Source organism: Vitis vinifera, chromosome 16 (genome assembly GCF_030704535.1).
Source record: "Vitis vinifera cultivar Pinot Noir 40024 chromosome 16, ASM3070453v1".
In the NCBI taxonomy this organism is placed as follows: Eukaryota; Viridiplantae; Streptophyta; class Magnoliopsida; order Vitales; family Vitaceae; genus Vitis; species Vitis vinifera.
The window spans coordinates 1,617,439-1,739,334 of record NC_081820.1 but is presented as its reverse complement, the minus strand read 5'-3'; the positions used below and the strand labels follow the sequence as shown (position 1 = coordinate 1,739,334).

Below are 121,896 nucleotides of genomic sequence, written 5' to 3'. Positions count from 1 at the left end.
TGTTGACTATCTTTTAGACCCCAATAAAGCTCGTTCTCAAATGAGGTAATATTTATTTATGGTAGTATGGTAATATCGTGGAGATCAATCAAGCAAATAATGGAAATATGTGGACTATCCTCCATCAGAAGTAATACTACCAAGTTAATAATGTTGCATGCATTGCATAGATCAAAGAATGATACATTAAGGGTGATATAATCAAACATATATATCACCCAAGTCTTTTACTTTCATTAACTCCAAAAGAGTGATGAAATTGCTATTCGACGAGTAAAATTGAGTGACAATTTAGTAGATCTATTAACAAAGGCATTATCAACTGCAATACTTAAGAACTCATTGGAATACGTCGACTCAAAGATCTTCATGTTGTGCTACTAGAGAAAATATAATCATGCCAACATGAGAGGGAACTAATTGATAAAAATATCACTACATTGTATTCTTTTTCCTTTCGCTTAGGTTTTGTTCCACTGGGTTTTACTGACAAAGTTTTTAATGAGGTAGTTGTAGTCATAAAAAAGAATATTGTACTCTTTTTCCTTCATTAGAGTTTTTCCCATAGGGCTTTTCTTAGTAAGGTTTTAATGAGACATATTCTTATAATCATCCAAAGGGGAGTGTTATAAAATATGAGCATTTATCAGATTATGAAAATTTATGGATGATCATCTATATTGATATATATCTTGTAACTCCCAAGGAAGATATCTTTAATGAAAATTCATTATATTTTCTTCTTATATTCTATTATACTTTTCTTTGAATATCTTTATTTATTTTCTTGTCTTTTCTTTTTCTTCTTTTATTTTACAACAAACGAGTAACTTAAAGATAATTTAAAAAAGAGTGAAGCATAGCATTAACACATGAAGAAGAAACGGAGAAAGGCGAAGCGCATCATATACCAGACAAGAAGAAACGGACAATCACGAAACGCACCGTTTTGACCCGAGAGATGGCAACTTGGAGAGACCTCTTGGCCTCTAGTATCTCATCTTCCATTTCCAGAGCCACAGAGTAGTGGAGACCAGGGCTGTAACGATGCTCCTCGCCGCACCTGATTGCTTTTCCCTTCGCTCTTCTTTTCTCCCGAGATCCTTTCGCTTCAGGAACTCCAGGGGCCTGAGTCTGAACTCGCATAGAACTTGGACGAGTCGACCCAGAGCGAGTTTGATCACGACTCCCGACTCGTTTCAAGTTGGAAGACTCATTGGTAGCTATGGGTTCATGAATATTACTAGGTATTGTTGTATAATTTTCCCCAGTTTGGTTGCCAAGAAAAGAAGAGAAATTATTTGTAATTTGTGTGGTTTTTGTTTGTTGAAAAGGACAGTGAAGCTCAAGGGCCAATACAGATGGTTGAACGGAACCTTTTGTTTAAACGCAAGAAATTTACAGTTTGGACTCGGCAGCCAAAAGGAGCTGAGGCCGGGAATAGAAAGGAATTTAATTGAAAGTAATGAAATTGATTTAACTTCATGAACATCAATAGATACTCTCTCTACTTTTTCCCCTGTTTGGTTGCCGAGAAAAGCAAAGAAAATAAAAGAAAGAAAAATTTGTGTTTCTGTGAACCGACGGTAAGAAATGTCCAGACTCCAGAGAGTTGAACAGGACCTTCTGTTTTCTCCGAAAAAAATTTAGAGTTGCAAAGTTTTGATTTTGTTGCCTTTCCTGCAGTTTCTATGTGACCAAATGGAGCGGAAGCCTTATGTGTGTTTGCAAAGTAGGATTTAAAGGGAAAGGAAAAGAATTTAATTGGAAGTAAAAAAATTCATTCAAGTTCTTAGTCTCAATTTTTAATTAAGGAACATGAAAGTTGCTTAAGTTCTTCTCAATGCCAAACAGAGTATTATAACACGCTTTGTTCTCCCTCTCTCTCCTTTTTTTTTTCCTTTGGTGGTTAGTTTTGGTTGTTTTATGTTAATTTGTTGAAAACTTGATGGGAGAAAGCGGCTTCCCCCATTGCTTGCTGTCCATTTGATTGATGAGAAAATGTTAGAAAAGAAAATAATGTGCAGGAAAATTTACAAGTAAAAGATTCTGGTTTCTTTTCTTTTGTTAGGTTGTTGTTGTAGCCATATAGAGCCTTGGGGTTTCAATTGTGGTTTGAGATTTGGGAATTCTTTCTTTTCTTTGTTCTTGAATTCTTAGAATCTTATTAGATTTATTTTCTGAAATCCTTTTGTCACTAATTTGATTGCTGAAAAAGTTTGGTAAAGAAGACAGACAAAAAGAAAAGTGAATCATAATTATGGGGGAAAAAAAAAGAGAAGTAAAACTAAGCCAAATAGTTGTTTTAGAGCAATTCAGTGGAATTAAATGTTTTCTTAGGTGTTATAAGTGAGAATTTTATGTTTGTTTGATAGAGGAAATGAAACTGTTTTATGTTTCAGAAAACAGAAATATGAAAATAATATAAAAAAGACATGTTTAGTAACATGTTTTCAAAAACCATTTCTGGAAACATTCCCTGAAATTGGTTGCTTAAAATGTTGTTTTTCAGTTTTCACTTTTTCAAAGATGCAAGCATTTGAATGATTGAATCATTTGTTTTCATTCTAGGAAATAAGAACAGTTCTCAAGAAACCATTTCGCATAATTTCCATTTCAATTTTCTCTCCCTTTTATTTCTCAATAATCAAACTGCTAAGATCCCAATTGGGGCCTGGGATTTGAATATTAATTGCTTTTGATTTTTTCCATTCATCATCAAGTTTACCTGATAATGAAGATAGAGAAGCATAAGTAGTGGCGGCAGAAGCTAGAGTTGTTTTTTGAGATATTTTCTTCTGCGTGCCTGCTGAGAAAATTTAGGAAAAGAAGAGAAAAATTTGAAACATATATTCAATATTGTTTTTATTGGTTAAATGTGACAAAACTCAAAATAGTGGTATTAGGGTCACTTCTATGGAGTTTTTTGACCTCTTGTATCCACTACGTTGTTCTCTTCTTTGCATTTTTGGTTGCTATTGAGAAGATGGATGGAAACAAAGGAGAACAAACTGGACTTCTTTTTTGTCTTATCATCTTATCCTAAACAGTCAACAGTTTTAGTCCATCATTGTGATTTTTTTTTCATTCTCTTACATTTCCTTGGATATTAGAAAGAAGGGAAATGAGAAAAGGCTGAAAATATCTTGATAAAGGAATTTAAGTAATACGATTTAAGTAATATGCAGTGTTATTACTTCTTTTCCTTGTGCTTTCTGAAATCCAAACAGTGCCTTAGGTTTTATCTGAGCTTTATAATGTAAATATCTCTTGCGTGTCTTTGTTCATTATGTCTTGTTGATTTTGATTCTTGACATAAATTTTGTTCCAATTGAACTTTTTCATTCTTTTTTTTTCTTTTTTTTTTCCCAGCTATTCAGGGTTTCAGCCTGGGCTTGATGTTGAATACTCTTCAGAAGACATGGGGCGATTGAGAGTGCAAGATGTGGGAGAAGGCAATGTGAAGATCAGGTGCATTTCTTGGATATCTGAGTAAAAGAATACCTAGATAATAGGAATTGGTGATAATGTTGATGAGATACACCCAATTTCCAATTGCTTTTGGAAGTGTCAATTTATTCTTGCTGCTGATAGCAGTTGGGGCAGTTCTTTTGCAGGCTTTATGAAGGAATAATAACTCAGGGTCCTCTTCGAGGGACTCCAGTTATTTTTAAGGTGAAGCTTGGGATTTATTATTTTCCTTTTCAGTTTGTTTGCCTTATGAGGAGATGGTTGACAGAAAAGAAATGAAATTTTGAGTTTTATTTTGCTGTCAGTTCTGTTTCAATGAATTAAAATGCAGCTCAGAAGCCAATTATTGCGTTGGGATAAATTGAAAGATTTTCTTGTTTCTTAGGTACTAAGGCATGAAATTTCAATATCTGACATTTTGATTTTATTGTCCTTTTCTGCATTTGATCAGGAACCAATTGGTGGCTTATGTGTGTACTGTTCATATTAGATAAGAACACATTAGGATTTATTACTGTTGTTCCTTGCTTACTTTATAAATTAATGCAAATGATTTTAGTCCAAATATAGACTAGGTTGCCTAGTTAAGTTTCTCTATGACAAGGCTCCTCTCTCTACTATTTACCACTGAGTCACTGGGAGTTACCTCATGGTGCAGAGAAGCGTTATGTGTTTTCATAGCAAAATCAGGCTCTTTGATAATTTACTTCTACTTTTTGGTTCTAAGAACGGGCATGTCTCTCCATGCCATGATGTGATGAGGTGACCATTCATTGGGTCAGTCCATAGCAAGAGGTAGTGTTGCAGAATTGGAGTCATTTCATTATCAAAATCAGTTTGCTTCTAGACTTGAGATAAATTACATATAACAATAACATTGGTCATTTTGAATGATTAGGTGGAGCAATTCTGATTACAGAGAAATTTAACGGGGAAGTAGTCATGTTCATCAAAATCATTATAATGAAGTGTCATGTGAGAAAAAGGAAATTTGTTGGCAGATGAGAGTTGGGCGATACTATATTAAAGGACTTTTAATGATCATTTTTGATATAGCAAAACAATAATTTTGGTATGCTATGGAGTTTGCTTAGTGTAAATGTCTGATTAGGTTGGTTTGGTGCTAGACTTTATTCCTTCAGTCACAAATATAAATCTTTTCTTTTTGCTTAACAGACAGTTGGTAATTTAACTCTTTTTTGAGTGTTTTTGGAGTTCCCCATTGCATATGATAATTCCAGTGTAAATCACAGGGATCTATAAATAAGTTGAGTGGTGGACCAATGGTTGGAGGGATGTAATGTGAAATAAGAGAATGATATGGGTTATTGGTGATGAATCAAATATTCGAGTAGGGAGAGATGGTGGTGTCTTATCTGAGTAATAATTTCCATCGCCAAATTGAAGGAAAAGAGTTTTGGACCATACAAAATTCTTAAACAGATTTATGGTAATGCATTGAAGGTATTGTGGTAATTTGTATAAGGTGGATATACACTAGGATAGGGCACCTCAATTATCTATATTCTTTTGGATTTCTTTTAGTATTTGGTGGTGCTGATAATTTAAAACTTGAGGGGAAAGATATTGTTGTAGCAGTGCACTTTACTGCTGATATGAATGTGGACCCAGGGATGGGCTTTAACTTAGCCCAAACTCTTGCTCCACCTGCATACATGTACATGGCCAAGGATTGGTGTGGAGATGTTGGCTAAAGTTGCCCAAGTTGGATTTTCTGAAGAAAGTGAAAGAAATTATGGGAAAATAAAAGGGGAACAAAGATGATGTTTCTCCTTGGATCTTGGTATTTCCCCTTTGTCTCCTGTTGAAAATTATGAATCAGTTATGTAATTAACTCTCTACTTTTAGACATAATGATTTTGTGAAATATGTATTTGGATGTAGTAATGGTGACTCTAGCAACATTTTCATTTTACCATAGTTTCAGTTCAATACATCTCTTAAAAGCTCAGATTAGGTATTTTCTATTGACTGTTATATTGTTTAACCATGAAGGTATATCCTGGGCAACGAGCTGCTGGCATTGAGGCTGACATGATGGCTGCAAATGAGCTGAATGCTCATGCTTTCCTTCAAGTAAGTTCTATATTCAACTATCAAAAGATCTCTAAGTGTGCCTTGGATGAGGAATTTTGTTTAGGGATTTGACTATGCTAGAGGATTTCAAATTTTCTGAAGCAAATTTGCTATTTGGCATACCAGGGGTGGGGACTTTCCAATGCCTGAGGTTTGGAGGACTAGGATACTCTTTTCTAATTCCATTTACATAGGGAGTTATTTCAAATCCATTTTTTAAATCATACTGTCACAGTACCGCTTCATAGCTGCTGCAGCAGCTAATCCTTGATGTTCCATCACCGTCATATCATTGTTGACTACCCCACTACCACCAAGCACTGCTGCCTTAAACACCATCATTGCTTTTGCCATCCTCCGTTGTCATCAGTTCCCCCACCTGGCCCCACTCATACTGCCAGTGTTGCCACCACCCTGCCACCATCATCGCTGTCACCACCACCCACACATGCACAAATGCACTTGCCCCAGCCACCATGACCAATAGCACCCCATCATGAGTGTCATCACATTACCAACATCCCCATCCTGTGGTTCCACCTCCCCAATTTATTGGAATTTATGCATTCACCCCATTACCCACCACCGCAATGCCCGCACTGTTCAACCTCATCAATTTGTTGGAGTTCAAAGCATGCTCATCCAACCAACAAAGATTAAGAATTCGGGAAACTTTAAGTATCAGGTTTCAAATATCTTACGTTTTTCAAATATCTTAGGTTTTGAAATTCCTTGAAAAATTTCAATTCCTTGTTAACTGCACCACTCTGAATTAGTTGCGGAATCTGTTTCTTAACCATAACTTCTTAGTATGCAGAGATAAAGGAATCTTGTTTGTAAAAGTTCTCCATGATCATTTTGCAGAGCAATGCAAAAGATATCAGTCAGAATCTCCAGATGCTCTTAGGTGGATTTGAGACAAAAACTGGGGAGCAGGTCTGTTATAGCAAGTATCAATTGTTTAGTCATAAAGCAGCTACTTGTTTTGATAAATTTTATTTAACTAGAACTTATCCTGTCCAGTGGCTTGCTTTCCGTAATGATGGGAAATACAGTGCTGCAGACTATGCAAAAGTTTCAAGTGAAAAATTGTCAAAGAAAAATGCTCTAGGAGAGCAGAAATCTTGGAATCCTTTTGACCAAGAGCTAACAATAAAGCGTAAAAGGGAGTTCGTTATTAAGTTGCTTCGGGGTGCTATTAGTGGTTTGGCATACATGCATGATCATAACAGATTGCACCAGAGTCTTGGACCATCTTCTGTTGTACTCAAGTATGCTGTTTGGATAGATTCAAATTTGTTCAAGCCATTACTTATTTTCAGTCTTTCTGTGGGAATTTCTCTGTTCACTCTGTTAAATGTTATACAAATTAAATGATGACAGTACAATAATGGAGAGAGATGCTGCCTATTTAGTTCCACGGCTCCGAGATCTAGCCTTTTCAGTTGATATAAGGTGCAGCCATCTTTTTCTTTTTGCTGTACTTTACTTTTGAACATACTATTTTCTTCTTCAGAAGAGGATAGGTTACTTAGCATAAGTTTTGTGCGCCCTTTCAAGGCAATCTCATACCATAAAATCAATATGCCAAAAAAAAGTTCCTTGCTAGGGAATGATATTGGTTGGGCCCAGATAAACTCCTCTCTGGTAAAAAAGGGTAAGCTTCTCAAGTTGGCTGTCGGATGAGTAAGCAGCCTTTAAGGTTCCTTGGTTTCCCCTTAGGTGGTGTCCTAGAATGCCTAGGTTTTGGGATCTAGTGATTAAATAAGTGAGAAGTGCCTTGATGGGTGGAAAATTCCTTTCTTTCCATAGTAGGTACAATTTCCATAGTCTTCATATTTATGCCATAGTCATCTGTAGAATTCCAATGGGTGTGGCTTTTAGAATTGAGGATTTTGTGGTTCCCATCGATTAGGTGTAGGACAGCACGAGACCCTAAAAGCACCATTCAATTAATTGGAAAATTGTTTCTACCCTAAGAATAAGAGGGTATGGGTTTGGGAAATTATTACACTAGGAAAACAGCTTTGATTGGTAGATGGTTATGGAGGTTTTTGGGAGAAATAAAGGTTGTTGTGGTACTCTGTTTTCAAATGCAAGTGCTGTTTGCAAGTTGTTTGAAGGATGTTAATATTGTGGCTAGGATGACTCGTTGATGCCCATGGATAGCCATTTCTGAATGTTTCCAAGATTTCTTCAATCATGTTAGATTTTCCATTGGCAAAGAATACTAGATGATTTTCTAGAATCTTTAGTAGGAGGATCAAACTTCTAATGTTTCTTTCCTTGCCCCATAGGATTTCAATGGGAAAAACTCCCCATTTGCTAACCTCTTGACTATGTCTAACAATTTCGTATCTTGGAATTTTAGTTTCTTCATAAATTTGAATGACTGTGAAGCTGATGCCCTTCCTCTCTCCATTTATTAGATCTGGTCTATTTACGAATGCTAGGTGTCGATCCTTGGATGACAGGAGGATTAGATAATAGATTATTTTCCCTCAAATAGATATTGGATCTTAAGTTGGCATTTACTGGGGTGATTCTTTCTGTGAATGCAGTTTGGGCTAAAATATTATCTATTGATGAGTTAGCCAGAAGATGTAAAATTATTTTGAACTGGTGTTGCATGAAATGGACAGGAAGAATGCTGACCATTTGTTGCTCCATTGTCTAGCGGCTGGATGTTTTTAGGCAATGTGTTCTTTATTTTTGGAGTTCAGTGGGCTATTTCTAATACCGTGAAGCAAACTGTTGTGGGCTAGCGTGATAAATTTGTGGGCCTGTGGAGGAGGAATGTCTGGTGGGCAGCTCCATTTGGAGCATGGGGGATATAGAGGGAGCAATATAAAAGGTTTCAACTGCTTTCCTTTTCCTATGAAACAAGAGAAGCGCCACCTTACATATCAATGTCAAAATTGATAATTTTAGTTTAGGATTGCTCCTTTGGTACCATACACAAGCAAGTTCATCCCAAATGTGTCTAGTCCTAACTATTAGGGAAAATTCTGTACTGAAATTTTATAGTAGGCAAGTGTCTAAACTGGAGAATCTATGCATATATTCACTTAAGTGCTCACTCAAAATCCAGATGCTTGATATTTTGAATAGGTTGTATATGCTGGAGAATTTTCTAGAGTACATAATCACTTAGGTCTACACATTCTAGGTAACTGCCTGTGATAATGCCAAATCCTAAATTTTTAGCCCACTTGATTTATATGATAGAAAATTCCACTTTTTTGGTATATTTCATGACTTGAAGCTCAGCCTATATTTGCATCTGTGTATTACATTAAATTTGATATTGCATTACTGCAGTCAATGTTGTTTCCATTGTCATTTCTTGCACAGTACTCTGATTGCATAATTTGTTTATTAGATTATCCTTCTTAAAGCATTTTTTTGGGTGGAAAGTTGCATGATAATGAATGGCTTTTCTAGTTGATTGTTGCTTATGAGGCATATGAAGAAAACATGGCTTCCCAGGTTTTCGAACATGGAAAATGGTCCTGGGACACTTGCTGATGGGCTTTGGAGACGGGCATCTGCTGCTGGTGCTTTCACACCAATGGAGAAAAGAGCTTTTGGAATATCGGATGACATGTAAACTGTTGGAACTAGTGTTGATTTATCAGCTTGAGTTTACCGGCTATTTACTTTTTGTTCTTATGCAGATACGAGGCAGGGCTTCTTTTTGCATACTTAGCTTTTGTTCCATTTTGTGAAGCAGGCATCATGGATAGCCTTTCTTTGCAAGTATGCTATGATGCTACTAAGCATCATTTCTTATTCATCCATTGTTCTCTTTCTTTCTAGTCACATTTTTCTCTTTGTGGATGGTAATTGAACAAGGTCTCTTACCCACCGTAACCATTTGCAGAGGCTCCTGGAAAGCACTTTCCGGCTTGATCTCAAAGCTATGAGAGAGTAAGAAGCCTCCTTCTATTTCAATTATTCAAGTACTGGATGCTGCATTTGTTCACACACACACATACACAAATATGTATATATATATATATATGTATATGTATATATATCTATTAATGGTGTTTCTCACCAATTTGTGCCCATACTAAGTTGTAAACCAGAAATTGTTGGAACAGCTGATTTTGAAAGGGGAAGATCCTATTCCGATTTATCTTTTGCTAGGCCCATGGATATAGAACCTACTTTCTTATGATTACAATGTTTATTCCAATATGAAGTCAAATCATGGAAAATGCTCTTTTGCTACATTTCCCTCAATGGGTGTAGGAGATAGTGCATCACGCTGTCTGCAAGATCTTCTTTCTATTCATTGGTTGATGATCCTTTCTGTTGTCTCACTTTGAGCTCTGTGCCTTTTGTCTTTAATTGAGGGCTCTACAGCTCCTTGCGAACCTGATTCCATGATATAACATTACCCTTCCATTCCTTCAGTAGGGAACATTTTATTTTATTCTAGCTTTTCAGTAGAAAGTTGTTAGATCAAATCCTGGATCAAACCATGGAATCAGCAAGGCACATGAGAAAATAAAGCAACCAACAAAACAGGAAGATTTAAGAGACAATTACATCCATGAAATATAAGGAAGATGTCCATCTTCGAGAATTTAGGTTACAAAACTCATCTTGCCTCTACTTTCTCAACCCAAAACTCACTCTTTCAATTCTTAACTTTGGTTGAGGCCCCTGTCAAGGATATAGACATCTAAATATTAAGAAATTCTAAAAATACCCGCTAGGGTAGCTTAGTTGGTCATGACGAACACTAGGAGGTGTGGTCCCCATAAGTGACATATGATCTTGGGTTCGAATCCTGCCATTGATAATACCTTGAATTTACCTAGTGTTGGTTGTTCCGGGGCGGTCAGCACCCCGAGGTTTGGGTCTCCATGGAGAGTCCTAAGGGCTTGGGCCATGGAAGGTTCCTCGGTTATAAAAAAAAAAAAAATGAAATTCTAAAAATGCCCTCTTCATAATAAGGCCTCTGGTGGCAAGGGCTTATATAGCTCTTTAGTGTGGTTTCTCACATGTGATCTGTAGATTCTGAACAAGTACTGGTTGTTTCATTGAGGTACATGTCCATGCACACATTGTACAAGATGATTAAAAACATGGAAAACTGCCTATGTTTCTTATTGAGTTATAACCCATCCTGTCCAAATGTGTTTTCCAGTAGTATATGTGAATAGTACCTTTCCAGGAAAAGCGGTTAATTTATCCACCTTGTTTGAGCAGGTATTGCTTAGCTGATGACAGTTTGTTAGAAGCTGTCAGGTTTCTGGATCTCGGTGATGGTGCTGGTTGGGAGTTACTCCAGGTTGGCTTATAACCCACAAATTATGATGATTAGTGGATTTTCAGTCCTTATTGTATATTTTGCCTCTTTCATCATTTTCTTTTATAACCTTATGCTATGTTTGGTTCCTAAAACGTTCGACAATAAAAACCAAAACCAAAAACAAAATGAGACGAGAAATATAAGAAAAGAAAAAGGGTGAGGAAAATTTATGAAGTTTTTCTCTTTTTTGGTTGTCCATGGAAATTTTCAGGGCAAGAAAGTTAAATTATACTTTCCGTACTTTTTTCCCAAGGAAAATGGGGAGTAAATCTTTTAGCATTTCTCCCTTCTTTTCCTTGTATTTTTTTTCACATTTTTCAATGGTATTCAATTTTAAGAAAATCATTTTTATTTAGTATTTTTGTTCTTTCCTTTATTGCTTTGCAGGAGCCTTAGTATTTGCATCATTGGTGAACCATCTCCCTTTCTCACCTAAAATTATTTTGATTTTTCTTTTAAAATCCAAAGAAATTGTATGTGGTCTTAATGACAACGTTCTCGTTACTTTTAACTGTTGATGGATGTGGGTCTTTCCTAATTGTGATAGTTTATTTGTAAAGGAGATGATGTTGAGAGAAAGGATCAATTCTGATGATTTGAAATCGGAATCATGTGTAGTTTACATTTACCTTTGAAACCACTCGTGAAGAATAGATCATGTTAACCATGTCTGCTGCATTACCTGAATTAATATACAAGCTAAGTGGCAATTCTAAACCCGAGGTCCACCTCTCACCTCTAATAGATCATACCATCATTCTAGGTTCACATTATGCGATTGCTCGATTCTATTCTACCTATCAGATGACTACTCTGTTTTGGTTGACTTAGTAACATCAAGAGGGAGGGCTCGAGTTATTAAAGTACTTTACATGGATGCTCAGGAGAGCCTTAACTCCTTGACATTTAGCCTAGTTCTCTTGGTTTTTCCTGTGCTTCTATATCTGCAGCCATATCCTCTCCATGACTTGATGAGAAGCTTGCCTGAAACCAATCCAATTCTTTAACTTGTCCGGAAATGTAACGATGTTTGTGTTGTTGCAGGCGATGCTAAACCCAGACTTCCGGAAGCGGCCAATTGCAGAAGCTGTACTGAACCATCGTTTCATGACTGGTGCTGTTCTTTGAAGTTCCAAGAACTAAGATTAGCACAGTTCATCTGTATATGATGTTATTAAACAGTATATATTGCTTTTCTTTTTCTTTTTCTCATTTTCAGGACATAAATAAGATATCGAGTACTTGCTTTGTGTGATATGTTAAACTATCAGGCAAAAGCTCTAATTTTGTCTGGTATAATTTTTTTCTAATATACTCCATCTGTTTGATATTAAAATATCGAAATAGGCCAACTTAGACATCAAATATAATATAAAAATAGGTTGACCTAAGTTTGCCATGTTTTCTAAAACTTGTTTTTAAAAAACAATGAAAACAATATTTAAAAATTATTTTTACAGAAGAATGACCATATATAATTAGAAATTTTGAAAAATAGTTTTTTTAAATAGAAAACTTTATTTAGAGTGTGTTTGACAATAATTTTGGGAAGTATTTTTTATATTTCTAATACGTTAAAAATTTTTATTTTTCAAGTATTAGAAATACTTGAAACACTTGTGAAAATTACTGTCAAACAGACTCTTAGTATGATATCAGCTATAAGAATGACTATTTAGGTAATTTGTAATAATAATACTATTTGAGTTTTTGTAATTCAATGTCCAATAATGTTTTTATTTTTATTTTTATTTTCACTTTGGTTTAAATTAACAAAAAAAAAATAATTTTTTTTTGTGTTGTTATTTCAAATTGAATCATACTAAAATAAAAAAGAAGTAATTTGACTTAGATTTATTAAACAAAATAAAACCAAACCCAATGATTTTTTTCCCTTAAAATTAATTCAATTTTGTTTTAATGTTCATATTACTCTTTTATTTTTTATAATCTAATTCATAGAAACATTCTTAAGATTAAATGGGTAATGGGTTTGAAAATCTATTTAAAATAATTTTTGCAAAATTAGTTTGAAATTAAATTCCAATTGTTAAGAGTTTGTTTCTTTTTTTATAAAAAAATATTTTCCCTAGTTTTTTTTTATCTAATTATTGAAACTGTCTTTTTTTACCTATAAAAATAAAAACAATTGAAATATAATTAATTTTTTTTTCATATTTTATATTTTTAAATATACACAAAATTTATTTTTGGTAATAACAAGCGATATTAGAATAAAATCCATAGAAAATGATAAAAAATGGAATAAAACTCCATTTTTAAATATTTAAAACATTTTCTTATCGTCAAAGGCAATATAAAATGTTAAAAAAAAAAAAAAAAGTTCAAATTATTTTTCTTATTTTAATTCCGAGCAGAGGCTTAAAAGTGGCGTTTTGTCTACCTGATCTGATGGAAAGACTCCTTTAACACGAAAAGCATTTATTTGATTCTGATTTTCCATTCCAACAACCGAACAAATACCTACATCTCTCTCTCAAAATCTGGAAATTTCGATCTCCGACTCCACATTTCTGGCGTATAATTTAGGTAAGGCTCTCAATTCAATTTCAGTAGTGAGATCTCACCTGGGTTTGTGATTTTTTCACTGCGAATGAATTGAATTTGATGCACTCACATGGGTTTTGTGTAAGGGACTTGGATTTGAGAGTTTGGATTTTCATTGCGTTGATCATGATCAATGCTTGTTTCTTGTTGGATTGGGAACTCCTACAAATTTCAATGGGTTTGGTTGAAATTTTAGCTCTTTCTCAGTCCGGCAAGAATTTGAAGTGGGAGTGTGGTGTTTTTTGATTTTAGGAATATGGGTATGGCCATAGAAATGAAACTGAGATGGTATAATAGCTCATTTATCTGGGTTTGCGTGTTTCTTTTTCACTGAAAATGAATTGAATTTGGTGTTACCCACATGGGTTTTGTACAAGGGACTTGGATTTGAAGGCTGGATTTCTATTACTTTGATCATGGTCAATGATCGTTTTGTCTTGAATTGAAAACTCCTAGAAATTTCAATGGGTTTTTGTTTGAAATTTTAGCTTCTTTTCAATCTGACAAGAATTTGAAGTGGGAGTATGGTGTTGTTGATTTTAAGAAGATGAGTGGGGGCGAAAGAAACTGAAATGGTATGATACCTCTTTATCTGGGTTTGGTTTTATTTATTTATTTATTTTATTTTATTTTTCAGTGAAAATGAATTGAATTTGATGTTATCCACTGGGTTTTGTACAAGGGACTTGGACTTGATAGGCTGGATTTCCATTGCTTTAATTATGACCAATGATTGTGTCCACTTGAATTGATACTCCTAGAAATCTCAATGTGTTTGTTTGAATTTTAGCTCGTTCGAGTCCCCTTAGGGTCCCCTTAGGGCCACTAGAGGTTTACCCGTTAACTTCAGGGCCCCGTGGGATTAGTCGGTGCGCGTAAGCTGGTCCAGACATCCATGGTTATCAAAAAAAAAAAAAAAAAATTTAGCTCTTTCTCACTACGCTGGAAACTACAAGTTGATTTTAAGTGGGTGTGTGGTATTGTTGATTTTAAGGATAGGGGTATGACCATAAGCAATTGAGATGATGTAATAGCTCATGTCACCTGGGTCTGTGTTTTTCTTTACTGAAAGCAAATTGAATTTGGTGTTGTCCACATGGGTTTTCTGTATGAAACTTGGATTTGATAGTTTGGATTTTTATTGCTTTGATCTGGACCAATGATTGTTTTTCCTTGGGTTGAGAACTGCTAATCTCAATGTGTTTTTTTTTCTTTTCTTTAGAATTTTAGATCATCTTCACCCTGGCAAGAATTCAAAGTGAGTGTGTGGTATTGTCTATTTTAAGAATATGGGTATGGTCAAATGGGTACAACCATAGGACATTGAGATCGTATAATAGCTCATTACATCTTGAGCACCTTTTTTTTCACTGAAATGAATTGAATTTGATGTTATCCATAGGGATTTTGTGCAAGGGACTTGGATTTGGTGGGCTGGATTTTTAGTATTTTGATCATGATCAATGATTGTTTTTTTTTCTTGAATTGAAAATCTCAAAAAATCGATGTTTTTGTTTGAATTTTAGCTTCATTTCAGTGTGGCAGAAAACTGCAAGTTGATTTGAAGTGATTGTGTGGTATTGTGATTTAAAGAATATGGGTGTATGGCCATAAGTAACTGACATGGTATAATAGCTCATGCCATTTGGGTCCTTTTTTTTGGCACTGAAAATGAATTGAAATTTGATGAATTCAAATCAGTTTCCTGTAAGGAACTTGGATATGTTAGTTTGAAATTTTCTTAGTTTGATGTGTGAACAGTTCATGTTGACCAATGTTTTTTTATTAATAATTCCTTTCTTTGTGTTTTAGCTCTCCCTAAGTCTTGCAAGCACCTACAAGTTCAATTGGGATTTGAAGTGTCTTTTGCATTGATGATTTTAAAAATATGGATATGTTAATTGGTTATAATCATAGGAAATTGAGCTGATATGATAGCTCTGTTATCTGGGTCTGTCCTTTTTTTTTTGGAAAAAAATTTATTATTATTTACTGCAAATGAACTGAATTTTTTTTGGTACCTGCAAGGATTTTCAATAAGGAAATTGGATTTGATAGTTAAACTTTATGAATTTGGTATGGCGATTCATTTTTCTCGGTTTTATTATTTATTGATTGTCATCAATGGTTTTTTTTTTCCATTGTAATGTTTGAATTTTAGCTCTCTTGAACTCTTGCAAGAAACTCCAAGTTCAATTGGGATTTGAAGTTTCTGTATGGTATTGTTGATTTTAAGAGTAAGGGTAGGATCAATAGACTATGGCCACAAGAAATTGAGATGGTATAATTGCTCTCAAGTTCCCTCTTCGGTGCATAGAGAGTGTTTTTTTACATGTAAGCATTTGTGGTTGTGTTGCTCAATTTTTAATAGGCTTATTATTTTTTTGGGAGACAGGATATTTAAGTTGTAGGTTTGATCAGTTTGATATCATACTCGCTTGGGATTGTGTGAATGAAGAAAGAAAGAAGAGGATGGTTGTTATCTTTATTTTTATCGGGCATATTTTTATTTTTATTTATAGAATTTAGGATTTTTAAGTTGCAGGTATGATTAATTTGATATTATCATAAGTTGGGATTTGTGTGATTGAAGAAACAAGAAGATTGTTGTTGTGGTTAAGATTACCTGCTAAAAAGGAGAAAAAATAGTTGTTATGTCCAATTTTCATCAGACTTTCATTTTCCTTTTAGGATGAAGGATATTTAATTCATGAGTTTGATCAATTTGATATCATAGTTGGGATTCATGTGATGGAAGAAAGAAGAAGAAGAAGAAGATACTTTTTAGAAGAATGTTTAATATATATTAAGCTTCTTATCTTTTTAAGGATGTAGGATTTTTAGTTGTGGCTTTGAACAATTTGCTACCATGGCCAGCTGAGATCTGTGTGATTGAAGAAAGAAAAAAGAGGAATGGGGCCAAGCTGCCATTTTCCTTAACAGTATAGTGCTTGATGTAGAATAGAAGTTGGAGTACGTCTTTTGTTGATTTTTTTTCCCCTAAAGTTGTTTCCTAAAGTGGGAGGTGCTTTGTGGCAAATCATTTTGAGAAAATAGAATTCAAGTTGTGTGTTTGATCAATTTGATGAATTTGCTTAGTTAGGCTTTGGGTGATTGAACAAAATTTAGAAGAGGGAATGAGGCTATGGAGTCGTGTTCCTTATCCAAATGCTGCTTGGTGTAGGAAGAAGTGGAAATGAATCTTTCCTTGAATTTTCTTTCCTTAATATTGATTCCTTAGTTAGGAAGTGCTTTGCAAGAAAAATCATTTTGGGAGGGGTCCTTCAATCCCTTGTAAAGGGGCTTCTCAAATCCAATCCAATCTTTTGTTCACACACCATACCACACCTAACCGCTTCCCCTCCTAGATTTTTTTTTTCATTTGATTAGTAGGAGCTGGAGATTTCTGAAGGGATGCTATGTGAAGACTGGATATTGAGTTGGTGAACAATCTGCTCGTACATTGCTCGGTAGTCTCTGTGCTTTTCCTTTGATTTTTCCTTACCTGACGAGTACTGGGTCAGGGTGCTTCTTTCCTTGTCTCACCTCTTTGAAGTTGGTAACATAATAATGTCTTGGGCTGACATTGCAAGGCATGGAAGATTGCTCTTTATTATTATTTACCTTTTTACCTTTATTTTAAATTTCTTTTGGGAGCATCATGCTTTCATAATCTCTGAGCTGTCAGAGTCCAAGTTGAAGGATCTTATATAACCTACATTGCTTTGGGTTTTTAGTCCTCAAATCTGGTTGCTGTGTTCCATAGTTCACATTTAGTTTGGGATAGTCTTTTTTCTTCAATAATATTGTCTGTTAAATGAAAGGAAAAAAAAAAAAAAAAAGGTGTTCCAGGGCTATTGGCCTCAAATCCAATCTTGTTCTCCCAACAACCTTTCATACATCTAAAAGATCCTCATTGCACTCCAAGGGTGTGCTCATCCCAGATTGTAACGGATGTGATACTTCAGGAAAGAAAACTGGGTTTTGTTATCCTATAATTCATGATGTCTAAGAATGGCGGAAAGATGTCCAACCATTTTTTGTGTCCTACTTGTTGGCTGACTCTGTCCTGAGCCATTTCCATTGCATGGTTATTTAAATTGTTTTTTTCTCAATGAATTATAGATTTTCACATGGTCTGTATTTCTAGCTTTTGTGGTGGTGGATCAAGGGCCTACCCTTTTGACATGCTACATAAAGAAAGGTTTAGAAGAGCTTTGTAGACTAGTAGCTCAATCTTTTTGTAACATGATATCAAACATGAAACACTCCATGTCCCAATACTAACCCCTTATCTTAAGCCAGATTTCACAGATGAGTAGTTTAATCCTGTCTTATTTTTTATTTAAGTGACAATGTATGTATTTTCAACAGTATTATAACACTAATGAACTTTACTGTAAACTTCTCATTAACTAAATGCACTAGGATTGCATTGCACATGAGATAGAATGTACAAAATATGGGGAGATGTAATAATATGCAAATGATCTTGAAGCTAATTTTGAGCTGCTTATATGAAGATGGAGCATGCACATACAGTGAATGCAATTGACTGCTGTGGGAGAGCAGGTTGCTTCTGTTTATATTTGGTCACTCTTGATTGAAGGCTTTTGCTTAGACAACTGATTAGATGTGTGGAAGGGCAATTTGAATCACAGTTAATGGAGATCATTAGGAGCTCAAGTCCTTTGGATCTAGAAATGAACCATTATTTTATAGGACTCAGGGAGTATTTTTGTCTTAAATGCGCCCAAATTCTAATGATGTTGCTTTGCAGTTGTGTTAACTATTATGTACATTAAACAAATTATTCACACTGATGAAACTATGTCATACTCAAAATTATTGCTTATTGTTACATCTGTTTTACTTAAAAGTTTGGCTATTGGTATTTATCAAAAAAAAAAAAAAGTGTTTGGCTATTGGTGAAATTACTAATCAGCTTGACTACTGGAGTCTGCAGGTGGAGAACGATTTCTGAAGACTTAGTGATTTGATTTGTGCCATTGGTTGTCAAGGAGAGAGTCTACTAAGGTAATACTTTCTAAATAGAAGGTTGCATCTCTACTCTGCATATCCTGACATATTTAATGAAAATGATGGCCTTGCAATCACTATAACGTGGTATATACTTGCAGGACATGGCCTTGGAAAAGTAACAATCCTTGGTGCTCTATATTTCTAGTTCCATGTTGCTAGCAATGTTAAATATGCAACTTGTGCCATGTTTGCTAGAAATTATGGAAGAAATTCATGTTTGATATAGTTTCCAATAAGATCAAGAAAAAAAAAAAAGAGAATATGGAACCCTATAAATTGTTGCTTTTGAAATCTTGTTGCTTTGAAAGGTTCTTTTCTGCCTTTAGGTCCCAACCACCAAAAGAGCATAAGTGATCTGAATACTATTTCAAGTAATTACTCTTGAGTTGGCATAATCATTATGTGTGAGTGATTGCAAAAAGCACAGTTGGGTTGGCATTTGAATTTGAAGCGGCACCAGTGCATTTCTGAAAATATTAAACTGTTGGCCAAATAATGAAATTAGAAAAAAAGGTCCAAAAATGTTGGGCTACTGTTGTTTTTCCTTCTTTTCATATTCTAATAAAGGCCTTCTCTGGCAGATTCTTGCTAGAACTCAATGCATCTGTAAAATGCATTAGGGCTGTTAGGACTCATGAAACCTGTTATCTCTACTACTTTTTATAATTCTTTTAGCAGACTTTTATGTGGGTCCTCTATATATGTCTGCATGCATGTTTTTGTATATGGGCATTGTGGTTTATAATCACTAGAAATTAATGAGAAGTAAATTTTTTTACTAGTGTCAAGCAAGTGCTGCATGGCTCTCCTCTCAAAAAAGCACTGCATGGCCTTTGTTGGTGATGTGGCATAAATGGAAGGAGAAGGGCCTGTACAGGTTCTTCAAATACATAAAATCTTTGCTGGAGATTAATGACACAATTTTCGATGGTAGACCTGAAGATCTCCCATCGGCCAATCATATCTTACAGGCCCATACGGCCCTCTGATCTGGATGTTCTTGAGCAAATCCATGGCGATGTGTTTCCTATCAGGTTAGATGATCTCATCTGATACTTGTGAGTTATCAGCTATAAGACGATGTAGTTGCTTCATTCACAAAAAAAGCATAAACTTTTCCAGATATGAATCTGAGTTCTTCCAAAATGTTGTCAATGGACGGGATATTGTGTCTTGGGGAGCTGTTGACCGCAATCGTTCTAATGGTGAAAGTGATGAAATTATTGGATTTGTTACAGCACGGCTTGTTCTAGCAAATGAAAGTGAGGTGAGCCTTCTGTGAGGAGCACAATATGACTTGCATCCAACACTCTTAATTAATTGTGTGGGTTCTCAAGCACTACTGATGGGTAAATCATGTTTTAACCTACCACAAATTATACCCAAACTAAGTAGATCACTGATGCCAAACTTATATTGTTTGTGTAATTTTAGCCATCTGAACTTGACCTTTACTTATGATTCCCATCTTCACTGTCTAAACTTTCATTGATAAAACTAGGCTGAGCATTCTTTGATCATTTGAACTTCTAGAGTAGCACCATTGGTCCATTTTTATTTGTGAGTCCATGTAGAATAGACAGGATGACTCTGGAGATTCCATTTCTCATTCTAGATTTTCTTTTATTTGAAAGAATAAAAGGTACAAATAGTTTGTGTTTGTTGAGTTCTTTTAATTTGTCTAACTGTTGTTGGCTTTGAAGATAGGGGATATGCTCCAATGTGACTCATCAAAATCTGGTCAAACTCTAGTCTACATTCTGACACTGGGAGTAGAGGAAACTTACAGAAATCTTGGCATAGGTGAGATGATCTTTATCTGTTGACATGTCTTGAAATGTCTGTGATATTATTACAAATTTGGAGTTGGATTGCAGCTTCTACACTTATTCGGGAGGTTATCAAATATGCTTCAAGTATTCCTACATGCCGAGGAGTTTATTTGCACGTTATTAGTTACAACAATCCTGCCATTCATTTTTATAAGAAAATGTTATTCAAGTGTGTGCGAAGGCTGCATGATTTTTACTTCATCAATGGTCAGCATTATGATTCATACTTATTCGTTTACTATGTAAATGGCGGTCGATCTCCATGCTCACCATTGTAAGTACAAAAACATCCTTTTCCTTGAGTTTACACGGTTATATCCTGTGGTTTGGTGGAGAATAGTTTCTGCTCTGTTATTAATGTGAAAATAAAACAAATGGCAAGGAAGATGGTGCAGTGTTTAGTGACACTTCGGCTTGACTCCTGATATAAATCCTCGAAAGGTCAAGAAAGATGCAATTTTAGTATCAACTCTCACAAAATATAGCTATACCAATTCCTTAATTCACCAATAAGATGGTTTTGTTAAAGCATGATGTACGCTGTGAGTCCAAATCCTAACAGCTCAGGTTTTTAGGAAAACTCAACATAGTAGTAGAGCTGGTTAACTAGAGGTCTTGAGTTCAAGTCCTACCCCCATGTATTTGTAGAATCTTCCTGTTTGCTTATCCAAGCATTTAGTGACTGGTTTTATTTCTAACAATTGTTTTATCCTGCAGAGAGCTTGTCACGGTTGTTGTGACATGCATGAGGAACGGGCTTAAGTCAGTGGCTGCAAGGCTATGGAAGAATGACGATAAATCGCCAAAATGGTCCAAATGTAAAGAAAGTTGGGGCCTTATGAGGACAACACAATCGAAGAGAGTCCTCACACCCGAGGGTAGTGGGTGTGAGTGTGTTTAGTATGTTCTTTTCTCTTCCCCTTTATCTCTATTAACTCCTAGCTAGAAACCATGAAATAATCTCCCACTGCAATAACTTTTTCGTTCTTAGTTGAAGGGTGATTTGGATCTGTCTCTGTTTGTATAAGTTTCTCTTCACCAATAAAACTCATTAGGATGTATCATTTTTTTCTGGTGTAAAAAAAGACGGTTTGATCTCACTTGAAACAAATAGTTTGTTATGATGCCATCTTTGGTTTATTCCAAACTTGATTCTTAGCTTAACAAGAATGTATGTTGAAGACTAACCGCTTCTCCTTCTCCATTTCATCTTTTGCATATTTGAATACTGTGGCTATGGATTGAGTGAAGGAAAACACACCATACTCCTAGATAGAACAGCTCCAAAACCCTTATTACAGCAATGCAGCGGTGCAAAGACCATGCCTGATTGCTGGTCTTGTGGTCTGGTAGTATCTTTGATATTGGTTTTCTTTGAAACAGGCCTCTCTGCAGCATGTTGCCTGCATGCCCATGCCCCTCTTAACTTCAATGACTATAGTTGCTGGTATTGTGGTCTAGTACTAGTTGCATCTCTGCAGCTGCTTGGTCATTTGTTTTTGGGTTTTTCGATTTCTCTTGAATCAGGGGATTGTGCAGCATCAGGCCTGCAGTTGAATCTATAGCTTCAAATTTACGTCAACCATTCCTTTCGGGTCATTTTGCACCAAACCCTCCATGAGGCTATTTTAGGTTGGCCAATGATGGTTTGAAGCAACGGCCATGGTGTCTCTAGGGTTGTCTCTGAAACACAATCCAATCCAAGCCAAACCATGCCATGCCATTTAGAGCATGTTTGGAACTATGAATAGGGCCTTGAGAATTGGAAATCAATTTTATTTTAACATAGGAAAAATGGGAATAGAGATTAAAAATGTATTGTGATGGAAACCACAATACATTGATGTTAGGGTTTGGATTCCTCTCTTTTATGTAAAATTATAATCCATTTTTATTTTTATTTTTGTTTTTGTTCAAACGAACCCTTAAAGAGAATAGCAGGGTCTATGATTGCCTTGATTTTTTGGATCACTGGATTTTTGAAACTTAGAGAACATTTGGCACTATGTCTTAAAAATAAGGGTTAATTTCACTCATACTCCCTAGGTTTAATGAAAATTTATTAAACTACTATTGATTTTAAATTTTGTTGGTAATACTTTATAAATGTATTTTGTTTAGAAAATATATTTTTTAGAGCATTAGTAAACACACATAACTAAAATCTTTTGAAATTAATTTTATACATATAATACTTTTATTAAGGTATTAAGGAACTAAATTTAAATCATTTATGTGTATTTATATCAAATCTCATTGGTTGCGAATGGAATTAATCCTAAAAATAAATTACTATTTTTAAAATAATTATAGCATTATTTAGCAGTTTATCATCTGAAACTGCTTTTAAAAATGAAATGAAATGAAATAAAATAAAGTGAAACGGAGAATGGTTTCGGGAGAACAAATGGAAAAAAATTTAGGTAAAAACAACTTTTATTTGTTCTTTAAAATCTATTTTTGTTTTACTTTGTTTTTAGAATATAATGGTGCGATAAATTTTTTAAAGAAAATGTTTTTGTTTTTTAAAATAAAATATTGCTTTTTAAATCACAATGTTGAACAAACTCTTGGATTCAAAGCAAGAAGTTGTAATTTAATTAATTATAAGGGATCCAAGGATGCAATTTTGTATTTATTTATTTTTAACCAACTAAACTACCTTGATTAGTTTGAAGGCACTAACTTTTAACAATACAATATCATTTTGTGAGCATATATTTTTTTCAGACTTTGTTTGAAGTCTTATTTGTCAAAAATCAACTGATAATTAAGCCACTATAATGATCATAGGTCATAAAGAGGTCAAAAATAATAATCGAAAAATCCTCATTAACTGTCAATAACCAACGCCACTCCCCTCTAAACGGGCTTCTCACAAACCTCACCTCCAAAATCTCCAAACTCCCATGACCACTTCTTTGAGATTTTCCCAAGAACCAACCACCAAAATAGCTGCCCTTTGTGGTGTACCTTGATTTTCCCTTATTTGGAACCCTAATCCACACTACAACATTGTATCAAACATATACAAAATGCAAGTATGAAACGAGTGGAAAGCTGCTTTTCACAATGGCATCTTCTTCACCAATTTCCATCTCATTTCTCCTCCTCCTCCTCCTCCTACTCCCTTCAGCCTCCTCTGATCCTCAGCTCTCCTTCCATGGCGGTCTTCTCCTCACCGGAAATGTAAACCTCTCCCTCATATGGTACGGCAGGTTCGGCCGCATCCAAAAGTCGGTTCTCCGGAGCTTCATCAAGTCCCTCAACAACAACTTCAACACAAACCTTGAGCCACCGGTGTCAGAATGGTGGCAAATGGTGGAGAGCTACCAGTCTGCAGCTAATGACAAGCTGTTTACGGTGCCTAAGATCCGTGTTAGGGTTGTGAGGCAAGTCACCGACGTCTCGTACTCGATCGGAAAAGTTATCACCAAAGACTTTCTTTCAGGGTTGGTGAGTAAGGCCACCAACGGCGACAGTAACACCGTCGCTGTTGTCTTCACGTCGAGGGAAGTCACGGTGCAGGGGTTGTGCATGGGAAAATGCTCCGAACATGGAGTTATCGGTAATCCAAAACTTCACATTTCTAATATATAGAGCTCGTTTAGGAGTGATTTTGAGAGACTTAGAAATACTTTTGAATGCTTTGAGACCGGCGTAGAAATTAGTTGTCTTACTATAAATTGAAAACCTTTTAATTAGAATGATTCTAGATTATATTTTGATAATTATCGCCAAGTAATGGAAGAATCTATCGAGGAAAATGTTAAGGTATTATAATGGTATTTATGTACTAAAGTCTAAATTCAAACAATTGAATATGTAAGATGAAATTTAGGTTGTTGAACGATTGTATAAATAAACGAGATCATAAATAAACGAGATCACGATAGTATGATTTTACCTGATTGATGGTATATTTTCGATATTAAAAAAAGAAAGTATATTTCGATAATATGAACTATTTGTTAAATAATGGAACAAGGCCATGGTAATTCCTAGTGATTTGTCTTCATTTTATGTTTTTGATTCCATATTTTTAAATCCAGGTCCATCAAATCAACTTTACATGATCGTTGGGAACCCTGAGACGGAGTGTCCCGGGTCATGTGCCTGGCCGTTCCACCGGCCGGATTATGGGCCACAGGGGGTAACCCTACAACCACCAAACGGAAATGTGGGTGCGGATTCCATGGTAATTTCATTTGCATCAGCACTAGCTGGACTTGTGACTAATCCCTATAACGATGGGTTTTATGATGGGCCTGAATCGGATCCGAAGGAGGCATCAACCATCTGCCACGGTATATTTGGGAGCGGGGCATTCCCGGGTTACACAGGAAAGGTTCGGGTGAACCCAAGCAATGGTGGGTGCTTCAATGCCCATGGGATAAAGGGTAAGAAGTTCTTGCTCCCGGCATTGTGGGACCCTAAAACATCATCATGTTGGACCACGATGTGAGAGTTTATTGTGGTAGTGAAGATTGGTATTGTATTTTGTTTTCTTAGTTAAATCTTTGGCATGGGGAATGTGGGTCAATAAAAAAAATTGGAACTATACTTGTATAGAAAAGGGTGTGTTAATTTTTCTTTTTCTTTTCCTTTTCCTTCCCCCATTTTTTCCCAAGAAAAAAATAATAAGAGTGGTCTCATTATAAAACTAGACTCCTTTGTTATAAATGATGAGTTCTGCATAATTCCTTTATGAACCTCTCTCTCTCTCTCTCTCTCCAAGAGCTTGAAAATTAATCTACACTTGGGTTTTTCATTTTTATAAGATAATTAATGGCAACTTCTGCAATGGCTTCTAATTGCTTGGAAGGAATTGCTAAAGTAGTTTGAGCAATCTCTTCATTCACATCATACATAATTTTTGATTTGATAAGATATGAATTTTTGTCTATCTCTATGATCTCAAAGCAAAATTGATATTGATTAAATCCCATGTGCAGTACTCCTCCCTCGATCACCTCAACTTCTTTTATGCGCTTCTCATTATCGATCTTTATGAATTTGTCTATTACACTAACAGGTCCTGTAGTTTGTAATTCAACCAGAAGAAAAAAATCTATAAAAGTTCAACTGAACTCAACTTACTCAGTAAGTTTAGGTGGTACTTATTTTTTTATTTAATTCTAAATAGAAACTTAATGCTTAATAGTATTAAATATTAACTTGTCTGTTTTTGTAGTATTTTATTTTTGTTAAGTATTAAAAAGTAAAGAAAAATCAATATATTATTTTTTCTATTTAGAAAAAACTAAATATTTTCACTTTTTCTATTCAGTAAAAAATTTATAATAAGTCATGAAAAAATAGAAAAACAAACAATTTAAATTCTGAAAACAAATTACTTTCAGTAAAAAGCCAAAAAAGTAAACACCCTAGATAATGTTTTTCAAAATCAAGTCGAAGATTTTATTTTGTTAGGTAACAAATTAGCAATATATAAAAAAAAAATGGAATAAAATTCTATATGAGATTTATATGGGGATTTAAACAATGGTAAAATTTGAATCTATATCTCCCAAAAATCAAGGCTATGGCATAATGTTAAGGTGTTTCTTTGATCCAAAAACTTATATTATTAGGTGAATTAAAACGACTTGAGCTAAGACAGTGTTTGGTTGAATGAGACAAATATTAAAATTTTCAAACCTCAATGAAAATCACATATATTTGTAAACAAGAGTAAAAATCTAGGCATTTCATTCAAATGAAAGGCTTGTGAGCTTGAGATTTAATTTGCACTTTCATTTTTCATTTTTAAAAGATAATCTTTGGCAACTACAACAATGTCTTCTAATTGTAAGGAGGGTATGGTTGAAGCAATAGAAATAGCTTCTTCATTGGTATTGAACTCGATTTTCGATTTGATGATGCATGAATCTTCACCTTTCTCTATAATCTCAAAGTAAACTCGTAATCGATTAAATCCTAAGTTTAGAAATCCTCCTTCAATTGCCTCAACTTCTTTTATGTACTTCTCATCATTGATGGATGTGAATTTTTCTTAGGTACTGATATGTTTTGGCATTCGTGATTTGATCGAAACAAAACAATATATATGAAATGAAAGTCTTTAATAATATAAAACAATTCCTGGAATTGATTAATTAATCAAATAATATTAAAATTGATTTAGTAAAAAAATGGAATTTAACCTACTTGAGTTAGAGGATTCAACCTAGTTGACCCATTTGAAGAGATCTCATGGATTTCAATATAATATCAAAATATAAAAAGAAAATTTCTCTTAAATACTTTTTTCGTACACTTCTTCAATTGGTGACATTTTCTTATGTACTCTTCCAATAAATTAAGTAGTATGTGATTTTTTTTAATAAAATAAAAATGTTTTAATGATAAAAATGAAAAAAAAAATCATTTAAAGCAATTGTTTGTGCATAGCCAACGTCTTTTCCAGCTAACTTTTTCTAAGTGAATGACAAGAGTACATGTAATAAGAAGTGTTTGGATGGTTTTTATGGACATGACCATCTGAAGCTCTAGTTAGTTTACATAAGAGATGGGCAAGAATTGTTTTGGGAACTTGCATTATTATGACTATTTATCTTAACCAAACTGCAACATTTTCTCTTGTGTCTTAATTGCTTTTAACGCTAATAATTGACTTGTCAAATAATGGCTTTTGGGCCTTTGTGCTCATAAATGGCCTTGCCGTACCATTACAACATTTAGTGTTTTTAGTAATTAATGTCTACTAGATAGCAATAAATAGTTTCTAGATAGTACTTTTACATCTAAGACTGAGATGTGTTAATTTTTCTTTTCCTTTTCCTTCCCCCATTTTTTCCCAAGAAAAAAATAATAAGAGTGGTCTCATTATGAAACTAGACTCCTTTGTTATAAATGATGAGTTCTGCACAATTCCTTTATGAACCTCTCTCTCTCTCTCTCTACAAGAGCTTGAAAATTAATCTACACTTGGGTTTTTCATTTTTATAAGATAATTAATGGCAACTTCTGCAATGGCTTCTAATTGCTTGGAAGGAATTGCTGAAGTAGTTTGAGCAGTCTCTTCATTCACATCATACATAATTTTTGATTTGATAAGACATGAATTTTTGTCTATCTCTATGATCTCAAAGCAAAATCGATATTGATTAAATCCCATGTGCAGTACTCCTCCCTCGATCACCTCGACTTCTTTTATGCACTTCTCATTATCGATTTTTATGAATTTGTCTATTACACTAGCAGGTCCTACAGTTTGTAATTCAACCAGAAGAAAAAAAATCTATAAAGTTTAACTGAACTCAAACTTACTTAGTAAGCTTAGGTGGTGCTTATTTTTTTTACTTAATTTTAAATAGAAACTTAATGCTTAATAGTGTTAAATATTAATTTGTTTGTTTTTGTAGTATTTTATTTTTATTAAGTATTAAAAAGTAAAGAAAAATCAATATATTATTTTTTCTATTTAGAAAAAGTTAAATATTTTTGCTTTTTTTTATTCAATAAAAGTTTATAATAAGTCATTAAAAAATAGAAAAACAAATAACCTAAATTCTAAAAACAAATTACTTTCAGTAAAAAATAAAAAAAACAAACATCCTAAATAGTGTTTTCCAAAATCAAGTTGAATTGATTTGAAAAATGTTAACTTAGGCCTTAATTCAAATTCAACTAAAAATCTATCATTTAATGTTATAAAAGAAGAAAAAGAAATCCAAGAAAGACTACAAGTCAAAGTGATACCTTTTCCAGGTGCAAATATCAGTTTAATAACAGTCCCAACTCCTCCATCTCCTTCGATGAGCTCAAATTTTTCAAGGAGAGGAGAGGGACCTTCCTCCATGACCACGGCCAATTGAAGAGTGCCATAGAGCTTCCATGCATTGCTTGCCGACACATCTAGCTACCTCTACATCATATGAAACTTGTCCAAACATTTTCTTCTTTCACTTCTTTAAATCTATGGGGATGACAGCGGCTAACAATTTGGGTTGTAAACTTCAACCTAGGGTTTATAACATATGATGGACACATAGAAGACAAAGAATAAGATAAAATAAGGACGACAATAATGACCCCGTGCCATCATTCTTAGCAAGTTGGCCTAAAAAAATGCCAAAAAATTGTAGTCATCTTATATTATATATGATTTTATAAGGTATATGCCCTAGATTTCTATGCAGGGGCCCATAATTTTAGAGAGTAGATTTGACTAGATTCATATGATGTTGAATTGTATACTATTGCAAAACTAATATACAATAATTTTAGTTAGGTGGGCTTAGTTGTTTGTTATGCCTTTTTTTCCACCTACGTAAATTTATCATATTTTTTTCACATGTGCATATACATGACTTCTTTTGTTACACATGAATTCTAAATCAAGATATGACCTTTTTTAAGGGGTCAAATGACACTCTGGATACACCATCATATGATCACTTTGTTTGACATTATGCATATACAAATTAATAATAATGAATTAACACCACTTGTAAAAAATTAGGTCATGTTGAAATTTTCTTTAACCATTTTCTATTACTTAAAATAGAAAATAATTTTCTAACTAAAAAAATACATTTGAATTAAAAATAGTTTTTTGAGAATTTATTCTGAAAACACTTTGTTTTTTAAAACAAATTTACGATGCTTTTAATTAAAGTATTTTGAGAACTTTTACATTATTCATAAATGTATGATATTTTAATGAAAAATAAGTTAGGAAAATTGTTTTTTCAATTTGAGTTCCTAAATAAAATTTTGCTCTTAAAAACTTTTCTTTTTTAAAACATATTATCAAACAAGAGCATATATTTACTCAATATTTGAACTCTTACAACTTTTCTTTGTACCAATTGATTAGCAATATATAAAAAATGGACTAAAATTCTAAATGAGCTTTAAATGGATTTAAACAATGGTAATTTTGAATCAATATCTCCCAAAAATCAAGGCTAGGGCATTATGTTAAGGTGTTTCTTTGATCCAAAACCTTATATTATTAGGTGTATTAAAAAGACTTGAGCTAAGACAGTGTTTGGTTGAATGAGACAAATATTAAAATTTTCAAACCTTCAATGGAAACCACTATATTGTTTCTTTATTTACTTCCAAATCAATCATTTAATGGTGGAGTTACAACTAACTAGATAAATAAATAAGGTTTTTCATGATTATGGTTGAGGAGAAAATTCCATGTGGCTTCCATTAATTTATTTTCCAATTTATATTAAAGTTTACAAGTGATAATGTAAAAATTATTATTAGAATTAATTGGTTAAAAATAATGAAATAATTCTTATATTTGTGAATCCCTTCCTATGTTTTTGTTTGAAGAGTAACCCATTTTTGGCATAAATATTCTTAACTATTTCAAATATTTACATATATGTTTTAAGCGAAATGATTATTTTTACGAGGAAAAATAAGGAATTTTTTTATTAAAATAAGATAAAAAAAGATGATGGGTTAAATTTTCAAAATTGGGTTTTCAATTACCCTTTTAATCAAATAACCTTAATTACTAGAATATCATTAGATTTATTCATAAATAAGAGTCGAAATCTAGGCATTTCAATCTAATGAAAGGCTCACAAGCTTGAGAATTGGTTTTCACTTTCATTTTTCATTTTTAGAAGATAATCTTTGGCAACTCTAGCAATGGCTTATAATTGGGAGGAAGGTACAATTGAAGCAATAGAATAGCTTCTTCATTGGCAACGTACTTGATTTTCGATTTGATGATGCATGAATCTTCGCCTTGCTCTATGATCTCAATTTATACTCAATATTGATTAAACCCTAAGTCCATAAATCCTCCTTCAATTGCCTCAACTTCTTTTATGCATGTACTTCTCATTATCAATGGTTGTGAATTTCTCTTTGGCAATAATATGCTCTAGCATTCTTGATTCAATAGAAAAATGAAGACCTTTGATGATATAAAACAATTCATCAAACTAATGACCATTCTTGCCAATAGGTTAATTGACCAAGTAATATTAAAATCAATTTATTAAAAAAAATGGAATACCTAATGATATTAAAATCGATTTATTAAAAAAGAAAAGAAAAGAATTTAACCTACTTAAACCTACTTGACCCATTTGAAGATACTTCATAATCACTCAATTAGATGATTGAGAGAGTTTTGGGCTAAAATGGGCTTCTTCCCAAACTTAATATTAAAACTGGGTTTCATCCAAAACAATTGTTCAAAGTAGCCCTCATCTATCCACATAAGCATAAAGACCATTTTTTTATATGTCATTTTTGTTTACTTTCCTATTTGCTTCCCATCCCATGGTTGTCCTATTCAATTTTTCTCTTTAAACCTTAGCTCCACCAGTAGGCCACCGTGAGAGAGACATTGTTGGAGCTACAAAGCATTAAGGTTGAGGTTGATCCAAATCTTTTTTTTTGGCTTGTTTTATGTAAAGTTTTTGGCACTTTCCTATTTTTTTCCCTATCTTCTAATCTCGGTTTTCAGAAATATAAAGGGATCTTCCATTGAATCGAAATAGGGCACTTAGGTTTCTCCAAAACCTTTCCTAAAGATGTAATTGAATTTGTGTACTCTTGAAATAATTCCCCCTTTGTAAGAGTTTCTAGAAAAATTTTGTAAAGCACATATACATATTTGTATTTTTGTATTTTTTTTTTCCCATTGCTTTTGCTTTTCTCTTTTGTTTATGTCCTTCATTGCTATTTTAGCAAAAATGGTTTGTTATCATCCAAAGATTCAAGCCCTTAAGATGCAGACGGGACCCATAAATCAAGAGTTTGGGTTACAAACAGTTTTCTAAAATCTTTTACTACCATCCAAACAAGAGTATTATTTTTTCAGCAATAAGAGATAAGGTTCTAGATGTGGCTTTAAGTTTCATGGAAAATGAAATTTTCTCGGGAAAATTAAAATAAGAAAGAATAAGAAAATAGACTTTTTTTCGTTTCATTTTGTTTCTCCGTGAAGGTTGGCTAGTCTTCAGGAGGAGGGCGACCATTTTTTAAATGCTCTTTGGAATCCCAACAATAAAATAATCATTTAATTCATTTATCATTTTCACATGAAATGCAAGAAAAAGGAGAGACATAAAATTTGGGAATTGATTTAACACCTCAAAAATTAAAGGTTTGGAAAATGTTGGGAAAAAAAAATTGAAAATCCAATTAAGATTTAAGTGAAATTTGGAAGCTTAATCTTGTACTTTGAATTGGGAAAAGAAATAAAGAAGTAATGCAATAAGTCATTAAGTTGTCATAATCTCATGCTTCATTCTATTAATTATGATTTTTTTTTTGTTGTAAAAAATTAACATATTTAACAGATATTTATTTTAAAATTTAATTTTTAATATAAAAATATTAATTTAATTTTATCAATAAAATATTAAAAATTAATCTCATCCTAATTATCAAATTAGAAAAATAAACTAAACGTGTTTGTAACCCAAACACATGTAAGACATTTTATTGGACAAAAAAATAAAATAAAATAAAATACGTCAATTTATGCAATAATAGACAAAGTAGTAAGCTCAACAGTTTCTCGACATCTAAACAAGAGTATTACCATTAGATAGTTTTCTAAAAATATTTTATAAATTTTTGTATTGTATATAAGTATGTAGTAATTTTATGAAGAATAAGTTGAGCAAATTGTATTTCATATTTCAATTCTTGAACATAATTTTGTTCTTAAAAACAATTAAAAACAATTTTTAAGAACTATAGAATAGAGTTAGTTGACTTGTTTTTTTAGAAGTGATATATGTTATTGGAACTCGGGGAACTTCCTTAGTAGCCTTTCATTATTATTTTTTTCATGTGGTTGTACAAATTGTCAATGGAGAAACCGTTAGGTAAAAGGTAGTATTTAGGGAATGATGAAATAATTCTTATCCATTTCGAATATGCTACCACCCTAGACAAAAGTCCTCATGCCCATATTGATGTTTAGTATTATGACCAATGCTACAATTTATTGCCATTATTTAGGCCATCTAAGACATACTCATAATTTTTTATTTAAAAATCAATAAAAGAAATTGAACCTAAACCCTATGCTTTTTTTTTTTTGAATATAAAATGACATGTAAATTTGCTGCCATGAGTTTTTCATCTCTATGAGTTCTTCACATTCAAATATTTATTGATATTATGATATTAATTCATAATATCATGCTACTCTTTACTTATACACTTATTTGCTTATAAATTGCTTTCATTTGAGTTGAACTTGGTATTTAGACATGAAGCTTTGTTACATTCCAATATTTATTTAGTTTATTCTTGTCTTTTATGAATCATTGACCATAAAGTATTATTTTTTTACTTGAATAAGTATTATTTTTTATATAATAACCATTTGTTATTATCTATATGAAGGCAATTATGAGAGGCTCGTGAGCTTGAGAATTAGTTTGCACTTTCATTTTTCATTTTTAAAAGATAATCTTTGGCAACTACAACAATGACTTCTAATTGTAAGGAAGGTATGGTTGAAGCAATAGAAATAGCTTCTTCATTGGCATTGTAATCAATTTTCGATTTGATGATGCATGAATCTTCACCTTTCTCTATAATCTCAAAGTAAACTCGTAACTGATTAAATCCTAAGTTTAGGAATCCTCCTTCAATTGCCTCAACTTCTTTTATGTACTTCTCATCATGGATGGAAGTGAATTTCTCTTTGGCACTAATATGTTTTGGCATTCATGATTCAATTGAAAATAAACAATATATATGAAATGAAAGTCTTTAATAATATAAAACAATTCTTGGAATTGATTAATTAACCAAATAATATTAAAATCGATTTAGTAAAAAAATGGAATTTAACCTACTTGAGTTAGAGGATTCAACCTAGTTGATCCATTTGAAAAGACTTCATGGATTTCAATATAATATCAAAATATAAAAAGAAAAATTCTCTTAAATACCCTTTTGGTACAGTTCTTCAATTGGTGAGATTTTCTTATGTACTCTTCCAATAAAGTAAGTAGTATGTGATTTTTTTTAATAAAAAAATGTTTTAATGATAAAAATGAAAAAAAAAATCATTTAAAGCAATTGTTTATGCATATCCAACGTCTTTTCTAGCTAACTTTCTCTAAGTGAATGACAAGAGTACTTGCAAAAAAAAGTGTTTGGATGGTTTTTGTGGGAATACCCCTTTGAAGCTCAAGTTAGTTTAAAGAACAGAGGGACAAGAATTGTTTTGGGAACTTGTGTCATACCTAGATTTTGATGTTTGATGACTATTTATCTTAACCAAGCTCCAACATTTTCTCATGTGTCTTAATTGCTTTTAACGTTAATAATTGACTTGTCAAATAATGGCTTTTGGGCTTTCGTGCTCATTAATGGCCTTGTCATAACAGTATAACATTCGATGTTTTTAGTAATTAATGTTTGCCAGATAGCAATAAATGGTGTTTAGATAGTACTTCTCCATCTAAGATTGAGATGGGCAAGGGTCCATGCTAAATAAATGCAAGACCCCACAACAATTATTGCATAATTTAAATACAAATTCATAGGGTTATTATTATGTTTGGTTATTCTGAATCATTAGATCAAGGTATAATTTCTTACCTTATATTTTGAGTAATTCTAATATGATCTAAGCCCAACCCTAGCTTCATTAATAGCATTTTGCATTTTTTTTTCTTTAAAATATTAACTCGACCTCAATATAGAATTCAAGTCAAATTCAACTATATTAATAAAATAAAAAGTTAGAATTTAAGGTAATACCTTGACCCTCTACAAATGTAAGTTCAAGAACAGTTCCAACAGCTCCATCACCTTCAATGAGCTCAATTGTCTCAACCATATGATAGAGATCTTTTTGGATGATCATTGCCAATTATGAGTGTCATAGAGCTTCCATGCTTGGCTTGCTCTATGTAAATTTATCATTTTTTTTGTTTCATACATATACATGACTTCTTTTGTTACACATGAATTCTACATCAAAGCAAGATATGACCTTTTTTAAGGGGTCAAATGACACTCTGAATACGCCTTCATCATATCACTTTGTTTGAAATTATGCATATACAAAATAATAATAATGAATTAATACCACCTATAAAAAAGTATTATTGGGTAGCTTTTCTTTAACCATTTTTTTTGCATATTTTTTTTGTATTGAAAGTAATTTTTTGAGAATTATTTTTGAAAACATTTTATTTTTTAAAACAAATTTAAGATGCTTTTAATTAAAGTACTTTGAGAACTTTTACATTGTACACAAGTGTATGATAGTTTAATAGAAAAATAAGTTAGGAAAATGGTTTTTCAATTTGAGTTCCTAAATAAAATTTTGTTCTTAAAAATAATTAAGGACTGTTTTTAAGAACCATTCTTAAAAATTATTTTTAATTTTTTTTTAAAAAAAATATTATCAAACAAGACCATATATTTAGTTAATATTTGAACTCATGTAACTTTTCTTTGTACCACCAATTGATCTAAAAACTTATTTTGTTAGGTTACAAATTAGCAATATATTAAAAAAAATGGAATAAAATTCTATATGAGCTTTAAATGGGGATTTAAACAATGGTAAAATTTGAATCTATATCTCCCAAAAATCAAGGCTATGACATAATGTTAAGGTGTTTCTTTGATCCAAAACCTTATATTATTAGGTGAATTAAAATGACTTGAGCTAAGACAGTGTTTGGTTGAATGAGACAAATATTAAAATTTTCAAACCTTCAATGAAAATCGCATTTATTTGTAAACAAGAGTCGAATTCTAGGCATTTCATTCTAAGGAAAGGCTTGTGAGCTTGAGATTTAGTTTGCACTTTCATTTTTTATTTTTAAAAGATAATCTTTGGCAACTACAACAATGACTTCTAATTGTAAGGAAGGTATGGTTGAAGCAATAGAAATAGCTTCTTCATTGGCATTGTAATCGATTTTCGATTTGATGATGCATGACTCTTCACCTTTCTCTATAATCTCAAAGTAAACTTGTAACTGATTAAATCCTAAGTTTAGGAATCCTCCTTCAATTACCTCAACTTCTTTTATGTACTTCTCATCATGGATGGAAGTGAATTTCTCTTTGGCACTAATATGTTTTGGCATTCGTGATTCAATTGAAATAAAACAATATATATGAAATGAAAGTCTTTAATAATATAAAACAATTCTTGGAATTGATTAATTAACCAAATAATATTAAAATCGATTTAGTAAAAAAATGGAATGTAACCTACTTGAGTTAGAGTATTCAACCTAGTTGACCCATTTGAAGAGACTCCATGGATTTCAATATAATATCAAAATATAAAAAGAAAAATTCTCTTAAATACCCTTTTGGTACAGTTCTTCAATTGGTGAGATTTTCTTATGTACTCTTCCAATAAATTAAGTAGTATGTGATTTTTTTTAATAAAATAAAAATGTTTTAATGATAAAAATGAAAAAAAAAAATCATTTAAAGCACTTGTTTGTGCATAGCCAACGTCTTTTCCAGCTAACTTTCTCTAAGTGAATGACAAGAGTACCTACAATAAGAAGTGTTTAGATGGTTTTTGTTGGGAATGCCCCTTTGAAGCTCAAGTTAGTTTAAAGAAGAGGTGGACAAGAATTGTTTTGGGAACTTGTGTCACAGGTAGATTTTGATGTTTGATGACTATTTATCTTAACCAAGTTGTAACGTTTTCTCATGTGTCTTAGTTGCTTTTAATGCTAATAATTGACTTGTCAAATAATGGCTTTTGGGCTTTCGTGTTCATGAATGACCTTGTCATAACAGTACAACATTCGGTGTTTTTAGTAATTAATGTTTGCCATATGGCAATAAATGGTGTTTAGATAGTACTTCACCATCTAAGACTGAGATGGGCAACATGCTAAACAGATGCAAGGACCCCAAAACAATTATTGCATAATTTAAATACAAATTCATGGGGTTATTATTATGTTTGGTTATTGTGAATCATTAGAACAAGGTATAATTTCTTACCTTATATTTTGAGTAATTCTAATATGATCTAAACCCAACCCTAGCTTCATTAATAGCATTTTGCATTTTTTTTTCTTTCCAAATCAAATAAACTCTTGGTTGAAAAATATTAACTCGACCTCTATTTAGAATTCAAGTCAAATTCAACTATATTAATAAAATAAAAAGTTAGAATTTAACATATTTTTAATATTTTTAAATATGTTTAAAAATAATTTTTATTTTGAATTATTCTACATATTTGTATAATTATTTCTTAAAACAGTAATCAGAAAATAAGTAGAAACAACTAAAATATTTTTTTTTTAAAAATACCATGTTTTCTATTTTTAAGAATAAAAAACAAAAAATAATTTTTGATTACCAAACATGTTTGTATAATTATTTCTTAAAATAGTCCTAAAAAAAGAAGTGAAAACAACATAAAACAACTCAAACATGTTATTTGAAAATACCATGTTTTCAATTTTTAAGAATAGAAGATAAGAAACAATTTTTTATTATCAAACATGCTTTCTACATTTTTTGTTCTGAAAAGCAAAAAACTATTTTTAAAAACAATTACCAAACAAGCGTTAAGGATCTTGGAGTAGTTGGCCTGGAATATTCGTCCAAGTGAATAAGTGCTTTTTGTTGGCATATGGGCTGTCACTATAATAAATATATATCGAATTAAAAACCTTGAAATTATTATTTATGATTTTATGAGGTATATGCTTTGGGCATATAGGTAAGTAAAAATGGTGTTGAAATTATTGAAATATACTATTACAACACTTATAAACTAAACGTTCTATTATTTGGACTTGTTGGTTTGTTTTGTTTTTTTTTCTTTATTTCCTATCATTTTTCAAATCCAATGATTTGAATAGATTTTCATAGGTCATGTTTAGTAACCTATTTTTTAAAATAATTTTTTGAAAAAAAAAAACATTTCTAACAACAAAAAATTATAAAACAGTTACTTATTTTTAAAATAGAAAATAGAGTGTTTTCAAATAACATTTTTTAATTTTTTCACTTATTTTAAAAAATAATTATATAAATACAGAAAATGATTAAAACTAAAACACTATATATAAAAGTTGTTTAAAAAAAATATTTACTAGGTCAAAAATATTTTAAGTTTCAAGCAGATTTTTATTTTATAAAACATCAAAAAATAATTTTCAAAAAATAGTTTTCAAAAACACTTCCTAAATAGAGCCATAATTTCCTAATCACTCAATTTGATGATTGAGAAACATGAAATTGAAAGACATTATAAGGTTTCAAGTAAATATAAAATAGTTATACATGTAAGCTAGGATGGGGCTCTCATGATAAACAACTTTTAATTAAAATTGACTTAATTTTGGGAGTGTCATTCTTGAGAAAATGGCTTTCATCTACTAATATAATTTGCAACTATCAAAATATTTTATCCTTTCATAAAACTTAATATTTATTATTTAATAGTTTAAATTGATTTAAAGTTAAATTATTTTTAAGTTGTTTTTAAAACTTATTATTTTATTTGATAATATTCACTTAAAATTTATTCTAAATTATTAAAGTGACATATTCATCTTTATTAATTTTAACAAACACTTATCCACGTTCATTTTAAGTTGTATTTATTTGTATTAGTTTTAATTAGTAAAATTATTTGTTAAAAATTCATATGTAAGATATTGTTGATACATAAAATAACCACAAGATATATATTATAAAAATAAATGGTCAATGTGAATGGTGGTCAAATATACTTTCCCCGTAAAAAAGATTTGAAATTGAAAATAAATTAACTATTTTGACTTAATACTTAAAGTTATTTTTAGTGTGAAGTTACACTATTAAGATATTTTACCAAATATACTCGATCTACTTAATGACTTAAATTAAGTTATTAAATCATATTAAGTTAGTAAATGAATTTACCAAATACCCAATTAATTTGTCACCGTAGAACACCTTAATAATGCTTAGAATTCAAATCCATAATAGCAAAAAAATAAAAAATAAAACAGAAAGGCCAAAATGGCATTGAAAAAGCAAGTTCTGAGAAAACAACCGTATGCCTTGATGAAACAAAGACTGACTAGCATTAGATACTAGTGTAATGGTCCTGTCATAGATTTTAGAGACCATCAGAACTTCTAAGTTGTTCATTCTTCCTATCTGTATGTTAGGGAACTGAACTGGTAGCAACCAAATTCCTCTGCATTAATTCAATTAATTCAATGTCATCCTCAACCTAAGTAAACCAGCCTATGAGGATTTAGGTTGCATGAGTATCAATCATATAGGAATGTGGCAGAGAGCTGTTTTAATTGTCCCAAGCATTAGGAGACAGCTAGAGCATCAATCTACTACCTACTGAAATTGCAATCTCGACTGTAGAAAGTGCATGATAGAATTTAAGTTGTTGAATGATGATACAAATATATGAAATCGGGATGGGAATAAATGAGACTAAAATTAAAAATAATAAGATCAAGGCACAAACAAATGGGACACAAGTGGGGTACAAAGCGATGAGACCAAATCGTACACATAACATGTTATGATTGATCCTGTTTTTCGGTAGATACCAATTCAATACTGTAGTGAGACCCCAAATGTTAATGCAAAACAAAATTTCATGTTATCTCAATCTCTTCACTGGATCTTCATAATTCATTAGAAAAAAGACAACCAACTCAAAGGCCATAGTTATTTCACAAATCTACCGTGAGTAAAACCTATAGAAGTATTCTGCAGATAAGAGTTTATGGTGAGAGTACAAGTACCTTCTCCCTAGAATGCTGAAATTACTCTGTTATGGGTGGGAAGGTCATTGGGAATGAGCACCATCTATTTTTTTCTGAGAGCTTTGTCCATATATTAGTATCGTCGATCCCGCTGTAAACAGAAAATTTGTGAAATGAAGATAACTTTGGTGCAATGGAGGCAATCTCTTTATCCAAAAACTTTGGTGCAAACTCTTTTTCCACACTATTGTTAGCTCCATAATTTTAGAAGCTGATGACCAAGAGTATGTCATGCTAAGGGTCTGTTTGTGAATGTTTTCAAAAACAGTTTTCAAATTTTTCCAGGAAAACTTTGTTTGGGAGCTTATGAAAAACAGCTTTCTGAGCTTATTCTCAATGAAAGTACAATGCATTTATGCACAATGCCAAATTTTTTTAAATGTTCTCCATATTTTCAATTGTTGCTTAAACCAATATACAAAAAACAACTGAAAACACAAATTCTTAGAAAATTGTTTTCTGTTAGAAGGTTACCAAATGTGTATTATGAGTTAAAAAATTGTTTACAAGAATAGTTTCCAAACAAAGCTTAAGACTTTTTGAGAAAATATGTGCTGGCCATCACCAAAAAAACTGGTTCTTCCTGTGCTTTACTTTTCTTTATTCTAACATACAATATAACAGATTAAGTTAAAAAGAACTTACTTTTGGTCCACGATCAGCTACTTGCCGCCTTCTAATAGCCGTGGTATCTGGTTGTGGTATCATCTCTGGACTATCGTGCTTATAAAATGCCTGCAGGGCTCTCACAACAAATGGGCGCACTATATTTGCTTCCATCGCAGATAAATTTTTAAGCTGCAACCAAATTCCAGAGTTAAGAGTATAGAAATGAAATTGAAGCAAATTTGTGATGGAGATAATGATCACACCACAATCCACAGATAAGAAATTTTATGCAAAATATCATCTCAATTATTGGCTGAAGCTATATCAGAGGCCTTATAGCAACACAAATGATGAGAGTGACACTCTTTGACCAAAATGTTAAATTTATCTGTTAAATCCATTTTGACAAACTGAGAGGTTTCATGGATGGAAACAAGTAGAGTGAAAGGTTAAATTTATCTGTTAGGTATAACAATTGACAAGGAAGATCACCCTATCTAAAACTCAACAAAAATTACCCTTCATGAAGGAACATGTTTAATTTCCACTTTGGTAGCTTGAATTTTCATCCTAGTTCCATTCCCCAAAGCATTAGAATTTTAAATAGTTTTGAAAATGCATGAGCCTAATGAAACATCTTTACAATAAACAACAATAACAAGTTCATGCATAGGGAGATAATGGAAATACCTTCACTGCATGTGTGCGCTCATGGATTGTCTCTAACCCAGTCTCAACTTTATGAAACCTTACATTCCTGATGTCTTCAATGAGAGACCTTACCTATTTAAAAGAAAATATATATCAAAAGCCTCTCAAAAACCCAAAAGCATAAAGAATCTCCAAACTCACCATATAAACATCAGGAATGTCATCACGTGCACTACATCAACAAAATTAAACTTGAGATCAACATCATTAGAAGATAAAGGAGAAAATAAAAGAACATGTTTCAGTACTTACTGGTCAGAAAGAAGTCTTGCGATTTCAACATAATGGAATGGAAGTGGCTGAAATTCTCTTAGAGAGTTTCGCTCTGCTTCCAAAACCTGTGTCAACTTATCTAGAACACAAAACAGAGGATAGTAAGAAACCTTCACAATCTTGAGTACATTTAGTGGTTATAAGGTTAACAAAATTCCTACCAGAAATAGGAAAGATGAAGGTTTCAACATAAGTACATAAAAAATAAAAGTTGCAACAAATGATTAACTGAATTAAACTTCAAACAACTGCACAGATAGATATCAAGATTGGCAAACTAGAGATAACATCTGGTTTTTTACTTATAAAATTTTGAGCAAAGAACAGAATAGTAACAAACAAGCTATCAACAAGAAATATATACTCAAATATACCATTTCATGTAGAAGAGTTGAAAATTAAATTAGTCATGCATTTTAAAAGATCTAGAGCATTTGGACAAATTGAATGGCTAAACAAGGAAGAAACGAACATAAGAGATGGATTAAGGTAGGCTGTCTCTCTTAAACCCTATGTTGTTCTAGAAAAAGTTTCAGAATCTTATAAGGGCATAAAGAATTTGAGTTGTTAAGTTAAAAAAATTAAAATTCACTTATTAAATTTAAATAAAATACAGCAAACCCAACACATGTAAAAAAGCCTTAATACTCATATGATGCTATGTTATTAATGAAAGAACTTATGATTTGCATAAGATATAAAAAATCATAACTAGTAATTTTCAAACAAAGAAAAGGAGTTTTGGAGTGTCATACAGTAATCTCTGGGATACCTAGTCATAATCTATTAACTATCAACAAGCACCTCATGTCCAGGCAGGTGCTTTCAGAACTGCATAAAACACAACTTGAATTTTACTTTTAAGATATGAATCCCATGCCACCTTTAAGACAATGATCACCCATAGCTGGGGAGTATTTAGGTTTGTAGGAATTAAAGAGGCAAAATGGAAAAAAGCCCTCAAATCCCATTGTTCTGTTTAGATGAAAAGTAATATGATAAAAATAAAATTGGACACTTCCATTGGGCAACTGCATGGAGGATAATTGCTACTAGGAGAAGAAATATCGCAATAGATACAAGTCTTCTGGTTCTTGAATAAGCTTTTTTTTAGCAATCAAGCCTAAATGGAGGATAATCTGGCACTAGAGGAAGGAGAAATTGCCATAAATATGAGTGTTTTGGTTGTTACAGAATCTTTTTGTTACCAGTCAAGTAGCAGAACAGTTGTATCTTGTAGCCTGGTGTGGCAGGTTACCTTTTATTTCAGCAGAGGAAACAGAAGAAACTATTAGACGGATAAGGAGGACTAGAGTGACTTCAATGACCGAGCACTAGCAGGCTTTTTACTAAGTAGAATATGATAAAGAGTGTCATTCATAGTTTTAAAAGTTGCAAGGCACACCTAAGGCATAAAACTATCCTAAGGCTTAGGCACAAGGCACAACAAAAGGCATGCTTCTAAGTGAAGTGAAACACAACCTATGATGCATATCGATTTAATAAAATATGATCTAAAATCCAATCTAAGAAACAAGAAGTTCAAGATTCTAAACATTTAAAGGAAGCATTCAACAAAAAAATAATGAAATTATATAAATTTCAATATATAGTTAGAAACGTTAAGAATAAAAATATTAAAAAAGAAAAAATAAAGTAAGTGAGGCGTGCTTGTGCAACCAGGTACCATAACTAGGGAGTGGTTGAGCCTTGGGCCTAAAGCGTGCCTTTAACAACTTTGGTGTCATCAGATTTGGCTATGAAGGAAGACACTCAAAATGGCACATCATCCTAAGTAATGCAGCATGCAGGTTAGTCAACCCAGCCAACACATGTTCTTTGACAAAACCACCACAATAATGAGGACTCTCAATAGAGAAGAGAACTGGTCAAAACATTTGTATGTGTTACATTTTTTGATGCCCCCTTTACTCTATGTTGTGGAACATTTGTATACTGTTCCTTGATCCCCTTCCCTACTTTCCAGTTGAACCTATCTAGATCAAGGGCAGAGTTTCCAGCTATATCTCACCACTAGCAGATCAATTAAATATACCTCTTAGGAGCCAGTATGGTTCTAAAAAGCTTGATCGATTAAATATACCTCTGAGGAGCCAATGAATGATACTCTTTATGATATGCTACACTCTACAGTACAGAGTACCTCACCTCTCCTCTACCTCTAACTCATGAATAGAATAGCCAAAATAAGTCTTCAAAACCTAAGGTCTGAGCTTCTAAACAGTACTTGATTATAAGCTTCTTTATGAAGCCCTATTGGCTATTAATATCAGCTTTTAGAAACTATGGTGCTTTTTAAGATTCCCATTCCTCATTTTAAGAAGGAATATGATAAAGTCTTTACATGCAGTGATTGTCTTATGGGGAGAGGATTTCTCATCCTTAATTATAATTGCTTATTTTGTGGTAATAAAATGTTTGTTTCTGATAAAAAAAAATGTTATAAATTATTTCACTACCTCAGTTTATGAAGGCTTGTATTCCTTAAGGAATAGAATAAGCCATTCATCTTGCCAAAATACAAGGTTGTTTTGATCTCTGCTCTCTTTCACCTTGCTCTATCCCTTGTACTTTTTTGACATGTATTTTCAGAAAAGGAGGCACACCCAGGGGAAAGTACAGTGTTGACCTTGCAATGCTGCTGGAGCAGACTAGCTGGGTAAGGTGGAGCAGAGCATAGTGTAACTTAGTATTTCCAGATGAACATCTAGTGTGTCAACTGGACAATGAGTCTCATACAGAAATGTCACTTCATCCCAAGACCAAGACTTGCCAACTGATATGGTTACAAGGAAATATAAAAGACTCATCCTTAGAAGGAACAATTCATCCAAATTAATGAGGTTGTAGTAAGGAGATAACTTCATCATCTTTACCTTTTTCCATTTTCATTTCTTCTTTACTTTATCTGAGAAGCCTTGAAGCCTCTGGAAGAACTAAGGAATACCCATTCACTCTTTTTGATGGTGCTGATTGTAAGATGTATCTGGAAAAGGCATGCAATACAGAGTGGCGAAATAACAAGATGACTTAACTTTGGAAGTGAGTTGGAGATCTGAGAGGAAGTGTATGGTAGGAACATGGCAGTTGGTGAGAGTACATGATATCAGGATATGCATTCCAATACAAGGGAGGCCAGGGACCAGAGCTATTCAATGATTCATCATGGGCATTCTATAGGTGACACTGTTTGCGCAGCTTGCAGAAAGACAGCATAACAGCAAATAAAAAAGCTCTAAGTAGAAATAGGTTGCAGGGTCCAAATCACTGGGTTGCACACTTAGAGAATCAATGGCAGGTAACTGAAAAGGCAGCACAAAATAAGCAATGGTAAAACTTGTTTTGCGAAAAATTTTGTTCCTTGTCTCCCTCCCATATCAAATGAAACCAGCCATACCACCCTTGGAAAGCCAGGAGTTGATATTTGTCTCAAAAAGGCCCCAGCTCTAGCAACAAAGACAAGGCCCAGAAGCCACCATGTAACATCTAGATTCTACAGTGCATATGCAAATACATTTGTCTGTCATTTCAGCAAAACTATTACCTAATACCCCTGATCAAAGCATGCAATCAATCTTGTGGAGGAACAATAAAAAATTTGAAAATTTGAAGAAGCTCAAAACATCTAATTTACACAATTCTATTTAATATTGAACCAAATACCCTGAATGTTGCTAATTTCAGCCACCTTAGATCATTTAAGTCAATTTGGAATAATGCATATAATATACCCAACACAACCCTACTATTAGTTTTAGAAGTCATAAAAGAACAAGAGTAACAAACTAAACTAAAATAAATGTAGATAACTGTCGCCCAAATATCAATATTCACAATTCCAACTAACAAATAACACTACGTTTCAGCTTCTTCAAGCATACAAAGAGAATAAAAGCCCCCTTATTTTGCAAAATGAATTACATTGCATGCCACTGAGTTCATAGGAGAAGCCAATTTTGTCAAGCGATTTGGAATTAGAAAATTTCCTTTACGAGTACTCACCAACTGACATCCATTCAGGGGGCCGAATGGTGCATTTCCCTCGTTTCTTCAAAGCCACTGCAAGCCACAACGGAACTTGAGTAGCTATTTGTGGCCTGAAAGGCCCAAAATCCCCCTGTTAATGAACAAAACAGAAAAACATATCAAACTCATCTGATTAAACACAATTTCCCACTCAGGCATGCGTATGGAGATTGGAGTGACAGAACAAACTCATACACAGATCAAATTCAGGGGATCCATTCTCATATTGGGAACAATCTCCACCATTTCATCTTCGCCAAGAAATTCCACCTAATAAATCGAATAACAACATCCCAAGACATAAATCCAAAGAAAATTAACCAAAATATGAACTAGAAAAATCCAAATGAATAGAAATCAGAAAATGGCCGAAATATGTACTAAAAAAATCCAAATAAATGGAAATAAATAAATACATAAATGGGTCAGCTTGTATGCATACAAATCAAATTTCTCATCTTCCAATTCATAAATTTACAGAAATGGACCAAAATCCAAACTAGAAAATCCAAAATGAAGTAGAGACTAGTACAGGTAGAGAAAGGGAGAGGAACAGAGGAACAGACCTCCTGGGCAGAAAAGAGGGATATGTAAGGATCAGATTGACCGGCCATTCCTGAGAATTTGAACTGATCTAGGGTTTTGTGAGTGTGTTCTTCGTGAAATTAGGATGACAACCCTACTCTCTATAATGGCGGGAAAAATGTTGTTCAGAGTCCCAACTCGTGAAACAGCGTCGTATCTATGAATACCCATTAGTAGAATCAAATAGTAGAACTAGTTTCTTCCTATGCAAAGGCCAACTTCCCAAAATATATATTTTAATTTTACTTTTTTGCCAAAATCATAAAGAATTAATAAAAAATATTCTAATATAAAAATATTTCTATTTATACTAATTTATACTCTAATAAATCAACAAAATATTTTTATCATATTTTAGGATAATGTATGATTTCAAATATATATAAGATAATATTTTGTTCATATTCATATTTCTTTTATATAGTGGTTTCACAATATCTATTTTTTGTAATATTAATTTTTACTTCATTTTTCGTGTTCTTTAGAAAATTTTGCAAACATCAAATTTATGTTTTCATTTTTTGAACTCAATTTTCCACAAAATAAAAATGAAAAAAATATACATATATATATAATTAAAATTAATTAAAAGGTTATATATTTTTAAATTATTTGATGTTATATAAAAAATAAAATAAGTTTGAAAAATATATAAAAATAATTTATTAATTTTAAATCATGTTTTTTTCTTTGATTTTTATTTATTTTTATTTTCTTTCCCTCACCTTTTTTCTAGAATAAAACATAACCCTAATTATTTGAAACCAAGTAATCGATGAATTTGTTTGGAGGAATTTTTTTTTCGTATCAAAAATAATTTTAAAAGTATCATAATTTTGGATTTCACGTAAACTCACCGTTTTGCCAATGTCGTGAAAATATGCTCTCATGCAAAAGGACATCTATTTATGAATACTAGGAAATATGACAACATAGTGGTAAATATTTTATAAATGAACAAATATTAAATTATTCGAATAAAAAGTCCATATGGATGCATATTTATGTATGTCTATTTTATTAGAACTTTAGAAATGATATGTTTGGCCGCATTTTTATTTTTTTTGAAGTTTTTTTTTCTCAAAAATTAAAATTTTAAGAGTAATAATTTTAAAAACCATTTTAATTTTAATTTTTAAAATTTGTTGATAAAAACTATAAAAAATAAAAGTGTCAAAAAATTTATAATATCACAAATTTTTAAACAAATTTTAAAATGAGAATAACAGGTATTTTCAAAGAATAATTTTTAATTGCTTTCAATTATTTTTAAAAAATAATTATACAAATATAAAGAATAATTTAAAATAAATTACTATAAATAAAAATTATTTCTAAAATATAGGAAACAATTAACAAACATTTCAAATTCCTAATTTTTTTTTGTTTTATAAAATATTAGAGAACAATTTTTTAAAACATTTTTTTCAAAAACACTTCCAAAACAAATCCTTACACCCGATGTTTTTCCTTATATCTTAGTTTTCTCACCAAATTCAACTCGTCTTTACCTCCTAATTAACATTGTGTTTTCTATATCAACATTGTAAAATTATTGAAAATCACTAAAAAAAATTAATTCAAAAATCATAAAAAATTAAATTTGGATTTTCCTTTTTCCTTATGTAATCATCAAATATGTTTTTGCCTTTTGCTTTCAAAAGTGAGGAATGATATTAGAACTAGCAAACATCTTTAATATGATTGAAAAAATGTTTATGACTTTTATTTTTTTAAATAGTAAACATAGCAAATCCCATTTATCTCATAATAAAAAAATTGAAATCAAACATTTCATTTTGGTGATGTATGAAACTTTGCCTATATCTATTATCTCAAAATAAGTTCGATATTGATTAAATTTAAAGTCTAGAATTGAGGCTTCGATCTTCCTAATTCAGTCAAAATAAAACAATCTATAATTTAAATGAATATTGTATTAAAAATTTGTAAAATTGCTAATTATTACTTGCTTAAATTAGGTTAATAAAATCTTTGAAAATGTTAAAATTTGACCGAGTTGAGGGGACTCAAGTTAAATGACTGTTAAATTATAACATTAATGGTTAAATACATTTTACCTTCTTTAACATTTAGCGTGTTTTACACTTTGCCTTTGCATATTTAAAAACTTAACATTTTGGTCCCCAAATTTATTATAATGCAAAACTTTGCCTTTAAAATTTATTAAAAAGTCAATAAATAGTTCGTTAAAATGTAAATAAAAATGACTAAAATGTGAAGAAAAATATTTATTATAAGTTCGCCACACTTTGCAACTATATGCAAAAATCAAGAACATCTCTCTAAAATAAAAAATCAAAATTGATAATTACTATATTTTAAAAATATTTGAAAATTTTCACTTTGAGACTATTAATTTAAAATTGGCTTTACCCAATTTTTTACTAATGTCAAAACCAAAGTATAAAAAAAATAAATCTCTTTTATAATTTTATGAAGGATTTATAATTTGGGTCAAAGTGTTAGTATTTAATAAGTTTAAGGGGTAAAAAAATCGGGTTTTGAATGTGAGATGGTAAAGTGTAAAACATGTTGAATATTAAGTGAGACAAAGGAGAAAATTCATTAATTTTTTTTGGTTATTTATGTAATTTTTAGAGTTTTTTTAATCATAAATTGTAGTTTTTTCCATTATTTTTACCATAAAAGATAATTAAATTACTTGTTAGATCCACTATATGATACTTGCATGTTATTAGTTAAGGTACCCATTTTTAAGTCGTCATTAAAAAACCAATTTTGATTTTTTTTTTTGAAATTAAATTGTGTTCTTATCGAAAAATATTTAATTGAACCATAATTTAGAACTTAATTCAAATTTAATTTAATAACACTACAAATAAAAAAGTAGAAAAAAAATTAGAATCTAAAACCATCTTGTCCCGGGGACTTATAAGTTCAAGAATAATTCCAACTCTTCAATCATTTTCAATGACCTCAATTTTCACCCTAAGAAAGTTCAAGAATAGTTCCAACCCTTCAATCCCTTTCGATGATCTTAATTTTTTTAATAAAATTTGAGATGTCTTCTTCAATGGATTTAGACAATTGAAGAGTGTTATAGAGTTTCCGTGGCTTGTTCATCTATGCATGTATCTCTACATCACAAGAAAATTTTTATCTAAACATTTTCTTCTTTCACTTCAAATTTAGACAATTGAAGAGTGTCATAGAGTTTCCGTGGCTTGGCTTATTTGTCTATGCATGTGTCTCAACATCATATAATAAAATGAATGTATCTCTATATCATATGAAAAATCCTTTCCAAGCATTTTCTTCTTTCACTTCGAATTTAGACAATTGAAGGGTGCCATAAAGCTTTCGTGGCTTGCTCCTCTATGCATGATGGGTATATTGATAATTTGAAAAGTATCGAACAAAAAAAAATGTTAAGAAAAATAGTTTTTTCATGTTTAGTTTTACTATAAAACGTGAAAGAATTAAATATAATTAAAATTAGTTAAATATTTATACATTTTGAAAATTGTTTAATATTTATATAATAGAAAAAAGTAAAACAAGTTTGAAAAAATATATAAAAATAATTTATTAAATTTGAATCAATTTTTATTTTCCTCTACCTTTTCTTTTCTTAAGCTTTTTTGCTACGTTTGGTTCATCGAAAGTACTAAAAAAAGAAAAAAAAAGTGTTAAAAAAAATAATTTTTTCATATTTGGTTTCATAATAAAAAAAATATAAAAAAGGATAAAATATAATTAAAAATTTTCAAAAATTTATATATTTTTAAATTATTTAATTTTTATATAATAGAGGGAAATAAGTAAAATAAATTTAAAGAAATATGTAAAAAATAATTTATTGAAGTTAACATTAATTTTTATTTTCCTTTACTTTTTTTTTTTTCCTTATACTTTTCCTCTCTATTTTCTTTCTCTTATATTTCCCCTTAAATTTTCCAAAAACAAAACATAACCCAATTCCTTTTTATTTTCTTTCTATCACATTCCCTCAAATTTTTGGGAATCAAATTTCATTTTGGTTGATGATACCTAAAAAAGGGTCACGGGCAAGGTCTCCATGCCAGTTGGCCTGCAAATATTAATATAAGTGAGTCATGTTTGTCACAAATGTATAGAATATTGGGAAGAAAGAGACATCGATTTTATATTATATATGACTATATATAGATACCCTAGTCATGCACGATGGACACATGATAAAATTTTGGAGAAAAAGTCAAGGAGACTGATAAATTATGTGATTAATTAATAAAATATACTATCACAAAACTCATAAAGTATGCTTTTAATTCTTGGACTTCTTCCTTTCCAATATTTTTCTATAGTGTTTTCTTTTAAAAAGTGAAACACAAGTTTAAGGTAACCACATGTGTGTATACTAAATTTGATGCATATTAAATTGAAACCGTCATTTTTTTTTTTTATGTAACATAAGAAACTTGACAATTTTCCTTTAAACTATGTTTGAATCTCGAAAAGTTTAAAGGAAAATGCAACATAAAAAAATGTAGAGAAAAAGTAGAAAAAATGAAAAATAAGAAATAGATTTAGGTTATGTTTGGTTTCCAAAAAATTTGAGAGAAAATATATAAAAAAAAAGTAAAAGCAAAGAAAAAGTAAAAAAAAAAAAAATCAATAAATTATTTTTATTTGTTACTTGAAACACATTTTACTTATTTTAACTCATTGAAATAAAAATAAAATAATTTAAAAATATATAATTTTTTAATTAATTTTAATTATATTTGATTTTCTTTGATTTTTTTCATAGAACAATTAAATATATATATATATATAATTATTTTTTTTCTTTTTTTTTTCTTAGTATTTTTTGTGAACCAAACATCATCGAAATATTTGCTAGAGAAAGAAATAAAAGAGTTAAACATCTCTTGCTAAAGAAGAACTACTAGTTCTTTATCACGTTTATTGATGAGCAATGACTACTAGCTCTTAAAGGTTCACAAACTTGAAAATTTAATTTGCATTTGCATTTGCATTTTTCATTTTCAGAAGATAAGTTGTGGTGACCGAAGCAATGCCTTCCAGTGGTTTGGTAGTGACCATTGAAGCATTGGAAGCTGCTTCTTCCTTCACGTCGTACTCGATCTTTAATTTGATGACACATGAATCCTTGTCTTTTTCCACAATCTCGATGCAAACTCGATACAAAGTAAATCCCAAGTCCAGAAATCCTCCTTCAACTACCTCAGTCTCCTTGATGCGCTTCTCGTTATCAATCTTTGTGAATTTCTCCTTGTAAATCATAGGTCCTTGCGCCCCTTATTCATCAAAATAAAACAATCTATCACTTGAATAGAAAGTATCAACTCTAGAAGAAAAATTAGGCTAAAAATAAAATAAAAATAGTACCAGGGGGTGGGGCAAGCGTGAGTTCAACAACAGTGCCAACTCCTCCATCACCTTCAACCAGCTCAACTTTCTCAAGCATAGGAGAGAGGCCTTCTTGGACAACCTTGGCCAGTTGAAGGGTGCTATAGAGCTCCCAGGCATCGCCGGCCGGCACGTCGACCTCCACATCATATGAAACTTGGCCAAACATCTTCTTCTTCAGCTCACTTCTCTGTGGTTACAGACCTATGAAGATGGTGTTTTAGGCTTTGGTGGTTGTGTTGTTTATAAAGTGAAGAACCCTTGCCTCCCTTCATTGACTGTTGGATAGATAATAACAAGGGCATTGTGAATGAGGACAAGGTTTCTTTCCCAAGGATCTGAGGAAACTCTGGCCTGCCAATATTCCGAAGTTAATGGGCCTTGTCAATATTGGAAAATTTGGAATTAAAAAAAAAAGAAAAAAAGACTTGAATGATGTGAAGTTAATGGAATAATATGCTGTTGGAAAGCCAAGAATACATACATGATTAATTTTTTTTTAATATATATATTTTTCTATATAATAATTTAAGTTGTTTTCAGTTTCTTAATTTATTAATAAATCTACTAGGGGCTTGCAAGTGGTAGTTTTCCTAGCAATAGAAGATGTAGGAGAATAGAAATAGTTATTGCTCTCAATTGCATAATTGAATTTATGTCTTAAAACTATATTTTAAAAAAATATTATTAAAAATAAGAATAATTATAATATAAGTTTAAGTCTCTATTTTTTCAAAACCCATACTTTTACACCATATTTGGTTATGGAAAAATGAGGGAAAAAAAATAGAAGGGAAATGTGAAGAAAAATAAAAAATATATTTAAAGTGAATAAATTATTTTTATATATTTCTTTTAATTAATTTTAGTTATTTTTCTCTGTTATAAAAAGATTAAATATTTTAAAATATATAAAATTTTAATTAATTTTAATTATATTTAAATTTTTTGCATTTTTTATAATGAAATTAAATATAAAAAAAATATTTTTCTTAATATTTTTTTCTTTCTATATTCTTGGAACTAAATATATTATTATATTTCAAATAAACCCTAAATCATTTTTCTTTTCTTATCTCATTATCTCACATTGGGTTTTTTCTTTTCTTTTCAATTATGAAGCCAAACCAAAACCTTGTCAACCGACTTTCTTTTTCTTCATATAATCTCTTTATCTTTGTGGATGGTGGACCAACAAAAGGGCCAAGGAATGTAGCTTTCAAGGGGTGGATGAGTGGTGGAGAGATATTCAAGATGATGAATGGTCTGTATGATGAGAATAGAATTATGGTGTTGTTTGGGAATCTTTCCTTAAATAGTATTTCAAAATCAATTATTGAATATACTTTTTTTAAAAATAGTTTTTAGTTATTTTGAAGACTATAATTCCTTTGAAGAAGTCAAACATCAGAAACAATTTTTTCAACCTACTCTCCAAGGAGGTACTGATATACTTATATGCAATGCAAAAAGTTTTTTTGTATACTCTTTATATTTCTAATTGTATTTCCTAGAAAACTATAAAAAATAATTAAAAATACCTTAAATTATTCTAAAAAGTCACTTGTTTCCAAATTAAGAGAGTCTTTAGTAAATTAATTTAATAACTTAAAGTGACTTAACAATTTAATGTAAATTATTAAGTAAATTAAATATGTTTGGTTAAAAAAAAACTTAATATTACAACTATAAGTTAAAAATGACTTTGGGCATTAAGTCAAAATAATTAACTTACTCTTCATCTTTTTTTTTTTTTGTCTTATTTACCCACATCTAATGAGAACATATTTAATAACCATGACTCCATATCCTTAACTCATTTTTTAGTTAAATTTTTTAATAATAAATATTAATTACAATTAATAAGAATAAATATATCAATATAATGATTTAAAATAAATTTTACCAAACAACTTTAATACTTGAAGTAAAAAAATTTGAGTAATAAGTTTTAAATTAACAATTTAAGAATAATTTAAATTAAAGTAAACTTAAGTTATTAAGTAATAAGTATTAAAAACTATCAAACACGACATTTGTTTTTTTAAACTTAATTCTAAATAAAACTTAAAACTAAATAGTGTTTAATAGTGATAAACATTAAGTCATTTATTTATTTTAATATTTTACTTCTATTAAGTATTAAAAAGTAAAGAAAAACTAAAGTGAAATATTTTACGAATTTATCTTTATCTTAAAACTTTTTTTTGGCACTCAAAATAACTTTTATTTTCTTATGTTCTTCTAATAGAGTAACCCAAATATGGAAATGGATCGTAAATGATATGAATCTTTTTTTTTTTTCACATTCCATATTCCATTGATTTAACCATTAAACATTTCTCATCTTCGAATATTGCAAAGCAGCAGTGACAATTCCAAGCCCAACCGACATGGACTGGGTTTAGTTTACTAGCCATGAACCTAAGCCAGATCAAGCCCAACATTGTAGCCCACTTATATTTTCGGGTTGGGTTCAGCCTAGGAATTTGGGACCAAACCAGCACAGTGTTTCTACATAATGGCCCATTTTGGCTTGATTATATAGTTGGTGTGTGACTTTTTGGCGTTTTTTTTAATCCCATAAATTATTAAGACAAGGGTGATTGATCATATAAAAACTGGTTTATTTTGACTAAGAAAAAACAAAAACAACAAAACATGATTCAACTTGGGGAGCCCAAGCCCAAGCCCATTGTCAATATTGCTTAAAGAGACTACAAATTTGAGGCAAAGTTTAAGTTTGAGTTTGGATCATGGAGAATTGTGGAAATAAATAACAAGGAAAAAGGTAAAAAGAGGAGAAATGAGGATTAAATTTAAATGATTTTTTCATTTTTTTTAAAAACGTTATTTTATACATATAAAAGAAAAAGAAGAATTTAAAGTTTTTTCAAATTTGTTGTTTTTATTATTATTAATATTATTATGTATAGGTTATGTTTGGATCCTGGAAAATAGTAAATAAAGAAAAAAAATATGAGGGAAAATAATTTTTTTCATGTTTCGTTGTTCTATGAAATTTTTTAAAGAAATTCAAATATAATTAAAATTAATTAAAAAATTATATATTTTTATATTGTTTAATCTTTATATCATTGAGTTAAAATAAGTAAAATGAATTTGAAGTAGTAAATACAAATAATTTATTGACTTTTAATATATTTTTTTCTTTCATTTTTTCATTTTTTTTTTACTTTTTCTTTATATTTTCTTTCTCTTACATTTTCTCTCAAATTTTCCAAGAACCAAACATAACCATAAAGAATGAAGAATTTGAAAATACACAAATTTTGAAATATTTTTATTATATTTGATTTTTTTATTTATCATATTTCTCATGATAAAGTAAAAACAAAAGATTTTGGATCTCTAATTATTATTTGTTTCTTTTCTTTAGTACTTGTAATATAAATAGAATATAAGACTACTTTTAAATCTTGTAAAGTTTAAGGGAAAATTAAAAAACAAAAATAGAAAGAAAAATGGAAGGAAAGAAATGTATTATGAGGAAAGGAAATAAATTTAAACTCAAAGTATTTTTCTTAGATACTTTTAAAATTTGTTTTTCATCTTTTGAAGAATTTGAAAATGTATAAATTTCAAAATAATTTTTATTACATATATATATATATATATATTATGATAAATCAAATAAAAATTTGGAATTCCCCTTATTTTTTTTCCCTTTCCATCCATGCTTTTCATGAGAGGAACCGAAAATAATTTACATTCATACTTTCTTTCTATGCCCACCAAAATGGAGGGTAAAATTTATTGTCTTTCTTATTACTTTTTTTCTAAGAAAATATTGTCATATTACTTCTCCAAAGTAATTACTCGAGGAAACATAAGTAATCACTTCTTAAAGTTTTTATTTTTAAAGTTGAGTTTTGAGGATTGTAATATATTTTTACTTACTTTGAATAAAAATTTGGTAATGGATAATTTCTTGATAATCATCATGTCATTAGAGTGGATTCATAAATAATTAAAATAAAAATATATAAAAAGGTGAAATAATGAAAAAAATTGAAATTAAAAAATATTTTATGAAACCAACACATAAAAAAGTGGAGATATTAAAGAGAAAGAAAAAATTGAAAAAAAAAAATCATATAACATGATTGATTGTCACATGTTTATATATATATATATATATATATATATATATATATATATATATATATCTATATATATTTTAAAAAAAGAAAAAAAACACTTTATGGATGTAAAAAAAAAAAATATAAATAAAAAGAAAGAAAAAAAAAATGGTGGTAGTTGGTAGGAGGAAAGGAGGATTAGGGGGAAGTTTTAAGTGGATATTTCTTGGTTTATTTTTTCTAAAATATATTTAATTTAAAAGTCAAAATTCAAACTTTAGAAAAAAAAAATCACGTGATGCATAATTACATAATTCCCCTTACAAAAAGTCAAAAACTTTTTGTCCATATTGAGGAAATTAAAGGGGAAGTATTCATGAGCTGGATGAGTCGGATGTCGGATACAAACGGATGACTCGGATGTCGGATACAAACGGAAGAAAAAGAGGTAAAGAAAAGGTGGGATTGAAACCGATATTTGGATGATTTTATATGGGCTACTTTTGGACTTTCCAAGTTTATCAACCTTTTTATGATTGAAAATTGAAATCGAAGCATCAAAGTGTCATTGTTTCCTATTTTTATTGCGGGCAGCCCACTGCCGTTTGGCGTGTTTGTTCCAATAAAACCGCTGTGCTCGTTGGTGTCAGTTTGGTATATAAAATTACTAAGAGAAAAATCCCAAATCCTAAGAGCAAGGCTGTGTGATTAAACTATGTCGGTTGGCGTCAGTTTATCTCCTCGATCTGACCTGAGAACACAATTCCTATTAAAAATTCCCTCTTGTGGTGGTCCACCAAAGACTTTATTTCTAAAGTTCTGTAGCTGTGTATTGATGTCAGTTTATCTCCTCTATCTGACCCAAGTCCATGCTCTTAAAACATACAAAGTTGCCTCTACAACCCGTGGCGGACCCCATTGTCTCCAATGATAGAATTTCGAACTCAAACTGACATAAAGGCATGTGTCCTCAATGATATGGCTTCCGTTTATCTCCTCAAACGGATCATCAACCGAAGGCAACTCTCTTGTATAAATTTCCCTCCCAAAGTTAACCACTATGAAGCAAGCTCAGCCAAGCATTGGATAACAATTCACATTGTTTCTTCAAGGTCTTAATCTTCTCTTCACAGCTTGCTATTCAACGGGGCTTCGCTGGTTTTTAAGCAGTAGTATGTTTGATGGAAAATTTATTGAGTTGATTTTTTCCATCTTTGCAGGGAAATCCATGATGGCAAGAGCAGAGGAGCAGAGACCGCGATGGACCGAAGAAGAAGACCATAAGCTCATTGAATGTAAAAGCAGAAACCCCCATCTATCTTGGCCAAATATCGCAATGCTGGCAGGGCTGGAGAGGAGTGGCAAGAGTTGTAGGGAGAGGTGGAATAACAGTCTGACGGAAGACAATACCCTGCAGTGGCTTCATGGGAATAGGTAATGGGAATCCTCATACTCATATTTTTCCATTATGAGATGATATGATAGTGTGGTCAGTTTGAGTTTGAGCTGGGCATTTATAGCAAAAAATCATCTTCCAGGGCGAGCCGCTGGAACAACCAATTGAAGAAGAAGCTTGGGATAAGTACTCATCAGAATATTCCTGACCCACAAAGCTCGTTCATCTCAACCAGAATATTCCAAACGCAAGCTCCATTTCTACACCCATTTCAGCCTCACAAGGACTCGCCAACCCTTGCTTCAGAAGCCTAGCTACCTAGAATTTCTTAGTGATGAGATTATCGATCACTCTGTCGAGGGAGATGAGCTTGAGTCTTTAATTGTCGGGTTTGCTTCTTTGATTCCCAAAGTCAATCCAAATGAGACCAATTTCGGGGAAGATTACTTTGAGCCTTGGATTTCTGGACCGGTTTCAGCTTCAGTGGAGGAGAAGTTCATGCCAACTGAACAAGTCACCAGAAATTGGCAGAACTTTCCGACTATGAGACTAGTAGAGAATATATAATATATGTATGCTCCATGATCATGAACCCATGTTTTTGTATTATGTTGAAGGGTTAGACCCATTAGTTTAATGGTCGACTTATTGTATTCATGGATGAAATTGTTATAAGAAATAGACAAGCAGCCCCTTTTTTTTCTTTTCTTAAAAAGAGGTCTGAGGAGAAAGGTGTCAGCAATTCCCACTTTGGATTTGTAACTAGCCAATTTGAAGGAAATATTAAAAAATAAAACCTAAACTATTCATGGATACCATATCTGGTCGGATGGTCGTGAGAAACCGGGGCGAAGAAGTTTGGTGTTTTCTGAGCAAGGCAATGAAATTAATGATAGCTAAGGACACAACCTCACTTCTTTGTTTCATTCATGCGATTGCGAAATTAATCAGAACAAAGGACAGAACCTCACTTCTTTGTACCAATCTTGCAATTGAAGTATGGCGCATTATGAGTTCAGGACGGCAGTGTGCCGGATTTTTTTGGATACCCGCTCCATCCGTCCCGTCGGCCTGTATGAAGTTTTCATAAATGGGTTATGAATGAGTCTAAGATTTTTTTTTTTAAAACCTAAAATGAGTTTGGGTGTTGTTTTGTTTTGTCACAAAGACATAAAACAAACTTTAAATTTAATTTAATTTAATTCTTATTTTTTTATTTTTAATATCTATAAAAAATAAAAATAACTTTTTAATAAAATAAATTATAAAAAATTATAATACTTTAATCATTTATAAAGTACATTTATTTTATTGTTATTAAAAAAATTTTAAAAAATTTATTTTTATTTTTTAAATTTAATAGGTCAAGGCAATGTGGGTATGAGAAATTTCCATCAAACATACTACTGCTTAAAAACCAGCGAAGCCCCGTTGAATAGCAAGCTGTGAAGAGAAGAGTGAGACCTTGAAGAAACAATGTGATTGTTATCCGATGCTTGGCTGAGCTTGCTTCATAGTGGTTAATTTTGGGAGGGAAATTTATACAAGAGAGTTGCCTTCGGTTGATGATCCGTTTGAGGAGATAAACGGAAGCCATCTCTTCGAGGACACATGCCTTTATGTCAGTTTGAGTTCGAAATTCTATCATTGGAGACAATGGGGTCCGCCACGGGTTGTAGAGGCAACTTTGTATGTTTTTAAGAGCATGGACTTGGGTCAGATAGAGGAGATAAACCGACGTCAACATACAGCCACAGAACTTTTGAAATAAAGTCTTTGGTGGACCACCACAAGAGGGGATTTTTAATAGGAATTGTGTTCTCAGGTCAGATCGAGGAGATAAACTGACACCAAAGGATTTTGGAACGAACATGCGAGAGGCCGCCCATCTTTGCTATAAAAATAGGAAACAATGACACTTTGATGTTCCGATTTCAATTTTCAATTTTAAAAGCTTCAAAAAGTTGGAAAGTCCAAACGTAGACCATATAAAATCATCAAACATCGTTTTCAATCCCACCTTTTCTTTCACTCTTTTTCATCCGTTTGTATCCGACATCCTACTCATCCGTCTCATGAATACTTCCCCTTTAACTTCCTCTATATGGACAAAAAGGTTTCGGTCCTAACACAGGTTTTATTATAAAAAATAATGAAATAAAGTTAAAAGATTATTTTAATAAATATTTTGAAAAACAATTTAGATGTGAAATATATATATATTTTAAAAGGATTATTTTTTCGATAAACTCTTAACACAAATTCTCACAAAATCATCATTTTTTCAAAAAGAAAATTATGGTATATGTTAGGAAATGTCCCAAATTTTTAAATAATATAGATTTTTTTTATAAAGAATATTGTATAAAATATTTCTAAATTGATATATTATTATAATATTAGACTTCTTTATAAGATGATGAACTTATAAAGACTATATAAAGTGGATAGAAAGGTACGGATGGAACGAGATGACTCGTGGTAGGGTAAGGATACAAAGAGTGTGAAAACATGAGATGTTTCAAAAACTTAATAATTGTATCTGATTCTGTCCTCTGTAATGTTCTAGTTTTGTTATCTATAATGTTATCTATTGTATATTGAAATGATTATCTTCCATTCATGGACAAAGACATGGTTGTCGAACCACTTTAAAACCTCATGTACTATTTGTGTTGATTTTTTTTATCTTTGTGTTGTTAATTAACAATGTTTGCATCAAAGCTTCCGCCAATGTAACAGAATATGAACATGAAAAAAAGAAAAAGAAAGAGGAAGAAAAACAAACTAATCCTGAAATTACGCGGGGATTATATAATCATGCGCCAAATTACTATTTAAACATCCTCTCCTCCTGAAATGTTTTCCTTTTCTCATTTACACATGACAACTCAAAGAGTTGTCTCTTATTTTTATTTTATTTTAAAAAACATTGACATGTGATAATCAACCATGTCATATGATTTTTCCTTTTTTATTTTTTTATTCCTTCATAAATACGGTAAATACCTCCACCTTTTTGTTTTTTGTTTTTTTTTAATGTGTTGATTTTATAAAATCTTTTAAATATATATATATATATATATATTTTCACTATTTCATCTTTCTATATTTATTAATTTTAATTATTTATGAATATTTTTAAGACAAAATAATAATACATAATAAATAATTAATGAGAACAAATTTAATATAAAAATAAATACATAATGAACAAATTTAAAAGTTTACAATATAAGATTTTCTATATTTTTTCTAAATAAAATATTTATTTATTTTATAAATTTTATTACATTGTTATATTATTTTATTATTTATATTTTTAGAAATTTTAAATTTTTATATGCAAATCAGAGTCGATGACAATAGTTTTAGTTTTTTGCTCATGGATCTAAATTGATCATAGTTTTAACTTTCTTTTTGGTTAAATTATTTAATATTTCTAATTATATAAGATAAAAACTTGATTGTTGTTCTAACATTTTACTTTATTAAAATATTTAAGTTTGAATTTATATAAAATAAAATAAAATAAAACATATTTATCATAAAAAGTTGTATTTAATCATTTATATTAATTTCTCTTAATTTTATTAAAAATTCAAATTTTTACATGTTGAAATTGTGCACCTTTCAAGTTTGAGCAATTTGAATTGAATAGCACTTTTGTAGTTACAATACATAGGAGCAAGACAAGAAAGAGAAACACTCATATTAACAAGTAACCAACATAACCAAACTATCTCACTGCTGGTAAATGCCATAATATGATACTCAACTTTTGTGGAAGATTGAGAAATGATAGTTTGTTTTTGTTCTTCCAAGAGATAAGGGAATCCCTAAAAAAAATGTATAAAATATAGGGGCAGACTTGTGATATTTGAGATCATTGGTTCAATCAACATTACAATATGCATGCAACTCTTAAAAAAGAAGTAGATGGAAATAAAAGACTATGAAATATAGTGCCTCAGAGATATTACAGAACACAAAGACAACAACTCAATGAAATGTAGTAGGAAAAGCAACAAACTAACTAACATTATGAACAACATTAGTGATGTTTGAACGTGTAATGGTGAGATATACCAAGCTGCCAACAATAGTACGATATAAAGCAGGTTCTAGCAAGGGGTTGCCATTAGAAGAAGAATACTAAACATTAACTTTAAGAGTAGTATCAATAAGGTGAGCATGATTGAGAATATCAATTATGTACTTCGATTGTGAAAGAAGATAACCTTTTGGAGAAGAAACTATCTCAATACCCAAAAAGTATTGTATCGAGCCCAAATCCTTCATTTTAAAATGGGAAGTCAAATATAATTTCAACACTATAATCTTATCAACATCATCACCTATAATAATTATGTCATCAACATATAGAGAAAGAAGAATACAACCAATAGAGGTGTACTACTTTAAAAAGAGTGTAGGATCATGACGACTAGGTGAAAGCCAAGAAAAATAAGCACATCAAAGAACTTTGCAAACCAAGCACAAGGTGTTTGTTTGAGACTGTATAAAACTTTCTTAAGCTTGCAAACTTCTCTAAGATTATGAGAAACACTAGGAGGAAGGACCATATAGACTTCTTCTTGAAGATCACCATTCAAAAAGACATTTTCAACATCCAACTGAGATAAGAGTACATAAGTAATTATAATAAGAGTACAAAATGCAGTCATCTTTGTAATAAAAGCAGAAGTTTCCTCATGATCCATACCATACTATTGAGAAAATCCCTTAGCAACCAATCAGGCTTTGTACTGCTTAATTGAACCGTTAGAATTAGTTTTGATTTTATAGACCTAATGAGAACCTATTGCATTCTTTCCAAGTGGTAAAGGTACCAAACCCCAAACATTAATCTTATGAAAAACAAAAAGTTCCTCAATCATAGTTTGCTACCAAAAAAGATCAAGAATAGCTTCTTTATATGATAGAGGCTTAGAACGGTTGTGAATAAAAGCCAAAAATGATGTTAAAGAATTTGAATAAGAGAAATGAATAAAATATGGTAATTGAGTAGACTCATGAAGACGTTGAAAATAATGTGGGGGAAAAGGATCCATAGTCTCAAAAGGTGGTAGAGTAGCCGTATGAGGAGAGAAATGAGCATGATGATCCAAAACTAAAGTATTAGTATCTATATGAAAACTATTTATATCATCCAAGAAAAGATCAATGTGAACAAGTTTAGACTTAAAGACATTATGAGACTTAACAGGAATAAAAAATAAAAGTATATGTTCAAAGAAGAAAACATGATGAGAAACATATAATTTATGGCTAATCAAATCAAAGCAACGATATCCCTTTTGACTTTCATCATATCCTAGAAAAAACAAAGGACATAATGAGAAGATAATTTGCTATGCTTTGTACAAGGACGAAGAACAAAACAAGTATAACAAAAGCCTCTTAAGGAAGAGTAATTAGGAGTATAGCCATACAACTTTTCAAATGTGACAAACCAGAGGTGTGGAATTAGGGAATTTTATTAATTAAGTGAACTATAGTAAAAACTGCTGCCCCTCCCCCATAATTCAATAGGAATGCATGTAGACAATAAAAGAGAACGAACAATTTCAACAATATGCCTATGTTTCCTTTTAGCAACAACATTTTTCTATGGAGTGTTGGTATAAGATATGTGGTACATAATTCCATGTGAAGCAAGTAATTCCCAAAATGCATTAGAAGAATACTCTCTATCATGCCCCAAGACCCGCTCCAAGGGCGTAATAGTCATTTCACACTTCAAGCCGAAAAGCTCAAAACGTAAATTGACCCAAACATTCATCTTGTAACTAGAAGTTACCTATTATCTAATTCTTATTCGGAGTAGTAGAACAAAAGTTTAAAACTAACACATCAACCAAAGGGCTATTGTCCAAACAAATTCAAACTTAAACAATAACTAACAATAATTAAATTCTAACATTTAAACAATGTCTAAAATAAGAGTTTAAACAAAAAGTCCTAATAATGCTAAAATCTTATCCTAATCATCACTCCTTGCCTGAATCGATAGTACTTGAAAAATTGTCAACAAAGAGGAATGACCTCAAAGCACAATAAAGAATATTAATACAATTTCATAGATTAAATATTTTCAATTATGATTGCAAATAGGAGATATAATGTATAATTATTTTTATAAAAACTTCTGAGTTCAACAGGCTAATACATTCAAAACTTTTCCACCAAAAATTTTCATATTTATATCAAAACAATTTTATATTAAATCCAAATCAAATACATTCAAAACATTTTTACTTTGGTTATCCAATAACAAATGGTGCCTAGTTAAGTGAGACTTTACGAATGAGTGACTAACTTTAAATTTGTTTCTTTTAAGGTAGACAGAACCAAACATTACTAGTGCTAGTAACCTCTAATCAAACCCGAAGAGGCTGAAGTCTAAATCAATTACATTCCTCACCACGAAATGTAAAAGTCAACTATTATATCCCGATGACAAAGGCTGAAAAGTCAACATTTATATCATGTTGATTAGGGCCAAAGAAACCAGAGTCAAACACTTTGTTTTATTTATTCAAACTTACAAAAACATAATATCTCCATATTTTCTGTTATAAAAAAAAAGAAAAAGTTATAAAATATTTTTTCATGCAAAATATATTTAATTCATGCATAAAAACAAAGATGACATTTTACACATTTCAAAATAGCATAATTTTTTTTTTTTGGTATTTATTTATCAAATCTACATTAATTTCTCTTACTTCAAAGAAGCACTTAAAAACCTTGAAAAAAAATTAATCTTGAAGAATCTACTCCTCACCTAACATAACAAAAAAAAATTGTTATTACTATTTATCTAAAAAAATTATAAGTTTGACAATTCTAAAAATTTTATATATTAATATTATTATTTCTAATTATAAATATTAATTTAAGTAATCTATTCCTCATTTAAGTAAAATTAATAAGCTTCTAATTTATATAAAGCTATTTCCCCAATTTGTTTCTAAGAATATATATAGCTAATTTAATTAAAGTACAATCTTATTTCATTTATTAAATTCTATTTGAACTTAACAATTTAATTAATGAGTTCTCAAAGTTAATTAGTTTTTTTAAAGAACATTTTCCTTATTTATTTAAATTAAATCTTTCCAAAACCTATTCTTTTTTATTTATTTAAATTAAATTTCTAAAAAAAATATTTATTATCACTATAATTGTTTATCAAAAGTAGTTCGTACTAATTTTTATTTTTAATCTTTTTTTCTCTCCCAACCCAACATGCAAATAATGTAAACACACTTCACTCATAATAGAAAACCTTTTATTCATGAATCTATATCAATATTCCTTACTGGAGTTTGAATTCATTTCATTTTGTTGATTATTTTTTTAGGTACCCTTAGGTTAGACGAGAAGTGATAGTTAGAAGGAAAATCATTCTCTATTGGGATTTGTTGTTTAGAGTTTCATTTTGGCTTATTGTTTGAATGTTTAAAAAAAAAGTGACTATTTAAATTGTTTGAGATTTTTAGTTTTAACGATGGTTTCAACTTTTATTTTTGGAGTTGAGTTTTGAGGATTGTACTAAGTTTTTATTTATTGTATATGGTAATTTAGTAATTGATAATTTTTTGATATAAGATACTTGTTTTGAGTCATTTATATTTTGAGTTTCCATGTTTGAAGTGTAAAATAATTATCATGACCTGAGAGTAGATACTGGGACATGACAAATGCAACTAAATGGAGCATTGTGAAAGACAAAAATAAAATAGATATCATAGTATTTCCCAAGTTGTGAAGCTCATTTTTCTAATTTAGTCATGCAAATAACACAATACACAAATATTCAAATTGTATTTTTAATTTTCATAAATATTCTAGATAGTTCTAATTAATGTTTTTATTTTTAAAAACAAAAATCAAAAGAAAAAAAATTCATCCATTTTTCGAGAATCTTTCACTAATTTCAATGGTTCATGGATAGGACATAGACGAGTTACAAGTGTTAATTTTTTATTTTACAATTTTTTTATAAAGTTTTAAAATCAAATACTTTTATACACCTTTATCTTTGATTTTTTTTTGAAATTATAAAAGTACAAAATAACAAATGGACTTCTAATTTCGTTCCAATAAGATATTGCTTCATTTAAAATTTTTAATTATCATTATCATTATTTTTAATTTAATTTAATTTTTTTAATTCCATATTTAATATTTTTGTTTCCACTTATTTTACTTTCTTTTCTAGAATGATGATAGGGTGAGTTTTTTTGGCTACTCGTCCCACCAGTGGGGGGAGGGGGTGTTTCCCTCCATGTGTCCTTTTCAAATTCAAGACCACTTGGTCGACCAGGACAAACACATAATTTGTCAGGCGCACCTGTTTGAGACGGGCATAAGCTCTGTCTGGCACCAAAAGTGAGAAGTTTCCTTCTTCCACATTGCCAGATGAGCCAGCTGGACTCCCAGAATGCTAGACAAGATGGACAAACCAAGTCGACTGGACCTTTTAGACGGGCAAATCAATCCAATCAAGTCCTTAGGATTTTTGACATACGTGGTTAACCATACTGGATGTCTGAGCATCGGCCAGACACCTGACTTCTAAGTGGCGAATGGGACTCCATTTACACCCAAAAGTCAATACCAATTTATTGTTACACACAATTTCAGACATTGGCAGACTAAATGGACAATTAGCTGCATGGTTCGATATTTTGGCATCTCAGCAGATGTCACCAATCAGTTGCTCTTATCTAATATGATCGCCCAATCGCCTTAAAGGCAATCATCATTACCAGAAAGGTTAGAGTGCATAGTCAGCACTAAAATGACGGTGCCATCGACTCTATATAAACCCCTTAAAAAGCACGAAAGAGGTACGCACACACATACACTCATTCTCTCCCACAAAATAGTTAGAGCTATCCTTGTTTTACTTAAACTTTGGAGGGGAGTGCCCGGGCCACCTGTCCAGACATCTTTTTGTGTAGGGAAGAAGTCCGTCCAACTTCAGTGCAGTTGGACAAACTTCTCAAGAAGCACAAATAAGGGAAGAAGTCCGCCTGACTCTAGTGGAACTGGACGGACTTGACTCCAGTTGGGAATGACACCAACACTACCCTTAATAAATAAGATTTAGGATGAAGAGAATCAAGTTAATAGTGAGTTCGAGATTTTTTTTAAACAAAATATTTTTAATCATTCATAAATTTTAAAAAACTCACGTACCTGAAATTGAAAATTAGGGTAGAAAATTAACCCTTCTCGATTGGCGTAAGTTTAAAAGAGCCATAGTTGTAACCCTAGAGTCAATTTGTTTGGTTGTATCCTTATAAGTTGTTTGCTCCACTTCTCTCTAACAAGGCCTTCATGGTATACTTTTGAACTCTTATTACTGAATTAATATTCACCAATCGACCATATATTTGTCACACCAATAAATATGGTTGTAAAATGATATAAAATTAATGACTAAGAAATATAGAAAACTATTTGTTATAGGTAAATATTATGGGTTAGTGTCCTTAAATATGACTTAGGTGTATTATAAATATAAAGTTATGTCAAAAAAATTATTATGAAACACTCAAAACAGCTGTGTTGAGGAGTGGTGAGAGCTACGAGGTGGAGAAACAATTCAAAGTGATGTTCAAATCTAGTATGCAACTTATAATAACTAATTACTACGACGAAAAGCCTAAGAACAAATCTAAGAGACTAAACTATGTCCGTTGGCGTAAGTTTATCTCCTCAATCTGACCTCCAAACAAATGTCTTATTAAAAATTCCCTCTTGTGGTCCACCAAAGATTTTATTTCAAATGTCTGTAGTCCGTTGGCGTCAGTTTATCTCCTTAATCTGACCGGATTACAGTCTTGACTCATTTTCCTTGACTAATCTCAGGGACTGAGAAAGCAAAAGGTGACATGTCCGTTGGCGTCAGTTTATCTCCTCAATCTGACCTCAATCCATGCTCTTAGAACAAAGAACGTTGCCTCTACAACTCCCGGCGGATCCTATGAGATGCTGCTTCAGTTTATCTCCTCAAACTGATCAACTGAAGGCAACTCTCTTTCTATAAATTTGCCTCCTCATATGACCACTATGAAGCAAGCTCAGACAAGCATTGGATAACAAGCACGTTGTTTCTTCAAGGTCTCAATCTTCTCTTCATAGTTTGCTATTCAATGGGGAGGGCTTCCTTGGTTTTTTTTTTTTTTCTACATTCATTGTATTTATTTATTTGTTTTCTTGTAGTATATTTCATGGAAGCAACTTTATTGGGTTAATTTCTTCCATCTCTGCAGGGAAATCCGTAATGGAAAGATCACAGCCAACGAGTGGGTCAGAGACACGGCCATGGACCGAAGAAGAAGACCAGAATATAATTGAATGTAAAACCAAAAATCCAAGAAAATCTTGGATAGAAATAGCAAAGGAGGCTGCGCCAACGAGGAGTGCTAGGAGTTGTAGGGAGAGGTGGGAAAAGCATTTGAAGAATAACCATTGAGTTTGCTCCATGGTCAGGAATGCATCTTATAATAAACCTGGGCTTCGTTTTATGATGAAGGGTTAGACCCATTAATTTCTGCATAATATAATGGTTGACTTATTGTACTCACCGATGAAATTATTCATCTTATAATAAAATGTGTTTTGTATTATGTTGAAGAGTTGAAGGGTTAGATCCATGACTTGTGACCATCCATTTGAAGGAAATATAACAAATAAAACCTCAACTGTGAACGACATAAAAAGACTAAAAAGTAATTTCGCATACAATAAAAAATAAAATAAATTAAGTGCAAATAAATCCACCATTCTTACATTATTAGTTTTTAAATTTACTTATAGTTTTAATTATATTATTAAAGAGTTTATAGCTCAAAAAAAAAAAAAAAAAAAAAAGAAAGAAAAGAAAAGAAAAGAAAAAGAGATAATGAGTACAGAGCACCATTCTTATAACCACTTTCAAGATAAAAATCCAAAGCCGTTAGTGCCTTTTGATTATTATAAACAACAAAAAATAAAGTCTAAATAGCTTAAATTACTTTTAATATTGATTTTTGAAATATTTTGGTCAACCAATTGAAATAAATTTATAAAATTCCAAATACCATTTGTTTAACATGACTTAAGTATGTTGTTTCAAAATGTAAATAAAAAAAATATTTTTTCTTATTTATAATTAAAAAAAGTATGTTTTGATACATTTATATGAAATAACACCATAAAATAGAAAATTAAATTTATAAAATACGAATTTTAAATAGCTATCTAAAAATAATTAACATTTCATATAATTTTTTATTTAAGCACTATCTTTTAATAATATAGACGCTACTTTTGACCATTTTAAGTACTACCTTTGACCGATAAGTGCATATATAAAATTTAAATTATTTTTAAAGAATTCATGTTTTATAATTATTTTTATATACATAAGTGTATGGAAACCATTTTTTCCTTTATAATTTTCAATTTGCCAAATATGTCCTCGACTCAACTATTCTTTTTATTATTATTAAAAAACAAAACCTAAAGAAAGAATAAATCAATTGTCAATTTGATGTATTCCATGGCCAAATAAAAGCAATCAATTGTCAATACTTACAATTAAAAGCAATTTATGTATTTAAAAGGCTTGAATGTACGCTAAGGTAATATACGGTTTGTAACTGTTTTTGAGAATTAAAAAAAAAAATAGCAAAACGTGTTTGAAAATTAAAAAAATTAAAAACAATATTCTTTTCTTGAAAATAGAAAATAGGATATTTTCTAAACACATATTTTTGTTGTTTTTACTTGTTTCCTTAGGTGATAGTTTTAAAAACATATTACTTGGTTTGCATGTAACAGACCCTACTCCAACACTCCCCTGTCTTCCTAATCCTCAAGCACCCACTTTCAATTCTTTTTTTTTCCTAATTGTTTGAATTGCTTTTACTTTTCCAAAAATGCTGAAGGAAAAGAACAAACCTTTTAAGACATAGAAATGTTAGGAGTTTCATTTTGTTTTTGGGTTCATAGCAAACCGATTAATTTTTTACTTGTTATTTAGTCTAAGAGAGGCTACAGTTGAAGACACCAATTCTATCTAGCCCTGCAAGGTCTGGGCTATCTCTTCGAAGTATATAGCCCTGCAAACTTCGCCCCGGTTTTTTCCTTCGAATTGGACGGTTACAAATCCAAAGTAGCAATCGTTGACACCTTTCTCCTCAGACCTCTTTTTAAGAAAAAAAGGACTACTTGTCTATTTGTTATAACAATTTCATCCATGAGTACAATAAGTCAACCATTACATTAATGGCTCTAACCCTTCAACATAATACAAAAAGATGGGTTCATGATCATGGAGCATACACACATATTCTCTACAAGTCTCATAATCGGAAAGTTCTGCCGATTTCTGGTGACTTGTTCAGTTGGCATGAACTCGTTCTCCACTAGGCTGAAACCGGTCCAGAAATCCAAGGCTCAAAGTAATCTCCGCCGAAATTGGTCTCATTTGGATTAACGTTGGGAATCAAAGAACCAAACTCGGCAATCAAAGACTCAAGCTCATCTCCCTCGACAGAGTGATCGATAATCTCATCATCCCTAAGAAATTCTAGGTAGCTAGGCTTCTGAAGCAAGGGTTGACGAGTTCTTGTGAATCTGAAATGGGTGTAGGAAAGGAGCTTGCGTTTGAAATATTCTGATGAGTACTTATCCCAAGCTTCTTCACTTGGTTGTTCCAGCTGTCGGCCCTGGAAGATGATTTTTTTGCTATAAATGCCTAGCTCAAACTCCAACTGACCACACTATCATATCATAATCGAAAAATATGAGTATGAGGATTCTCATTACCTATTCCCATAAAGCCGCTGCAGGCGAGTGATGGTATTGTCTTCCGTCAGACTGTTATTCCACCTCTCCCTACAACTCTTGCCACTCCTCTCCAGCCCTGCCAGCATTGCGATATTTGGCCAAGATAGATGGGGATTTCTGCTTTTACATTCAATGAGCTTATGGTCTTCTTCTTCGGTCCATCGCGGTCTCTGCTCCTCTGGTCTTGCCATCATGGATTTCCCTGCAAAGATGGAAGAAATCAACCCAATAAATTTTCCATCAAACATACTACAGCTTAAAAACCAGCGAAGCCCCGTTGAATAGCAAGCTGTGAAGAGAAGATTGAGACCTTGAAGAAACAATGTGATTGTTATCCGATGCTTGGCTGAGCTTGCTTCATAGTGGTTAATTTTGGGAGGGAAATTTATACAAGAGAGTTGCCTTCGGTTGATGATCCGTTTGAGGAGATAAACGGAAGCAATCTCATTGAGTACCCATGCCTTTATGTCAGTTTGAGTTCGAAATTCAATCATTGGAGACAATGGGGTCCGCCACGGGTTGTAGAGGCAACTTTGTATGTTTTAAGAGCATGGACTTGGGTCAGATAGAGGAGATGAACTGACGTCAACATACAGCTACAGAACTTTTAAAATAAAGTCTTTGGTGGACCACCACAAGAGGGAATTTTTAATAGGAATTGTGTTCTCAGGTCAGAGGAGATAAACTGACGTCAACATACAGCCACAGAACTTTAGAAATAAAGTCTTTGGTGGACCACCACAAGAGGGAGTTTTTAATAGGAATTGTGTTCTCAGGTCAGATCGAGGAGATAAACTGACACAAAGGATATTGGAACGAACATGCGAGAGGACAGAGGGGCGCCCATCTTTGCAATAAAAATAGGAAACAATGACACTTTGAAAAGACACTTTGATGTTCATAAAAGCTTCAAAAAGATTTTCAATCATAAAAGCTTCAAAAAGTTGGAAAGTCCAAAAGTAGGCCATATAAAATCATCAAAACATCGGTTTCAATCCCACCTTTTCTTTACCTCTTTTTCTTCCGTTTGTATCCGACAACCTACTCATCCGTCCTATGAATACTTCCCCTTTAACTTCCTCGATATGGACAAAAAGGTTCTGGTAACACAGAGTTTGATGCCAAACTAAGGGCTTTTGAAAAAAAAAAAAAAAAAAACCCGATCTTACGATTCTTTCCATATCAACATCTACGTGTTATTATTATTATTTTTTTATAACAAAATCATAATTGATGATTGTGATTTTAGCTCTAACATTGAAAGATATTTACTGATTATGGTTTTATTATAAAAAAATAATGAAATAAAGTTAAAAGATTATTTTAATAAATATTTTGAAAAACAATTTATATATGAATTTTTTTTTTATAAAAAGGATCACTTTTTTTATAAACTCTTTACACAAATTCTTACAAAATCATCATTTTCTCAAAAAGGAAAATACCGTATATATTAGAAAATGTCCCAAATTTCTAATTAGTATAAATTTTTTTTACGAAGAATATTGTATAAAATATTTCTAAATTTATATATTATTGTAATATTATACTTTCTTATAAAAATAAGGAAGATTATTAGAAATATTTCTATAAATATTTTAAATTATGAAGGAAAAAAGTTATGAGATAGATATGAGTCTATAAAGATTATACGAGGTGGACAGAGATGTAAAGAGCTTATAAAGATTATACGAGGTGGATAGAGATTTGAGGAAGAACGAGAGGTACCCGGTGGAGCAAGAGGGTTCATGGTAGGATAGGGATACGAAGAGTGGGGAAATATGAGATGTTTCGAGAACCCAATTATTATATCTGATTTTGTCATCTGTAATGTTCTGGTTTTGTCATTTGTAATATTCTGGTTCTATAATTCATAATGTTTTTTATTGTATATTGGAATGATTATCTCTCATCCGTGGATGAAGACATGATTGTCGAACCACATTAAAATGTCATGTATCGTTTGTGTTGATTTTTTTTTTTATCATTGTGTTGTTGATTAATGATGTTAACATTGAAGCTTCCGCTTACATAATAGTATATAAACATGAAAAAAAATAAAAGAAAAGAGAAAAAAAAAAAAAAGCAAACTAGCCATGAAATTATGTGGGCATCATATAATCATGCACCATATAATTTTTTTTTTCTTGAAGTTTAAATTTTGACTTTTAATGTACATATATTTTGAAATCCTATATATACGCACTCCAAAATTACTATCTAAAGCTCCTCTCCTCCCAACAACTTCTGAAATGTTTTCCTTTTCTCATTTACACACGACAACTCAAAGAGTTGCCTCTTATTTTTATTTTATTTTAAAAAACATTGACATGTGATAATCAACCATGTCATATGATTTTTCCTTTTTTATTTTTTTATTCCTTTGTTAATACCTCCACTTTTTTTTTGTTTTTGTTTTTTAATGTGTTGATTTTATAAAATCTTTTTAATTTTGATTTTTTTTCACTATTTCATCTTTCTATATTTATTGATTTTAATTATTTATGAATATTTTAAAGACAAAATAACAATACATAATAAATAATTAATAAGAACAAATTTAATATAAAAATAAATACATAACAAACAAATTTAAAAGTTTACAACATAAGATTTTCTATATTTTCGCTAAATAAAATATTTATTTATTTTATAAATTTTATGACATTGTTATATTATTTTATTATTTATATTTTTAGAAATTTTAAATTTTTATATGCAAATCAGAGTCAATGACAATAGTTTTAGTTTTTTGCTCATGGATCTAAATTGATCATAGTTTTAACTTTCTTTTTGGTTAAATTATTTAACATTTCTAATTATATAAGATAAAAACTTGATTGTTGTTCTAACATTTTACTTTATTAAAAATTTTAATTTTTAATTTATATAAAATAAAATAAAACAAATAAAATATATTAATTTTCAAAAAAAGTTATATTTAATCATTTATATTAATTTCTCTTAATTTTATTAAAAATTAAAATTAAAATTTTTACATGCTGAAATTGTGCACCTTTCAAGTTTGAGCAATTTGAATAGCACTTTTATAGTTACAATACATAGGAGTAGGACAAGAAAGAGAAACACCCATATCAACAAGTAACCAACATAATGAAACTATCACAGTGGTGGTAAATACCATAATATGATACTCAACTTCTGTGGAAGATCAAGAAATGATAATATGTTTTTGTTCTTCCAAGAAATAATGGAATCCCTAAAAAAAATGTATAAAATCTAGTGGTAGACTTGTGATCTTCAAGATCACTGGTTCAATCAACATTAGAATATGCATGCAACTCTTAAAAAAGAAGTAGATGGAAATAAAAGACTATGAAATATAGTGCCTCGGAGATACTACAGAACACAAAGACAACAACTCAATGAATTGTAGTAGGAGAAGTAACAAATTGACTAACATTATGAACAACATAAGTAATGTTCGAACGTGTAATGGTGAGATATACCAAGTTGCCAACAATAGTACGATATAAAGTAGGTTCTAGCAAGGGGTTGCCATCAGAAGAAGAATACTAAATATTAACTTCAAGAGTAGTATCAATAAGGTGAGCATGATCGAGAATATCAATTATGTACTTCGATTGTGAAAGAAGATAACCTTTTGGAGAAGAAACTACCTCAATGCCCAAAAAGTATTGTATAGAGCCCAAATCCTTCATTTTAAAATGGGAAGTCAAATATGATTCCAACACTATAATCTTATCAACATCATCACCTATAATAATTATGTCATCAACATATAGAAAAAGAAGAATACAACCAATAGAAGTGTAACACTTTAAAAAGAGTGTAGGATCATGATGGCTAGGTCAAAGCCAAGAAAAATAAGCATATTAGAGAACTTTGCAAACCAAGCACAATGTGTTTGTTTAAGACTGTATAAAACTTTTTTAAGCTTGCAAACTTCTCTAAGATTATGAGAAACACTAGGAGGGAGGACCATATAGACTTCTTCTTGAAGATCACCATTCAAAAAGACATTTTCAACATCCAACTAAGATAAAAGTACATAAGTAATTATAATAAAAGTACAAACTGCAGTCATCTTTGTAATAAAAGTAGAAGTTTCCTTATGATCCATACCATACTATTGAGAAAATCCCTTAGCAACCAATCAGGCTTTGTACTGCTTAATTGAACCGTCAAAATTAGTTTTGATCTTATAGACCTAATGACTATTGCATTCTTACCAAGTGGTAAAGGTACAAAACCCTAAGTATTAATCTTATGAAAAGCAAAAAGTTCCTCAATCATAGAAGCTAAAAATGATGTAAAAGAATTTGAACAAGAGGAATAAATAAAAATATGGTAATAGATTAGACTTATGAAGATGTTGAAAAGAATGTGGGGGAAGAGGATCCATAGTCTCAAAATGTGCTAGAGTAGCCATATGAAGAGAGAAAGGAGCATGGTGATCAAGAACTAAAGTATTAGTATCTATATGAAAACTATTTATATCATCCAAGAAAAGATCAATGTGAATAAGTTTAGACTTAAAGACATTACGAGACTTAACATGAATAAAAAATAAAAGTATATGCTCAAAGAAGAAAACATGATGAGAAACATATAATTTATGACTAATTGAATCAAAGCAACGATATCCCTTTTGACTTTCATCATATCCTAGAAAAAACAAATGATAGAACGAGAAGATAACTTGCTACGCTTTGCACAAGGACGAAAAACAAAGTAAGTACAACAAAAAACTCTTAATGAAGAGTAATTAGGAGCATAGCCATGCAACTTTTCAAATGTGACAAACCAGATGCGTGGGATTAGGAAATTTTATTAATTAAGTGAACTATATTAAAAACTATTGCCTCCCAAAATTCAATAAGAATACATGCAGACAATAAAAAAGAATGAGGAATTTCAACAATATGCCTATGCTTCCTTTTAGTGACAACTTTTTTCTATGGAGTGTTGGTATAAGATATGTGGTAAATAGCTCCATGTGAAGCAAGTTATTCCCAAAATACATTAGAAGTATACTGTCTTTCATGCCCCAAGACCCACTCCAAGGGTGTGACAATCATTTCACACTTCAAACTTGAAAGCTCAAAATGTAAATTGACTGAAACATTCATCTTGTAACTAGAAGTTACCTATTATCAAATTCTTATTCAAAGTAGTAGAACAAAAGTTTAAAACTAACACATCAACCAAAGGGCCATTGTCCAAACAACTTCAAACTTAAACAATAACTAACAATAATTAAATTCTAACATTTAAACAATGTCCAAAGTAAGAGTTTAAAGAAAAAGTCCTAATAATTCCAAAATCTTATCCTAATTATCACTCCTCACCCGAATCGAGAGTACCTGAAAAATTGCCAACAAAGAGGAATGACCTCAATGCATAATAAAAAATATTAATACAATTTCATTCAATTCTGATTGCAAATAGGAGATATAATGTATAATTATTTTTATAAAAACTTTTGAGTTCAACATGCTAGTACATTCAAAACTTTTCAACCAAACATTTTCATATTTATATCAAATCCAAATCAAATACATTCAAAACATTTTTACTTTGGTTATCCAATAACAAATGGTGTCTAGTTAAGTGAGACTTTACAAATAAATGACTAATTTCAAATTTGTTTCTTTTAAGGTAGACATAACCAAACACTATTGGTTCTAGTAACCTTTAACTAAACCCTAAGAGGTTGAGGTCTAAGTCAATTACATTTCTCACCATGACATGTAAAAGTCAACTATTATATCCCGTTGACAAGGACTGAAAATTCAGCATTTATATAGTGTTGATTAGGGCCGAAAGGTCATATATTATATCCCATTGATTAGAGCCAAAGAAACTAGAGTCAAACACTTTGTTTTATTTATTCAAACTTACAAAAACATAATATCTCCATATTTTGTGTTATAAACAAAAGAAAAAGTTATAACATATTTTTCATGAAAAATATATTTGATTCATGCATAAAAACGAAGATGACATTTTACACATTTCAAAATAACTTATAAAAAGAAAATTATTTTCTTTTATCAAATTTGCATTAATTTCTCTTACTTCAAAGAAACACTTAAAAACCTTGAAAAAAAAATTAATCTTGAAGAATCTACTCCTCACCTAACATAACAAAAAAATTTGTTATTACTATTTATCTAAAAAAATTATAAGTTTGACAATTTTAAATTTTTTTATATATGAATATTATTATTTATGATTATAAATTTTAATTTAAGTAATCTATTCCTTATTTAAGTAAAATTAATGAGCTTCTAATTTATATAAAACTATTTCCCCAATTTGTTTCTAAGAATATATATATAGCTAAGTTAATTAAAGTACAATCTTATTTCATTTATTAAATTCTATTTGAAATTAACAATTTAATTAATGAATTCTCAAAGTTAATTAGTTTTTTTAAAAGAACCTTTTCCTTATTTATTTAAATTAAATATTTCCAAAACCTATTCTTTTTTATTTATTTAAATTAAATTTCTCAAAAATATTTATTTGTATTATCCCCTCCAATCACTATAATTGTTTATCAAAAGTAGTTCGTACTAATTTTTATTTTTAATATTTTTTTCCTCTCCCAACCCAACATGAAAATAATCTAAACACACTCACTCATAATAGAAAACCTTTTATTCATGAATTTATATCAATATTCCTTATTTGAGTTTGAACTCATTTCCTGTTGATTATTTTTTAGGTACTCTTAGTTTACGCGAGAAGTGGTAGTTAGAATGAAAATCATTCTTTGTTGGGATTTTTTTGTTAGAGTTTCATTTTGGCTTATTGTTTGAATGTTTTTTTTAAAAAAAAAAAAAAGAAAGAAGTGACTATTTAAATTGTTTAAGATTTTTAGTTTTAACAATGGTTTTTATTTATTGTATATGGTAATTTAGTAATTGATAACTTTATGATATAAGATACTTGTTTGAGTCATTTTTATTTTGAGTTTCCATATTTGAAGTGTAAAATAACTATCATGACATTAGAGTAGATTTTGAGACATGAAAAATACAACTAAATGGAGCATTGTCAAAGACAAAAAGAAAATAGATATCATAGTATTTCTGAAGCTGTGAAGCTCATTTTTCTAATTTAGTCACGCAAATAACACAATACACAAATATTCAAATAGTATTTTTAATTTTCATAAATATTCTGGATGGTTCTAATTAATGTTTTTATTTAAAAAAAATTAAAAGAAAAAAAAATCATCCATTTTTCGAGAATCTTTTACTAATTTCGATTTACAAGTGTTAATTTTTTAGTTTACAATATTTTATAAAGTTTTAAAATAAAATATTTTTATATACCTTTATCTTTTGATTTTTTTAAATTAATAAAGTACAAATTAACAAATAGACTTCTAATTTTGTTCCAATAAGTATGATATTGCTTCATTTAAACTTTTTAACTATCATTATTTTTAATTTAATTTTTTTTAATTCCATATTTAATACTTTTGTTTCCACCTACTTTTACCTTCTTTTCAAAAATGATAATAGGGTGAGTTTTTTGGGCTACTCGTCTCACCCTTAATAAATAAGGTTTAGGATGGAGAGAATCAAGTTAACAGTGAGTTCAAGATTTTTTTTTTTTTTTTAAATTTTTTTTTAAGCATTCATAAATTTAAAAAAACTCACTTGCCCGAGATTGAAAATTAGGGTAGAAAATTAACCCTCCTCGATTGGCGTAAGTTTAAAAGAGCCTTAGTTGTAACCCTAGAGTCAATTTGTTTGGTTGTATCCTTATAAGTTGTTTGCTCCACTTCTCTCTAACAAGGCCTTCATGGTATACTTTTGAACTCTTATGACTGAATTAATATTCACCAATCAACCATATATTTGTCACACCAATAAATATGGTTGTAAAATCATATTAAATTAATGACTAAATAATATAGAAAACTATTTGTTACAAGTAAATATTATGGGTTAGTGTCCTTAAATATGACTTAGGTGTGTTATAAATATAAATTTATGTCAAAAAAATTATTATGAAACACTCAAACAGTTGTGTTGAGGTTGTAGGGGCTTCCCCATGTGGCCACATGGCAGGCCACCTTTGCTCCACATGGCATCTTTCTATCTCTATCCGGACGAGCATAACCAGATCGGAATGTCCAATCCGGTCTATGAGTATCAGTAGTCGGTTACATTGTGTTCCTCTAGGACTACACGATGCATTCTGAATAGGTTTCCTGACCTACTCCCACGAGCAATCATTCTCCTCATGCCAGAAGTACGCTTGATGGGACGTCACTCTGTCTCTGCAAGCGACCTGTTACATGCTGCACCATATTGCCTGCAGACTGAGGTGAAAAGTGAACCATCAGGTGATCCCTGCTACAAATCCTTGTCATCCGCCTAAAGGGTGATGATTGCTCTATCATTAACTGTGTTGTCACCATGATTGCGAAAGTCAAGAAGCCACCTCAGCACAGATGTGACATCGTTCAAGGCACTATAAAAGCCCTCCTCCAGCCCAAAATCAAGGTACACGCACAATACAACACTCCTTTAGCTCCAAAAAGGGGGCAATCTCTCGAGTTGACATTAATCATCTGACTTGAGCTTCAGAGAGTGTGTCTGGATAACCTATCTGGACATCTTTTGCAGGAAAGAAGGGAGAAGCATCACTCCCAGTTGGCCTGGCTTCAACAGAGGTGTGGTGAGAGCTACGAGGTGGAGAAACAATTCAAAGTGATGTTCAAATCTAGTATACAACTTATAATAACTAATTACTACGACAAAAATCCTAAGACCAAATCTAAGAGACTAAACTATGTCCGTTGGCACAAGTTTATCTCCTCAATCTGACCTCCAAACAAATGTCTTATTAAAAATTCCCTCTTGTGGTCCACCAAAGATTTTATTTCACATGTTTGTAGCTGCATGTTCAAAAACATATCCGTTGGCGTCAGTTTATCTCCTCAATCTGACCAGAGAACAATGAATTAGATATCATAGGATAAATTTCCGATCAAATCCCAAGCGATTGGTAGCTTATGATCTCCCATTAGAACCAAACTTTTATATCCGAAACTGTAAATTACTTTGTCTTGACTCATTTTCCTTGACTAATCTCAGGGACTGAGAAAGATAAAGGTGACCATGTCCGTTGGCGTCAGTTTATCTCCTCAATCTGACCTCAATCCATGCTCTTAGAACAAAGAACGTTGCCTCTACAACTCCCGCAGTATCCTATGAGATGCTGCTTCAGTTTATCTCCTCAAACTGATCAACTGAAGGCAACTCTCTTTCTATAAATTTGCCTCCTCATATGGTCACTATGAAGCAAGCTCAGCCAAGCATTGGATAACGAGCACGTTGTTTCTTCAAGGTCTCAATCTTCTCTTCACAGCTTGCTATTCAATGGGGAGGGCTTCCCTGGTTTTTTTTTTCTACAGTCATTGTATTTATTTATTTGTTTCCTTGTAGTATATTTCATGGAAGCAGCTTTATTGGGTTAATTTCTTCCATCTCTGCAGGGAAATCCCGAATGGAAATATCACAGCGAGCGAGTGGGTCGGAGACACGGCCATGGACCCAAGAAGAAGACCAGAAGCTCAATGAATGTATGAACAAATGGACAACCGAATGTCAAACCAAAAATCGCCCTCTATCTTGGATAGAAATCGCAGGGCAGACAGCGCTGGCGAGGAGTAGTTCGAGTTGTAGAAGAGATGGGAATATTTGGAGAATAAGCATTGAGTTTGCTGCATGGTCATGAATGCATCTTATGATAAACCTGGGTTTCGTATTATGTTGAAGAGTTAGACCCATTAATTTCTGCATAATATAATGGTTGGCTTATTGTACTCACCGATGAAATTATTCATCTTATAACAGTTAGACCCATGACTTGTGACCATCCATTTGAAGGAATTAAATATCACAAATAAATCCACCATTCTTACATTATTAATTTTTTATTTTATTTATAGTTTTAATTATATTATGAGGAGTTTATAGCGCAAATAATAATAATAATAATAATAATAATAATAATAATAATAATAATAATAATAATAATAATAAGAATATTAATAATAATAATAATATGGAAGCCAAGAAAATATTGATTCTTATACAAACAAATTATATTATGCAACTTATAACAACTTATATATATATATATTTGGGTTATGCTTGAATTGTTCAAATCTTGACTTTAGTTAATCCAAATTGAATTGAGGTTCGATAACACTTAACTTAAGTCCAACCATAAAGTAATTGTCCAATCATAAAGTCTGAGAAATTTTAAAATATCATAAAAACCAAATAAAATTGAATATGAGATTATTTTTCTTCTCTTTTCATGATCCAATATTGATTTTGAAAATCTTCAAATATAATATTCCTTTAATTTACATGTGCTTTTTTGAATTTCTTTTAACTTGTCTAAAATTTTCTTAAGTAAATAAATTCCAAATCAAACTAAATACATATAATTTATTAATTTTAAAAAATAATTGAAATCTCAAAAATTAATTTAATTAGTATTAAAAAGTCATAAAACTCAATAACATTAAAAAGTCATAAACCAAAATTTATTTTAAATAACCTGACTAACCATACCTATATTTTGATCGAACTACATTAAAACCTCATATACCTTTATGTGACTTGTTTTATTTTCATATTTTTGAATTAATATTGTTTGCATTAAAGCTTTTATTGACATCTAAAACTTTTATTAAGAAAATAAATTCCAGATCAAACTAGATACATATAATTTATTCATTTTAAAAAATTATTTTAATCTCTAAAACAAATTTAATTAGTACTATTAGAAAGTCATAGAAATCAATAAAATTAGAAAATCATAGGGCAAAATTTATTTTAAATGACTTGGTTAGCTTCTTTTTTTGTTGCATATATCACATTTTTACAATTTTTTTCATTAGACAAATAAATTTCAAATCAAGCAAGACTTAATATGCTGGATTCATTAACGATTTAGTAATTTTTAAAAGTAAGTTAAAGTTCAAATAGTGATCCAATCAATACCAAAAATTGGTCTATAACTACTATATTGTTTTTCTTCTACATAGAATCATATTTTTCTGAGTTTTTTTTTTCATTAGGAAAATAAACTCCAAATTAAATAAGACTTAATGAATTTGATTCATTAATGAGGTTAGTCATTTTTAGCAATAATTAGAAACTCAAATAGCGGATCCATTAATACAAAAAATTATGATAAAAATTAGTTCATAATGACTTTATTATTTCTTTTTGCACATAATTAGATTTTTATAAGTTTTCTCACTAGAGAAATAAACTTCAAATCAAACGACACTTTGTATTGAAATTACTAATGAGTTTAAGAATTTTTAAAGATTATTTAAAATTAGATTCAATCAATACAAAAAATAATAACCAAAATCGATATATTATGACTAATGATTTTACTTTTTCTCTTATACATGCAACTATATTTTTTAATTTTCTTATTAGGAGTGAGATATAATTAATAATTTAAATTTTTTAATGAATCTTTTAATTTTTAAAAATAATTTAGAATTTAAAAATTTAATCTAATTAATTTAATATTAAATCAAAGTATTCTAGAATACCATCTTTGTAATTAAGTACTATGTGCATGTAACAAAAAATTGGTTTATTTTGCATATTTAAAAAATTAAAATTCATTTTAAATAAAAAAAAATCAATTATGTTTTTATTAAGATATTAATAATATCCATATTTTTCTAATATACACTAAAATAGTATTTTTTTTTATAAAAAAATATAATTTAAGATATTACTTTTCATGTTTTACTTTTATATTTTAATTTATTCAATATTACAAAATTATTTTTATTTTTGGTAAGACTTGAACTAAATTTAACTAATATTATATAAATTGAATTTATAATATTTCCATAAAATCAAAATAACTTATCCAAAAATTGTTTTTTTTGTGTTTTTTGTTTTTAACTTAAAAACAGTTTTTAAAATCAAGAAAAAAACAGTAGTAGATATGACAAATTTCCGACGAAATCCCGAGCAGTTGATAGGTTGTCTCCTAATAGAACCAAACTTTTTGTAGTGCAAAATATTATGTGAAATGACTAAAGACACTAAACTATGTCCATGTCCGTTTGGTTTCAAACAAAAACGGAGAGAAAGAAGGGTGGGTTAGTCTCAAATCAGATATGATGAACGTGAAAAAGACTAGAGAGATTTCTGAACTCAACACTGACTTAAACGCACGCATGTCTCGTTCGATGGGGTTTGTCATATCGTCCATTCGCAAGAGCTTCGGAAACTGCCACATGTGAACTGATCTTCTCCCTGTGTTAAGTTTCTCCATTTTTTCTTGTGAAAGGAAAGTTGAAAATCAGTTTGGAGATAGGAAATTAACCATTTTTTTGCCTGATAGCTTTTCTAGAAACGACAAAAGGAGTTTGCTTTTAAGTTTGAAATTTTCCTCTCTTATCAGTTTTATACCACCACTATTATAATTTATTTGGGTGTCAAAGATTGTCTTCTAACAAGGCTTGTTGGATGAGAAAGATGGTAGACTGGAAATTCAAGTCTAGTATGCAACTTATAATAAGTGATATTTTATGGAAATCTAGTATGCGAAATAATTCTAAGTGATACCCAAATCTAGTATGCAACTTATAATAACTAATCACTAAGAGAAAAATCCTAAGAACAAATCTGATTGATTAAACTATGTCCGTTGGCGTCAGTTTGCATGTCCTCTTAATCTGACCTCAGAACATATCTTCTATTAAAAATTCCCTCTTGTGGCCCAACAAAGATTTTCAAATGTTTGCATCTGCATGTTCAAAACCATGCAGGGTTGGCGTCAGTTTGAGCCAAATCCATGCTCTTAGCGTCAGTTTGTAACTCCCTTCTATAAATTTCACTTCAGTGTGTCTCTAACTGATAACATGAAAGCAACTCTCTTCTATAAATTCCCTGAGCACATGACCAATATGAAGCAACCTCAGCCAAGCACATTGTTTCTTCAAGGTCTGAATCTCCTCTTGACAGCTTGCTTTTCAATGGCGCTTCCCTGGTTTTTAATCAGTCATTGTATCTATTTTTCTCAGTCATTGTATCTATTTTTCTTGTAGTATATTTCATGAAAATTTTATTGGGTTAATTTCTTCCATCTTTGCAGGAAAATCCATGATGGTAAGATCAGAGGAGCAGAGACCCGAAGAAGAAGACCGGATGCTCTTTGAATAAGCAGAAATCTCGATCCACATCGGCCAGATATCGCAACGCTGGCAGGGCTGAGCAGGAGTGGTAAGAGTTGTACGGAGAGGTGGAATAACCATCTGGATCCTAACGTCAAGAGAGAGAACTTCTCCCAAGAGGAAGATGACGCCATCATCTGCTTCCAGTCGCTCTATGGGAATAGGTAATGAGAATCATCCTCATACTTTTCCATAATCATATGATATGATAATTTGATCAGTTTGAGGAGTTTTTATGTTGTGTTGCAGCTGGGAAAGTATAGCAGCTCATCTTCCAGGGCGAACCGATAATGATGTGAAGAACCGCTGGTACAACCATTTGAAGAAGAAGAAGATTGGGAGAAGTACACCCACAAAGTAGCACCGGGGATCAGCCACATGCCACTCAACTCTTTCATCTCAACCACAATAATGATCCAAACACAAGCTCTACACTGGTTATAGCCTCACAAGAAATCGCCAACTCTTGGTCCACTTCTGAATTAGTATACCCAGAATTTGCAGGGAATATCTTACGAGCGATGATAAGATTATCCATCACTCTTTCGGGGGAGATTACTTTTGAGCCTTGGATTTCCGGACCGTTTTCAGCCTCAATGGAGAGCGAGTTCAGGTGAACTGAAGAAGTCACCAGATTTTGGTCTGCTTGAATATATATATATATATATGTATACATACACATTATCTCTTCCTACTAGTCTGTAATGTGCAGCAATTTTAATTATTTATTTCAGATATTTTGGTTTATTGAGTTAGTTCAAATAACTAGTAGTAGTGGGCTAGAGAGTGGTTAACGTGAGCTATTCTTTAGCTAGCTAATTTTTAGTAATTGTTGTTGTTTAATCTCTAAGTTATTGAATCTGTTAAGTTATAAATTTTCTTATCCTTGAACAATAAAATTATTAGATGAAAAACTTCCAAAAACCTGTCTTGTTTTCTGTTTTCCAAATTCTTTCAATTTTGCTCATATTTTGTCTTAACAACATAGCTCAAGGGCGAGGTAGGGGACGGGATCGTGCCATTAACTTAGAACGTGACATAGTCATTATTCATAAGTTCCACATATAGATATATAGACACACAGGCTTCCATGTTCATGAATCCATCTTATAATAAAGCTGTGTTTTGTATATGTTGAAGGGTTATTAGACCCTTTAATGTGATCAAACGTAGAATTCTTTTTGATTTAAAAAATAATAAATAGACAAGTAGTGTATGTTTTGCATCTAAACTAGTATTATTATTGGCATAAATAGCATACCTGGTGGATGGTTGAAGAAACCGGGAAGAACTTCGTAAGAATTCAATTTCCATTTTGAGAAAAGAGTTGATTTTGTGAGAATTTGTGTGAGGGAGTTTATCATAAAAGTAATCATTTAAAAAATATATATTTCACATCTTGATTATTTTTCAAAATATTTATTAAAATAATCTTTAAACTTTAATTTACTATTTTTTTTATAATAAAACCATAATTAGTAAATATGATTTCAATTTTAGAGCTAAATTTATAGTCATTATGGTTTTATCGTAAAAATAAAAAGTAGAACATAAAAATATAATATGTAGATGCTGATGTGCATAAACGCGATTACTCTGATGAATATTTTAAAATTAAATTGAGAATGATTTTTTATTTATTTATTTATTAAAAAAGCTTAGTTTGACAGCAAATTCTTAGTCCTTTTTGTCCATGTGGAAATTAGAGGGGAAATATTCATGCGACGGATGAGTAGGATGTCGGATACAAACGGAAGAAAAAAAGTGAAAGAAAAGGTGGGATTGAAACCGATGGCCTACTTTTGGAATTTATGAAACTTTTATGATTGAAAATTGAAATCGCAAAATCAAAGTGTCATTGTTTCCTATTTTACTGCAATCGGCCCTCTGCCCTCTGGCATGTTTGTTCCAATAAAGCCGCTATGTTTGGTGGGGTCAGTTTGGTAATAATTACTAAGAGAAAAATCCAAAATCCTAAGTGATTATTATATGTCCGTTGGTATCAGTTTATCTCCTCAATCTGATCTGAGAACGAATCTTTTATTAAAAATTCCTTCTTGTGGTGGTCCACCAAAGATATTATTTCAAAAGCTTGTAGCTGTATGTCGGTTGACGTCGATTTATCTCCTCAATCTGACCCAAGTCCATGCTCTTAAAACAAAGAAAGTTGCCTCTACAACTCGTGGCGGACCCCATGGTCTCCAATGAGAAAATTTCACTAGTCAAACTGACATAAAGGCATGTGTCCTCATTGAGATGGCCTCAGTTTATCTCCACAAACGGATCACGGATCATCAACTGAAGGCTGTTGTCAAGTCCATTATCAACTCAGAAAATAAAATCTCATATTAAATCATATAAAGAAAACATGTCAATTATTTGAGAGAATGTGGACAAACCTAAATTCATTTTCGGTATTGAAGAAGTATGATTCTTCTAAGACAATAGAGGAGAAAACTACCTTTCTGTATTTTTTCTTGTGATGGGAGGCAAAAGAGGGAACATTTTGTATTTTTAGAAAAGAAAACTTAAGACACACAACTTTAGTTTTATTGTCCCTTTTATTAATTTTCTCTATGTCTTAAGGACCATACCCATTGGTTGTTTGGTCACATGTGTCTTAGGTCCATTATGTAAGACACATGTAACTTGGACTCTACACACAAGATGACCCATACTTTATAACTAAATAATTGAATATATATATAGCTTAATCATAAACAATTATTAATATATGTGAGTTCAGAATTATTTTAACAATCTCCCACTTGGATCACATATATTACCGAATAATGTTCATGATAATACTTTATTGAGCTCATCTTTGTTATCCTATCCAAATATCCTTAAACAATCCGGTCTACTAATTATGCTAACACAAGATTAAAGCAGCCTTCGTTAATCATAACTATAACTAGATCCATCAATGATCACAACATCAACAAAATTAGCAACATGGATCAAGTATGGATGTGTAGCATGGAAATTACATAAAATGTGATCTTTAATATGTCTATTTCCAATTGGTCCTACTTTATGATTAACATAGTCAAATTCCCCTTTTAACACTTAATGATAAACTGCTTCTGAAAGTCATCATTTGAATTTAGAGTATTCAAACACAATAGTCTTTAAAACTAAAGTCTGTACATATAACACAAACATAACAATACATCAAGAAAACAAACATAAAAAAAAAAAAAAAAACCAAATACAAACTCCCACTATACTAAGCCTCTCCAAAAAGCCCGCAGCCCGCGGCCCGGTAGGCCCGAGCCCATTTCTGGACGGGCCGGGCCATGGGCCCCAATTTAGGTCCGGCGGGCTGGCCCGCCCATAGGCCCGCCAACTCACTTTTATTTTTTTTCAAAAATCATACAACATTTCTAATATATATATAACTAATGCAAAATAGTTACACAAAAAAGGGTCAGCTCAATTGGTGGCTAGCTCCCTTGAGTTCCATAAGGGAAGGGGTTCGAACCCCCTTCCCTTCAAAACTGAAAATTATTTAAATTTTTACCCCAACCCGTAGCCCGGCCCGCCAGCCCGGCCCGGCAAGCCCGCCCAGCTTGAGGGCCCACAGGCCTTATATATACCAAGGCTCGGCCCGGCCCGGCCCATTGACCAGTCAACGGGCTCATTGGCCCTGCCCGGGCTGGGCCACGGGCCTGACTCCTCCGGGTCGGGCCGCCCGGCCCGGCCCGTTGGAGACCCTTACACTATACTGACACATCATTAATATGTACAACACCCATATGTGTGACATGCTCATGATATGCTTTGGGTGGCAAACCTTTAGTGAGTGAATCCACAATCATGGAGTTTGTGCTTATGTGTTCGATTGATACTTGAAGACTCTGAACTCTTTCTTTCACAACTAAGAATTGGATGTCAATGTGTTTGGACTTTGACGAACTTCGATTGTTCTTAGAATACAATTCTGCAGCCTTATTATCACAATTGATTCTCAATGGTTTCTCAATCCCATCAACAATCCGCAATTCAATGATAAAATTCTGTAGCCATATCCCATGGTCTAATGCCTCATAGCAGGCTATGAATTCTGCCTCCATGGTGGAAGAAGCAATAAGTGTTTGTTTAACATTTTTTCCAAGAAACCGCTCCTCTAGCCAACATGAAGATGTATCCTGAAGTGGATCTCTTGTTGTCAAGACATCCTGCAAAATCGGAGTCTGAATATCCCACGATCTCTAAATGATTGGATCTTCGATATGTGAGCATATAATATTTAGTTCTCTATAAATACCACATAACCCGTTTTGCCTTTTTCCAGTGATCCATACTTGGGTTACTCAAATATTTACCCAACATTCCAACAATGTACGTAATATCTGAACGCGTACAAACTTGTGCATACATGAGACTTCCTACTACCAAGGCATAGGGAAACCTCTCCATATCATTCTTCTCAAGTTCATTTCTCGGACATTGGTGCAAACTAAATTTATCGCCTTTTGCCACAGGTATGTCTCCTGGTGCACAATTGCTCATGCTAAACCTACTTAGCACCTTATCGATGTAGGACTTTGGTGATAGCCCAAGTATACCTTTTGAACGATCCCTATAGATCTATATACCCAGTACAAAAAATGCATTAACAAGATCCTTCATGTAAAATTTACTAGACAGAAATCACTCGGTTTCATGCAAAACTTCCACATCACTACTTGCAAGTAGAATATAATCTACATATAGCACCAAGATAACGAATTTGCTCCCATTGAAATTGAGATATATGCATTGATCAACGGTGTTCTCCTTGAAACCAAATGAAGTAACCACTTGATCAAACTTTTGGTACTATAGTTGGGATGCCTGCTTTAAACCATATATGGACCTTTTTAATTTGCATACAAGTTGCTTTGAATCATTAGACTCAAAGTTCTCCGGTTGCACCATGTATATTGTCTCATCAATGTTACCACTAAGAAACGCAGTTTTAACATCCATTTGATGTAGCTCTAAATCATAATGAGCCAAATGTGCTATGATGATTCTAAAGGAGTCCTTTGACGAAATTGGTGAAAATGTCTCCTTACAATCAATGCCTTTTTTTTTATTAGTAAAACCTTTTGCGACTAGGCGTGCCTTATACCTTATAATGTTACCTTTTGAATCCTATTTGGTCTTAAAAATCCATTTGCAACCAATCGGTTTTACACCTTTAGGAAACTTTACAAGGTCCCAAACACCATTGTCTTTCATTGATTTCATCTCATCCTTCATGGCTTCTATCCACTTTTCAGAATCAGAACTTTGTTTGACTTGACTAACTAAAATTGGATCATCTTCCAAACTCATGTCAAACTCATGTTCCTGGAAATATACAACATAATCATCTGAAATTGTACTTCTCCTTTCTCTAGTGGATCTTTTCAGTGGCACTTGAACTTGAGGTTCTTGAGGTTCTTGAGTTACCTCTTCATGAACTTGAACTGGTTCCACAACTTGAGTAGGAGGAATTTCAAGTGTGTCTACAATCTCTGTTATTAGTTGTACATTCTGGATAGTGTCATCAAACATAATATGACCATGTCCAGTTGCAATAATAGGAATACTAACATATTTCTCTTCAAATACCACCTTTCTTAATGGCTCTCTCCCACTTAACTCAACATCCTCAATGAACTTAGCATTATTGGTTTCAAAGAAAGACCTAGTTGAGGAATCATAAAACTTGAAACCTCTCGACCTTTCAGAATACCCTACAAAATAGCACCTCACAGTTTTGGAGTCCAATTTTTTCTCATTTGGCTTGTAAGGCCTAGCCTTAGCTGGACAACGCCAGACATGCAAATGCCTAATACTAGGTTTCTTGCTAGTCCATAGCTCATATGGGGTTTTGGCTATTGCTTTGCTTGGGACTCTATTCAAAATGTAAACTGCAATTTTGACAGCTTCTCCCCAAAGTGATTCTGGCAAGGTGGAATGATTGATCATACTTTTTACCATATTCTTAATCGTACAATTTCACCTCTCTGCCACACCATTTTGGTTTGGAGTCCCCGACATGGTGTATTGAGGGACAATACCACACTCCATCAAATATTTGGCGAATGGCCCTGGACGTTGTTCATCAGATCTATCATATCTACCATAATATTCACTTCCACGGTAAGATCTAACGACATTTATTTTCTTACTTAGTTGGTTCTCAACTTCGACTTTAAAATTCTTGAACACATCCAATGATTGAGACTTATCATGAATCAAATAAAGATAGCCATAACACGAGTAATCATCAATGAAAGTGATATAATATTGTTGTCCATTCCAAGAAGGGGTAGGAAATGGACCACAAATGTTCGTATGTATCAATTCCAAGACGTCATCACACCTATCGACATCATATTTCCTCATATTTGTTTGTTTACCCTTAATACACTCTATATAGACTTGAAAGTTTGACAAATCAAGTGGATCAAGAATTCCTTCTGACACAAGCCTTTGAATACGTTGATTTGAAATATGACCTAAACGTTTGTGCCATAACATTGAGGAATTCTTATTTGTTAACTTTCGCTTAATGCTATAATTACTTGAATGCAAGGTTTCATTACCATTAGAGGCCTTTAAGTTCAATTTGTATGACTTATCTATTAGACTACCAGTACCAATAACACTTGAATTTAGATAAAGACTAACCATTCCATTTCTAAATTAACAAAAATATCCACATTTTTCCAAACATGAAACATAAATTAAATTTTGTCTAAACGACGGTACCACAAAAGTCTCATCTAAATCCAAAGTACATTCAGAATCTAACTGTAATCTAAAAACACCAATAACCTTCACTGTAGCCTTGTTGCCATTTCCTACATAGATGTATTTTTCACCATCAGTTGACATTCGGCTCCTTAGGCAACCCTTTCTTTTCAAGCTAAGCGGCGTATTTGGTACATGTCTTCTTCATATGACCAACATTCTTGCAAAAGAAACAAGTGATCTCCTTATCTTGTTTATTCTGCATCTTTTGCTTAGATGTCCTAGAAAATGTAGTTTGTTTTCCCTTATTCTCCCTTTTTCTTTTCTTGTTGGTACCATGTCCCTGAGATGTGGAAGCCAAGTGAGCACTTTATATCTTCTCTTATTTCAGTCTCTCCTCCTTTTGCACGCACTAAGCAATAAACTCATTTAGAGTCTATTTTTCCTTTTGTGTGTTGTAACTGATCTTGAATGGACTAAATTGTGTAGGTAAAGAGATCAAGACCAAGTGCACAAGTATGTCTTTTGATAACTCTAACTTTAGAGCCTTGATTTTAGTCACAAGATTGGACATTTTCATTATGTACTCCCTTATATTCTTTTTCCCTTTGTACCGCATGGAGTCAAGCTTACTAAGAATAGCGTTGTCTCAAATTTTTCATTTGCAGCGAAACGATTTGCTATCTGGTCCAAGAATGTCTTGGCTTGGGACTCCTCAAGTATTGCACCCCTTATAGCTTCTAGAATTGTGTGCTTCATTATCATTAGACTCATGCGATTGGATCGCTCCCATTTTTCTATAGCAGCTCTTTGCTTAGTAGTGCTAGCACCAGTAAGGTCTGCAGGGCGATCCTTTCTTAATGCATAGTCCAAATCCATGCACCCGAGCACAATTATAACGTGCTCCTTCCATTTCTTGAAGTTTGTGCCATTATGCACAAGAATGTTATTAACATTAGCAGATATAGAAGATGCTGAATCCATAACAATAAAGCTCACAATCAGTCACAAAAATATCATACATATATGAATGAATAAAAAATTTAATATATATATGCATGTGGACCCATTATAAGATATCTAGCATAAACATTAACATTCAATCTTTGGACAAAAATATCAACTTGTAATTGGTACTCTTTTACAAAATTAGTTCATAAATATTGACAATAAAACCGAAGCAATGTGTCTTTCTTTGGACTGACATACAACATGCAAGGTAAACTTTATATGTCACACATTTATGACTACTTTATTTATTATTATATTAAAATAATCTTCCTTTGGGCCGATTATTTAACACAATAATAACATGTTTACATATTTCAAAAATAAATAAAATTACATAATATAAGTTACTTTGGAAACAAATATTCATAACTCATTTATTTTAAAATATTAAACACAAATGTAACAAGAAAAGGCTAAATCCATCTATTTAATGTGGTACACAGAATGGAATACAGAAATCTGCTCTTTGGTTGGTTTGAGTATCGACCAATAAGGATATTCATCAGTGTATATGTTGTTCATTGTCATGTTACAACTTTTTTTTTATTTTTTATTTTTATGTCGAGGATAGATGAAGAACATTAAGAACTGTGTTTCCTTTTAGTTGCTAGACTCTTTAGGAAACACTATCATTTTGCAGTAAAGCTCAGAGATCATTAGTAACGGACAATTTGCCTGCCTTAGTTTCTTATGTCAATTATTAGTTAGACAATAATGTGGCACACTCTTTTATCAACACATTGTATGATGCATTAAAACTAACATGTATCAAAACATCAGCAACATGTCTTCTCTGAAATTTTATTTACAGTTTGTTTTACATTATCATATCAACCGTTGGACCAGTGGAGGCGGAAAACGGAAGTCATCGAATTGACGACCGACATTTCAACAAGTGAGAAATCAAAAACAGATGGCAACTAACCTCGACGAATAAACGAACCGAACGAACGTCAAAATGGCGTCGCAAGGAACGCCGAGGATCAGAATCATCTTTTGGATCGAAATCATCTTCTTCGATCACCAAATGAATGCCAAAAAGGGCGTTGCAGGCTTCTCCAATTGCCAAACAATCCTATCATGTTACAACCTTATATATATATATATTCATATAGAAAATGAACCCAGAAAAAATTCCCATATTCTATCAAGAAATTTCTTGCCCTGAATCCACCATATGAGAGAAAAATCATGTATCTTTGAATCAACAGACATTTCTTAATGATTCAACATGTGTGGCTCTGATACCACTTGTTGTCAAGTCCATTATCAACCCAGAAAAAAAAACTTATGTTAAATCATATAAAGAAAACATGTCGATTATTTGAGAGAACGTGGACAAACCTGAATCCATTTTCGACCTTGAAAAAGTATGGTTCTTCTAAGGCAATAGAGGAGGAAACCACCTTTCTGCATTCTCTCTTGTGATGAGAGGTAGGAGAAGAAACGTTTCGTATTTTCAAAAAAGAAAACTTAAGACACACAACTTCAGTTTCATTGTCCTTTTTATTAATTTCATCTATGCCTTAGGGACCATACCCATTGGCTGTTGGGCCACATGTGTCTTAGGCCCGTCATGTAAGATACATGTGACTTGGGTTTTACACACAACGTGACCCATACTTTATAACTAAATAATTGAATATATATATATATATATATATATATATATATATATATATATATATATATATATATATATATATATATATATATATAGCTTAATCATAAACAATTATTAATATATGTGAGTCCATAATTATTCTAACAAAGACAACTCTCTTGTATTAAATTCCTTCCCAAAATTAACCACTATGGAGCAAGCTTAGCCAAGCATTGGACATCAATCACATTGTATTAGCAAAAATGGCAGTTTGAAACAACACGAGAGGGAAGTCGATTTATGAGAAAAATAGCAGTTTGAAATGCAAATGACCAATATTTGAGAGGCATACCAGCTTGTATTAACAAAGAATGATCAACTTTCACAACATGACGATTCTTCTTTTCTACTCTTCCATTTTACTGAGGAGTATAAGGACAAGAGACCTGATGAAGAAGACCATTTGTAGCTAAATAATTCTTAAAAGCCTAAAACTCACCCCCCTCCCCAATTGGACCGAACACATTGAACTTTAGTATCAAACTATCTTTCAACCATGACTTGAAAACGTTGGAACATATAAAGCTTCATCTTTAGTTTTCAAAAGATACAACCATGAGAATGTACTAAAATAATCAACTAGCAACAGGAAATATCGAGCACCATTAACAGAAACTATAGGAGCTGCACTACTTCAAAGATCGTCATGGATGAGACCAAATGGTTTTATTGCTCTAAAAGTGGACCTTTCAAATGGCAAACAATGGCTTTTAGCCAATTAGCAAGAGTCACAAATTTGACATTAGAAGTGGAATGTTTAGAATCTTTTGGCTGATAATCAAAGTTAAATCGATACCAGCATTGTAAAGTAGTGTGCTTGAACTTAGAACAAATCTGACATTGAGGCTTGAAAGTTCCAAAGGAGGTACCACTATTGTTTATGGTCTATCTAGTAGCCGAATTCTTTGTTTTTAAATTCTGATTGTTAGAATTATGAAAGGTACCACTAGAAAGTTGACCATTTCCTAAGATTTGTTCGGTATTTGGACAAAAATTAGAATTGTAGGTTTTCTTCCTATTCTTTTGTTGCTGAAATAGAACAACATTTGCCAATGACAAAATTTAAATTTATTAATTTTATTTGTCTCACAACTAAAAAAAAATCCCTCACAAAAACATTGCATTCAAATATTTCGTTATAACTAAATGCATATTTGTGGAATAATTTTATCATATCATGTGTTTGGTTAAAATATGAAATTTGGATTCTTATAAAATATAGCATAATTCTTCCAAGAAAAATGGAAGAAAATAAAAAAATAATGATAACAAAGAAAAAAAGAAAAAAAGAAAAAAAAAACGATGGATAAAAAGACAAAAATATCATTCATTTGTCCTTTTTCTTTATTTTATCATTTTCTTCTTTTCTTAATTTTTATTTACCATTTTATTTTATTCTTTTTATTATTATTAAGATTACTATTTTTTATTAATTATTATTATTATTTGATCATTTTAGTACTTTTTTAACACAATCATGAGATATTTATTATACATATTAATATTTTTAATATTATTATTTATTAACATTTGATATTAGTATTATTATGTGATGTATTATTATAGATAATCACTTATTAGTAAAGAAATATGAATAAAATTTATATTAATATATACTACATGTAATGTAATTGTAATATATATAGTATTTTCTATTATAATTTAAATAATTAAATAATTAAATAATTATTTATTTTTAAAAATAAAAACAATATTTAGATTAATATTTTAATAATAACATTGTAAATAATATATAAATAGAAAAAAAACAATGGAAAAAAATTATAAAAGGAAATGCTAACTTTTCATGTCCTTTTAAAGGATTATACCACTTGGAAGATTATAATTTTCCCATGAAACAATTGCCTTCCACCATTTCATCATCTCTCCATAAAGAGACAAATCCATGAGGTCACAATCTCTTCTCTCCTCTGGCGGTTCTAGAGCCCCCTCTCATCAATCATCACAATCCATCTCACCACTAATTATTAAAGAAATATGAATAATATTTATATTAATATGTATTTCCTTCAATGTAATTGCAATATAAATATAGTACGGTTAGTCTGTGTCTGCATATATAATTATAAAAAAATAAAATTAATTTAACAATTATGGTCCTCCCAAATCAAGAAATATCATAGTCCTATTCTAATATCATTTAATAGGTTTGGTTTTAAAAATCAAAAATTATTTATTTAACTAATAAAATTATTTTAGTTTTATTTAATAGTGATTAATTAAAGTTTGATTGTTATTATTTATAATTTAAAATATGGTATTAAATCATGTTTTATGTTATAATTTAAATTAGAGATAAATAATTTAATAATTAGTTATTATGAAAAATAATAATGATATTTATATTAATATTTTAATATTAACGTTATAAATAATAAAGTGAATAATAATAATAATAATAATAATAATAATAATAATATATAAAATAAAAGAAAAAAGGGAAAAATAATTATAAAAAGAAAAGGTGGACAATAGAAAAGAAAGAATAATTTTGATAATTTTTTATAATTAAATAGTTAGATATCCTAAAAACAATGTTGGTAAAACATTTAAGTTATAGCACAAAATTTTATGATATTTGAAGTTGATATTAAAGATCGAGGTAGAGGAAGCATCTAAGTTCCACCGAATGTATGGTCACACAGCTGCATTCCACTTCTTTTAGTTTTTGGTGGGAACCAACCAATGAAAAAAAAAATTATTTTTTTAACATGTATAATTTAATTAAAAATAATTTAATTCTTTTTCATTTTCTAATTTTTAACATGTATAAAATAATAATAAAATTATCTATTTAGTAAAAGAAATGATAAAAATTTATAATATTTATCAATATAAAAGGTATGGAGATGATTTTGTGAATTCGTGTTAAGACCAAAACCTTTTTTGTCTCCATCGAAGAAAAAGGAAGTAATCATGAGGCAGATGGGTAGGATGTCGGATGATAAGAAAGAAGAAAGAGGGAGAGTGAAAGAAAGGGTGGGGATTGAAATCAATGTTTGGATGATTTCATTATCTACTTTTCAACTTTAACTTTTTATGACTGCAAGTCAACTTATTGGCATGATATATAAATTTATTAAAAACTTATGTTGTCCTCAATATGACTTGGTTGTATTATAAACAATACCAAGTGATTAAACTAAGTCCGTTGGGGTCAGTTTCTCTCCTCAATCTGACCTGAGAACAAATCTCTTATTAAAACTTTTCCGTCTTGTGGTGGTCCACCAAAGATTTCATGTTCAAAACCATGTCCGTTGTCATCAGTTTATCTCTTCAATCAGACCTAAATCCGTTGTCTCCAATGAGAAATTTTAAAACTCAAACTGACCTAAAGGCATGCATGTCTCCTCAATGAGATGGCTTCAGTTTATCTTCTCAAACTGATCACCCAAAGGCAACTTAATTTTTTCTATAAATTTCCCTTCCCTTCCCATACCACTATGAAGCTCAGTCAAGCATTGGATAACAATCACATTGTTTCTTCAAGGTCTCAATCTTCTCTTCATAGCTTGCTTTTAAGCAGTCATTGTAATATTTATTTATTTATTTGTTTTCTTGTAGTATATTTCATGGAAGCTTTATTGGGTTAATTTCTTCCATCTTTGCAGGGAAATCCATGATGGCAAGACAACAGGAGCAGAGACGGCTATGGACCCCAGAAGAAGACGATAGGCTCATAGAATTTAAGCGCAACTACCCCGATCGACCTTGGCCAGGTACCGCAGATCTGGCAGGGCTGGACAGGCGTGATAAGAGTTGTTGGGAGAGGTGGTATAACCATCTGAAGCCTGGTGTCAACAAAGAGAACTTCTCCGAAGAGGAAGATGACATCATCATCCGCATCCAGCGAACGGAGCATAGGAATGAGTAATGAGAATCATCCTCATATTTTTCGATTATCATATGATATGATATGATAGTGTGGTGTTCAGTTTGAGTTTTGAGGTAGGAGTTCCTGTGTTGTGTTGCAGGTGGGCATATATGGCAAAAGAATATCTTCAAGGGCGAACCGCTAATGCTATCAAGAACCGTTGGAACAACCATTTGGAGAAGATGCTTATGGGTGACCTTGAGCGATACCTTCTCACGGATGATGAGACTAGTGATCACTCTGCCCGGGAAGATGACGTTACGTCTTTGATGGCCAAGTATGGTTCTTTGATTTAGTGAACGTACCAGTTGAAGAAATCGCCAAATTATGGATAATGAGTCTAGTCCAAAGTATATATATTACGTGTCTTTGAGTGTCATATATATATATATATATATATGTATGTATGTATGTTTTCAGCTAAATTAAGCATCATCTTCTCCATGGTGATGAATCCATGCACCTTATAATAAAGTTGTCTTGTATTATGCTGAGGGTTTCGTCGGTTGATTTCTGAGTATTGAGCACTGTTCTCATATGATAATAATAAATCCTCTCATCCTCTATTGCATCAACTCCATACTCCAATCTTCTTACTCTAACAATTTACTCCCATTGAAAAAATCTCTCTAAGTTTGATCACAAATTAAGTTAAAATCAACTGGTTGACACATCTATAATACTATCTTCCCCCAATGCTTTGTAATAAATTCTAGGGCAGACTATTTCAGCTGCCTTAGACGACAATAATATAATTCCACAGGGAGATTGTTTTGATTGACATTTGACCTCAATTTTATCTTCTTCCTAATCTTAAGAGCAATTCTAAGTGATTAAACTATGTCCGTTGGTGTCAGTTTATTTCCTCAATCTGACATGAGAACAAATCCTTTATTAAAAACTCCCTCTTCTGGTGGTCCACCAAAGATTTTATTTCAAACGTCTATAGCTGCATGTTCAAAGCCATGTCGGTTGGCGTCAGTTTATCTCCCATTGAACAAATAACTCTTGGCGGATCCCATTGTCTCCAGTGAGAAGTTCAAACTCAAACTGACATAAAGGCATATCTCCTTAGTGAGACGCTGCTTGATCAGTTTATCTCCTCAAACTGATCAACTCAAGGCTACTCTAAACTATAAAGAGTGAGTTTATGGTCTTCTTCTTTTGTTGACCTCTCCTCTACTGTGGTGCGACATCATCAATTTCCCTGGAAAGATGGAAGAAAACCTCATAACATTTGAACAATGTAGTTGGGTTTCAATCTCAAACAAAGATTGAAGTTTCCCACCTTGATGAAGATATAATTCATTGGTTGGTTCACACCAAAAACTAATAATTTTTTCAATTTTTTTTTCTATGTATAAAGAATAAAGAATTGGAAAATACATAAATTTTAAAATAATTTTTATTGTATTTGACTTTTTATCATATATTTCATGATGAACTAAACAAAAGATTTTGGATTTATTATTATTATTTGTTTCTTTCCTTTAGCACTTGTGATATAAATAGAATATAAGACTTCTTTTAAATCTTGTAAAGTTTAAGGGAAAATTAAAAAAAAATAAAAATAGAGAGAAAATTGGAAGGAAAGAAAAGTATAACCATGAAAAGAAATAAATTTAAACTCAAAGTATTTTTCTTACATTTAAAATTTATTTTTCATCTTTTTCCTCCTATATAAAAAATGAAGGGTATGTTTGGTTTTCAGAAAGTATTAAGAAGGAAAAAAAAAATACTAAGGAAAATTATTTTATTATGTTTGGTTTTATTATGAAAAATATAAAAAAAAATCAAATATAATTAAAATTAGTTAAAAATTTATATAAATTTAAAATTTATTTTTCATTTTTTTTCTCCTACACAAAAAATGAAGGTTATGTTTGGTTTCTATAAAGTATTAAGAAGGAAAAAAAAATATTAAGGAAAATGATTTTCTTCTGTTTGGTTTCATTATGAAAAATATAAAAAAAAAATCAAATATAATTAAAATTAGTTAAAAATTTATATATTTTAAAATCATTTAATTTTTATATAATAATTTATTAACTTAAAATTTATTTTTTATTTTTCTTCACTTTTTCTTTCCAAAGATTTTATTTCTAAAGTTTTGTAGCTGCATGTCAGTTGACGTCAGTTTATCTCCTCAATCTGACCCAAGTCCATGCTCTTAAAACAAAGAAAGTTGCCTCTACAACTGGCAGCGGACCCATTGTCTCCAGTGATAAAATTTCAAACTCAAACTGACATAAAGGCATGTGTCCTCAATGAGATGCCTTCCGTCTATCTCCTCAAACGGATCATCAACTGAAGGCAACTCTCTTGTATAAATTTGCCTTTATGTCAGTTTGAGTTCGAAATTCAATCATTGGAGACAATGGGTCCGCCACGGGTTGTAGAGGCAACTTTGTATGTTTTAAGAGCATGGACTTGGGTCAGATGGAGGAGATAAACTGACGTCAACATACAGCTACAGAACTTTTAAAATAATGTCTTTGGTGGACCACCACAAGAGGGAATTTTTAATAGGAATTGTGGTCTCAAGTCAGATCGAGGAGATAAACTGACGTGAACATACAGCTACAGAACTTTTGAAATAAAGTACTCTTTGGTCTCAGGTCAGATCAACGAGATAAACTGACACCAAAGGACATACTTCAATGACATAGACTTGTTCTTAGGATTTTGGATTTTTCTCTTAGAAACTATATACCAATCTGACACCGACGAATAGAGCGGTTTTATTGGAACGAACATGCAAGAGGACAGAGGGGCGCCCATCTTTGCTATAAAAATAGGAAACAACGACACTTTGATGTTCCGATCTCAATTTTCAATCATAAAAGTTTCAAAAAGTTGGAAAGTCCAAAAGTAGACCATATAAAATCATCAAACATCGGTTTCAATCCCACCTTTTCTTTCACTCTTTTTCATCCGTTTGTATCCGCCATCCTACTCATCCGTCTCATGAATACTTCCCCTTTTAACTTCCTCGATACGGACAAAAAGGTTTCGTCCTCACAGAGTTTGATGGCAAACTAAGCTTTTTTGAGAAAAAAAAAACAATCTTACGTTCTTTTTGTATCAACATCTACGTATTATTATTATTTTTTTATAAAAAAAATCATAATTGATGATTTCAATTGTAGCTCTAACATTGAAACGATGTTTACCGATTATGGTTTTATTATATAAAAAAAAAAAGGAAATAGAGTTAAAAGATTATTTTAATAAATATTTTGAAAAACAATTTAGATGTGAAATATTCTTTTTCTTTTTTTAAAGGATTATTTTTTCGATAAACTTCTAACACAAATTCTCACAAAACCATCATTTTCTCAAAAAGAAAATCACCATATATGTTAGGAAATATCCAAAATTCCTAATTAGTATAAATTATTTTTTTTTATGAAAAATATTGTATAGAATATTTTTATGTTGATATATTATTATAATGTTAGACTTCCTTATAAAATAAGAAAAATTGTTGAAAATATTATATAGGTCATGAAAAAAAAAAGTTATGAGATAAAATATGAACTTATAAAGATTATACGAGAAATACTCGATGGAACGAGATGACTCGTTGTAGAATAGGGATACAAAGAGTAGAAAAACTTAAGATGTTTCGAAAATCCAATAATTGTATATGATTTTATCCTCTATAATGTTTTGATTTTGTCATTTGTAATGTTTTTTTATTGCATATTGAAATGATTATCTCTCATTCATGAACGAAGACATAGTTGTCGAACCACGTTAAAACCTCATATTCCATTTGTGATGATTTTTTTATCTTTATGTTGTTAATTAAAGATCATCAAAGCTTCCGCTAATGTAATAGAATATAAACATGAAAAGAGAAGGAAAGATTACAAAAAAAAAAAAAAAAAAAAGCAAACTAGCAATGAAATTACGTGGGGATTATATAATCATGCGCCACTATTTTTTTTTTTTTTTTCCTTTGAAGCTTAAATTTTGACTTTTAATGTACATATATTTTGAAAGAAATAATCCTAGCAACCTAGCAACGTGCACTCAAAATTACTATCTAAAGCTCCTCTCCTCCTCAAATGTTTTCCTTTTCCATTTACACATAACTCTTTGATAATCAACCATTGACATGTGATAATCAACCATGTCATATGATTTTTATTTTTTTTATTTTTTTTATTCCTTTAGTAATAACTCCACCTTTTTGTTTTTTGTTTTTTTTTAATGTGTTGATTTTATAAAATCTTTTTAATTTTAATTTTTTTTCACTATTTCATCTTTCAATATTTATTGATTTTAATTATTTATGAATATTTTTAAGACAAAATAATAATGCATAATGAATAATTAATGAGAACAAATTTAATATAAAAATAAATACATAATAAACAAATTTAAAAGTTAACAACATAAGATTTTCCATATTTGTCTAAATAAAATATTTATTTATTTTATAAATTTTATTACATTGTTATATTATTTATATTTTTAAAAATTTAAAATTTTTATATGCAAGTCAGAGTCAATGACAATAGTTTTAGTTTTTTGCTCATGGATCTAAATTGATCATAGTTTTAACTTTCTTTTTGGTTAAATTATTTAATATTTCTAATTATATAAGATAAAAACTTGATTGTTGTTCTAACATTTTACTTTATTAAAATTTTTAAGTTTTAATTTAAATAAAATAAAATATATTTTTCATAAAAAGTTGTATTTAATCATTTATACTAATTTCTCTTAATTTTATTAAAAATTAAAATTTTTACATGCTGAAATTGTGCACATTTCAAGTTTGAGCAATTTGAATAGCACTTTTGTAGTTACAATACATAGGAATAAGACAAGAAAGAGAAACACCCATATCAACAAGTAACCAACATCACCAAACTATCTTATTGGTGGTAAATGCCATAATATGATACTTAGCTTCTGTGGAAGATTGAAAAATGATAGTTTGTTTTTGTTCTTCCAAGAAATAAGAGAATCCTTAAAAAAAATGTATAAAATCTAGTGGTAGACTTGTGATCTTTGAGATCACTGGTTCAATCAACATCAGAATATGCATGCAACTCTTAAAAAAGAAGTAGATGGGAATAAAAGACTATGAAATATAGTGCCTCAGAGATACCATAGAACACAAAGACAACAGCTTAATGAACTGTAGTAGGAGAAACAACAAATTGACTAACATTATGAATAACATAAGTAATGTTCGAACGTGTAATGATGAGATATACCAAGTTGCCAACAATAGTACAATATAAAGTAGGTTCTAGCAAGGGGTTGCCATCAGAAGAAGAATACTGAACATTAACTTTAGGAGTAGTGTCAATAAGGTGAACATGATTGAGAATATCAATTATGTACTTTGATTGTGAAAGAAGATAACCTTTTGGAGAAGAAACTACCTCAATACCCAAAAAGTATTGTATAGAGCCCAAATCCTTCATTTTAAAATGGGAAGTCAAATATGATTTCAACACTATAATCTTATCAACATCATCACCTATAATAATTATGTCATCAACATATAGAGAAAGAAGAATATAACCAATAGAGGTGTAGTACTTTAAAAAGAGTGTAGGATCATGATGGCTAGGTGAAAGCCAAGAAAAATAAGCACATCAAAGAAGTTTGCAAACCAAGCACAAGGTGTTTGTTTGAGACTGTATAAAACTTTCTTAAGCTTGCAAACTTCTCTAAGATTATGAGAAACACCAAGAGGAAGGACCATATAGACTTCTTCTTGAAGAACACCATTCAAAAAGACATTTTCAACATCTAACTGAGATAAGAGTACATAAGTAATTATAATAAGAGTACAAAATGCAGTCATCTTTGTAATAAAAGCAGAAATTTCCTCATGATCCATACCATACTATTGAGAAAATCCCTTAGCAACCAATCAGGCTTTGTGCTGCTTAATTGAACCATCATAATTAGTTTTGATTTTATAGACCTAATGAAAACCTATTGCATTCTTGCCAAGTGGTAAAGGTACCAAACCCTAAGCATTAATCTTATGAAAAGCAAAAAGTTCCTCAATCATAGTTTGCTACCCAAAAAAGATCAAGAATAGCTTTTTTATATGATAGATGCTCAAAACGGTTGTGAATAGAAGCTAAAAATGATGTAAAAGAATTTGAATAAGAGGAATGAATAAAATATGGTAATCAAGTAGACTTATGAAGACGTTGAAAAGAATGTGGGGGAAGAGGTTCCATAGTCTCAAAAGGTGCTAGAGTAGCAGTTTGAGGAGAGAAATGAGCATGATGATCCATAACTAAAGTATCAATATCTACATGAAAACTATTTATATCAGCCAAGAAAAGATCAATGTGAACAAGTTTAGACTTAAAAGACATTATGAGACTCAACAGGAATAAAAAATAAAAGTATATGCTCAAAGAAGAAAACATGATGAGAAACATATAATTTATGGCTAATCAAATCAAAGCAACGATATCCCTTTTGACTTTCATCATATCCTAGAAAAAACAAATGACAGAACAAGAAGATAATTTGCTATGCTTTGCACAAGGACGAAGAACAAAACAAGTACAACAAAAAACTCTCAAGGAAGAGTAATTAGGAGCATAGCCATACAACTTTTCAAATGTGACAAACTAGAGGTGTGGAATTAGGAAATTTTATTAAGTGAACTATAGTAAAAACTGCTGCCCTTCCCCATAATTCAATAGGAATACATGCAAACAATAAAAGAGAACAAACAATTTCAATAATATGCTTGTGTTTTTAATTTTCATTAATATTCTGGATGGTTCTAATTAATGTTTTAAGTTTTAAAAACAAAAACCAAAAGAATAAAAATTCATAAAAAAATATTTTTTTTAAAACAAAATATTTTTAATCATTCATAAATTAAAAAAACTCACACGCCTGAAATTGAAAATTAGGGTAGAAAATTAACCCTCCTCGATTGGCGTAAGTTTAAAAGAGCCCTAGTTGTAACCCTAGAGTCAATTTGTTTGGTTGTATCCTTATAAGTTGTTTGCTCCACTTCTCTCTAACAAGGCCTTCATGGACCATGGTATACTTTTGAACTCTTATGACTGAATTAATATTCACCAATCAACTGTATATTTGTCACACCAATAAATATGGTTGTAAAATGATATAAAATTAATGACTAAACAATATAGAAAACTATTTTTTACAGGTAAATATTATGGGTTAGTGTCCTTAAATATGACTTAGGTGTGTTATAAATATAAATTTATGTCAAAAAAATTATTATGAAACGCTCAAACAGCTTTATTGAGGAGTGGTGAGAGTTACGAGGTGGAGAAACAATTCAAAGTGATGTTCAAATCTAGTATGCAACTTATAATAACTAATTACTACGACAAAAATCCTAATAACAAATCTAAGAGACTAAACTATGTCCGTTGGCGTAAGTTTATCTCCTCAATCTGACCTCCAAACAAATGTCTTATTAAAAATTCCTTGTTGTGGTCCACCAAAGATTTTATTTCAAATGTCTGTAGCTGCATGTTCAAAAACATGTCCGTTGGCGTCAGTTTATCTCCTCAATCTGACCGGAGAACAATGAATTAGATTTCATAGGACAAATTTCCGATCAAATCCCTAGCTATTGGTAGCTTATGATCTCCTATTAGAACCAAACTTTTATATCAGAAACTGTAAATTATTTTGTCTTGACTCATTTTCCTTGACTAATCTCAGGGACTGAGAAAGCAAAAGGTGACCATGTCCATTGGCGTCAGTTTGTCTCCTCAATCTGACCTCAATCCATGCTCTTAGAACAAAGAACGTTGCCTCTACAACTCCCGGCGGATCCTATGAGATGCTGCTTCAGTTTATCTCCTCAAACTGATCAACCGAAGGCAACTCTCTTTCTATAAATTTGCCTTCTCATATGACCACTATGAAGCAAGCTCAGCCAAGCATTGGATAACAAGCACGTTGTTTCTTCAAGGTCTCAATCTTCTCTTCACAGCTTGCTATTCAGTGCGGAGGGCTTCCCTGTTTTTTTTTTCTACAGTCATTGTATCTATTTATTTGTTTTCTTGTAGTAGATTTCATGGAAGCAGCTTTATTGGGTTAATTTCTCCCGTCTCTGCAGGGAAATCCGTAATGGAAACACCACAGCAGACGAGTGGGTTGGAGACACGGCCATGGACCAAAGAAGAAGACCAGAAGCTCTTTGCATGTAAAAGCAAAAATCGCCATCTATCTTGGCCAGAAATCGCAATGCTGACAGAGCTAGAGAGGAGTCGTAAGAGATGTAGGGAAAGGTGGGAAAAGCATTTGGAGGATAAGCATTGAGTTTGCTCCATGGTCATGAATGCATCTTATATGGAGGATAAGCATTGAGTTTGCTCCATGGTCATGAATGCATCTTATAATAAACCTGGGCTTCGTATTATGTTGAAGGGTTAGACCCATTAATTTCTGCATAATATAATGGTTGGCTTATTGTACTCACCGATGAAATTATTCATCTTATAACGGTTAGACCCATGACTTGTGACCATCCATTTGAAGGAATTAAACATAACAAATAAATCCAACATTCTTACATTATTAGTTTTTTTTTTTAATTTTATTTATAGTTTTAATTACATTATGAGGAGTTTATAGCTCAAAAAACAAAATAATAATAATAATAATAATATGGAATTCTTATAAATAAAAAAATTATAATATGCAAATAAAGATAATATATTTTCGATTTATGCTTGAATTGTTTAAATCTTAGTTTGAGTCTAATCCAAATTGAATTCGGGTTGATAATACTTAGCTTAAGTCCAACCCGAAAATAATTGTCCAAACATGCCTTAATTAGGTTGGGTTTAGGTTAGATTATTAGATTGGGCTAATCTGTTGAAATTACACCTTAGTGCAGAGGTGTGGTAAGAATGATAGAGTGAGGTGGAGAAACAATTTTAAATGATTCAATTATCCTTTTTATTATTATGAAAAAACAAAAATCTAAATGGCTTAAAAGTACTGCTTCTCTAAAAATTGAAAATTGATTTTTGAAAATTTTTAATGAATCAAATTCAATTAATAAACTAATAAAACTTCATCCATCATTGGTTTGTTTTTTTTCTTTTTAATCAAAAATGGAAATGTGTGAGACTTTACTGCACTATATTGATTCAAAATGTAAATGAAAACCATTTTTAATCATTCATAAATTCCAAAGGACTCCCGGAACCAAAATTGTTAAAGTAGTATTTACCATATTTCAAAATATTTAATTTTTTTTAAGTGATCACATAATTAAGATTTTTCTCATATTTTATTCTAATTTTGGTTAATTTTACTTTTTATTTAAAATCAATCCTTTTCAACCCTTATCGATGACTTTTTACTACCTCACCATTTCATCATCACCAACTTAAGCCACACCATTTTCTCTTAATTACCAAACACATTTACTATCCAGTGGACCATACTTAGAGCCATTATTTGTTGTTTTTTAAAGTTCTTTTAATTCAGTAAAAGCTATTATTCTGTTAGAGTTTGTTTAGTTGTGTGATTAAAAATCATTTTTTTATTCTTAAAAATAAGAAACTATTTTTAAAAATTCATAATAATGTTTGATCATTATTTTCTATTTTTAAATTCTAAAAACAAAGTAAATAGAGAACGGTTTTCAAAAAATAATTAGAAATTATTTTCATCAATTTTTATAAGTAAAAGGAAAACATAGAGAAATTTTAAAATATCATAAAAAACCAAATAAAATTGAATATGAGATTATTTTTCTTATTTCTTTATGATCGAATATCGATTTTGAAAATCTTCAAATATGATATTCCTTTAATTTATATGTGCTTTTTTGAATTTCTTTTAACTTGTCTAAAATTTTCATTAAGTAAATAAATTCCAAATCAAACTAAATGATATAATTTTTCAATTTAAAAAAATAATTGAAATCTCAAAAATTAATTTAATTAATATTAGAAAGTCATGAAACTCAATAACATTAAAAAGTCATAAACTAAAATTTATTTTAAATAACTTGATTAACCATGCCTATATTTTGGTCGAACCATATTAAAACCTCATATACCTTTGTGTGGATTATTTTATTTTCATGTTCTTGAATTAATATTGTTTGCATTAAAGCTTTTATTGACATGTAAAACTTTTATTAAGAAAATAAATTTCAAATCAAACTAGATACATATAATTTATTAATTTTTTAAAATAATTTTAATATCTAAAACCAATTTAATTAGTATTATTAGAAAGTCATAGAACTCAATAAATTAAAATTAGAAAATTATATGATCAAACTTTATTTTAAATGACTTGGTTAGCTTCTCTTTTTTTTTTTTTTTTTTTTTTTTTACGTATATCACATTTTACAATTTTTTTACATTAGACAAATAAATTTCAAATCAAGCAAGACTTAATGTGCTGGATTCATTAACGATTTAGTAATTTTTAAAAGTAAGTTAAAGTTCAAATAGTGATAAAATCAATACCAAAAATTGGTTTATAACTACTATATTGTTTTTCTTCTACATAGAATCATATCTTTCTAAATTTTTTTTCACTAGGAAAATAAACTCCAAATTATATAAGACTTAATGTATTTGATTCATTAATGAGGTTAGTAATTTTTAGCAATAATTAGAAACTCAAATAGTGGATCCATTAATACAAAAAATTATGATAAAAATTAGTTCATAAGGACTTTATTACTTCTTTTTGCACATAATTAGATTTTTATAAGTTTTCTCCCTAGAGAAATAAACTTCAAATCGAGCGAGACTTTGTATTGAAATTATTAATGAGTTTAAGAATTTTTAAAGATTATTTAGAACTCAAAAACTAGATTCAATCACTACAAAAAATAATAACCAAAATCGATATATTATGACTAATGATTTTATTTTTTCTCTTATACATGCAACTATATTTTTTAATTTTCTCATTAGGAGTGAGATATAATTAATAATTTAAATTTTTTAATGAATCTTTTAATTTGTAAAAATAATTTAGAATTTAAAAATCTAATCTAATTAATTTCATATTAAATCAAAGGATTCTAGAATACCATCTTTGTAATTAATTACTGTGTGCATGTAACGAAAATTGGTTTATTTTGCATATTAAAAAAAATTGAAATTCATTTTTTATTCATTAAAAAAAATCAATTATGCTTTTATTAAGATATTAATAATATCCATATTTTTCTAACATATACTAATTAAAATAGCATTTAAAAAAATAATTTAAGATATTATTATGATACTACTTTTCATGTTTTACTTTTATTTTTTAATTCATTCATTATTACAAAATTATTTTTATTTTTGGTAAGACTTAAACTAAATTTAACCAATATTATATAAATTGAATTTATAATGTTTTCACAAAATCAAAATAGAAAAATTATTTTCAAAAATAATTTATCCAAAACATGCTTTTTGTTTTGTTTTTTTTTTAACTTAAAAACAGTTTTTAAAATAAAGCAAAAAAACAGGAGTAGACACGGACAAATTTCCGACCAAATCCCCAGCAGTTGATAGTTTGTCTCCTAATAGAACCAAACCTTTTGTAGTGCAAACTATTATGTGAAATGACTAAAGAAACTAAACCATGTCCATGTCCGTTTGGTTTCAAACAAAACCGGAGAGAAAGAAGGGCGGGTTAGTCTCAAATCAGATATGATGAAAGTGAAAAAGACTAGAGATTTCTGAACTCAACATTGACTTAAACGCACGCATGTCTCCTTCGATGGGGTTTGTCATATCCTCCATTCGCAAGAGCTTCGGAAACTGCCACATGTGAACTGATCTTCTCCTTGTGTTAAGTTTCTCCATTTTTTCCTGTGAAAGGAAAGTTGAAAATCAGTTTGGAGATAGGAAATTAACCATTTTTTGCTTGCTAGTTTTTCAAGAAACGACAAAAGGAGTTTGCTTTTAAGTTTGAAACTTTCCTCTCTTAGTCTCTTATCAGTTCCATACCACCTATTATAATTTATTTGGGTGTTAAGATTTTCTTCTAACAAGGCTTGTTGGATGAGAAAGATGGTAGACTGGAAATTCAACTCTAGTATGCAGCTTATAATAAGTGATATTTTATGGAAATCTAGTATGAGAAATAATTCTAAGTGATACCCAAATCTAGTATGCAACTTATAATAACTAATCACTAAGAGAAAAATCCTAAGAACAAATCTGATTGATTAAACTAAGTTTGTGCCATTAAGCACAGGAATGTTATTAACATTAGGAGATATAGAAGATGAATCCATAACAATAAAGCTCACAATCAATCACAAAAATATCATACATATATGAATGAATAAAAAATTTAATATATATATGCATGTGGACCCATTATAAGATATCAAACATTAATATTCAATATTTGGACAAAAATATCAACTTGTAATTGGTACTCTTTTACAAAATTAGTTCATAAATATTGACAATAAAACCGAAGCAATATGTCTTTCTTTGGACTAACATACAACATGCAAGGTAAACTTTATATGTCACACATTTATGACTACTTTATTTATTATTATATTAAAATAATCTTCCTTGGGCCGATTATTTAACACAATAATAACATGTTTACATATTTCAAAAATAAATAAAATTACATAATATAAGTTACTTTGGCAACAAATATTCATAACTCATTTATTTTAAAATATTAAACACAAATGTAGCAAGAAAAGGCTAAATCCATCTATTTAATGTGGTACACATAATGGAATATAGAAATCTGCTCTCTGGTTGGTTTGAGTATCGACCAATAAGGATATTCATCAGTGTAGTATATATATGTTGTTCACTGTCATGTTACAATATTTTTTTTTTTTTTAATGTCGAGGATATATGAAGAACATTAACAACTGTCTTTCCTTTTAGTTGCTAGACTCTTTAGGAAACACTATCATTTTGCAGTAAATCTCAGAGATCATTAGTAACGGACAATTTGCCTGCCTTAGTTTTCTTATGTCAATTATTAGTTAGACAATAATGTGGCACACTCTTTTATCAACACATTATATGATGCATTAAAACTAACATGCATCAAAACATCAGCAATATGTCTTCTCTGAAATTTTATTTACAGTTTGTTTTACATTATCATATCAACCGTTGGACCAGTGGAAGCGGAAAATTGAAGTCATCAAATTGACGACCGACATTTTAACAAGTGAGAAATAAAAAATAGATGGCAACTGATCTCGACGAATAAACGAATCGAACGAATGTCAAAACGGCGTCGTAGGGAACGCCGAGGATCAGAATCATCTTTTGGATCGAAATCATCTTCTTCGATCACCAAATGAATGCCAAAAAGGGCGTTGCAGGCTTCTCCAATTGCCAAACAATCCTATCATGTTACAACCTTTTATATATATATATATATATATATATATATATATATATATATATATTCATACAGAAAATGAACCCAGAAAAAATTCCCAGATTCTATCAAGAAATTTCTTGCCTTGAATCCACCATATGAGAGAAAAATCATGCATCTTTGAATCAACAGACATTTCTTAATGATTCAACATGTGTGGCTTTGATACCACTTGTTGTCAAGTCCATTATCAACCCAGAAAACAAAATCTTATGTTAAATCATATAAAGAAAACGTGCCGATTATTTGAGAGAACGTGGACAAACCTGAATCCATTTTCGACATTAAAGAAGTATGGTTCTTCTAAGGCAATAGAGGAGGAAACCACCTTTCTGCATTCTCTCTTGTGATGAGAGGTAGGAGAGCGAACGTTTCGTATTTTCTAATAAAGACTTATTATTAAGTTTTCAGAAAAGAAAACTTAAGACACACAACTTCAGTTTCATTGTCCTTTTTATTAATTTCATCTATGCCTTAGGGACCATAACCATTGGTTGTTGGGCCACATGTGTCTTAGGCCCATCATGTAAGACACATGTGACTTGGGCCTTACACACAAGGTGACCCATACTTTATAACTAAATAATTGAATATATATATATATATATAGCTTAATCATAAACAATTATTAATATATGTGAGTCCATAATTATTCTAACAAAGACAACTCTCTTATATAAAATTCCTTCCCAAAATTAACCACTATGGAGCAAGCTTAACCAAGCATTGGACATCAATCACATTGTATTAGCAAAAATGGCAGTTTGAAACAACACTAGAGGGAAGTCGATTTATGAGAAAAATAGCAGTTTGAAATGCAAATGACCAATATTTGAGAGGCATACCGGCTTGTATTAACAAAGAATGATCAACTTCCACAACATGACGATTCTTCCTTTCTACTCTTCCATTTTACTGAGGAGTATAAGGACAAGAGACTTGATGAAGAAGACCATTTGTAGCTAAATAATTCTTAAAAGCCTAAAACTCACCCCCTCCCTAATCGGACTGAACACATTGAACTTTAGTATCAAACTATCTTTCAACCATGACTTGAAAACGTTGGAACATATAAAGCTTCATCTTTAGTTTTCAAAAGATACAACCATGAGAATGTACTAAAATAATCAACTAGCAACAGGAAATATCGAGCACCATTAACAGAAACTATAGGAGCTGCACTACCCCAAAGATCGTCATGGATGAGACCAAATGGTTTTATTGCTCTAAAAGTGGACCTTTCAAATGGCAAACGATGGCTTTTAGCCAATTAGCAAGAGTCACAAATCTAACATTAGAAGTGGAATGTTTAGAATCTTTTGGTTGATAATCAGAGTTAAACCGATACCAGCATTGTAAAGCAATGTGCTCGAACTTAGAACAAATCTGACATTGAGGCTTGAAAGTTCCAAAAGAGGTACCACTATTGTTTATGGTCTATCTAGTAGCCGAATTCTTTGTTTTTAAATTCTGATTGTTAGAATTATGAAAGGTACCACTAGAAAATTGACCATATCCTGAGATTTGTTCGGTATTTGGACAAAAATTAGAATTGTAGGTTTTCTTCCTATTCTTTTGTTGCTGAAATAGAACAACATTTGCCAATGACAAAATTTAAATTTATTAATTTTATTTTTGTCTCACAACTAAAAAAAATCCCTCCCAAAAACATTGCATTCAAATATTTCGTTATAACTAAATGCATATCTGTGGAATAATTTTATCATATCATGTGTTTGGTTAAAATATGAAATTTGGATTCTTATAAAATATAGCATAATTCTTCCAAGAAAAATGGAAGAAAATAAAAAAAATAATGATAACAAAGAAAAAAAAGAAAAAAAGAAAAAAAAACGATGGATAAAAAGACAAAAATATCATTCATTTGTCCTTTTTCTTTATTTTATCATTTTCTTCTTTTCTTAATTTTTATTTACCATTTTATTTTATTCTTTTTATTATTATTATTAAGATTACTATTTTTTATTAATTATTATTATTATTTGAACATTTTAGTATTTTTTTAACACAATCATGAGATATTTATTATACATATTAATATTTTTAATATTATTATTTATTAACATTTGATATTTGTACTATTATGTGATGTATTATTATAGATAATCACTTATTATTAAAGAAATATGAATAAAATTTATATTAATATATACAACACGTAATGTAATTGTAATATATATCGTATTTTCTATTATAATTTAAATAAGATAAATAATTAAATAATTATTTATTATTAAAAATAAAAACAATATTTAGATTAATATTTTAATAATAACATTGTAAATAATATATAAATAGAAAAAAAACAATGGAAAAAAATTATAAAAGGAAATGCTAACTTTTCATGTCCTTTTAAAGGATTATACCACTTGGAAGATTATAATTTTCCCATGAAACAATTGCCTTCCACCATTTCATCATCTCTCCATAAAGAGACAAATCCATGAGGTCACAATCTCTTCTCTCCTCTGGCGGTTCTAGAGCCCCCTCTCATCAATCATCACAATCCATCTCACCACTAATTATTAAAGAAATATGAATAATATTTATATTAATATGTATTACCTTCAATGTAATTGCAATATTGATATAGTATGGTTAGTCTGTGTCTGCATATATAATTATAAAAAAAAATATAAAATCAATTTAACAATTATGCTCCTCCCAAATCAAGAAATATCATAATCCTATTCTAATATCATTTAATAGGTTTGGTTTTAAAAATCGAAAATTATTTATTTAACTAATAAAATTATTTTAGTTTTATTTAATAGTGATTAATTAAAGTTTGATTGTTATTATTTAAAATTTAAAATATGGTATTAAATCATGTTTTATGTTATAATTTAAATTAGAGATAAATAATCTAATAATTAGTTATTATGAAAAATAAAAATAATATTTGTATTAATATTTTAATATTATTGTTATAAATAGTAAAGTGAAAATAATAATAATAATAATAATAATAATAATAATAATAATAATATACAAAATAAAAGAAAAAAGGGAAAAAATAATTATAAAAAGAAAAAGTGGACAATAGAAAAAGAAAGAATAATTTTGATAATTTTTTATAATTAAATAGTTAGATATCCTAAAAACAATGTTGGTAAAACATTAAATTTATAGCACAAAATTTGATGATATTTGAAGTTGATATTAAAGAAAGAGGTAGAGAAAGCATCTAAGTTCCACTAAATTTATGGTCACACAGCTGCATTCCACTTCTTTTAGTTTTTGGTGGGAACCAATCAATGAAAAAAAAATTATTTTTTTAACATGTATAATTTAATTAAAAATAATTTAATTTTTTCATTTTTTCATTTTCTAATTTTTAACATGTATAAAATAATAAAAAATTATCTATTCAGTAAAAGAAATTATAAATATTTATAATATTTATCAATACAAAAGGCATCGAGATGATTTTGTGAATTCGTGTTAAGACCAAAAACCTTTTCTGTCTCCATCGAAGAAAAAGGAAGTAATCATGAGGCAGATGAGTAGGATGTCGGATGATAGATAAGAAAGAAGAAAGACGGAGAGTGAAAGAAAGGGTGGGGATTGAAATCAATGTTTAGATGATTTCATGGTCTACTTTTCAAATTTTCAATTTATGAACTTTTTATGACTGCCAGTCAACTTATTCTTTTGTTGACTGATCAACTCAAGGCCACTCTCTTCTATAAAGAGTGAGTTTATGGTCTTCTTCTTTAGTTGACCTCTCCTCCACTATGCTGCCATCATCAAATTCCCTGGAAAGATGGAAGAAAACCTCTGTGACCCCATATTTTGCTCGATGTGTTACCATTTGATGAAACTCACTTTTTATTTTATTTAATAAAAATTTGATTTTTAGAAAAATACTTGGAGTCGCCACTTATTTTTGTTTTATTTTTTTTTAAGGGAAAAATCAAATAAGAAAGAAAACTCTAAGTGTGACTCCTGAAAGAAAAAAAACGAATCTGTGAAAAACTAAGTCTAGGTCCAGGGGTCAGGTTACTTATTGGGAAGGTACGGTGGTAAGCCGTAGCACCCCTCTAAACCCGCATACGTACGACCTCTACTAAAGGAATTGAGGAAATTATGGTAATTAATTAATTAATTATGGATACCAAGAAAAATAATCAATATATAAGTCATGGTGAGAATTAATATGCACAAAACAATGATGAAATCTAATTACAAAAATACACAAAATAAATAATAAGAGAATTATGCAAAATGATTTATTGAATTAAATAAATAAAATATATTAAAAAAAGTTTTAAAGAAATTTCAAAGGATTTATTAAAAATGATTTTGAATTAATGATTTCCATTTATTTACTTATAAAAAGAAATAATTTATTTTCTCAATTTTAATTATTGTATTCAATTTAAAAAAAAAAACTCTTTACACTTATTGTATCAAAAGAATTCATTACAAAATTTCAATTTGAGCACAAAAATTATTTTTCACTTGCTTTTACTAAAAAAATAATGAATTTTTACAATTTTATTTACAAAAGCATTTAAATTCATTTTCATTTAAAAAAGTGATTTTTACAAATTATTTAAAATGACATAACTTTATTTGCAAAGAAATTTTAATTAAAAGGAAAAAATAAAAATAAAAGTAAAAATATAAATATAAATAAATAAATCATCTATTTCTAAAAATGACTTTTAATCCAATTTTAATTAAGTAAAAGAATTTTTTTTTTAAAAAAAAAACATTTTTTTTGTTAGACAAAGAAATTTTTGGACAAATATTATTTAAAAACAAATTTCCAAATTCCATTAAAAACATTTCTTTTGGATTTTTCTAAATGCATTTTTTTGAATTTTTATAAATAAAAAATAAAATAAAATAAAAACAAAACTTTCTTTTATTAAAAATAATATTTTAAAATTGTTATTGTACTAAAATACATTTACTGACTTCTTCCTCTCATTTAAACAAAATTTTTAGTTTGTTCGATGTTCAATTCTGTACACACTCAATAAATACATGCGAATGAATATTTATACAAACTAATAAAAATAACACCAAATAAAAAGTGAGAAATAAAATATGTACCCAAATAAACTTACAATAAATTCCACATGTCATCAATTCGTACTCAGTCAATAAGATTGCAGAATGAGTCCATGCAAAAACAAGAATAACACAGATGTAAATATCCAGAGATGTATAAAATCTCAAACAAATATTCAAACCCAAATTCCAATTTCAAATTAGCCCCATAAATTTCATCAATTAAAATGAGCTCAAATTACTATAGTTTTTAACATAGAACATCCAAATTAATAACAAAAAATACAAACACAATCAATCAAACCTAAAATGGGATAAATTAAAATAAATTCTACTAGACTTAAATTTAATATTTCATAATCTAAGCCTAGTTTAATATACACCAAAATTGTCCCATGTCCGAATTAAACAATTCAAATTGGTCAAGCTCATATCAAATATTCAAATAATCCAACAAATCCCACCCACATTATGGGCCCCAAAATTCATATCAATTAACAAGCCTACATAAAAAAATACATAGTCAAGAGAAATAATATTCCAAGCCCAAACAAATAACAACTTAACAATAGGCCCAAGTCCAAATAAACAATATGCAATTGATATAATCCAAATATCCTCAAATTAATCACCAAATACAATATATCCACAAACCCAAATTAACAAATTTCAAATTAATTCACTAACAATAAATTAAATCGAATTACGTATTGATTTACCAACAACAAATTAACCCCAAATTTCATATTAATTCAACAATCCAAATTTCACAAACAACAATTACTATTAAAATAAAATAAAATAACAATAACAATAAAAATAACAATAATAATAATAATAATAATAATAATAATAATAATAATAATAATAATAATAATAATAATAATAATAATGGAAATGGGAAGGGGGTTGCCGACCGGCGTCATGCCACTGTCATGGAGCGAGAGAAAAAATGGAGAAAAAAAAATGAGGGAAGGAAAAGAGGAAATGGGAGGCTCGGCCACCTAAAAAAAAGGAAAAAAAAAAAAGAAAAAAAAAAACCAAAATCCAAAGGGAGAAATGAGAAGAGAGAGAAGAGGGAAGAGATGAGAGCGTGGGTGTGTGGCCGGCCGGGAAGGGAAGTGGAGTGTGGGGAGAGAGAAGGAAAAAAATGGAGAGAAAAAAATAAAAATAAAATCCATGGGGCCATGTGTGTCTTCGGGTGGAGAAAAGAGAGTAGAAGAATGGAGGGGCGCAGAAGAATGGAGCGGGGCAGCAGAGAAATGGTGGAAAAGAGGGAAAAGGCGGGAGAAGAGAGGAGGAAAAAATTGGGGGGGGGGGGGGGGGGGGGGGGAACTGGGGGTAAAATGGGGAGAAACATAAAAATGGGGAGAAAGGAAAATGAGGGGGAGGGGGGGCGGCTGTGTGGGAAGAATGGGAAGAGAGAGAAGAAGAGGGTGGGGTGGTTGGGGAGTAGGAAAGAGAGAAGAGAGATGAGAGAGAAAAGAAAAAAAATAGATATAATAATAATAATAATAATAATCAATGTTTTAAAAACCGGACCGGACCGGCCGGTCCGACCGCTGGTCGGTCACTGTTCCGGTTCGGTTCGATCATTTGGACTGGATGGGGATCAAACCAGGGTTGGACCGCTTGAACCGGCGGTCCAATCGGTGAACCGGACGAACCGGCCGATTCCAAGGGAACAGACCGGTTCAATTGATTTTAATTTTTTTTTAAACAACATCAAAACGAAATTGTTTTGATGCTTCTAGCATCAAAATGACGCCGTTTTGGAGTCCTATTTAACAAAACTAAAATCTCCAAATCTCCAGGCTGCGCCGCTGCAACCTCCAAGCTCCAACTCTTCCTCCTCCGCCTACCATCAACGTCCCATCCGCTACACCAAGGGTCCAAGATAGATCCCGCCAACGGCTTGCAACAGCAGCGACACTCACATAGGTCCCACCGGCGGCCCACGACATGCACACTGGTAGCTTCCCCCCTCTCCTCCGCCCGCTGTTGACGCATCCCTGCCGCGACACCAAGAGAGATCCTGCCGACGGCCTACAACTCCCACACAGGTCCCGCCAGTGGCCTACGACACGCACACTGGTAGCTGACCCCCTCTCCTCCGCCCGCCATCGACGCATCCCTACCATGACACCAAGAAAGATCCCGCCGACGACTTGTGACACTCACACAGGTCCCGCTAGCGGCCCACGACACCCACACGGGTATCGCCTGCATTAGAAAACTCCCTCCCTCTCCCAGTTGGTAGCCCGCCCTGGCGTTAGAGTTTGCCTAGTGAGTAGCTGTTTTCTTTGCTATGCAGCTATGCTATACAAGTTCATTAAGATTAATAGATTATTAATAATAATAATTCGAGGTGATGATGCTAAGATAGACATGTGAAAGGAAGCCATCATGCATTCATGCCTTCTGGTTTAATTAATTGCCTATTCATAAGGAATTCTTAAGTAACTTAAAGCAAATTGATTTAGTTTATAATATGATGGAATGCATAGGATGCTTTAATAATTCTTATTTTAAAAATGACCTTACCTTTGATGAAGAAGTGGTAAAATAATGATATAATGATATCATACATTAATTATATACGAGTGATTATGAAGATTGATCCCTTTTGGACCACATGTATGTTGACGCATGCCATAGAGAAAATGTGAAAGCATGCATTGAAAAAGAAGCATAATTTCCAAGATATTTGTGGAAAAATTTCTCCAAACATGCTTGTTTAGATATTTGTGGAGTTTGCCCATCAATATATCTATACAAAATTAATTTAAAATTTAGATAAATTTATAATTGGATCAAAACATGCTTGTTATAATGACGGTTGTTCCTTTAGATAAATTTACCAATTGATATGTGATTGTTATAAATTGTTGATGACTTGATTATAAATCATTAAATTGTTGATGACTTCCATTCTCTATGTTAATGTGAGATTTTTGTTTCTAATTTGATAGAAAAATAAAAAAATGGAATCAAACTTGACTCCATCATCTATCTAAGATTCAACTATCAATTCTCAATCAACTAGAAGTAAGATCAATCCTGCATGGGAGCATGTTTCTAAAGAAAGATATGCAAATGGAAGGAAAACTCTTATTTGTTTGTATTATAAAAAGATTACAAAAGGTGGGGGTATTCATAGAATGAAACAACATCTTCCTGGAGTGAAAGGAGATATTGGTCCATGTAAATCGGTTCCTCCTGATGTAAAATTTCGAATGGAAAATTCTTTGCAAGAGTTTGTGAATTCTAAGAAAGCAGCCCAAGAAGCATATGAATGTAGAAATCCTTATGGTCCTAATGTGTCACAATTTGAAGGGGATATGGCAGAAAGTGAAGAAGAGGTTCAAGAAATGCAAAGTCTTATGGCAGCTAATAGTGGAAAGTGGAAAAAGGAAAAAATCAACAGTGGATAAGTATTTTGCACCAAGAAATACTCAAAGAGCTCAACCTTCCATGAGTGTACTAGCTGGGAAAGAAGCTATTTGGAGAGCGGATATAGCGATTGGGAGATTCTTTTATGATGCATGCATTCCTATTAATGCAGTGAATTCCTTATACTTTAAGCCAATATTGAATGTTATATCTGCAATTGGTCCTGGATATATAGGTCCAAATTACCATCAACTACGGGTTAATCTTTTAAAGGATGCCAAGAAGGAAGTTCAGTTACTTGTGGACTCTTATCATGCAATTTGGGCAAAAGTTGGGTGTACAATAATGGGTGATGGTTGGACAGATAATAGACAAAGAATACTCATCAACTTCCTTGTGTATTGTCCTGAAAGAATATCGTTTGTGAAATCCGTTGATGCTTCAGACATTGTCAAGAATGCAACTAATTTGTTTCAGTTATTTGATGAGGTGATTGAATGGGTTGGTCCACTCAATGTAGTTCATATAGTCACTGATAATGCAGCAAATTATGTGGCCGTGGGGAGATTGATTTCTCAGAAGCATAAACACATTAATTGGTCACCTTGTGCAACTCATTGTCTTAATTTGATCTTTAAGGATATTAGTAAGATGGACCATGTTGCTGAACTTGTAAAACGTGCATCAAATGTGACAATTTTTGTTTATAATCATGTTACTTTATTAAGTTGGTTGAGAAAAAGAGAAGGATGGACAGAGATTTTGCGACCTGGTGCAACTCGCTTTGCTACTACATTCATTGCACTCAAGAGTCTTCATGATAAAAAACATGACTTGCAAGCTTTGGTGACTAGTAAGTTTCTTGTGGACTCTAGATATTCAAAGGATTATAAAAGCAAAGTTGCAGTTTCCATCATCTTGGATAATAGATTTTGGAATGATTGTTTGATTGTTGTGAATCTTATGTCTCCACTAATGCGCTTATTGCGTATTGTTGATTGTGATGAGAGGCCTTCGATGGGATATGTGTATGAAGGCATGTATAGGGTTCGTTTGGGCATCAAGAAATTGTTTAACTACAATGAAAGACTATACAAGCCTTATACAGAGATCATAAAGCAACGTTGGGATCAACAACTAAAGAAAAGCATTCATTCAGCAGCTTATTGGTGGAATCCATGTTTCCAATATGATCAGGAAAACTTTTGTAATAAGCCAAATGTTATTGGAGGTGTTATGGATGTTATTGATCAGAAAGTTCTGAAAGGCAAGCTTGAAACAATGAATGAAATGAAGTTATTTCGTGATCGATTGGGAAGTTTTGGAAGAGAACTTGCTTATTCTTCACGTGAAGTACTTTAACCTGGTAAAATATTATTTTCATTTATTAGTATGTTTATTCTTTTTTATTAGTTACCTACTTACTATTTAATATTTTAAACTTGCTAATGTGTTTTATTTTTATTTTTTTCTTATTTTTAATGTGAAATGGTAACTAGATGAATGGTGGAGGCTACATGGATACAATGCACCACATTTGCAAAAGTTAGCCATTCTAATATTGAGCCAAACTGCATCGTCTTCTGGATGTGAGAGGAATTGGAGTGTCTTTGAATGTATACATACCAAAAGAAGGAATAGATTGGAACATCAAAGACTTAATGATCTTGTATACGTTCATTATAATTTGTGCCTAAAAAATCGGTATAAATGATTTCTTAGTTGTTTTGATTTTAAATTCTTTTATTTACAATTATGAATAATAATATGTTTTTTTTTTTAGGTTCTATAACAAGAAAAGAATCTATGATCCAATTTACTATGCATGCATTGATGAGACTGATTTTTGGGTAGTTGATGACGATCAACCAGTAGAGTTAGATGTTGAAGAATTGGAAAATCTTCTATATGAAGAAAGGTCAATTCCAATAAATGAAGTGGAAGGTTCAAGTTCTCACATTGGTTAATAAAATATTTAAACTTATAAAAGTTCAATAATTATATATTTTTTTTCTTTAAAGATGATTTATTGTTGATATATATTCAATATTTTTGTAGATGATGAGGATGGTGGTGACGTGGCTATAGAAGGGCTTGATGTGGAGAACTTTGGTTTTCCAAATGCTCATGTTCGATCTCCATATTCCAATTTCCAAAATGAATGAAGACATGAATTTTATATTTATTAGTATGCAAAAAACTTCATGAATATTCAAACATTGACATGTTATATTTTTATTTTGAGTAATTATTTAAGTGTTGTGGACCTATGGTTGACATTTGTATTATCTATTATGGACAATGTGTTAAGTTAACAACTCTTTGATAATTTGGTTATTATGGGATAGTAATGGTTTGATTATTTGATAAATATTGAGTTTATTGACATTGTGAATGTATAACATCTTATATTGTGTTATAGATATCATATATGATAATTGATGACTTCTATAGGTAAAAAATTTTATGACAAAACTCAACAAACAAAGTAGATGCTGTCAAAATTTACATAGAATTTATTAATTTTTTAATTTTTTATAATATATAAAATAATAAAATATATATTTATGACGTCACCGATTCGATAGCGGTTCGACCGCCGGTCCGATCAATGAACCGTGAACCGGTAACTTTTCCGGTTCAATGACCGGTCCGGTTCTAAAAACATTGATAATAATAAAAAAATAATAGTAATAATAAAAATAAAATAAAAGTATTAGTAATAAAATAAAATAAAATGATATACAAAATAATAAAAACTATTAAATGGTGAGTGGGCCAAAAAATATATATAATTGGAATTTAAAACTGGGCTCAAAATTAATGTAAAGATAAAATTGGGACAAATTTTGGGGTCTACAACCTCATAGCATTTTAATAATGTGGTTGAGTTTCAATCTCAAACAAAGATTGAAGTTTCCCACCTTGATGAAGATATAATTCATTGGTTGGTCCACACCAAAAACTAATAATTTTTTCAAATTTTTTTCTATGTATAAAGAATAAAGAATTGGAAAATACATAAATTTTAAAATAATTTTTATTGTATTTGATTTTTTTATCATATTTTTCATGATAAACTAAACAAAAGATTTTGGATTTCTTATTATTATTTGTTTCTTTCCTTTAGTACTTGTGATATAAATAGAATATAAGACTTTTTAAATCTTGTAAAGTTTGAGGGAAAATAAATAAAAAAAAAAGAGAAAAAATTGGAAGGAAAGAAAAGTATAATCAAGAAAAGAAATAAATTTAAACTCAAAGTATTTTTCTTACATTTAAAATTTATTTTTCATCTTTTTCCTCCTATACAAAAAATGAAGGCTATGTTTGGTTTTTGGAAAGTACTAAAAAGGAAAAAAAAAAAAACTAAGGAAAATGATTTTCTTCTATTTGGTTTTATTATGAAAAATATAAAAAAAATCAAATATAATTAAAATTAGTTAAAATTTTGTATAAATTTAAGCTTAAAGTATTTTTCTTACATTTAAAATTTATTTTTCATCTTTTTCCTCCTACACAAAAAATGAAGTTTATGTTTGGATTCCAGAAAGTATTAAGAAGAAAAAAAAATACTAAGAAAAATGATTTTCTTCTATATGGTTTCATTATGAAAAAAAAAAAATCAAATATAATCAAAATTAGTTTGAAATTTATATATTTTAAAATAATTTAATCTTTATATAATAATTTATTGACTTAATATTTATTTTTTTATTTTTCTTCACTTTTTCTTAGTCACTAAAACTTAATTTCTAAAGTTTTGTAGCTGCATGTCAGTTGACGTCAGTTTATCCCCTCAATCTGACCCAAGTCCATGCTCTTAAAACAAAGAAAGTTGCCTCTACAACTCGCAGCGGACCCATTGTCTCCAATGATAAAATTTCGAACTCAAACTGACATAAAGGCATGTGTCCTCGATGAGATGGCTTTCGTTTATCTCCTCAAACGGATCATCAACTGAAGGCAACTCTCTTGTATAAATTTGCCTCCTCATATGCCCACTATGAAACAAGTTCAGCCAAGCATTGGATATCAATCTCATTGTTTCTTCAAGGGGTAATCTAAAAAATCACCCCTCATTTGTGCTTATAAATGAATATGTTAAAACTACCTATTATCGATTTGTTTGGGTTTCCATATCATTTATGTAGAAAGAGTGTAAATAATTTTATTTTATTCTATTAGTCTTATATTTTTGGGAAGAGTCTTATTATAAATTATTTTTATTTTATTTTATTTTATTCTATTAGTCTTATATTTTTAGGAAGAGTCCTATTGTGATAATTTATTTTAAATGACTTGGTTAGGTTCTTCTTTACATATGTCACATTTTAAAATTTTTTTTATTAAGCAAATAAATTTCAAATCAAGTAAGACTTTAATGTGTTAGATTCATTAACAATTTAGTAATTTTTAAAATAAGTTAAGG

The 121,896-nt window shown here is 30.8% G+C and overlaps 8 protein-coding genes across 14 annotated transcripts; 6 read left to right on the top strand and 2 right to left on the bottom strand.

Moving 5' to 3' along the window:
• Window positions 1-989: 989 nt before the first annotated feature.
• On the top strand, window positions 990-12,230 carry LOC100264883 (uncharacterized). Of its 3 annotated transcripts, none has more exons than XM_002273844.4 (12): window positions 991-1,247; window positions 3,373-3,471; window positions 3,618-3,675; window positions 5,488-5,568; window positions 6,433-6,504; window positions 6,592-6,839; window positions 6,952-7,023; window positions 9,058-9,174; window positions 9,246-9,327; window positions 9,452-9,498; window positions 10,792-10,873; window positions 11,939-12,230. In XM_002273844.4, exons 1-12 carry the CDS (start codon window positions 1,048-1,050, stop codon window positions 12,020-12,022), a joined length of 1,242 nt encoding a protein of 413 aa, XP_002273880.1. In that variant the 5' UTR covers window positions 991-1,047; the 3' UTR covers window positions 12,023-12,230. The 3 variants fall into 3 exon arrangements, with proteins under 3 accessions (XP_019081781.1, XP_002273880.1, XP_019081782.1); XM_019226237.2 differs by lacking the exon at window positions 991-1,247 and adding an exon at window positions 1,320-1,462; XM_019226236.2 differs by lacking the exon at window positions 6,952-7,023 and having other exon boundaries at window positions 990-1,247.
• Window positions 12,231-13,246: 1,016 nt separating this feature from the next.
• On the top strand, window positions 13,247-21,448 carry LOC100259634 (histone acetyltransferase MCC1). 5 transcript variants are annotated; one of them, XM_010663801.3, is made up of 8 exons: window positions 13,247-13,444; window positions 13,951-14,037; window positions 18,429-18,499; window positions 19,288-19,539; window positions 19,628-19,772; window positions 20,209-20,308; window positions 20,383-20,611; window positions 21,055-21,448. In XM_010663801.3, exons 4-8 carry the CDS (start codon window positions 19,418-19,420, stop codon window positions 21,236-21,238), a joined length of 780 nt encoding a protein of 259 aa, XP_010662103.1. In that variant the 5' UTR covers window positions 13,247-13,444; window positions 13,951-14,037; window positions 18,429-18,499; window positions 19,288-19,417; the 3' UTR covers window positions 21,239-21,448. The 5 variants fall into 5 exon arrangements, with proteins under 5 accessions (XP_010662103.1, XP_002273780.1, XP_010662104.1 ...); XM_059733620.1 differs by having other exon boundaries at window positions 13,258-13,444; window positions 18,422-18,499; XM_002273744.4 differs by lacking the exon at window positions 13,951-14,037.
• A 1,787-nt stretch (window positions 21,449-23,235) lies between these two features.
• Window positions 23,236-24,996, top strand: LOC100242601 (protein EXORDIUM-like 1). Its single transcript, XM_002273717.5, has 2 exons — window positions 23,236-23,905; window positions 24,390-24,996. Exons 1-2 carry the CDS (start codon window positions 23,410-23,412, stop codon window positions 24,800-24,802), a joined length of 909 nt encoding a protein of 302 aa, XP_002273753.1. The 5' UTR covers window positions 23,236-23,409; the 3' UTR covers window positions 24,803-24,996.
• A 13,749-nt stretch (window positions 24,997-38,745) lies between these two features.
• LOC100264816 (DNA replication complex GINS protein PSF2) lies at window positions 38,746-45,498 on the bottom strand. The gene is made up of 8 exons (XM_002273620.5): window positions 45,305-45,498; window positions 44,934-45,008; window positions 44,715-44,829; window positions 40,671-40,770; window positions 40,560-40,590; window positions 40,398-40,490; window positions 39,744-39,896; window positions 38,746-39,189 (listed from the first exon to the last, which is right to left on the bottom strand). The coding sequence occupies exons 1-8, from the start codon at window positions 45,350-45,352 to the stop codon at window positions 39,172-39,174; spliced, it is 633 nt and encodes a 210-aa protein (XP_002273656.1). The 5' UTR covers window positions 45,353-45,498; the 3' UTR covers window positions 38,746-39,171.
• A 4,727-nt stretch (window positions 45,499-50,225) lies between these two features.
• Window positions 50,226-51,050, bottom strand: LOC100242527 (S-norcoclaurine synthase-like). Its single transcript, XM_002273530.5, has 2 exons — window positions 50,703-51,050; window positions 50,226-50,611 (listed from the first exon to the last, which is right to left on the bottom strand). Exons 1-2 carry the CDS (start codon window positions 50,890-50,892, stop codon window positions 50,307-50,309), a joined length of 495 nt encoding a protein of 164 aa, XP_002273566.1. The 5' UTR covers window positions 50,893-51,050; the 3' UTR covers window positions 50,226-50,306.
• A 5,000-nt stretch (window positions 51,051-56,050) lies between these two features.
• On the top strand, window positions 56,051-56,815 carry LOC104882006 (myb-related protein 315-like). Its single transcript, XM_019226060.2, has 2 exons — window positions 56,051-56,260; window positions 56,365-56,815. Exons 1-2 carry the CDS (start codon window positions 56,055-56,057, stop codon window positions 56,534-56,536), a joined length of 378 nt encoding a protein of 125 aa, XP_019081605.1. The 5' UTR covers window positions 56,051-56,054; the 3' UTR covers window positions 56,537-56,815.
• A 25,208-nt stretch (window positions 56,816-82,023) lies between these two features.
• Window positions 82,024-82,696, top strand: LOC104882005 (transcription factor MYB10-like). The gene is made up of 4 exons (XM_010663884.1): window positions 82,024-82,151; window positions 82,257-82,270; window positions 82,352-82,499; window positions 82,585-82,696. The coding sequence occupies exons 1-4, from the start codon at window positions 82,024-82,026 to the stop codon at window positions 82,694-82,696; spliced, it is 402 nt and encodes a 133-aa protein (XP_010662186.1).
• An 8,340-nt stretch (window positions 82,697-91,036) lies between these two features.
• Window positions 91,037-95,932, top strand: LOC104882004 (trichome differentiation protein GL1-like). Its single transcript, XM_059733780.1, has 3 exons — window positions 91,037-91,130; window positions 95,374-95,632; window positions 95,737-95,932. The coding sequence occupies exons 1-3, from the start codon at window positions 91,037-91,039 to the stop codon at window positions 95,930-95,932; spliced, it is 549 nt and encodes a 182-aa protein (XP_059589763.1).
• Window positions 95,933-121,896: the final 25,964 nt, after the last annotated feature.

Bases quoted from the DNA above. Each gene is read 5' to 3' on its own strand.
- LOC100264883 (XM_002273844.4), top strand. From the start codon at position 1,048: ATGCTCCTCGCCGCACCTGATTGCTTTTCCCTTCGCTCTTCTTTTCTC. The intron at 5,569-6,432 runs GTAAGTTCTATA...ATCATTTTGCAG, and splicing joins ATGCTCATGCTTTCCTTCAA to AGCAATGCAAAAGATATCAG. The intron at 6,505-6,591 runs GTCTGTTATAGC...TATCCTGTCCAG, and splicing joins AGACAAAAACTGGGGAGCAG to TGGCTTGCTTTCCGTAATGA.
- LOC100259634 (XM_002273744.4), top strand. From the start codon at position 19,418: ATGACACAATTTTCGATGGTAGACCTGAAGATCTCCCATCGGCCAATC. The intron at 19,540-19,627 runs GTTAGATGATCT...AAACTTTTCCAG, and splicing joins GGCGATGTGTTTCCTATCAG to ATATGAATCTGAGTTCTTCC. The intron at 19,773-20,208 runs GTGAGCCTTCTG...TTGGCTTTGAAG, and splicing joins TTCTAGCAAATGAAAGTGAG to ATAGGGGATATGCTCCAATG.
- LOC100242601 (XM_002273717.5), top strand. From the start codon at position 23,410: ATGGCATCTTCTTCACCAATTTCCATCTCATTTCTCCTCCTCCTCCTC. The intron at 23,906-24,389 runs GTAATCCAAAAC...TTTTAAATCCAG, and splicing joins CTCCGAACATGGAGTTATCG to GTCCATCAAATCAACTTTAC.
- LOC100264816 (XM_002273620.5), bottom strand. From the start codon at position 45,352: ATGGCCGGTCAATCTGATCCTTACATATCCCTCTTTTCTGCCCAGGAG. The intron at 44,830-44,933 runs GTATGAGTTTGT...GTTCATTAACAG, and splicing joins ATCCCCTGAATTTGATCTGT to GGGGATTTTGGGCCTTTCAG. The intron at 40,491-40,559 runs GTGAGTTTGGAG...TCTTTTAAATAG, and splicing joins ACATTCCTGATGTTTATATG to GTAAGGTCTCTCATTGAAGA.
- LOC100242527 (XM_002273530.5), bottom strand. From the start codon at position 50,892: ATGTTTGGCCAAGTTTCATATGATGTGGAGGTCGACGTGCCGGCCGGC. The intron at 50,612-50,702 runs GTACTATTTTTA...TTGATGAATAAG, and splicing joins CACGCTTGCCCCACCCCCTG to GGGCGCAAGGACCTATGATT.
- LOC104882006 (XM_019226060.2), top strand. From the start codon at position 56,055: ATGATGGCAAGAGCAGAGGAGCAGAGACCGCGATGGACCGAAGAAGAA. The intron at 56,261-56,364 runs GTAATGGGAATC...ATCATCTTCCAG, and splicing joins CAGTGGCTTCATGGGAATAG to GGCGAGCCGCTGGAACAACC.
- LOC104882005 (XM_010663884.1), top strand. From the start codon at position 82,024: ATGAAAGCAACTCTCTTCTATAAATTCCCTGAGCACATGACCAATATG. The intron at 82,500-82,584 runs GTAATGAGAATC...GTTGTGTTGCAG, and splicing joins CAGTCGCTCTATGGGAATAG to CTGGGAAAGTATAGCAGCTC.
- LOC104882004 (XM_059733780.1), top strand. From the start codon at position 91,037: ATGGCGTCGCAAGGAACGCCGAGGATCAGAATCATCTTTTGGATCGAA. The intron at 91,131-95,373 runs GCTTCTCCAATT...CCATCTTTGCAG, and splicing joins TGCCAAAAAGGGCGTTGCAG to GGAAATCCATGATGGCAAGA. The intron at 95,633-95,736 runs GTAATGAGAATC...GTTGTGTTGCAG, and splicing joins CGAACGGAGCATAGGAATGA to GTGGGCATATATGGCAAAAG.